At 39.5% G+C, this 121,896-nt stretch overlaps 12 protein-coding genes, 4 long non-coding RNA genes and 1 other non-coding gene across 49 annotated transcripts; 10 read left to right on the forward strand and 7 right to left on the reverse strand.

Moving 5' to 3' along the window:
* Positions 1 to 5,967: 5,967 nt before the first annotated feature.
* On the forward strand, positions 5,968 to 9,534 carry LOC116925023 (E3 ubiquitin-protein ligase Hakai). 2 transcript variants are annotated; one of them, XR_006648275.1, is made up of 5 exons: positions 5,968 to 6,211; positions 6,299 to 6,422; positions 6,486 to 6,673; positions 6,747 to 7,428; positions 7,542 to 9,534. XR_006648275.1 is itself a non-coding variant. In XM_045175493.1 (4 exons), exons 1-4 carry the CDS (start codon positions 6,086 to 6,088, stop codon positions 7,362 to 7,364), a joined length of 1,056 nt encoding a protein of 351 aa, XP_045031428.1. In that variant the 5' UTR covers positions 6,036 to 6,085; the 3' UTR covers positions 7,365 to 7,498. The 2 variants fall into 2 exon arrangements, 1 of the variants encoding a protein (XP_045031428.1); XM_045175493.1 differs by lacking the exon at positions 7,542 to 9,534 and having other exon boundaries at positions 6,036 to 6,211; positions 6,747 to 7,498.
* LOC116925029 (transmembrane protein 115-like) lies at positions 7,458 to 11,307 on the reverse strand. The gene is given in 8 exon segments (XM_032931654.2): positions 7,458 to 7,793; positions 7,795 to 7,825; positions 7,891 to 8,064; positions 8,134 to 8,363; positions 8,427 to 8,905; positions 9,620 to 9,856; positions 9,923 to 10,139; positions 10,201 to 11,307. Coding segments are annotated over 8 exon segments (1,767 nt in total). The 5' UTR covers positions 10,435 to 11,307; the 3' UTR covers positions 7,458 to 7,628.
* Positions 11,308 to 11,419: 112 nt separating this feature from the next.
* On the forward strand, positions 11,420 to 17,448 carry LOC116925021 (forkhead box protein Q1). Of its 3 annotated transcripts, none has more exons than XM_045175490.1 (8): positions 11,420 to 11,648; positions 11,701 to 14,626; positions 14,978 to 15,180; positions 15,249 to 15,636; positions 15,698 to 16,122; positions 16,187 to 16,350; positions 16,436 to 16,543; positions 16,610 to 17,448. In XM_045175490.1, the coding sequence occupies exons 4-8, from the start codon at positions 15,280 to 15,282 to the stop codon at positions 16,984 to 16,986; spliced, it is 1,431 nt and encodes a 476-aa protein (XP_045031425.1). In that variant the 5' UTR covers positions 11,420 to 11,648; positions 11,701 to 14,626; positions 14,978 to 15,180; positions 15,249 to 15,279; the 3' UTR covers positions 16,987 to 17,448. The 3 variants fall into 3 exon arrangements, with proteins under 3 accessions (XP_045031425.1, XP_045031424.1, XP_032787534.2); XM_045175489.1 differs by lacking the exon at positions 14,978 to 15,180 and having other exon boundaries at positions 11,426 to 11,648; positions 11,701 to 11,740; positions 11,809 to 14,626; XM_032931643.2 differs by lacking the exon at positions 14,978 to 15,180 and having other exon boundaries at positions 11,426 to 11,648.
* A 194-nt stretch (positions 17,449 to 17,642) lies between these two features.
* LOC116925026 (nuclear transcription factor Y subunit beta) lies at positions 17,643 to 18,746 on the reverse strand. Its single transcript, XM_032931651.2, has 4 exons — positions 18,519 to 18,746; positions 18,305 to 18,456; positions 17,926 to 18,187; positions 17,643 to 17,867 (listed from the first exon to the last, which is right to left on the reverse strand). The coding sequence occupies exons 1-4, from the start codon at positions 18,604 to 18,606 to the stop codon at positions 17,740 to 17,742; spliced, it is 630 nt and encodes a 209-aa protein (XP_032787542.1). The 5' UTR covers positions 18,607 to 18,746; the 3' UTR covers positions 17,643 to 17,739.
* A 143-nt stretch (positions 18,747 to 18,889) lies between these two features.
* On the forward strand, positions 18,890 to 19,632 carry LOC116925028 (28S ribosomal protein S21, mitochondrial). Of its 3 annotated transcripts, none has more exons than XM_045175495.1 (4): positions 18,890 to 19,057; positions 19,126 to 19,245; positions 19,306 to 19,372; positions 19,430 to 19,632. In XM_045175495.1, exons 2-4 carry the CDS (start codon positions 19,160 to 19,162, stop codon positions 19,541 to 19,543), a joined length of 267 nt encoding a protein of 88 aa, XP_045031430.1. In that variant the 5' UTR covers positions 18,890 to 19,057; positions 19,126 to 19,159; the 3' UTR covers positions 19,544 to 19,632. The 3 variants fall into 3 exon arrangements, with proteins under 3 accessions (XP_045031430.1, XP_045031429.1, XP_045031431.1); XM_045175494.1 differs by having other exon boundaries at positions 18,890 to 19,041; positions 19,127 to 19,245; XM_045175496.1 differs by having other exon boundaries at positions 18,890 to 19,041; positions 19,133 to 19,245.
* Positions 19,585 to 24,289, reverse strand: LOC116925019 (ubiquitin thioesterase otulin). 6 transcript variants are annotated; one of them, XM_032931641.2, is made up of 7 exons: positions 24,153 to 24,289; positions 22,948 to 23,346; positions 22,704 to 22,867; positions 22,471 to 22,548; positions 22,073 to 22,375; positions 21,549 to 22,007; positions 21,398 to 21,481 (listed from the first exon to the last, which is right to left on the reverse strand). In XM_032931641.2, exons 2-6 carry the CDS (start codon positions 23,237 to 23,239, stop codon positions 21,579 to 21,581), a joined length of 1,266 nt encoding a protein of 421 aa, XP_032787532.2. In that variant the 5' UTR covers positions 23,240 to 23,346; positions 24,153 to 24,289; the 3' UTR covers positions 21,398 to 21,481; positions 21,549 to 21,578. The 6 variants fall into 6 exon arrangements, with proteins under 6 accessions (XP_045031426.1, XP_032787532.2, XP_032787531.2 ...); XM_032931640.2 differs by having other exon boundaries at positions 24,109 to 24,245; XM_032931638.2 differs by lacking the exon at positions 24,153 to 24,289 and adding an exon at positions 23,722 to 24,080.
* A 199-nt stretch (positions 24,290 to 24,488) lies between these two features.
* On the forward strand, positions 24,489 to 25,840 carry LOC116925025 (cytochrome c oxidase assembly factor 7 homolog). Its single transcript, XM_032931649.2, has 3 exons — positions 24,489 to 24,631; positions 24,832 to 25,055; positions 25,159 to 25,840. Exons 2-3 carry the CDS (start codon positions 24,956 to 24,958, stop codon positions 25,746 to 25,748), a joined length of 690 nt encoding a protein of 229 aa, XP_032787540.2. The 5' UTR covers positions 24,489 to 24,631; positions 24,832 to 24,955; the 3' UTR covers positions 25,749 to 25,840.
* On the reverse strand, positions 25,598 to 28,540 carry LOC116925020. Its single transcript, XM_032931642.2, has 3 exons — positions 27,850 to 28,540; positions 27,168 to 27,794; positions 25,598 to 27,107 (listed from the first exon to the last, which is right to left on the reverse strand). Exons 2-3 carry the CDS (start codon positions 27,606 to 27,608, stop codon positions 26,418 to 26,420), a joined length of 1,131 nt encoding a protein of 376 aa, XP_032787533.2. The 5' UTR covers positions 27,609 to 27,794; positions 27,850 to 28,540; the 3' UTR covers positions 25,598 to 26,417.
* A 233-nt stretch (positions 28,541 to 28,773) lies between these two features.
* LOC123473895 lies at positions 28,774 to 29,684 on the forward strand. The gene is made up of 3 exons (XR_006648279.1): positions 28,774 to 29,093; positions 29,236 to 29,399; positions 29,484 to 29,684. It is a non-coding gene; the product is annotated as an uncharacterized LOC123473895 (long non-coding RNA).
* A 2,224-nt stretch (positions 29,685 to 31,908) lies between these two features.
* On the forward strand, positions 31,909 to 40,891 carry LOC116925024 (glutathione S-transferase 1-1). 5 transcript variants are annotated; one of them, XM_045175497.1, is made up of 6 exons: positions 31,909 to 32,058; positions 32,303 to 32,382; positions 35,970 to 36,169; positions 36,428 to 36,486; positions 38,773 to 38,914; positions 40,054 to 40,891. In XM_045175497.1, exons 3-6 carry the CDS (start codon positions 35,993 to 35,995, stop codon positions 40,417 to 40,419), a joined length of 744 nt encoding a protein of 247 aa, XP_045031432.1. In that variant the 5' UTR covers positions 31,909 to 32,058; positions 32,303 to 32,382; positions 35,970 to 35,992; the 3' UTR covers positions 40,420 to 40,891. The 5 variants fall into 5 exon arrangements, with proteins under 5 accessions (XP_045031432.1, XP_045031434.1, XP_045031435.1 ...); XM_045175499.1 differs by having other exon boundaries at positions 35,974 to 36,169; XM_045175500.1 differs by having other exon boundaries at positions 31,910 to 32,058; positions 32,164 to 32,382; positions 35,974 to 36,169.
* A 2,557-nt stretch (positions 40,892 to 43,448) lies between these two features.
* Positions 43,449 to 49,571, forward strand: LOC123473753. Its single transcript, XM_045175066.1, has one exon. It carries the CDS (start codon positions 43,449 to 43,451, stop codon positions 49,569 to 49,571), a length of 6,123 nt encoding a protein of 2,040 aa, XP_045031001.1.
* Positions 49,572 to 52,284: 2,713 nt separating this feature from the next.
* LOC116924279 lies at positions 52,285 to 55,086 on the forward strand. Of its 12 annotated transcripts, none has more exons than XR_006647945.1 (12): positions 52,287 to 52,668; positions 52,781 to 52,925; positions 53,011 to 53,160; positions 53,221 to 53,287; positions 53,375 to 53,478; positions 53,544 to 53,638; positions 53,700 to 53,855; positions 53,918 to 54,067; positions 54,132 to 54,509; positions 54,570 to 54,733; positions 54,799 to 54,870; positions 54,927 to 55,086. It is a non-coding gene; the product is annotated as an uncharacterized LOC116924279 (transcript). The 12 variants fall into 12 exon arrangements; XR_006647947.1 differs by having other exon boundaries at positions 54,570 to 54,727; XR_006647946.1 differs by having other exon boundaries at positions 54,132 to 54,275; positions 54,342 to 54,509; positions 54,799 to 55,086.
* A 1,145-nt stretch (positions 55,087 to 56,231) lies between these two features.
* LOC116925832 lies at positions 56,232 to 59,723 on the reverse strand. Its single transcript, XR_006648112.1, has 8 exons — positions 59,558 to 59,723; positions 59,298 to 59,434; positions 58,612 to 59,238; positions 58,256 to 58,522; positions 57,253 to 58,197; positions 56,924 to 57,196; positions 56,784 to 56,856; positions 56,232 to 56,694 (listed from the first exon to the last, which is right to left on the reverse strand). It is a non-coding gene; the product is annotated as an uncharacterized LOC116925832 (long non-coding RNA).
* A 697-nt stretch (positions 59,724 to 60,420) lies between these two features.
* LOC116925839 lies at positions 60,421 to 60,879 on the forward strand. Its single transcript, XR_004395770.2, has 2 exons — positions 60,421 to 60,559; positions 60,639 to 60,879. It is a non-coding gene; the product is annotated as an uncharacterized LOC116925839 (long non-coding RNA).
* Positions 60,880 to 61,720: 841 nt separating this feature from the next.
* LOC116924409 (60S ribosomal protein L3-like) lies at positions 61,721 to 63,997 on the reverse strand. Its single transcript, XM_045175067.1, is given in 10 exon segments — positions 61,721 to 61,971; positions 62,141 to 62,302; positions 62,516 to 62,642; positions 62,811 to 62,865; positions 62,867 to 62,964; positions 63,177 to 63,400; positions 63,570 to 63,707; positions 63,774 to 63,799; positions 63,843 to 63,909; positions 63,985 to 63,997. Coding segments are annotated over 8 exon segments (702 nt in total). The 3' UTR covers positions 61,721 to 61,971; positions 62,141 to 62,302; positions 62,516 to 62,561.
* A 1,801-nt stretch (positions 63,998 to 65,798) lies between these two features.
* On the reverse strand, positions 65,799 to 67,880 carry LOC116925835. 4 transcript variants are annotated; one of them, XR_006648114.1, is made up of 5 exons: positions 67,673 to 67,880; positions 67,139 to 67,604; positions 66,885 to 67,022; positions 66,671 to 66,831; positions 65,799 to 66,609 (listed from the first exon to the last, which is right to left on the reverse strand). It is a non-coding gene; the product is annotated as an uncharacterized LOC116925835 (long non-coding RNA). The 4 variants fall into 4 exon arrangements; XR_006648113.1 differs by having other exon boundaries at positions 65,799 to 66,245; positions 66,315 to 66,609; positions 66,885 to 67,604; XR_004395759.2 differs by having other exon boundaries at positions 66,885 to 67,604.
* A 114-nt stretch (positions 67,881 to 67,994) lies between these two features.
* Positions 67,995 to 115,842, forward strand: LOC116925830 (Kruppel-like factor 2). 5 transcript variants are annotated; one of them, XM_045175209.1, is made up of 6 exons: positions 67,995 to 68,116; positions 68,215 to 68,310; positions 68,525 to 68,657; positions 113,355 to 113,540; positions 114,116 to 114,890; positions 114,957 to 115,842. In XM_045175209.1, exons 4-6 carry the CDS (start codon positions 113,355 to 113,357, stop codon positions 115,250 to 115,252), a joined length of 1,257 nt encoding a protein of 418 aa, XP_045031144.1. In that variant the 5' UTR covers positions 67,995 to 68,116; positions 68,215 to 68,310; positions 68,525 to 68,657; the 3' UTR covers positions 115,253 to 115,842. The 5 variants fall into 5 exon arrangements, with proteins under 5 accessions (XP_045031144.1, XP_045031146.1, XP_045031145.1 ...); XM_045175210.1 differs by having other exon boundaries at positions 68,024 to 68,141; XM_045175211.1 differs by lacking the exons at positions 113,355 to 113,540; positions 114,116 to 114,890; positions 114,957 to 115,842 and adding an exon at positions 81,982 to 83,856 and having other exon boundaries at positions 67,997 to 68,116.
* The last annotated feature ends 6,054 nt before the right edge of the window (positions 115,843 to 121,896 follow it).

Raw genomic sequence — 121,896 nt, forward strand, 5'->3', positions numbered from 1 at the left:
GGTCAGACATTAGCAAACGCCGAGAAACAAAGACAAACATCGACAGCAATTTTTTTTTTTTTTTTCGATCCCGTGAATTTATTATTCTAACAATTCGTGATGAGATCTGCGAGGCAGAGATGATGAATAATTATTTGAAAGGGGGTTTGCAAAAAAACTAACAAAAAAAAAACGTGAAACAGCCAAACACGAATTGAGAATATCTAGTGCGGAGGAATGGGGAAAGGAGACATAGAAGGCAAGGTCAAGGCGTGTCTCTCATTTCACTGTACACGTATAGCACCTATATCTACAAGGTGTATAGATACACAGGGCCAGGTGTACGACACACAAAAAAGAAATCCCAATTACCATAAAAATCGGAAATTCGAATTGGTTTCTGTCATTTTGAATAGCAAAAGGGACCTGCTGACTGTGACCTATGGCCTTGTCAATTCCGAGATGATGTGCACAATCATAGAAACAATCCAAGTTGATTCCGATAGAATTCTTTTTGCGGTCGCATTGTCAAGGTTTGCCCCTCTCTCTCTCTCTCATCGAAGCACAACACGAATGTGATGGTACGTAACGAGTATTATACATATCAGTCATGAATAAGTCGAATCGACAATAGAGTTGCGTGAATACTCGGCTAGGGGGGCGGGTGGTCGAAGATAATCAGAAGGGTCCATCATGCCACAAATGGAGCCTACCCAATTACATAGAGACACGATAGGGCGTGGTCGTTCTTTGGGTGGAGTCCGTAGCGAATTTTGGCGATTGAAGAGAATTCGGCGAGATGTGAAATTCCAAAGAAGTGCCTCCTCGGAGTAAATCACGAGATCCAACAGGTGGAAAAGAGACAGGTAAAAATTGCCACGATGACGGATGGACATACGTGTGTTAACATGCTAAAAACAGAGCACTCCTTGACTTTAATCGAGTCAAACACAAAACAATTTTTCGTGTTTTGAAAATTTAGAACGTTTCAAAAGCACCTGCCAAACAGGCAGTTTTCCAGTTGTTGTCTTTTTCTTTTTCATATGCACATGTCGTAATGTTGCATATTTTATTAGAAGAACTGCGCCCAAAAAGTATATAAAGAAATGAGAACAAATCGTTCTTTTTTAAATGCATATAATATAGTCTGTGTTGCAAGTGTCAACGCGACCCACTTTCGATGTAACTATACACGAAATCTAATCGGCAATCCCTTCACCTCGCTGTATAATGTTTGAATACACATTCAACTCGTAAATATTTTCGTTTATTTAATCAAATCATTAAGCGTCAAATTGGGCAAACATTTCTTATCTGCATTGCTTGGTTCTTTTGCAAGGGTGGGGCACTTAGATGAACATCGCGTTACGCGATATAATAAAAATCCAGTGATTAACGCACCGCTACATTTTGAAATGATTATGTCAATCAATCCGGTGAAATATTCAATTTTATAAAAAATTATAATAAATTAACCCCCTCTACTAAAAAAAAAAAGCAAAAATAAAATGGAGAGTCACAATATAAAAGAAGAAGAAATAGATTTAAGGGAGGAGGGAGCCGGGCGGAATTGAGGTCAGGGTCCGGGCCGTCTCTTTTCTCTCCTTGTCTCCGCTCCCTCCCTTTTCTTTCTATACCCCGCGTGTATTTTTCTTTTTTTTTTTTTATAATCCAGGAAAAAAAAAAAAAAAAGTTAAGGTGATGGGAGGGGGGGAAGAAGAAAACGGTAGCCTTTAACAACAAGGACTCCGGAACGCATTCCGGCTAAAGAAAAATAACATATAATGATATTTTTCAAATAAAAGAAATCATAAATCCATTTTTTTTTGGGGGGGTATATACAATAGAGAAAGGACAACGTCTGACTGAGCTTGACTTACTGATGTATCGACGATGACAAATTTTTATGATCATAAATGTTGTTTTTTTTTTTTTCTTTGGCTATTGCCAGAACTTTTTAAAAATAAAGGTATAATGGTTTTAAATGAAAAATGTATTTTTTTTTCGTTTTTAAAATGCGTGGATGGGGAGGACTATATAGTCTTTGTACACGGGCCATTCCGGAGACGACACGTATTTGTTGTTGTCTACGTGACGGAGCAGCTTTTCCAGCGGAAGATGATCCGCACTAAAGTGGGGGGGTAAAAGTCATGTATCGGTCGATCTCAGGTGAAGAAGGTGAAAGTGCTGCTTTATTTTTTTTTGAAATTTCAATGATGAATTCACTGCAAGACGATCGGTGAATCGTCACTTTCAGGCCATTTTCTCATTTACTTGTTTTTTTTGTTTTTGTTTGAAAGAATATGGCGCCAGACGTTAGTTGTGATAGCCATCCGTCACATTGGCGAGTGAAGGGGAAATAAATGTTGAAATTTTGCCCTGCGTCGTGATGAGACCACCTACATTTACTGAGGCCAAATCTCTTCTGAAAAAGATTCGCCATGGTGTGCCTCCTATGTTCCAAAATTGGGTAGAGAACAGGCGAAAAAGAAGGAACACGCATTTCATCCTGTTATGGTAATTGCACCGTTTTCTGTGTAGCTAATCTACTCAAAATTGGCTCACCTGGTAAAACACAAGTTTCATTTTTTTGTTTTCATTCTTTTAAATTCTCGACATAAACGAGAATTTAGTGGTTGTCCGACAAAAGAATAAATCGTCCAGTTCCTGAGAAATCTTCGATGTAGATAATTAATGTTGTTTGTGCATGTGTGTGTATAATATACGTCTAATTTTGGACAATTGCCCATTTGCATCTGTAAAAAAAAAATGCTATTTTTTTGTGACCCGATTCCTTCTTTTAACTTCCAGTAGGTGCCACATTGGCTGCTGCGTAATACCCACACATTCCGGATATTACAAACCTCACTGCATACTTTCACTCTTCACGTTTTTTTTTCCCCGACAGATAAGATGCTGATCGCTTGACATAGATCTCTTAGATTTTATCCATTGGCTAGCTCAATCAACGCCATGTTTTTTTGGTTTTTATTTGATTTTTTTTAACGAAAAGTATATTGAAAGTGATCAATCGATAAACACCTCAGGGAAGGTAGAACTATCGATTCATCTAAAAGATCAGTTGTTGAAAAGGAGACACGTACGATGATTGTGCGGATAACAGCTTTCAACGTGAAAGTAAAATGAATCGGTTACGGATCGATCATCTTCTCACATGGAAATTTGATGTAACCCTGAATGAAATAAAAATGGAACGTATTTTGCTCGTTTTTCAAGAGAAAGGCCATTACAGTTATGGCTCGATTGTAAAGCTACACGAGATGGCCGTTAACCGCATCGCTCGTAAATTTTCGGACTAAATCACAATGAGAAATAGCAATTTTTGTTCCCCCCCCCTCCTCAGCCGGATAATAATGTAGAGCTTCTGTTGCCACGCATTTTCAGAAATCCAACCACTATAAATCCAATTGATGACATTTTTTTTAAGTTTGTAATCCTTTTTTTTTTGTGCGCGAGATATCTTAATGGCCGGCACGTGATCATTCGAGAAATAGATAAATTAAAACGACGGATAACGATTGCGAAAAGGTTGGGGGTGAAACTGTTTTCACCTTTTCTAGTTTCTACTTTGGTCTTCCAAAGGGAATGTAATAGATTCATGCATGGCACAAGCGCGTTGGACTTTCTAGCCCGAAATGGTTCATAGACAGTATAATACTGGAACGTCAGAATTTCGTAACTGATTGCAATTTTTTTCTTTTCGTTGCGAAGACACGTCGTCATCAATCAACACTGCCATCCTTACACGAATCTTTTAAATTCAAGAGAAAATCATGTCGCTCAAGTTGGGCTCGGCCCGGGGGTGATCGGGTCGAATTTGTTTGCGGATCGGGGCGGTTCATTTTTGGATTTTGGGGTTGATCGGGTTGCAAGCTTTTGCCCCATGGGGTTTCAAATCGGGTTTGCCCCGATCACAGCCTTGATCAAAACCACCCCGATATTATTATTTTTTTAACACAGTCTTTTTTAAAATTAAGAGAATAAAAGCCAGATTTATTCAAGACAACGATAGACAAAGTTAATCACTTTATTTCGTTTTATTCTTGTGAAAGAAAAACGTTTTGTTAAACCTACACCAACCAACAGTAATTACCTATCCCTACCCGGTGCATTAAAAATAATACCATCAGGAAATGAGCCGTGAGCTAAATGTTTAGTAGTAGTTGAGTGCTCAGTGCAAGGTGCATCCATAATGAGTTACCATAAGCCATAATGAATAGGAAAATAACGGTAGGGAAAAAGGAATAGGAAACACATTTGTAAGGCACACAAATCACAAAATAGAACAAAGTAAGCGTACTATGCTAATTTGGCAATACTCAACCGTACCATCTTTCGTTGTTGTCTTTATCCGAATGCGCGTGAATCTCGGGGCTCGGCGGCGATCCTCGTTGTCCAGCGGTCCTTTTCGGTGATGATCCACGTTATCCAAGGTCCTCGTCAGTGATGATGTGGACCCTCTTAGACACATAAAAAAAAAACACGATTAGACACGGCACATTTTAAAATTGATACCTGACAGTCCTGGGTGAAGATCTTGCAACTTCGGCGGCGATCCTCGTTGTCCAGTTGTCCTCTTCGGGGGTGATGTAAGCCCTCCTAGATTTTGATTGTTAACGTAGTTAGATATCTATAATTTTCAAATTAATACTTGACAAACCTGGGCGAAGATCTTGGCGGCTCCAGCGAAGATCCCCGTTGTCCGTGGTCCTCTTCGGTGGTGATGCCCTCCTAATAGATTGTGCACAACAACAAAATAAGAATGGTTATATTACACTTAAAATTTTTAAAGTTAAAACCTGACAAACCTGGACGACGATCCCGGTGCCTGGCGATCCCCTTTGTCCAGTGTCCTCTTCGGTCCCCGAGATTGACCTCCTGATCGCACAAAAAACGAGAACGAAAAAAAAAATGCTATTGAATGATTAATTAACAATAGCTTTCAGCTTAAATCTAACACACATCAGGTACAGTTAATTGCATAGAAACGATTAACGAGTAACAAATGCAGGTATATCATACATTAAGGATGGGGGAAATTGGCCGAGGTAGTGTTGTGCAAAAGCAACTAAGTGAGGTGGATTTCGTGTTACTTAAAATAGACCCACATAATGTGGCTTAACAAGTGCAACTAACTAAACCAGTGCTGAGGTAAAACTAAGTGCCGATGCAATGCTTTTCTAGTGCGTGATTTGGTGTATCCACAAAGTTACGTATCCAGTTTGTGAACAAAATCTAATCATATACAAAGCGTAAATCACTAAAACAGGAAGCTACAAATCTACGCTAGTGCATATCGTGCAGGTGAGAGTGAGCTACTGATGAGCCGGAAAGGGAAAAACGGGATTTTGATTCTTTAGAATATTAAATTGCCGAAGGTTATTCTAGGTCATTGCAAGAGCTTGGATCAATCGAGAGGGAACGGTCATAACCCCGAGCCCACGTTGAAATACAAATTTACCTTTCAACATCTATCGACCTTTAGAATTACGTTCCTCTACCCTAAACTTTGATTCCAGGAAAGCCAGCACGTGGATGGTGTCTGCGTGTATATAAGACGTTAGCCACCACTGTATTTCACAGTCATGCAAGATTCTTGCCAATGGAACTGTAGGGTCGCTTCCATCGCAGGACGCTCCGTTTGTCAGGTAAATCGATTTTCGCTTTATTCACTTTGTTTTTATTTTACTTTGTTGTAAATGTAAATAGTATTACTTTGTAAAATTTTGGCTTGAAGCCTATGTAACTAAAAGAATATTTTAAACTTGTTCATTCTGGAGACTATGACAAGGAAGGCTGAAGGACGCATAGGTCAACAATTGCAGGAGAGGATGCATTAAGTGAGTAAGCTGACTATTAGAATATAACACTAAATATGTAAATCACTTTAAGTTAATGAAAAATCAAAAATTGAAATAAAGTTGTGAAGCGCAATTTTAGCCACTAGCGCATCTTCAATTTCTTGTAGCAATACACATCGCAATGTATAGTGACATTTCTTGTTAGCATGTCAATTGCGTGCGACCTTTTTTAATTGTTTTACTTTCTATTGATAGTGACTGTTGTACTTTTTTCTTGTTTAACAATGGATTCTGATAGTTCACCAACTAAAAAAGGAAGTAAAAGCCGTGGAAGAGGACGTGGGGCATCGACTACGCCGTCGAATCGAGGCCGGCCGCGGGGCAGAGGCCGGGGCAAACGAGCAGTTAAAGTATGTTTGCTAATCACGCGTCTGTATTCCTTAAAGAAAAAAACCATCCTGTTTACCTATTTAAATTCCTTTTTATTCCCTCTTTAGTTGATACTCAGTGATGATGATGAGTCAGAAGGTGAAGAGCAAATATCTCTAAACAAAAGTGTTGATACCGAAAATGAGAAACCTGTGGCTTGCAGTCCCGAACTCATTATCAAACACCCTGAATGTAAAAGAAGCCCTATATATATTTTCAGTATTCCACCAGTGATTATAACAAGGTCTTATCTAGTTGATTTGGAGGCTGACATCTCCCAGCTGCAGGCACCTACTTTCACAACTATTAATAGAGGACCTCCGGAACCCATGCTCCACCTGACCTGGAACTTGCCAGTGAATTTGATTGGTGAAAAGGTTCTCAATCCAATGATTCACTGTTGTGACAAGTGCTTAAAACCTATTCTCATCTATGGTCGCCTTGTAAGAACTCACCAAACGAAAAAAAAAACACCAAATATTTGTTCATCTAATATCAGTGCTGAATCTCTTATAGATTCCCTGCAAACATGTGTTTTGCCTAGGTTGTGGAAAGCAAGAAGAACATCTACCGTGTCCGAGATGTCGAGAAAGAGTGGCTCGAGTGGAACAGACTAGCCTTGGTCAAGTGTTTATGTGCACTCACGGTGGATCTCGTTATGGCAACGATGGCTGCCGCCGAACTTACCTGTCACAGCGGGATTTACAAGCTCATATAAACCATCGACACCTTCGCATACCAATGGAGAAAGAGCCGCAAAAAATCAGCACTGTCCCTCTGTCTAGCTCTCGTGGTGCACAGCATATGCCGATTTTGAATAGTCGTTCTAACCTGGTGTCTGTGCATATTCAAGATCCTACGACGGGTTTGTCCAGTAACAATAGTGGTAATGCGGGAAATTATTACAGCAGTATAGCTCCGCCAACCAGTGCAGGTTACAGTTATTCCTACGGTTCGCAACCGGGCCATTACAGCACGACAACGCCAAGTTACTACGCAAACTATCAGCAACCCGCACCTCCACCTCCTCCGCCACCACCTCCGTCTCAACAGCAACATCAGTATGATGTTGGCAACCAATCCTACGCAAGCAATCAGTGGAGTTCATCCACCAATCAATCGTTCTATCGGTGAAAATGAGAAATGTATGTCCAACAACGAGAGACAAACGGACAAGAACATGCTACCCTTAGCCAAAGTATGTTAAATGAATCGTACTCTTTACACTGTCAATGTAAAATAATTGTAATACAATGACACTGACGTAACTATCTGTTGCAATTTCTTTTTGTCTTTCGTCATAATTAAAAGACAATCCATGGCTGGACTGGAGGAGAAAAGGGGAGAAAAACGGACAGTATTTACACACAAAAGAAAGTAACAATTTGGACGAATGCACTAAGCTGTTGGCTTAGGAACGGATGGATCTATTTCAACAGCAACTGTGAGAGCTTCGACTGGATTCGTTGCTTGAGAAACTTGTTCTGCCTGCACTCCAGTTTTTGGTCGTGAATCTTCCTCCAAGCTGGGCCAAGTTGATGCTGAATCTGCCTGTTGGCTTAAGTCTTTCGCTTAAAGCCTTGAGAGCGATTTGCCTGTGTATATGGGATTTGAAGAACAATGAAAAAGTTTTGGAAGTAGTGCAACATTGCAAAAATACCTCCGACGTTCAGCATCGTGTGTATCCGTTCCTGGGAGACTAATCGTTATTGCTGTAGGGCCGCCAACGTCATATTTCCTTATGGGCTTCCGGCAAATTCTTAACCCGACCAGCAGATTGTAGACAAATTTGGAGCAAATTTCAATTGGGGGTTGCATGACTGTGGGGAAAAAACTAAAAAAGACAAGTAGAATTGTCAAAATTAGAAATGGGGCTCACTATTCTTACTGTACATTTAGTTACCTTGCAAAGGTGAAGTTATCTGCCATATCACCTCTTGTGCCATTACTATGTCTCTGATAAAATCTAAGATACAACCACCCTATGACCACTCCAGTAGTATACATAGTGGGATATGCTCCTTCTAGCAAGCCAACTACGTAAAGGATTATGGACAAGAGGGAAACACAGAGTGGAACATTACGATTGGTCATTTTTCCCAATGGAGTTTTGATGACAACATGATCAGGCATCTGGAAAGATATGTTAAGGTTTATTATTTATGCATTTTCCAACACTTATTTGGTTACTGTTACCATCTGTTTCACAGCAACAGAAACTGCAGCTATGTATCCAGAAAGACCATGAAGATGAACTTCAAAAAGGACATCTGTATTAAATGTTGCCATGTAAATAGCAAGGTAAAAGAAGATCCCAAAGAAGGCCACCGAGGTGTTGATCAAGGTGAAGAAGGTCAGCATCTCCATCTTGCCCCACAGAGGCTCGATAAGCTTGCCACAGAGCCCCAAAGTGACAACGTCAACACATACCTCCCAAAAATGAAACTCTATGAAGCAATGTGTAAAGATTGTCCAGATTCTGAATCCAGGTGGAAAGACATATCCTGGTGTGACAGTCAGAAAACGAACGGCGGGTTCATGATAAGATATGAAATAACCTATGAGAACAACTAGGCAGACGATTTTGACAGACGAGCTCGTGTTTCCCAGTAGGGCGGAGAGCTGCTGCTTCAAATAGGGAACGTTACGATGTAGCGTTTTCAAAGCAGCCATTCCTTCACACTATAACGGGCTTTGATTAATTATAGATTTCCATTAGGAATAAAACTCTTTTACGTAAAAAGAATTATACAATCCAACAGTTGTGCGATGAACAGGAGAGAACTCTTGCCAGTCTCAATATTTTGACGTCGACTATTTTCCGTGCTGCGATGCCAATTTTCATTATCCTTTGGTTACGTTACATCCTTAGAACTTGTTTCATCTTTTGCTAAGCGATAACGTTACTTACGTAATAGGCTTCTAAAATACCGAGCGCAGATATCGCAGAGTTATAGATTATACATGTAATCTATGACTCTGGAGTCTGGATATAGCTTTGACATACTCTTTTGCTTTAAAATATGTCAAACAACTAAATATTGAGATGGATATGTCACCCCTACTGACTTGAAAACTCATTTGTTAACTGAACCCGCCTGTTTCCGTTCTTTTCCTTATCGATTGTATTTTCACAAGCCAAAAGAAGAAAAAAAAAGGAGAAAGTAGACTTTAACGAAACAGTCTGATATAATATTTCTTTTGCACTTAATTTCTAGACCGTTTTCGTACAGAATAATTCACGACCGTAAAAAATGTAGACAGAGAGAGACGAATTATACGTTGTCAAGCATGCATTTTTCTTTAAAAAAAAAAAAAGTAAATCTGTGTAAAAATGAGAAGGATGGCTACCAAAGCTTACAAAAGAGGAATTTAATGTTGAAAAGGGCAGAGTTGTGGTTTATCCCCCGATGAATTGAAATCGTCGGCATCTCTTCGTTTCATCAGTCGCCCTAGTATAGGATGGGGATCAAAGAAGACTTGGAGGTCAACAATTTTAAGGTGTTCGTCGACTTCCACCGCACAAGATCCGATCATCTCCATAAGCTCTCCAGTGGGAGGATTGTTGCGATAAGGGCCAGTCCAATGAGCCCAATGTCGCCAGGTGAAAGACACCTTAGGGGGACCTATAAAAAATATTAAAATCTGCATTTAACTTTTCGGCTTTATGAAACTAAGACGGAAATCTTTACCCGAATAGAGTTCAAGCAATTCCCAAGCAAATCCATCAGGGAAGGCGGTTTTAAAAAGTAAATGCGACGATGCATTGGTTTCTTTTGACGCATCAAACAATGGTGAGTTATCCATCATCATGTTGTAGTTGCCGTTAACGATGTTGTTTGCTAGGTCTTTGGGCGCTCCGCCATTTGTCCGGAATATGTAACGTTCGGCATCAACGGTGCCCCAATCCTACAATTTAACGCTGAATTAACATAAACTGTTTTGCAAAGAATGTATAAAATGGGTGTACCTTTTCTTTGATTTTGTGAGTGCTCTCCATCTCCCAAGTCTTTACTAGATTTTCTACCAATTTTTCTAGAGAATCGGCAGAATGAAATTTGCTTCTTTCTGCCAAGTATTTACGGTTGACTATGTCGTAATTGGGTTTCACCGTTCGCCATTCGATTTCTGGATCGTCCATGTACATCCGTTTAGGAGTATCGGGATGATCCAAGCTTGTGCCATGTGAAATTTCAATTGACATTTTCGTGGGAGTCAATTAAATTTTGGAGCAAGGTGCGTAATGCTAAGTTCGAAAAATGTGGTAACCAAGAAGGTGATGGGACACCAAAATTTTTGCCGCTATTTGGGAACTGTTCTCCAGAGTGATCGAATATTAACTGAACTGTTGATGGTGGCCGGCTTTTATAGGATTCCCCTCTTATGCCCGCCTCTTATGTATTTTACTGCAGCAAAAATTTCTGTTAATTTCACCCAAGGCCAACAGAGATGGGAGAAAATCTTGGCCTCGAGTGAGAGCTTCGTAATGTTCATCAACATTTAACAAACAAGGAAGATCCTCCCCGTTGGGGAGAGAAGTAACCTCCCCATATAGTTTAAAATTAAAAATAAAATTACATTCCGCGAATTCATGTTACGAAAACTGTGTTACACAACGAGTACTATGAAGTTCATTTAGATTCCTTCTTAGAAATGCATTTCAATTGCGTTCTATGCCTGTTTTGCTACCCCCTTATTTGACAGTCCTCATTGAAGCATTATTTCTTGAATCGAACTAAAAGGCGTGATTCAGTCTAACTCTTTTCTTTTAAATAACCCATTCGCTATTAGTTGGAACTATATTTCTCTGCAAAATTTGTCAATGATCAAAGTAAAAAAATGATGCCAAAATAGAATATAGTATATCCAACCATCCCGGCTAGCTGCCTGGTGTTTTGACTACGTGGTCTACGTGCGGGCTGGCACGTTGAGGGTTTTCCATTTTGAAAAAAAGCCCTCAATTTTTAACTGATTTACATATTAGATAGGACGATGACTAGACAATTTCTATCTGAAGAAAATACACTAGTAGTAGTCGGTGACTAGCTGACTTATTTTTTCTAGTTAAAGGAAGTTGCGAAACCTGTTCAAAGTCGAATGTGTTGTTGACTACCCGATTGTTTTGGTTGTCTGTCTCGTGACTTGTTTACCCACGTCGAATCCCGCGTTGGATAAAGCAGCCTTTAAAAGACTCAAAACGAACATCGATTTCACCAATCTCTAGCTAAAATTAAAATATGTGAAAACCAGTACTGGCAAAGCCTTTTGGACAAGAGCAGGGCGACATACCTTGTCACCTTGATAGAGTTCAATGTAGCATGTCGGAGAGATACACTCGCGAATGCAGTTTAGCCGATCAACACCTTCTAACAATTGGCACGATGGATTTTGTTTACACGCAGACTGGAATTCTTGAAAGTAAGTTTCCTAATAAAATATACAACATATTTCTGATTAATTTATTTACTAGTCAGTAAATGGAAAAGACGCACATATTTTGGCAAGGCAACGTAAGAGTATTCCTTGAATGAGTATCTCGGTATGTTTTTTGCCGATTTGATCGATTCTTGTTTGCCAGAATGAAGAAGAAGCAATTGGATATAAACGACTAACATAAACTGGGTCAATACAGGATGGTTTCGGACGTCCATCACCATTTAATATTTTTCCTTCCAACTCTACCTAGCAGCGTGGTGGACTAGTGGTAAATCATCAACCGATCAATACTCTCCCGGCATTGTCGAATTTAAGTTATGCAACAAAATATGTTCTGGAAAAGTTGTGTACCTAAGCAGTTTTTACAAGGTTAATATTAAATGCAAATAGGTACTTAATTAAGAAGTAGAAAAATTCGTATTCCGACCCAACCCAACGTTAGTTTTATTTTTAATTTTTTTCTTCCTGTAGTTCTGCCCAATAATTTAGTTATTTCTTCCTTCGGTAGGTGGCGATTGTACTTATTTTTTTGTTTTTTAAGCTCGAGGAGTGGGGGCAAACGACAAGTAAACAAGCGTAATCAATGCCATTTTAGACACTAGGCAGTTTAGAGTTTACGTCTTTTTATATCACCAAACTTAAAGTTAAGGAGTCAATTAGGCGTGACAATTTTTCACGATCATATGGTAAAATTTACGTTTTTCCTTTTAGGACTTTGCAGTTTAGTTTAATCAATAACACATAATTAACTTGTTATTTCTACAATTTCATTCTAATAAAAGTAGAGTTTCATTAGGGCGTGAATCTTTTGCCATCTGGCCAAGGTGTTATACTAATAATCTTGCGTACGTACGTATTGTACTTACTATCTTACGTAGTAGTATCTCCTTTTTTCTGTAGTAAATATATATTGTGTTTGTCTTATTGAATCTAAGTGAGAATAATTTGAGGATCCAAAGAAAAGGGAAATTTTGCCATCATTAGTCTTAGACGACAACCATTCCAGTGAATTAATGTTGAGGTAAGTATAATCTAGTGTTTTCCCGTTGCAATTTGCCACTTTAGCAGACCTGGAAGCTTAGCAATACCAACATAAAAACCATTATACTTTCCACACAACTATAACCGTTTCTGACCAACTTGTTTTTATTAAAACATAATACTTTGCTTTTTTAAATCAGAGGTCTTCCATATCATCAATTATGCATTGTTGGAAAATAGTGTCTACAATTATGGTCCAACAATATTTAAATATACCAAGGTATCTGAGTTCCACAAAAAACATCCTGAAAAAATTGGGCTTTGAAGCATATCATTTTCCTAGTACTAAAACCTGCTTGTTTGATATTGCAATTGTGCCAAACATTTGTTTATTCATGCAAAAATATTGAAAGAAAATAGAAACTTGTTAGACAAGTTCTGGATAGCAACATTTTATGGGGAAAATTCCCTGAGAGCTGTTGAACTTGAATTTTAAAGTCTTGACAAGCAGCACGATTTTATCTAATAATTTTTTTTTTCTTCTGCAGTCTCCAACAGGTAAACTGTTGCGAATGTCCCATCTTATCTACATGTTTTGCATTCAAAATGTTAACGTTTTTTATTTATTTTTGTGTGGAGGGTTCGTTCTACCGAGATTCCATCGTTGCCCGCTAGGGGCACACCATGTTTTTCCCCTTTCTTAAATCCCCTTGGCCATGCCCAGAGGGCAAGGAATGTTATTGATTTTAGAGTACCCTAGTAGAGCTTAGCCCCATGAATTATAAAATAACAAAAAGTTGTAAGTAAAAAGAATGTTTAACAGCGGACTTGTGAAAACACTTATCGTGTGTTAGAGTTTCATTATTTTTGTGCATTGATTACTAGCACGGGATTCGTAGAAGAAAGTATATAAATGATAAGGAAAAAAATTACATGGGAAAAACAGGAAAAAGAGGGTAACATGGGAAAGAAGGAGAAAAGGGGGCTAAGCATGGATTGGGAACAAACTTGGGAGTCGTCGGTATCTCACTGCGCGCCAATGACAGCGGCGTGGAAATTCAACCGGAAAAGAATTGAAACTTTTATTTCTTTTAAGTTACACAGATTGATTCGTTTCAAATAATAAAAAGGAACTTGCTGTGTTGGAAGGGAAGAAAAATCATGCAGCAATACAGGATTCTTGGATAAATCTAACAGCCATCAACTGTTTTTATGGCAGAATGGTTTGGCCTTGAAATACAAAGCCACAAAAAGTGGGAAAAACATTCCTTTGTCTTACTCGTGGTCTTCTATTCTTACTAGTAGTTTGGGCGCGAAGACTAAATTTTTTTGTTTCGAGCACGTTTTTATGTCTGATCTGAGGGAGGTTTCAATTTATCCGAATGGAAATGATGGTTCTTAAAAAATCGAGATATTGCAATCACAGCAGACTTTGAAAAGGCAGAAGTCATGGCGCGCTTCGTTTAAGGAAAAGGATTTCTAAAGTTAATTCTCTGTGCAGGAAGGGGGAAAATAGGGTTAAAGAAAGAAAAAAAGGGTCGAAAAGGACATGATAAATAATTCGAAAGCGACACAAAGATGTTTTTTTCTTCCAGAAGTAGAAAAAAAACGAGGGGAGCGAGAAAAGATGGCGGAAGAAGTAGGGAAAATACAAGATCACGTGATGTCTATGGCTGGCGGGCACGGCCATTAGCCAACCAGAATCGAGCTTTCAGAGGCTTCAAACATTTTCAAAAGGGGAGTGGAGATTCTTTGTTCGTCCGCCAGGTTCCCCCCAACGGTCGTTTCCCCTACCCCTATTGCACATGCGCCCTCTAGCGAGCGCCCCACAAGGACGACCGTTGCTGAAGTTTGTGTGTGTGTGTATGTAGTAGAAGTGTGTGTGGTGTGGGCCCAACTGAAACTCAAATTTGTACCACAGTTTTTCGTTTGGATTTCAGCCATTTGCCCACTGATTGAAGACAACAACGTGACAAACAGTAAGCTAACGAAATTTTACGTCGAATGGTACTAAAATTGATCACTGTTAGAATATATTTAGTATATTATTGTATGAGAAAAAGTGGCGCGCGAAATGCCGGACGGGGCGGGCTCCATTTTTTGATTCCGTCGCGCGCACTAGCAGCGATCGACCCTCCATCTTTCTTTTCTCCTCCTCATTTCCTTTGCACTACCTTTCGCGCCTCATGTTTACCTCAAATTTTGTCATTTAATTAATTGCAATTTCATTAACTCTATAGTAATGTATCCATTTTTGAAATCTCACTGGGCCACCATTTTTTGATTCATTTTATTTTTAAATTAAAAAACGCGTGTCTTTGGTTTTAAAGGGACTTTATGGCCCCTCGTTTTTCGTCTGTTCCCGCCCCGGTTCTCCACGTACCTTCTTGTCAAAGAGATTTGCTCCCACCCCTCGAGTAGTAGTAGCAGTAGTAGTAGTAACAACGTAAAACGTGCCCTTGATTTGCGCGGTACTGAAGGGCATGGCCTTCACTGTTTGAAACGGCAGTAACTGCAACAATTACTTTTGAATGTATGCAATTGTGAAAGTCATCAGCATGTTTATAACTGTGTCTAATTTATGTCCTTTTTTGATTAAAGGTGATATATCTAGCACAGTCCTGTTCTCAATATGGACATGTACTCCAACAGTGGAATTCCAAGCCTGACTTCAACATCTTTTACTTACTCAGCCATGCATGATCCATTGGCTCTGCCAGACTTCTGTGATTTTGATGGGAAAAATGACTTGATGGATTGCAGCTTGGGATTTAGCTTCCCAGAGCTCAGCTCCTTTGGTGGTCTAGATCTGGATAAGCTTGACCAGCTTGTCAGGATGGAAGCTGATTTAGAGAGGATTGAAAGGTTGGAAAGGCTTGAAGTCGAAGTAGGCTCTCTTGATTCTGATGGTGAATCAGCAATTTCCTTCCCACCAACTCTCATTGGACCTTCCTTGGGGCTCAGTGGATGGGCACCTTCAGATATGAATGTAAGATTACACTATAATGCAACTAAATTGGCATGGTTTAACCTGCTTATGTTACCTTTAGATTGATTCAAGTCTAAGTCATGGATGCAGTGTAACAGCAGCCATGGACTCTGATTCAACAGATGTTGTAGTCAACCCTTTATCAGTCTTGCCTGTTAGTAGTTCTGCAAGCAGTCTCAGTAGTGGTTGGTCATCCTTGCTCCACCGACCGATCGTTTCCACAGCACCCTCGACTGTCAATGTTCCTTCCCCGATGCCGGCTAGTCCGGCTCCACAGGGTTCACCTATCAGCTTACCAACCCGAATCGCCAAGTCCATAGCGAACAACCATAGCTCGTCTGTGATGAACGATTCCGGAAGTATTGGCGCCAACAACGGTAGCGGTTTCCCTAAACCTGCATACTCGTACTCCTGTCTTATCGCTCTAGCGCTCAAAAACAGCCGAACTGGTTGCTTGCCAGTATCTGAAATCTATCGTTTTATGTGGTAAGCTTTCTTGCTCTTTAAATCTGTATCTGAACATTTTTAATGTAATAATTTTTTTTTCTAGTGAGCACTTTCCATATTTCCGAACGGCTCCAGCTGGTTGGAAGAATTCAGTCCGCCACAACTTAAGCTTGAACAAATGCTTTGAAAAGGTGGAAAAACTTGGCTCTACTAATCCTAATGGCACTGTGGGATCAACTTCAACCAACAGTTCTTCCACCCGCAAGGGTAAATGTTTATTTCAGTTTTTCTTGCGCTATAGGGTTGTGTTATTTCTGAACAAAACTAAATGTTTTCGCTCTTAATTATTTAGGATGTTTGTGGACGTTAAGTCCTGCAAAGGCTACAAAGATGGATGAAGAAGTGCTCAAATGGTCTCGAAAAGACCCGTCCGCTATCAAACGTGCCATGGCCTACCCAGGTACATTATTTTTTAACTGTTAGTTACAATATTTTTTAAACGAAGCTTCTTCATTTCACTCGTTAGATGCCCTTGAAATGCTGGAAAGGGGTGAGATGAAGATGGAATCAGCTGGTGGTGCTAGCACAGAGTCGGAAGACGAAGGTGAAGGTCCCGAAGAAGAAGTTGAATGCCCATCTCCGCTTGCTCGAGTTACACCTCCCGAGCCCAGTCCACCTTTGGATGACAATAAGTCGAGTACCAACAGCAATAAGGAGCAGCTCAATATTGGTGTCAGCATTGTATCTCGTTTGGCCCCACCCATTACTGGCCGAAGGCCGTCCGTCCCACAATCTGGTGCTGCTAAATCCCAGCCACAGAAAGTGTATTACAGCCTGCCCAAGTTTCAAACATCGGGTAATGAGCTCATTATCATTGGAGACTCACGAATGGATACTCTGTGAACTTACTTCATATGTAGTTCTCATGTGTTCCATCATGGCCCATTCTTACTTCTTCATCCTCATCTTATCTCAATCCGCCGGGATTATCCAAAACAAAACAAAAAACGAGAGAAAAAAAAAATCAATTATGCCTACCTCTTGAAATTTCTTCTTTTTGTACGAGAACCTCACCGATTTTGCAGCTATTTCTGTTTAGATGTTTCAAGTTTTTTTTTTTTGCTCCGTTCTTTAACAATCACAACAGTTGTTTTCACTTTCCGTGTTGAGGTGAGGAAGGATAGTTTTTGGTGTTCTGCACGTACCTGACAAACGGCGGATTCAAACCAACCAGGGACCAGAGTCGATGATGGTGTGCATGCTGTGTTTAACGCTCCCAATTAGATATTGTTGCTGTACTTGACGAGATCACATCTCGCTCCCCCACCATATTATTGGCCAATATGAAGATAAGTTCTTTGATTATAATGTTTTTTATTTTATTTTATTTTTTTTTCGTGCCTTTTTTCCAATTACTCGTCCCTCTGGACTCTTATCCCCTACAGTTGTCTAAACGTGGTGGTGATCTCCTTATTACCGACGTGTTTTTCTTTTAAACTTATTGTGTAAGGTTTTTCGTTGTTTCCTTTTGTCCTTTTCACTTAAGTAATTGCGATCGATTTTTCATTGGACACTCGTGTATTTGTCAATGTCGTGTGTATATAAATACATATTGAATAATTTTTTCAGAAAAAAAAAACTTAAATTGTTTTTATTTCATCCTAATTGGAACTGTGTAATTTGAGTGCCTGGATAAGTTGTGTAGATTACATTGGCCTGTTGATTAGTTAACTGACCGTCCGCAGTCAAAACGTTAACTGTGTGGTTTGAAGAAGTTGCGTCGCCTTAAAGTTAACAAGGTGAGTGACACATTTAACAAACAAACAAAAAAAAGGTCATTACCATAAGATTCTTCAGTCCCTTCTTCAAATCCATCAGCTCCAGCTGTCCTTTCCCCTTTAATTGATTCACGATACTTTTGAAGGTAATTCTTAAGTGGTTCTGCATAGTTATCAAAGCCCAAGGTAGACATAGCAAAAAGGATATCCTCTCCATTGATGGTCTTTCTTTTTTCTTGATGGCAACGCTCACTAGCTTCACTGGTGATGAAACTGATGAATTCAGAAACACATTCTTGAACACATTCTCTGGCATCTTTGGCAATCTGAAATAAACCATTGATAACAACTGTAAGGGCAGTCTTGTAGGATCAGAGATCCAATCAACCTATGGCTAAACCTGGATAAATTTGAAAAAGTTTATCATAGAATGTTCACCCTACCTTTCCTGTTCGTGGGATTGTTTTCTTCATTATCCGAGCAACATTGGCAATTGGTAAAAACCTATCCTGCTCCCTCAGCATGGGATTGGAATGATCACTTCCATCTCCATCACCAGAATCATCTGCATTGTCTCCTCCCATACTGTTTTCTCCTGCTCATTGATAGGTTAACATTTTCATACATGAAAACACAAGAATTATTTACTCGTTTTACCATCGCCATCAGATTGTACAAATAATTGGGAGTCCGAAGAGAGGAACGTCGCGCCCAAGTCTTGATTAGCGTCATTCCCATCCATCATTTTTAAATAATAGCGAAACTGCAAAAAATACTACGCAAAAACTATCGAAACTTTGAGTTGAATTGTCCAGAAAACAACCACGTCCAATCAGTGGCCGAAGGAAATGCGATTGGCTGTAAGCGTCATCAACAATAGGAATGCAACTGCATGCTCTTGGCATTAGCCAAATTGCTTTAATAAGGAATTACTTGTGAATGACTGTCTTTGTAAAAATTCTTGTTAGATGTATTGTAATAATTAAATGTCAGACCATTAAATGTTTTCAAGGAGTCAATTCCTTACATTAGAATAAATTCTTAAAATAGTGTTGTGAATTAATCGATCATGTGTATTCGTCGTCTAGTCAAGCAGACGACCATCGGACCATCTCAATTTTGTCATTTTCCCATCCAAGCTTCTTTCATGTATCTTGACTTTCCACTGTTATAAGATCAGGTATAAGTCTAAACAAGTTAGTGTTTATATCTTTTTTTTTATTCCAGTTCCAAATATGAAATAAATGAAAATATCTTTGTATAGGAACTAGGTGGATATACAAACAAAGATCTGCAAGATGATGGGCCAGCACGCCAAGTTCATTGCTAGGACTGTATTGGTCCAAAACAACAATGTCGAAGAAGCCTGCCGTATTATTAACAGGTCCACTCCTTCATAATTTATAACGTGCGTATTTTTTTCTACGTTCCGTTCAAATTACAGGATTATGGGCTCAGAAGGATGGTTTGATCAGTATCGTAGAACTCGGCGCTATGAGAAACCTTATATGGTATGAAAACATTAAATTAAGGATAAATTTGAATAATTCAATAAATATGTTATATAGGCCAGAAGAAGGATCAATTTTGAAAAATGTAAAGCCATTTACAATGAAGATATGAATAGAAAAATCCAGTTTGTGTTGAGGGCAAATAGAGTTGACCCATTTCCTGGCTGTTAGAAATTCTTCATCTGAATAGTAAAACACGATTGTCTCATAACTATAAGGAAATGTCTGTTTTATTCATTAAACATCTAAAACAGCTCTAACAACTTGAGGTATATTACAACACTATTGCAATTGAAACATTTATAACCTATAAAATACTGCAAGCAGAAGAGAGGTGATTTTGCATAGGAACATAATGACCAGACAGTTTCGACACTATCTTCGTTCCAGTCATTTACAGAAATGAGTAACACAACGAAAAAGACTAGACAGGTAAACTGATTTGTTTAACGGCTAGCAAAGTTAAGGCACTGGGACTGAATAGTGTCTTTCATCCTCCTCAATTATGGATATTACATTGTTGGAAGATTCAAAATCTGGGTAAGATGTACATAAATCCACATTGTCCTGTCCATCAAGATTTGTGGTCGTAGGGCGGTACACGTCAATGCGGGCATGAAGTGAAAATCCCAATAGATAATACTCGGCCTAGAAATGTATAAAGATGAAAATTAATGATTATGCGACTCACTTCTCCGCACTATTTCTACCATTCTTACGTTCCTCTGTAACGCGCGGCAATTTAGTAAACGTAAAACAAGCAGAATAATGTCTGGTAATAATACTTGGTATTAATGAAAAAGCAAACGTACCCGTTGTAACGTAGCTGAGTCCCCAATGGGATTCAGATAATTAACAGTCAGTTCTTTAACATTTTTGGAATCAGGTCGTGCAAAGAGACCCAAGGCAAACAGCGGAAGTGCATCACCAAGCGAATCGGTTAACTTCAGATTCAAGGCAGCATTCAACATGTGTAACTTGAGAGCTTCCATGAGTTGTGTGTCTAAAACAAGATCCGCATTAAGACGTGACACTAAAGCTTCTAAAGGATCAGTCTCCTTTTCCATTTCTTCCATCTACAGTAAGAAAAAGAGCATTAACAAGTATTTCAAATTGATAACTTTGGCAAGAATACCAAACGGTCCAGCGTTTCTAGACATAAATGCATGCCCTGTAAGACATTGTTGGGTCCATAGGGCAGTCTATGGCCAAACGTCCATTGGCGTATCCAGTCACCTCCTTGCGCTAATTCACGAGAAATGCAATCGATGGCTTCGGTAGCTCGAGGCCACATAATTCTCTTCATCACCATCTGACAGAGCGTCGCTCGAAGGATGCCATAATTGTCACCACGCATTTTTCTCATTCTCCGGCATTCAGTCATCCGTTCCAATTCGATATACGCCTTTGTTTACCAAACAATCGGGATATCAGAAAAGATGATATGCAAGTTTTACTGCCAATCAAGGTACCTGTTTAATAGTCTGAGCACGCGGCGTTGGCGCTTGCCAAGTATCCTGGGCATAATGATGCAATAGAACAGTAATTCCAACCGCCTCTTCTCTCCAGGCTGCTTCCAGATCAAGTCCAAGATCGGAGATAGCTGAATCCCGATTTTGCTGACTGGCTTTTGCCCATTGTCGACGCTTGACCACTCCGATGCTATCTTCGTGGGATGAATCATCAGGGCTGGTTAGGCAGCTACTATACGACGAAGTTGTGGTGCAGCTCATGGAATCATTCTCCCTTTTCAAGAGAAATGAAACAACGTTTTTCTTCTCGATTCCAGTATTGGCCACGACTATCTAGTTTTCCTACCTCTTCTCTTGAAGAGGTGAGAGGATTGAGCCAGTTGTAAAGGAAGTTGATACATCGCTGCCAGGTGTTCCTTCCCACTCCAAATAGCCGGATTCTTGCGAGCACCATTGTGGACTAATATTTTGAACGTCCAACAGATTGCCACTTTTGCGCAAGACAAGCGACTGGCAAGGAGCTGGAACTACCGGATCCGTAAATACCAATACCTCTTCGGTGGATTTATTTTCTTCGTCGGGGACGGACGACTGTAGATCACGGTTATCCCATTCCATTGAGATTCCGTCTTCGTCACTAGATTCAAAACACGTGAAATCACCTCTGACTATAAGCAACAAAAAAAAACGATGAAGAATACTACCTTCCAGAAATAAGCGCAAGTTGCATGCGACTAGGTGAAAAATCTGAAGCATTTGAGGCTACGTCGCTGATTTCGTCCGGGGATGGAAGTTAGGTTAAGCATTCCTTTGAAGGAAGATTGGGACAAATGGAGAGGGGCGAGCTCCATGGTAATACTTGAGAGATCAATCTCTGATTCGCCACTTGCAATGCCAGTTGGATGGACGTCGTGAAGGGTATATAACTCATGATTCATGGCTAAACAATTGTTCTTGACGCTGTTGATCTCTTGTTCGATTCGTTCAATAACCTCCAGAGTATTCGAATTACAACTTTCGCTGAATGGTATGTCAAGGGAGAAATCGGAACAATCGCTATCGACTGAATACTCCCGAATCAGTCGACTCATTTCACTGCAATCTGTTCCCGATACAAATGATTCCACAGAACCATCCCAAAAGCTCCAAGCGGTTCCTTCCGACTATTCAGAAACGAACGAAACGTGATATAAAAATTCATAAAACAGTGCTCGGCTAAAGGAAATACCTGAAGATATGGATCTTTAACTGAAAGGCTGTAAGAACGTATACGACAGGCATGTCTGGGTGACGCTTCGTGTGACGAAAATCCGGAGAATGACTCGTTGGATTGGCGAACCAAAAAGTGTTCATTTTGTGCAAATTTGTGCAACGAATGCGGTTCGTTCATTTTGACCAATCCATCCGGGATGGAATAACTCTGGCGAAGTGGCTGCGGACGGGATCCAACTTCCTGTGTATGTTTATTACGACGAGGCACGTGACGCCAACGGGTGCGAATTTGATCGGCTATGTATACTCCTTTTCCAATCTAAATTTGGAACGGTGTGTTCAAACAACAACAAAACACCCACAAAAAATTACTTCTGATCCAGCGACTAAACATTCCAAGACTATGCAACTCACCTTGCGTTTTGGTCTGTGATCGCCCGAAAGACAGTTGAGACCTACCGAGATGTCGACTTCGAACAAATCAAATAAATCCTAAATTTGATCACAATACATCATTGTTAGTCAGGAAAACGAAAACAAAAAAGTACATGCCCAGTCCATTCGACACCGCCACGCTATTTATGGATCAATAGGTGGAAGGGGTCCAACAGGCAGCACTAGTATTGACGTCATTCGGCAATACGTACCTCTTCCATTTCTTCACAATCGTCGTCTTGTTCCATTTCAATAGTGAACGGGTATAAAGAAGTTCGTCTTCCACTCAGGTTTCGTTTCATGTGCATGGAGTAGAGCCAGTGGTAACAAAGAACACCGCCTACTCCAAGAAGTACTACGAATCCTGCCGCCTTAGCTGAAGAAAAAATTGCACAAACAATGTAATTTCAAATGCAAAAATGTATAGTAAGTAGTTCGACTATGACATAACACTACCTGAATGTTTGGCAACAGCCCATGCTTGTTCGAGCCAACAAATTTCTATGCCGACATTTCCGGAAAAGGAACAGACGCCGCTCTCTAAGGCGATGGCGCCTGGTGTGGCCACCAAACCCTGGCTAGAACATGATGAAAAAAGTCCACCACTTCCACCTGGGCTGAAGTATACCGCAAAAAGAAGGCCGCCGGGAGCTGAACCGGAGTAGTCAATCATGCTGGATCGAGACGAGTGACAATTAACTAGGGACGAAGTAGACACGTCCTCCAATAATATGAATCTTTTCTTCATTCCAAGTATTAAGGCTCCAAAGGAGAAAAGAGTTGCACACCGGCATCAAGCTTTGGTTTCTTTGCACACTTTAGTTGCTGTCACAGCAAAAGATTGATGTTGTTTTCCTGCAAAAAAAAAACTAATAATAAGAATCAAACTGTCATTGCAATAGTGCAACTTGCATAAAATTCTATGTCTATTAAAAATACCTGTGAAATCAATTTCTTGCTAGTTACATAAGGATGTTTAGCCCAAATAATAATATAACTATGGCTAAAAATGAATTTTTGTTTGTTAAAGAAGAAGATTAAGGGAGATATAAAAGAAGAAACTTTCAGTGGCAAATACTAATGAAGGATATAAAATGGACCTGAGCCCATGAATCAATAATTTCTCGTCCAGCTGAATTGACACTTATAGTCCCAGGGCCCTTCACACTCTTTTTCTCTCCTATGCGACCGTGCCAGCCTACGTGATTAGTTAAACGTAGTTATGTTTACCTTCTAAACAATCATTGGCTTCCTGAGTGAGAGGTGATAAGTGCTGACTTTCTCAATTGCAAGGACCAAAGGTTGCCGGGCCGTAAATCGGCCACGGCTTCCTTTCGACGAACTTGAACGCTAGGCCAATTTATTGTGGTGGTTGATGTTAATCCTAGCTTCCAAATACTTAAAGAAACCCACTATAATTGAACCCAATTGCTGGGTACACTATTCTTCCGGATCCATCAACACTGTGACCACAATACTAGCATACTAGAAACAGCTGGGTCCTCCAGCGTCTAGAAAGAGATACTATTCGTCAAGGCAAACTTTAGCTCGAAAGTTACTAAAGATTTTGACCAGTTAGTCTATCTATAACTAATATAAGAAAGGCACCTATATAACCTTATCACATAGTATGTGCAATGGAGAATTGCTAGGGCGCTGACCATTTAACAACATCCGTCGTGGTTTTTTAAAGTGGGAATAAAACTGTGTCTGCTCTCGGCCTCTCGCAACTAGCTGAACGATGAATGGCTTCCGTTTTGGTTGTGTTGTTCGTTTTCTCTGCGCTTTCTAGTTAGAGTAATCTAGGCAAATCTGTTATGTCTAAACAAACCAAAAGTGCAAAACTTCACTTTCCCTATTCAGAAAAATCACCCATCCCTAACTTAACACCCTAATAAACACACTGTAGTTGCCAAGCTGGTGGTCCGTAACAGAATTTCCAATGTTTGCATGAGCGTGCTGGTATTTACTGGATTGGCTTCTTTTCAAAGACGATTTCCCTTTTTCATTTAAAAGATTTGTGGCGCCACCTTTGCGAGCGTGACAAGCACGTAACCTGTGGGTAAACTTGGACCAAATAAGATGCAAAATCACGTCCGACTTTTGTTGCTGCAAAAACGATGACGCAAAACGTGTGATGGTTAGCCAAAAGTTAAACTTTGCGCGTTAGTAACTGAGGCAGGCACTGTTTATCCTTGTACTAATTTTTACTGTGGAATGTAAAAAGAAATATTTTTCATTTATATTCTAAAAACCGTTTCGCGAATGTAACATGTTGAATTGTTGATTGACGAATAACTTTTAATTTTGTTTTCATGCTTTTTATTTTTCTGTTCACAGATGGCGAAGGAGTTTTTAACCTGTCAGCAGATGGCGATGTCAAAACCCTTGCAGACGAAAAACCATTACCATAAAGAGTTTCCATTTTACCGGGTAAAAAAATTTCAAACCAGTAATATTTACCATGGCCTGGGATTTAAAAAACGAGGAGGAGGTAAAGCAGTACCTGGAAAATTTAGGAACAGAATATAGGTTCGGATGCTTGAGCGAGAAAAAACCGGAAGGTGAATGATACCGGCTTGCTGCCTTGCTCTTGTTACATATACCATACATAATACTTGTTGTGTAAGCTGCACAAAAATACTTAATATTATTTGTTTATTACAGTATGCCATCTCCTGGGAGATTTCATGGAAAGTATCAAAAAGGATTTCAACAAAGCTGCTTCGTTGTATAGGTCTACATGTGATGACTACAATTTTGGTCGGAGCTGCCACAAATTTGCAACCTATTCACTGACTGGTAAAGGATGTCAAGCAGATCAGCCAAAGGCCCTTGAATACTTTAAAAAAGGTTGCAGTCTGGGAGAAGCAGATTCCTGCTTATATGCTGGCCTTCTGTGCACATCAAACAATGAAAAACATCAAGTTAAACTAGATTACCCACAAGGAATGGGATTCTTGAATCAATCTTGTGACAAGGGTAACCACAATGGCTGCTATTACCTTAGTGGCATGTATCTTTCAGGTGTGCCAAATATTTTGGAGAAAAATATGACAATGGCATACAACTATAGTATGAAGGCTTGTGAATTAGGAAACATATATGCTTGTGCCAATGTAAGTAGAATGTATTCCAAAGGTGATGGAGTAGCACAGAATCCTGAATTAGCCTCTAAATACAAGAGCAAAGTTCTTGAAATGGAAAAAGAAATGCGAGGCCACTTCAGGCCTATCGAAATGGAAAGAGGAGCTTAAACCCAAACCAACGTATGTAAATGTACAAATCCTTGTTGTCTCTGGAAGTGCATAGCTTTTAATTGTTCAATAAAAGAAATAGGACCATGTCATCGGCACTCTTTTCCTATTTAGGCACAGCGAAGGAATACATCAATCATATGACAATTCAAAAGGTAAAGAAAAACATAAGCACACAAATGTAACTATACATGTAAACTCTTTATGTGTCGTACATTTTTACTGTTTACACCCGGAGAGCTATCAAAAAGATATGCAAAAGTTTTGCCCTCCTTGTCGGCCATTTTCTTTTCTATTTAATTTCTTTTCTTTGGGAATGAGAATTTTTAAATGCTTCTGTAATTAAATTTTGACATCAACTGGGTGGAATGCGATTGCTTTCGCAATACCTCGAAGTAAAAGAACATAAAAAAATTCGCAACAAAAAATTTCAGAACGAAAACTTTAAGGCTTTAAAATTGAATGGCGGTAACCGCAACTCTTCACCAGACGCCCGCCATTTCCCCTGTCAAACCAAAAATGCTTTCCAAGAAAAACATCAACCGTTTGTCAGCTTCCGGATCTCCGAAAACGTCTTCGATCTGCAGGTCTTGAATGTCCACATTTGTTGCTTCGTACAAATCTTCAGCTGCTTCGACCTTTTCCAGTTTTACAAACTTTTCTTCCACCTCATGTGCTACGGACTCGCTCCAAAGTAATAGTCCCCTGAGCCCAGCCAGTGTGTGAAGGAGAAGGGGGCAGAAGTGATTCCAGCGGCGGCCTCTCACCAGACAAGTAGCGTGTGCTGTAGGCATCGTGTTCTATTGGAAATTCAGCAATCATATCCAGCAGAACCCTGTACGAATGAAGGTCTTTTGCCTCAATTCCAGAAGCATAAAATGCATGTATGGTAGTAGGATTCCATACGCCTTTCTCCACACTGGGAAGCTTTGTCGTATCGAACTGGATGCCCAACAAGCGACAGAGCGAAGCGAGCACTGGGCCGTTTCTACGACCATCGCCCGGCAGCGAGATAATGCGCTGACGGTACAGCTTGATGATTCCCATGGGTCGGAGTAACTGCTGGAGTTCACCATCTAGTGGGATTTTGACTCGGGTGGGTCTTCCACGGGGTTTCGACTTAGGAGTGATTTCAACCTTTCTAGCAAGTGCTTGTTTTCGACCGCTTTCAACGTTTGAGACTCTTAAATTCGGAAAGGTATAGGAAACGCGTGCATCGTACTTCAAGTGGCTCCACATTTGCGCTACTGTTCGACCGAGAAAATGTGGTCGAATTCCCTCCCAGTCGACTCTGGCTAGTCCATTACAATCAACATATACATGCTGGTTGAAAATTAAGTTTAACTTGGCATCGTCTTCCTGAAATGCAATTCGGGAAAATTAAGATTTGGAAAACAAAAGATTTTTGCAAACATTTACCTTTGACCAGCCGAATATGCGATTTTGTTCATTCACACGGCGTTGGAAGTAAGAAAAACAATCGAAAGCAGATCGCTGTAGCTTACTTCTAGTTTTACGAGCCAATTCTGTTGCGATTTCCGGCCACGACACGCCCTGATTCAAGTCAACGTTTGCAAGCAGTCTTTTAAAGGCTTGCTTTTCTTTGACGCCTTTTTCTCCTTTCAATAAATCAGGGCGAAGGTAATTTTTCCACCAAAGTCGTAAAAATTCGCCAGTATACTCAAATTTAGTTGGAAATACCACAAAGGCAATTAAATCCCATCGGATGAGATCCATACGATGAATAGTGGTGTCTTTGAATAGTTCGCGTTCGTTTTGTCCAAGACTGCTGATTCTCCGTTTTAGTTTTGTCAGAAGTACCTCAGTAGTTTTCGTGCTGCCTCCTTTTTTTTTCTGCATTGCCAATTTCTTTTTCCAATCTTTCTTCTTCGGGCTCTATTTTGAGTTCCAATGCTAATCGTATGACTTCCGATTTCACGGCTTCTTGCAACTTCATTTCTTCGCAGTCAGTCATCCTTAGCCTCTTTGACGGAAACATAATGGGTCTGAAATTTAATTTCCTTGCAATTTCTGCATCTCCATTCACTGCAAAGAGAGAACTTGATGGTTAAATAGAAAAGTTTGTCTATGAAACACTTACTTGGAGGAATTCCTTCCAGAACTAAATTGCTCTTGAAGTATGGGGCTCCAAAATATGAGATTGTGAATGGTGGCTTTTTGTTAACTCTTTTTTCATTTTCCGTTTTCTCTGTTTGAGAAACTCTATTTCTCAACTCTATTATCTCTACTTCCAACTCATTTTGCTTTTGGAGGTTAAACTGTAGAGTTTCTTTAAATCCATAAATAATGCCTTCAAAGTCCTTTTGTAATTCCCGGTTTAACTGTAGTGCCTCCTCCAGCAAATTGTTCAGGTTGGGTTTGAATTCCTCTTTTAAATAATCGAAGGTGGGTTCCTCTTTGAAATGGATGTGTGTGGATCTCCCTTGGGATTCAAAACACAGCTCTTGTTCTTGTTTTATTTTGATCCTAGGCACGGAGATTTTATGCTTTTCTTCTTCCAGGTTTTCATCAAACGGGAAAATGTCAAAATCCACGAAGAAACTAGATTCACATTCGTCCAACAAGAGCTCAAAATCATCGCCATACAAGTTTTCCATCTTAATCCCTTCGGCCACTTGACTGAGAAGTTTCTGAAATTATTCAATGATCAATCTGTTATGAATACTCAAAATCCAACGGGACTTCCTTGCAAGCAAACGGATCTACATTGCTAAAAATTACTAGTAATATAAATTCAACGGTCAATCAACGTTAATCGTACGAATTGCGCGCCTACATCAAGTTGTGTTTTTTTTTTCTTCTTTGCAGCGTTGCCACAAACCTAATGTAATTTAACCATTTCTAAAACTAAAAGATAATACCTTTGTAGTCATAATAAATATAATACTAGCTAAAAAAATACAATTTTTTTTCTTATCAACTTTCATAAATTTTCTTCATTTCATTGCAAATTTACAATGCTCAAATAGCAAAAGACCGCCAGATGACACTGTCCTCAAAGAAGGAGAGAACCCCACCACGTGCAGTGACTCATTGCTGTGTCGTCTCGAAGAAATTTGAACTCTGGCATCCAACAAAATCTGCCAGCACGCGTGCCGATAGATTTTGTAGTTCTATTGGTTGATTTGGAGTTCTGTCTTGAAAGAATCTTAGTTCAACTAGTTCTTGTATTTAGAGAAACATAAACCACATAATGTTTACAGTATTACCATAACCCCTTTTCTCACTGCCTTGACTTCATGCACGACTTGGTTCGAGAGAATCATGGCAGCCCATGGTCAAAGATTTTCTTGACTCAACCGTAACTTACACAACAATTGAGAGGTGAGATCATTATCAGTTTTTGGCGTGGAACGAAAAGCCAGGTAGCCCCAATGGGGGAAGAAACTGCAAAGAAATTTTTAGATTGCTCTTTCATTGACTAATGCTGACCTCGCCGACGTTAATACCCATTTTTATGTAATAGATGGTGTAGGGTACAATGTAGTGGCTGATACATGGACTTCACGTATAGACGACTCATCATCCATCACCTGAAATGTGAATTTTTCAAGGCCTACCATCAGTTGAACACTGATAATCACGAATTTTGACAGCCACAATGAACGATCCTTGACGGACGTTCATCAGGTACATCTACCATCATGCTTGTCTTTCTTGCCAAGTATAAATTCAAATGATTTGCATTTCTTTATTTCGACATTATCTATGCAGTTTGCCTTCAAATTTGTTCGTTGAGAAAGTGCCAGCATGCGATACGGTGATAAAAAGAATCAAATTCTGCATATACGACGATGATGAATCGGTGGTCATGATCGTCCTTAGATTGCCAAGGATGGCAGCACTGCTGATTTTATCCGAACTGACGGCTTAAAATTGAATACGATCCTCATCATCTTGCTGACATCAAATGTAAGTGGGACTACTTTTTCTTTTAAGTACCATAGTGTCTTTCTTTTTGGGAAGGATGAATTTTTTGCAAGTCCTGTCCAAACAGATCTAGCGTAATCTAGTGGTCGAAAATGGCAACTTTTGCGAACTTTTTGCTTTTAAACAAAAACATTGCGTTACATTTTTCGAAAGGTTCATCAACTTCTTTATGAAAAATAATACGACAAACCTTCGTTATGGCTTTTACTATGAAGGCTTTACGTTTCTGCGTTCGACTGGCGTTTAGCATTAGATTTTAACATTGTAAGACTTGGCTTCCTGGCATAGACGACATAACTTGTGTTTACAATGCACTATTGCGCGTATTATATTCTTCTCTCATGCGTGGGTTACACCGTCATTATTGAAATCTTATATTTTACATGTGAAAACGAGAATTTCGGAATTCCTACGACTAAAAAAAAAAATGCTTGAAAACAAAAACAAATCGTGGCAATTTAACTACTCACGAACAAACTTTTGTTGTGTATCCAAATAGTTTTGAAAAGATGTTGGAATATTAACCAGTAACGTGTCCTATTGGTTGCACCAATGGAATGCGAGAAGAACCAGGAAAAATCCCACCCTTTTTTTTTTTTTTCGCATCATGTAGCTAAAATAAAAGTGCATTGTACCGCCGGGAGTATTGATGGGCTAACCGTGAACGAGCAAAGAGCCTGAGATTAGCCCATAAAAGGCTAGGTCTGTGTATTTTTCCCACGCGTTTATCGGCCCGTTGTATAGCCATCAGGCTCTAACGCAAGAGAAAAGACGCCGCAAAGTCTGGCGTTATTTTTCTCGGTCTATACTCGTTTAAGCGTGACAGCGGCCACGACCGACGCCGACCAAAAATCCACACATTCTATTTTCAGACAATTTCTTCATGTTTTTTAATTTTTAGAAATTTTATTTTCGTCTCTCTAAAAATTCAGTCAGCTTAAAAATATTTCACGGGAAGGACTTGTCCTTTTGCAAAACTGGTCGTGCGTGAAATCGACAAAAACAAAATGTCAAGTGAAAATAAAAACGGTAAAAAAGAGGGATGATAAATTACTCGGCTCGTTGTGACATAATCGCGGTGTAGGATATGTCGACAGACCGGCAGCAAAGGCAAATCAAGTCATCGCTTAATTGTTCCGCTTCGTCAGTTCCGACCGGCTCGTACAATTTTCTTCTTGCATATATTTATGAAGATATGTAAATGATAGTGGGACGCACGCTCATGTCCCGAATGATTCATCACACGGGGGGGCGCGCGTGACGGACATTTCTGTGGCCAAGATAAAGAAATGGACTTGTAGACGCAAAAAAATGTGTAACTGTTTTTTATCTGAATACTTGCGTAACATTTCCGAATGCTTTTTGTGGCATCATTAACGTTCGAAAAGTGTCGACCGAAGATAAATGGGCCGTATTTTCTATTCGTTCAGATAAAAACAAATTGGAACATTTTTTTTTTATTTATTTATTTTATTTTTTTATTTGTTTTTTGAAAACAAATTTTGTTTTGTTTTTAAAAAGGAAAAAGTTCCGGGACTAGGCACGCGACTGCGGTATCTGTTTCGTGTGGTGATGGACGGGCGTGTGACACGTTTACCACCTGGGCACGATTTCACGATCGAGGCCGCCATTAGAGAGCTCACTATCATCCAGTGGTGTAAGAGTGGGAGGGAAATGTTTAATGATATCTTTAAAATTAGATGCCCGTCTTCTCATTTGACATCAGCTGTGAATCTCACATCCGCTCTCGAGAGTAGATAATCAAACTTGCATCACATTTACTGTCGTTTCCTGGCGTGTGTAATCAGCGCAGATTTTTTCTTTTTACGTGATTCGTTTTCATTTCGAATTTAATTTGTTTTTTAGTGTCTCCGTAAAGTGGGTAAAATGGACATAAAAAGGAATGCGATTTATTATGGACTTTTGTATTCCATTCGTATTAGGGTGGGCAGTAGAAGAGGGGAAACGTGTCATTTTCATAAATGTCATAAAAAAATAACTTTCACTACGTACGTGGCATTTGAATGGCAATTTTTTTCTCGTCTTTGTGGTTATCGATTATCGGAAATTGAACTAGGACATTTTTTTTTAGATACAAAAAAAAATCGAGTATTTTTTTGGTTTTTCAAAGTTTCTTACGGTATCATCAAATCAGCTGAGAGTTTGCCAGACGGGAGTTCTTTTTCAAAAGTTCTTTTTTTTTCTTATTCCATCCTCCTCCTCCTCTTTCTTCTTCTTCTTCGGCTCTCCCCTTGTACACACCGAAAAAATCTGGCCGTAACAAAAAGGACCGAACGCCAGCCGAGACTTCACCAGTCGGTCGAATCATCTCGTAGCGAACGGTTCGATCCCGAAAGAAGTAAAACATTTTTATTTTCTCTCCTCTTCCCAAAAACAAGTTTCATTCGAATTTTTGATTTTTTAAATTTATTCCCTCGTTCACGAATTTTTTTTTTTTTTTTAGTTTTAATTTCCTCTTACTACTCTCTTTAACTGGAATCAAATCAGACGAACAGGCGACATAAAGTTTTGTGTGCATTTCAACATCAACAAGTTTTTTATTTCCTGTTTTTTCTTTCTTTCTTTCTTTCTCGGCTGCCAAGTTCTCCAACAAAACCAGCAGGTTCTCTCGTACAGAATATCCAAGAGTATTTTCAACGCTGTCGACTAGCTCCAACCACCTGTAAGTCTAGATGAGAAAAAAAAAAGTTATAAATTTTTGTGTGTTGTTGTACGCACACACATCTTTTCAACCTTTTATGGTGTGTGCCCATGAAGGATAATCTATAAAAAAAAATACGTAAGGCTGCGAAATGCGAGAACACACATCGTGTGGTAGGGGAGAGAGAGAGAGAGATAAAGAGAGCCTATAGAAAAACCCTTGCTACACGCCTGTAGGGTTATGTATTTTCCATATGGCAAATGAGAGATCCGGCTCTCGTGAAAAACAATTTTTCTTTAAAAAGCTTTCACCTCTGACCGTCCTCATTTCGTTTAAATACAGCCATTTTTTTTAAATTTTTTTAAAACTCGCGTTTGTCGTGGAACGCTAAAAAAATGGCGTCGTTACACGTAATTGCTTTATTTAGCTGAAAATTTAAAGATTTATTTATTTTTTTCTTTAAATTACTTTTCCTCTTTTTTTGTGTGCTTGTGTTCAACTTCGGCTGAGAGCGTAAACAGAGGAAGTGATAAGTCATTGATGTGGTTTCAGTGTCCAAAAATCTAAGAGTGGCCCATATTTTCTTTTTTACTGGAATCGAAACGCGTGACGTTGCATTCCTTATAATGTAAATATCAATGCCTTTATATAAAAAATATTATCGTCTTTCACAGAAATCAACGAATAATATTTTTCCAAGCACCCACGTTTTTCTTTCCCGCGTTTTACCGTTTCTTTGCGGGTAACTGGAGCGCATTAGAAATGAAATCGGAAAATTACATGAGACTCTTTTTAAGCATCTTGTTCAACAGTCGTTCGCTCTGTCGTAAATAGAAGATATTCGTTTTGTTTAGTTTTTTTCTCTTTTGGAATCAGATAAATTGATTTGATCGTATAACCCGTTTCAGGGCTTGCTGTAAATCAAATAGCGGAGAGACGCCCTAGCGGTGATTTCCATAAAGCACGAAAAAGATATTTAGATCGAATTGAGACGAATTATTAAACACAAAAAATGTAATTTTATTCAACAGGAGGAGAATTGAGGTTTTTTTTTTTTTGTTTTTGTTTTCCTCAAAGGAAAAAAAAAAAAAAGAAAATGTATGGAAATTTGTGTCGGTTAGTTTCGGGTCATTCGAAAAAAAAGGCCGGCGTAAATTTATGGCACAAGAGTCCTGTCAGTTTTACACAACAACAGCTACGAAAAGAAAAGATTCAGAGAGTCCAATTTCGGAGTCTCTCCATCTCAATAGACCAGTTTAATTGCCATACATCTACCACCTTTTTTTTTTTTTTTTTTTTGTGTGTGTGGCAGATACAACTATAAAACGTCTGTCAGATGCAGAGTGGTTTTTATCCCTTTAAAAAAAGGCAATGTTTCTGTTGGGCGACGCCCTATTTTATTTTATTTTTTTCGCTTACGGTTCCATTGTTATGATACAAATTCGTGAGTCCAACCGCTTTCGAACGCTCTCTGTTTGTGTTACACATTTTGCGTTGACGTATGCACTCGCCCGAAGCCATATTCTAATTATCTTTTAATAACATGCATGGTACTATAAAAAGAAATTACAGGGTCCCGAAGAGTTCAGCGTGACTAGGAAGCGGATTTGCTCATTAATGCGGCCGTAGACATCGAAAATGATATCCGCCTTTTTTTTTTCTTTCTTAAAATTCATTCCCAAGGTTTTTCGTCGAATTTTGTTGTTGTTTACCTACATTGTGTGTGAGGATGCGCCTAAATCGGAAGACGAGTTACTCGCGTGTGTGTGTGTGTGTGTGTGTGTACAAATAAGGGAAATCAAAGTGGTTGTACTGGTGGGTTATTTTAAATCGGGTGGGTAGTGTACACCTGTTGGGGTCAGCCAACTCTATTTACGGATGCAGAATACCTGCTGTACATTAGCGCGTATGCGTCATTTCGTGTATCAAGTTTTCCCCCTTTTTCTTGTTTTCTATCCTCTCCAATCGACAGACGTGTCAACAACGCCCAAGTGCGAAATATTCCAGTTGGGAAACAACAACAACAACAAAGAAAAAACCGTTCTTAAAAAGGAGATTTCTTAAAATTCAAAAATATTTACTTGGCGCGTCAAGAGAGACAGACATTGAATTTTTTTGCGGGACAAACAAGAAAAAAAGTGCAAAAGCTGCGTCATTGGTTGATCAAACATTAGAATAAAAAATCGTCCTTTTAAAATAAGAAATGCCTGAAAGAATTTCAGTCAATACAAAGACACATGAATTATTCAAATAGCGTTAGCAGAAGAAGAAAGAATCGGCTTTAATCTGGCCAGGTGAGACTGAAGGTGAAAACCACATCGAAATTGACAGGTTTTGCTGCTTGGCTTCTTTCTTTATCTCCCCTCTCGACTAACCAGTGTCAAATTATGTGCCCCACTGATATTCTTTTGTTTCGACATTTTCCTACAGTGAATTGCGTTTGAGTTTAGTATTGATATGCACACGTCAGGTGTTGTTATCCGCATGGGCAGAGTCGAAAACTTTCACCTTATAAGAAGAAGAAAAGAATACATATCTTTGTATGTCTTAACAGTAGATTTTGACGACCGTGTCACGCCCAGCTCGTCGTCAAAAGGTCTATAGATAGACATGAATCTCGTAACAAACTGTAATAACTATAACAGTTTGATGCAGACATTTCGGAAAAAGATCGAGAAAATCGGGCGTTTGATTCGATAAGAAAAATCAAAAGAGAACTTCCTTTTCATTTTAAATGGCTCTTGATTCATTTCGTTTTTGTTTTGTTTTTTTGTTTTTTGTCCTGTTTAATGTGCCGTTAAAAGTCCTGGTTCAGAAAGAGCGACATCTGATTCAACGGGAGGAGAAAAAAAACCATCGTCACGAATCCAATCCACGTTGGAGAGGATTACCATTCAATCGGAAAGAATAAAATGTTTCGTAGAAAAAGGTGGGCAGGGCAGCCAAAGATTCTATTTCGTCAGTTAAATGCCGTGTTTTTGTTTCAGGAAAAAAAAAAAAAAACAGAAATAACCCGCTGGTTGAGAATAATACTTTTTTATTTTTACCATCTCAAGTAAAAATAAATTTGTTTTTTTTTTTTTTTCTCTTCTTTTTCTGCTGGATAAGGTCCTTGTCCTTTTATGGTCACGCGTGCATGTCGATAGTACAGGTAACGCAGCGACTCGCGAGAGAGAAGATGCTGTATATAAGAACACCATCCCGGAGGGGGTTGCTCGGCTTATGTTTTTAAATATCTTTCACAAATTTTATTTTCGCTATTTAGCGCATTAGTTCGGCCAGACATGGTTGCCGAGTAGCCCACAGGGGCCCTGCAAAATGCGTCGTTTCTGTTGCGCACTATATATTTTTTTTTTTGTTTCTTCCCCGACATCCTTGAAAAGTCACCTAAAAATGGTGGTGACCATATGAAGGTGATCAACAAAGAAATTCTGTACCTAATAAATCGTTTGATTTTTAAAAAAAAAGAAAAAAACAGGCCAAACACGCAATTTGCAATTTCATTTTTAAAAAAGCTGTATGTAAAGTGACGTGATATCATTCAAAAATAGTCCCCAGAAAAATTCGCTTAAACATCACGTAATAACGTCATTCATTTTCCTTTCAAGGTAGAAACAAAAACAAAATCGGAATGGACTCTAGAAAGAAGATGAGCTTTTCTTCGTGCAGCGTCGAGTTCATTTACATGGCGGCATCGCCGCCCTGCCGGGCCGTTTGGATGTGCATCAAAGAGCTCGGCATCGACGTCGATATGCGCCACATCGACATGTACAAGAAAGCGGAACACACTCAACCGTGGTTCGTCAAAGTGAGTTGCCGCTAAAAAACATTTTTGGTCGATCCCGACGATTTTATTTGCAGTTGATGGAGGCCCCGGCTACCTATTGTAGTACCGGCGTATAGCTCTAACCATGTACGGTTTTTTCACCGATAATAATAACCAGGACATCTCGGCTATATTGGAAAAGTCCAAAAATATGAAGAAAAAAAAATCTTCTTTGATTGGCCGTTTCGTGAATTCCTAACCTCAAATCTTTTTTTCTTTCTTTTCTTTTCGTGGTTGCAGTTGAACCCGCAACATACGGTGCCTACCATCAACGATGACGGATTCATCCTATGGGAAAGGTAAGAAACTTCCTTTTTCAAAAGAAAAATTATCATATGCTGTTTCGTACAGTGGTTTTTTGTTTTTCACATCGTGTTATGACGTAGAGACAAAGTCCGTTTGAAACAGATGGTTTTCGCCGTTGTTGCCACACGTACGCTATAAAGAAAGGGCCCTGTATAACAAACTGTTTTCTGAATGGCGTTCTAGTGTTTCAAAGCTCGAGGGGGCGGATTCCAAAAAATTTTTGTTCCCTTTCGTTCAACAAAACACTTGGGGAAAAAAAAAAACAGTCTAGCCAACTTTTTGGGTTGTTCTCGAAATGTTGGTCTATTCTATACGCAGATGATGAAAGAAGATGACGTCAGTCAAGTCTTTTATTTTATTTTTTTTTCATTTTTCTGCGTTTTCGTGAGGGCAATTCCTTCAACGCAACATGGCGTCATCATCAAATAGAAGGGGATAAAAAAAGAAATTTTTGTTGATTTTCTAATCGCTCTGGGAAATCGCTTACGATCGTGCGACCAAAGAAGAAAAAAAGATATGTGATTGTGCCGCCACCAACCTCGAAATGGGCGTTTGCGGAACTTTTGGGAGAAATCTTATTAAATTCTTTTTTTTTTTTTTTCAACTGTTTTTAATGTGTGCAATCTCTCACCACTGGGCCATCAGGCGTTTCTATTATTAGAGGAAATCGATAGATGGTGTTGTCTAACCTGGGATGACTAGGTGGGGCCCATCCGTGTTATAATCAGAAACTGCGTCTTCACACAAAGAGAGAAAAAGTCTATTGTTTAAAAGGATGACATCGTAGTTTTCCACGTTGCCACATTTCAAATAGTTTCTAGAATTTTGATAATTCAGGAATTTTGCCAACGCCATTTATAGGATGTTTATAAGAACCTATTATGTTTAAACAGTGGTTGAGGGCACTGGGAAAACATGCAGACGGGGACTTTAAAAAAAAAAAAACCCCAAAGTGTCTTGTTACAACTTTTATTGACATTATGCAGTTACTGTAAATAATTTTATTACCTTGGGCTAGGAATAGAGTTCTTTATGCGTAATAAAAATAATTTTTTTTTCTCCTTTGAGATTGGCAATCAAAAAGGGGCGGGAGCACACGAACGTAAGATGAAATTACGACGCTCTTTGTGTGGGACACGCAATTCTTCTTGTGTTACGGTCGCGTGGTAAACGACAGTTTACGCACACTTTCTTTAAATGCAACCAACAGGTGATTCCAATTTTAAAAAAAGACAGAAATATGTTTTTAATTCAAATTATAGATGAATTATAACAAAAAACCAAAATTGCTTTTCTCTTTTTTGATTTCTTTAAACTTTGAAAGTTTCAATGTGATGCCGTTTGTCATTTTAAACGCAATTCGTTGCAAGTTTAAACAATGACGTCTTCAAAGAAAATGATGGCACCGTGTGGCAGACATCGCCAAGAGGCGAATTTCTACGTGAACGTTTTGAATTTGCATAAAGATCGTGACGTGAACTATACGCCGTCGTTGTTGAAATAAGAGGGCATTGTTTCCCCATTTCTTGTGGGCGAGAAACCAACGAAAACCTCTTGCGACTATTTGTATGTTTATCCGTTTTTATTTCTTTAACTCCGCCCATCACGCGTGAACATTTTCAATTCATTTTTCGTACGATCCTTAACCAAAAACAAAAAATAGGGACACGTCAGTTTACATTATACGACTATTTATTCATTCGAGAAGGATCGATCAGTCTCATGTGAAATGGCACACGCGCTTTTCTAATTTCCTTTTGTCTTTTTTTCGTAACATCAATTGTATGCATAATCAAACGTGCAGGAAATCCTCCCTTTGGCCTACAAGTCATTTCAAATGCAGATTATATATATGTAGTCAGAAGCAAACAAAAAGCTTCTTATTTACACAGCTCCTCCATTTTTTTTTCTTTTTCTTAAAGCCAGAGGCTGGAACGCACTTTTAAAACATGTAAAAATTACATAGTAAAAAGAAAAAGAAAAGTGGGAAAATGCTACCATATGTTTAAAATCGCGTATGGCGTGTGTGCATCATTATTATGACCGTATCAACGTATCCGTCGCTGGTTCTTATTTGATGTGCTGCTGTGGCACTTTTTTTTTTTTATCGTTTATTCACTGATGATTACAGGTGGCAACGTTCCTTCCAGGTATATTAAACAAACGAGACGAGACACCTCCTTCTTTGAAAGCCCGAAATTTTATTCAATTTTCTCAACGAGTGTGTTTTTCTAACGAATTTATTTATCTCTTCTTTGTTTGTTTTTTGGGAAATCCAGCCGCGCCATCTTGGGTTATCTGGTGAACAAATATGGCAAGGACGACAGGCTTTATCCGACCGAACCGCAGAAAAGGGCTCTCGTTGACCGAATGCTCTACTTTGACATTGGAACTCTCTACAAGTCGATGGTCGACTATTTTGTAAGTCATTTTCTCTCTAAAAAAAACAAACTCGTTCAACTTTCGTGTGTGGTATCTGCTTAAATTTTTAAGAGAAAAAAAAACTAGGTCCAATGTAGATTTACTAAGAAAATTAAGGGTGATGATCGATCAATCTGTCCCCGAGGCGATTGATATCCAATGTGAAAAAAATATTTTTTGACGTCCCGCCTAATGGATTTCCCGCACAGGGCGGGAATGAAATTTTTTTTTTTTTTTTTTGAAACAGCATGTGTGTGTCTATATAACCTGGATTTGGGAACTTGGACTTATTTGGAGCCTTTTGGGAGGGGATCGGGGTGGGCCGTCAAGCCCGCGGGAGTCCCGAATGCTATTTCCGTGTTACTCTTTATTGAAGGGTGTGTGTGTGTGAGCTCAAATTTATGCATATTTTGTGTATACGCCGTCACTTTTTTTTTTCGTTTGATGAGAGAAACTACTAATATTTCCAGCAAATATCAAATGTGGTTTTACCCTATATGGAAGAAGAATTGACCAATTCATCATCCATCCATTTAACATACGCCCAATAGCGAGATAGTTCACTGCGATTGCGTCAGGCCCTAGCGGCAGCACTGTACACCCCAAATGTTGTTTTTCTTTTTTAAGCAATAATTAATGTCGTGGGTGTGTGGTCATCTTGGATAGCGAAATTCGCGTTAGTACAAATTTGTTTTACAAACTGGTTTTGCATAATCTAATTTGATGGCACACACACACACACTTAAAAAAAGACTACCTCTTTTTCGTGATGCTGTTTAAGCTTATTAGCGCATGTTGATATTATTTTCCCTTTAAAAAAAAAATATTTTTGACGGTGAATTGAGTTTTTCACGCGCGGACCCCACCGATTTCATACGAAGGATACCCGAAAACACGAGAGAGACAACATGTTTTTGATTTATTTGTGTGCTTACTTCCCGCGGGAGTCTTATGTGCCGCGGCAACTGTATATGGTCAGCTCCTTTCGACGCAACAGGGTGTCTTTTACATATGTAGATTGAAAAAGACCTTGCGAAATCTTGATCGATAAATCAAATTGACGAAAAAGAAGAAACAAGACCGAACCCATCAAGAAATGTTGATTTTTTTGTTTTGTTTCAATTCCTTTCTTTTTTTAGCAACCGATCCTGTACATGGGCTCATCAGGCGATCCCCAAAAGGCCAACCAATTGAAATCGAGCCTCGATTACCTGGACCAATACCTGGAAATAGAAGAATACGTGGCTGGAGATAATCTGACGATCGCTGATTTGGCCATTTTGGCAACCGTAACTCACCTGGAAGGTGTGGAATGGTCGTACAAATCGTACGAGAACATTTTCCGTTGGGTAACTAAACTCAAAACGGAATTGCCTTACTACAACGAGTGCAATCAAGGAGGTATCAACATGTTCAAAGATTGGGTTAAACTTCGGCGGGAGCAAGCGGCTGCCACGGCCGCGGAAGAAGCCGCCAAATCCGTCCGCAAAAACTCACGCACATAATGCGTACGAAAAAAAACAAAGAAGAAATAATTATCATTTTTTGAATTATTTGTTTCAACCCCATTTCCCCTCCATAGATTTGATGCTGCCAAATTTTTTTTTTCCCGTTTGGTTTATTTTTATTTTGTTTTTGTTTTTCTAAATTCACTTTTGGGCTTTTTGTAGCAATTCAATTGCACTCCACTCCTTCTGCCTCCCCCCCTTTTGTTACATAACATAGAATATCCTCGTTAACGACGATAGGATTGTGATTAATTATGTTTGTTTTAATATTTGGAATTATCCTCTTTTTCACCTAAACTAGAAGATAACTTAAACAGAAGAATCATTATTTTGTTTCCTTTTTTCTCTGGCTGTTTGCTATCACACACAAAGAAACAGAAAAAAAAATCTTCTTTAAAAAAAAACAACAAGAGAAATGTGTCATTTCATCGTCCTTTGAAAAACATAAATACAAAGAAAGCACAGCACATATACAAAATAGTACAACAGTCGTAAGTGTAGTAGCTGTGTAGGAAAAAAGGGCGTGCTTCGTTTATGATTTTTGCCGTTTCAAATTGTCGGATGTTTTTTTTTTTTTTTTTAGCTTTGTTTATTTGTTTGGTCCCCGAGTTTAAAAAAAAAGGGATGAGCACCAAGTAAAAAGAAAAAAACTTGTCGGTTGAAAGCGGCGACTCGAGTGGCTCATAAAACACTCGGCTAAATCCCGACGTTCAGTTTTCTCCTTCCATGTGCGGCGGCCTTAAACAAACAAGATATATAACACGGTAGGAATTTTCCGTATAGCCTAAAAAGAAATGTTTTTTTTTTTAAGATGTGGTATTAGAAGGATGCAATTTAAAAAAAAAAAAAAAGCTTATATTTACTGTATTTATATGCTGCTGGAAAAAAAAAAGAAATGAGATGAAAAGCTGGAAAATTCGTAAATCAACACAGCGACTGTACCGCGACCAAATTAGTCTGACACATCTCGAACGCAGCTGTCCCGAACACACCCCGTTAATTTCTTTCATTTTTTTTTTTTTTTTCGCTTTCTCGAAAGGATTGGAATTAGTTTTTGTTGTTGTTCTAATTAGAACTTAAGCAGCCAAGTTCTAGCTCTGGAAATGGAACGCGTGAAGGTTTTCTATTTTATTTTTCGCTGCTAAATTTGAAAATATTCGGCAATAACATTGCTGTTGGCTTATTTAAGTATCGTGGTAATCAGCCTACAAACGAGCAAAAAGAAAGAGCGTATTAATACCTGGAATGGACGTAGTAGATACTGTCACGACACATCACGCGGAAGATTTACGGCTGCAGGGCCGTGCGTTGTTGAGACAGCAAGAATTCTACGCGTGACCGTGACAACTGCGTTTGACGTAAGAAACTGTCCTTTTTCGTTGGCTATCTAATTAGTGAATTATATTTAAAAAATTTCAAATTGAATTAAAAGAACTTTCCACGAGCTGTTGGTGGCGTTCCTCACGGACTGCCCTTCAACGACTGTAATTAAAAAGAAAAAGAAATCACGTTATGTGTGTCCATCATAACATACATCAGACAATAAAAAATGGATGGCCTTTTTTAGGTTTGTTACTTCTTGCAAGTCATTCTTTATGAATTACGACCGTTTTCTAGCATGTAATTAAATCAACCAACCTTGGGGAAGATATGAAGTATAGCAGCTGATTTAGTCTCCTGCAAAAAGATATAAAATTTTTTTTTATCCTGTGTGTCGTGTTTTTGAAATGTGCACAATTCTCCTCGCTTCTTCTTTTACGAGCCAGAAGGCTTGCCGGCCGGCACAATTTTATTGGCTGTTTTCGTACTTGGTTAAAGTCGACATCAATCACAAATTCAACATTAGAAAGCCGTGAATGTTTTCTTCCATACCTTTCTAACCATCAGCACTGCTGAATAGTCAAACGTGGAACGAAATGGCAATCGCGTGAGTCGATAGAATTGAGCGTAGCTGTTGAAACGATAGATGGATGCCGTTTGAACGACGTCTGTACCTAATGCTGATTTTATGGGAGACTACGTCGCTAACCAACTAATAATTACTGAAATATTATCGAAAGCTTCAAACCTGAAAGCTTTTTTCCCAAAGTCTTTGCACATTCGATATTCATGTTTCTTTAAACATACGATTTTCGTTGCTATTCAATATGGAGTTGATGTGGCCTACATCGTTAGCAATTTCATCGACCTTCGTCCCTGTAAATCCTGAAATTCAAAATAGGTTACTACCAAAGCTTTTGAGTTTATCAATGGATTATTAATTACCTTGGGCGGAGACTTACTTCGGCCCGTTGAAATCATGAAAGAAAGACTTTAATGACGAGTACTTTTCACGTCAGGTGCATACATCTCGAAACATGCGTGTTACCGAGTTGTGTTACCGAGTTGCCATGGCAACTCGGCCGGGCTTCGCGCGCGCCTTTAATTTACCCCCCCTTTTTTCATCTATTGTTTCTCTAATTCGCGCATCTTTATTCTTTTGTTTTGTCGTAAGTGATTGAATGACGTGTTTTAACGAGGCAGTCACGTTTTTGCAACGGTAGCGTCTAGTCGCCATTTTTTGTCCCCTCATTTTTTATCTTCGCCCGCGTCTTAAAGTTTAATACAAGGTTTTGCGCCCTGCCCGTTCGGTTTTTGATCGTTATTTCGCATTGCCTTTCGAACGATCGTTATCTTACGGTTACTTTACAACATTTTTGGTGCCGAAACCCGGGAAGATTCGACCCTGGTAACTTTAACGCAACATTCGTTTTTCGACATTCATTCTCGCCATTCGTTTTTCGCCCTTTATTTTCGTCATTCGTTCTCTTCATTGGGTTTTCGTCGTTCATTTTCTTCACTGGATATTTCTTTTGTGCTTTTGTCTCTTTACATCCCAACGCTGAATCAACCGCCAGCCCAGGAGGGGTAACGGTCAGAGTTCCCGGATTTTGAGCAAAAGCTTTCTTTACGTGCCAGTATTTAAGTGGCTCTCCAAGCCTTTCTTTTATCATTCCGAGCATCGTGTCCACTCTCTTGAATTCATCATGGCTACTCAAGATGAGCTTCGTGATGCTGATTTGATCGTTGCCGCTCCTGATGCTGTTATTCGAGGCCTTTCGCCGACTCGTTCGTTCGCCTCGGATTCGACAAGTCGTCTCGATCCTGCAACCTTGATCAGCAAACGTTCCCATCATCGAAGAAATTTCACCCGCAACGTGAATAAAGTCAAGATGGTGATTCACGAGACAGGTCCTTCCATCTACTCAAACGATCTCATCACGAAGGCCAACGATCATTATGAGCAATGTATGTATTACCATCATCGTTATTGTGCAAAATTGGGTGTCACCGACGACACTTGGTTGGAGAATTTGCGTCATGATTATAATACGGCTCATGAAGAATTTGCCACAGCCCGTCGCCCCGGCCATGATACCGAACAACCAGCGCCTAGAGCAACGACCCGCACGAGAGCTCAAGTTCGCCCCGGTTCTGTCGAGTCAACCCGTCAACCCGAGTTCGTCCCGCTGGATGTGCCCGTCAGCACATCTCGCCCCGGTGTGGTTGAGTCGACCCGTAAACCCGAATCTGCCTCGCGGGGTGTGCCTACCAGTACATCCCACCGTTCCCGTGAGGAAGATGTCTCTCGCACCGAAGTGGTTGTCGATCCCGTTAGTGACAGTCATCATCAGGCCGAGGGTAGCCGCCCGTCTTCTTTGGCCAGCTCCAGGTCTTCGGTTGCCGCCAGCATTTCGTCTTCTCATCGTTCGCGGAGCTCTACCCTTTCGGCTCTGACTAGAGAACGCCTTGCTGCCGAACTCGACCTTGAACTTGCACGCAAGCGGCGAGAAGAAGAAAAGAATGAAAATGACCTTCTGGACGAGCTAGCCCGTAAGTTACGTGAGGAGAAGATTCGTATCGGGGCCAAACGAAAGGAACGGAAAATCGAGGAAGAAATCGCACGTCTTCGTATGAACGAGAAGTTGTCAAAGAGGTCTGTTCGTTCGCCTTCGCCGACCTCCTTGAGTTCTTACAGTGAACCAGATGACGATATCCATATTCCGTTGCCGAAGAGTAAGCCTCGTGACAAAGTGTTGCTTCCCACCGGGCCATCCGACAAGAGCGCAGATAGCTGGATCGACGATCTGGAACAGAAACCGACGGCCTTACCCGCTGCAACGCCCATGCCTTGGATGTTTGGAGGTTCGGCCCCGTTCACGTGTAGGACACCGTTTGATGGCGACCCTCGAGATTGGCTTCTCTTTGCCTCAAGATTTCGAGCCCTCGTCCACGACGTCATTCCGAACGATGCCCAGCGTTTGGCCATTCTTACCGAGTGGGTTGGCCCTAGCGTTTTTCGCCGCATCTCGCCATTGTTAAAGGCTCCTCGTGGGTACACTGCAGTTCTTGCCTATCTTAAGAAGCACTACGGTTCGAGCGAGCAGATCGCTCGCTGTCAAATACACGATCTTCTTAGTCTTCCCTTCGTCAAGCCGGGTGATCGCCAGGCGCTTGAAAATTTTTCTGATCAGCTGCACGGAGCTGTTGTGGTGTTGGAACAAGGGGGATTGGAGCACGATCTTAAGAGTGCTGCTAATCTTGATCAGGCAGTACAGAAGCTGCCACCTGTCTTTCGCCATCGCTGGGCCCGTTACGCACGTAAGCGCTTACCGAAAGGTGTCGACCTCAGCGACTTGGATCGGTTTATGGAAGAGGTCGTGGAAGAGGAGCGGATGGCTCGTTCAGCATTCGAGTTGGCGCCTAAGGTTGATGTTCGTGAAAAGCGTGTTACGTTTCCCAAGCCAGCCGTTGAAAAGCACCCTTCAAGCAGACCTGCAATTCTGAAACCGCCACCCGTTCGGCCACCCCCTACCATCTTAGCCACCCAAGTAGCGAAAGACGTAGATGTCGAGTGTCCAGGCTGCGGCGGCGCTCATCGACTTGTTTCTTGCCCCGAGTTACAGAGGAAGTCACCGAGTGAACGAGCGCTGGTGGCGAAGGAGAAAGGCGTATGTTTCAACTGTCTTGGAGGAAAGCACCGCAGTGCGGATTGTCGTTCAAAACCCGCTTGTGAATCCACGGGATGCCGTGCACGTCATCATTCGCTGTTGCATGGTGCGGAGAGAGTTTTTCCTGAGAAAAGCACACCTCGTCAGTTCCCGTCATCCGCCGGAGGCCAAGAATGTTTTCAAGGACCTCAAACACTCGCCATTGCTCCCCGCCTGACATCTGATGTTCTCTTGGCCGTGGTTCCCGTCCGACTTCGTGCGGGTTGCCGGACTCTTGACGTTTTCGCTCTGCTCGACACCGGGAGCCAAGCTACCCTTTTGCGTGAAGACGCGGCTAATGCGCTTGGTCTTACGGGCCGGCCACGCAAAATTCGTTTTGGAACCTTCCATGGGAACGATCCGGTCGTCGAGACTCGTCTTGTGGGCTTCTCCGTTTCGTCGCTAGAGGGAGACCAAAGCTACAAGGTTTCCGACGCCTTTGTTGTGCCTCGTCTAAATGTTGGGCAACGCAAGATAAAAGATGTTCTCGCTTCGTTCGATTATCTTCGTGACCTCAACTTTCCTGCTCGAGACGCTGGTGAAGTCCAGATTTTGATCGGGATGGACGTTCAAGACGCCCATCTAAACATCGAGGTTCGTCGCCCTCCATCTGGAGTTCGGGGCCCTAATGCTGTGCTCACCCCATTTGGCTGGTGCGTTGTTGGGAGGACCTATCCATTACCGGCAGTGGAAGATCCAAGCATAAATTTCGTTAAGCTGGGAACGATCGAGCAGCTGGAAGAGTGCGTCGAGAGGTTTTGGAAAACCCAATCTCTCCCAGTTCGTGATGCCCCCAGTACATTTATGTCGTCGTCAGACCGTGCCGCAATGGACCAACTCGAGTCGACCATTCGGCACACTGGAACGCGTTACGAAGTAGGTTTGCCCGTTCGCCCGCATTGCCCGAAGTTGCCGGACAACAAAGAGTTTGCACGTCGCAAGTTCTTCGCACTGGAGAGGAGACTTCTTTTACACAACGACCTTCGCCAAGCAGTTACGGCGCAGATGAAGGAGGTGTTTTGCAGCGGCCACGCAGTGAAAGTCACTTCTACAGCTCCCGGTTCCAAGGTGTGGTTCCTACCTTATCATCCGGTTCGACATCCAACGAAGCCCAGCAAGATCCGTCTCGTTTACGACGCTGCTGCCCGGTTTAAAGGAACCGCGATCAACGACATCCTGCTGAAAGGTCCGGATCTCACCACGCAGTTATTGGCCGTGCTGCTTCGCTTCCGTGAAAGGAGAATTGGCGTTACTGCGGACATTGCGAAAATGTTTTATCAAGTGCTGGTTCGTGAGTCAGATTGCACGATGTTTCGTTTTTTGTGGCGCGAGCCTGGAACCGAAGATCCTATCCAGGAATTCCAGATGACGGTGCACATTTTCGGTGCTGTCTCATCGCCAACGGTTTGCAGCTTTGCCCTTCAGCGCCTCGAAAAGGATGCGCCCGAACACCTGAAGGAAGTCGCGAGGCGTATTCGTTCCAGCTTTTATGTGGACAACCTGTTGTCGTCGTTCGACGAAGTGGATGAAGGCGTTTCCATCAGTCAGAAGCTGGTTGAACTACTCAAGCTCGGTGGTTTCGACCTCGTCCAGTTTCTGAGCTCTTCGCGTTCGTTGTTGGACCAACTTCCGTCTTCCTCTCGTCTGGTTCCCGAGCTCGACCTAGATTTCGACGATTTGCCCACCGAGCGCACGTTGGGGTATCTGTGGAGTTGTGAGCGAGACGAGTTCGTTTTCCGTTTTAAAAAGACAGAAGAGGCCTTTTCAAAACGCTCGATTCTTTCGGCAATTTCGAGCATCTATGATCCTCTTGGTCTCCTAGCACCCGTCGTTTTGGTGGCGAAAATCATCCTTCAGGACATCTGGCGACTCAAAGGTGGCTGGGATGAGATTCTGCCCGCCGATATTCTGAATCGTTGGGGGCGCTTTGTGGAACATCTGCCGATGCTCGAACTGCTGAACATCCCGAGAAGTTTCTTGACTAAGCCCCAGTCGGCGTATCGTTCTTTTCAGTTGCACGCTTTTTCGGACGCATCGAAAGACGGTTTCGGTGTTGTAATTTATCTTCGAGCTGAAACCTCTGGCGAGGTCGAAGTCTCTTTCGCAATGGCCAAAGTGAGAGTTGCTCCCATCCATCAGCTTTCGATTCCGAAGATGGAGCTTCAAGGTGCTTTGCTAGCAGTCAGGTTAGCAAACTATCTGTTGAAGGAGCTGACTCTGCCCATATCGAATGTGTTTTTCTGGGTTGATGCGATGACTGTTGTTCGGTGGATCCACGCCAGCCATCGTCGTTACAACGTGTTTGTCGCGAACAGAATAGCTGAGATCCTGGATTCAACGACCCCTTCGCAATGGAGACATGTTCCTGGTGCACTTAACCCAGCAGACGAATGCAGTCGTGGTCTCTGTCCGTCCGAGCTCGATCCAAATCATCGCTGGTACCGTGGACCTGAGTTTCTAGTTTTGCCACCCGAGCAATGGCCGGCCCAGATTCCAGCTACTGAATTGATCGACCACGAAGACGAGTCTATTGGCTGTTTCCTAATCGCCAATCCTAGCGGGCCAGTAGATGACGTTGTGGCACGAGCCGATAATCTACATCGCCTAATTCGCATCGCCGCTTGGATTGAAAGATTCGTTCGCAACATCCAGATCCTCGTTCATCGGAGACGTGCCAGAGAAAGGTCTATTCTGGATGGCAATCATGAAGAAGCAGCGACCGGACAAAGTGAGCAGTTGAAAACGGGCCGGCAGCAGAGTGCGGACGAGCTGAAGTCAGCCCGTCGCCTTTTAATTCGCGTTTCACAGCGCGACTCCTTCCCTGACGATTTAAGCAGTTTGCGGAAGGCGAAGTCCGTTCGCCCGGAGTCTAGGTTGCTGAAACTGTCCGTTTATCTAGATGACGCCGGAATCATTCGTGTTGGTGGCCGCCTTGAAAACGCCCCCATCAGCGCTGAAGCCCGTCATCCTGCCGTTCTGGAACCCAAGCATCCGCTCACCCGATTGTTCATACGCTGGGCGCATATTTCCGTGGCTCATGGACGAGCTGATCGCACCCTTGCGGAAGTTCGTGCTCGCTACTGGGTTTTGAAAGGACGCGAAGCAACAAAGTCGGTCATCACGACTTGCCTGTATTGTTCCCGCATGAGAGCCAAGCCGTTTCAGCCGATGATGGCCCCACTTCCAGCGGAGCGGGTCCAACCGTTCAGCCCTCCATTTACCCGTATTGGAGTGGACTACCTCGGTCCTTTCCCTATTTCAATTGGCCGGCGAACAGAAAATCGTTGGATTGCTCTTTTTACCTGCCTCTCCACCCGTGCTATCCACCTCGAAATTACCCCGTCGATGGATGTGGATTCCTTTTTAATGGCTTTTACCCGTTTCGTCAGTCGTCGGGGTGCCCCGACCGATGTTTTTAGCGACAACGGTACCAATCTGACTGCAGGAGAGCGTGAGCTGCGTGAGGCGGTTACCCGCCTTAACGACGTGAAAATCGCTGACCAACTTGCTCGGAAAGAAATTCGTTGGCACTTCTCCCCGCCTGCTGCCCCGCACTTCGGAGGTGTCTGGGAGCGTCTGGTTCGCTCGTGCAAGGAGGCCCTGCGCGCTATCCTCGGTCAGCAGACGGTGAAGGAGGAAACCTTTGCAACGGTCGTCATCGAAGTTGAGGGCCTACTCAACAATCGACCGTTGACGGATCTAGGTGCGGACCCGCAAGAATTCGAGCCGTTAACCCCGAATCATTTTTTGTTGGGGCGCCCCAATCCCCACTTGCCCGCTGACGTCATCGACCCGGAAATCAAATGTCTTCGCCGAAGATGGTTTCACGCACAGCAAATCGTGGATCAGGTGTGGAGCCGATGGTTAAGGGAATACCTGCCGACCCTCACGACCCGCAACAAATGGACCCGATCGCAAAACAACTTGGAGGTGAACGACATGGTGCTTATGGTGGATCCAAAGTCGCCGCGCGGACACTGGCCAATTTGTCGTGTTGCGAAAGTTTTACCTGGCTCTGATGGTGTAGTACGCGCGGCCGAAATCGTTACGAAGTCCGGCAAGACCTACACCCGCCCAGTTGTGCGATTATGTCGCTTGGAAGCCTTGAGTGCTGCTTAATGTTTACCGCAGCAGGGCCGGCTGTGTTACCGAGTTGCCATGGCAACTCGGCCGGGCTTCGCGCGCGCCTTTAATTTACCCCCCCTTTTTTCATCTATTGTTTCTCTAATTCGCGCATCTTTATTCTTTTGTTTTGTCGTAAGTGATTGAATGACGTGTTTTAACGAGGCAGTCACGTTTTTGCAACGGTAGCGTCTAGTCGCCATTTTTTGTCCCCTCATTTTTTATCTTCGCCCGCGTCTTAAAGTTTAATACAAGGTTTTGCGCCCTGCCCGTTCGGTTTTTGATCGTTATTTCGCATTGCCTTTCGAACGATCGTTATCTTACGGTTACTTTACAACAATGCGTTTGGAATTTTATGAGCTGCACCTTGGTTTGTCGACTAATCATCCGGTTGTGTTCTTTCGTTTTTAGCCCGCGTGGGACTAGCAGCCGAAGCATGCTTAGTCTTTCACGGTACGTACAGCACAAACGAACGAATAATGAAACGTGAGTAACGATGAAAGATCGACGGGGGATGTGTCAGTGTACCTGTTTTTCTTCTCGTGGGAAATTGAATTTTAAAAAGGCAAAAAACTTTTGAAAAAGTTTCTTTTTGCTTTTCTACATTCGTAATTTCCCGATATGGATTCTATCAAAAGTTCCCCGATAGAGATTCTATCATACGAGAAACCTCTACTATTGTCAAACCCAACTCGATCGATCCCAGTTTTTCTCTCTCGATATATTCTCCCAATAGATGGCGTGTCGATCGCACAAGTGTCGGCAGTAATGTCCAACTTGGTCTCCGCGAGACGGTCTCGAAGGGTCGAGACCGTCACCCGTACATCCCAGTGGGACTATCCCGGCCCTCTGATTGGCTCTCTCCCTCTCCTCACCCTATAGCCCCTCAACCCCTTCTGCTTGTGGTGTGTGGCCTGTGGGGCTGTGGCGTGTGTGGAGTAGTCGGGCTGCCGCCTTCATTTGTTTGTTTTTCATGTTTATTTATTTATGATTATTTATGTTTATATTTATTGTTTCTAACTTACTATTTTGTTAATAAACTATTTGTATCTTCATTATATCGTTTTAAATTTTATAGCACAGGAATAAATTAAATATTGGTGTGTTTTCATTATAACTATTGTTAATTGTCATCCATGGGCAATTGGGTTGGTGCGGGTCTGAGAAAAAAGGTTCAAAACCCGATTTTGGGAGAATCGGGAAAACTATATGTCCAAAAGTTTTAATACTTATAGGAATGGATAAATCTTGATAAGGTCTATCCAATTCTGCAAAAATTTTGCTTAAGGTGTACTAATTAGGAAAGTAAACCGCTTCGCCATTTTACGGGTAGGTCGGTGCGGTTTAGCGGGGCTAAGGAACCCCCCTCATAAAAATACGTCATATTTCAATAATTTATTGCGGGAAAACTATAAGGAAAAAATTAATAAATTTTGCAGAAATGGATAGCTCTTAGTAAGCGCTATCCATTTCTGTAAAATAATTAACATAATTTTCATAAACAAACAAATTTTGGACAAGACGTTGTTTGTAGTTTTTGCGCTCTAGATATATATACTAGATCCAATAGACTTAAGTAACAATATAAATTTTTTTTTAAACTTTTTTGTGTATGAATATTTTTTCGTTATCGTTGGATTTTTGTTTTTAATTTATTAATTTATGCTATTACACTACTTATACCTTTATTAAATCGCTTTTCAATTTATAAAACAGGAATGAATTAAACATCGGTGTGTTTCCATCAGAATTATTGTGAATGAACTCTCATGGGCAACTGGGTTGGTGCGGGCTGGAGAAAAACGGTTTCAACACCCGATTTTGGGACAATCGGGAAAACTATAAGTCCAAAAGTTTTAACAATTATAGGAATGGATATATCTTGATAAGATCTATCCATTTCTGTAAAAATATTGCTCAAAATTTCCTTATTGGAGAAGTAAACCGCTTCGGCATTTTTCAGGTAGGTCGGTGCAGTTTAGCGGGTCTAAGTTAACCCTCATCTCCCAGTAATACGGGAAATTTAAATAATTTTTTTCGGGGAAACTATAGGACCAAAATTAATAAATTTTATATAAATGGAAAGCTCTTGATAAGGGCTATCTATTTCTCTATAATTTATGAAAAAATATTCATACACTAAAAAGTTTCAAAAACAATGAAAATTATTACTTAAGTCTATAGGATCGAGTATATCTCTAGAGCGCAAAAACTACAAAAAAGTTCTTGCCCAAAATTTTTTTGTTTATGAAAATTGTCTTAACTTTTTTACAGAAATGGATAGCTCTTGATAAGAGCTATCCATTTCTGTAAAATTTATTAATTTTGGTCTTATAGTTTTCCCGCAAAAATTATTTAAATATTAAGTATTATTCGGGGGTGGGGATTACCGGATACCCGCTAAACCGCACCGACCTACCGGAAAAATGGCAAATCGGGTTACTCTTCCAATAAGTAGTTTTTAAGCAATATTTTTGCAGAAATGGACAGATCTTATCCAGATATATCCATTCCTATAAGTTTTTTAAGTTTTGGACTTATAGTTTCCCCGATCATTACAAGATCGGGTTTTGGAACCGCCAACCCAAGGCCCATTGGATGACAATTTACACTTATTTAAGAAAACACACCGGTAATTAATTCAATCTATTATATAAAATGAAAAAAACAATTAATGTAAGTAAAAATATTGTATTTGTAAAACTTAATAAAGAACAAACAATAAATGTAAATAATAAAAATACACGAAAGAAACAAACAAATCAAAGCGGCAGCCCCACGGAAAACCACACTGTGTACATCAGGAAAATGTGGGAGCGGAAAGCAGAAAGACATAGAAGGATGTAAGGGTGAAGAGAGCCAATCAGAGGGCCGGGATAGTCCCACTGGGATGTACGGGTGACGGTCTCGACCCTTCGAGACCGTCTCGCGGAGACCAAGTTGGTAATGTCAATGTCATATACGTATCTGTATACGGACCTCCAAATTACCCGGAAGAATCGCTAACTACTCAGTTGGTTTCTCACGTGAATCAAAGGAAGATGGTCGCCATGGTGGTTGTCTGACAGACTCAGCTAAAGGCGAAGCTTGTTAAGTATGCTCTACTGTCATTATGCTCTTTCTAAGTATATTTTCAAATTTACATCACGCATTAAAAGATTACAGCAGCAAATATTTCGCTTTCCTTGGCTTTTTATTTGAAGCAGGAAACAGCTTACTACGTTATGAGAACCCCGATTTCATGGTGACCGGTGCCGAGCTCTATCGGGAACTTCATGAAACGGAGTGACTCACACTAGGAGCCTAGTGTGAGAATTTCTGGGCATATAATAGTTAGCAACTTATCATTTGGTACTGTCTTTTGTATAACTCTCTTTTTCTATAATTTTAAAATGCATAATGAATGTCTCATCGATTAAATTTTAAATCCTAATAGGTTAAACACCTGCGAGCAAGGATCAGCTTCGCTAGTGAGAGACAACAGCAAAGACAACAGCAAGCGCATATTCAAGTTGTAGCACACAATTTGTATGGCTATGATTCTTCCCGAACACCCATGCAGTATGGAATGTTTTACAGGAAAATGGTACACTAACATCCCATTAATATCAATCATCTGCCTTATTTACGTTAATTTTTTCCCTAGGGGATGAATGCAAAAGATGCCAATTGTGAAACACAGACTTGACCAAATGTGTAGGCTGTTTTTGTATGTATGTATACAAAAACCTGAAGCCCTTTGGTCAGGGAAACAGATTTTTAATCTTATTTTTTTACCAACCCTTTGGAATCATATTAAGGTCAATTTAAAAAACGAAAGGGAAAGAATACTTGAAAAAAAAAAAATGTGGAGTAGGATCAACGATGAATTTCATTTAGTTCGGAATTTAAAGGTGCTAGTCGGGTGCGTTGATAAATCTACAATTGTCTCTGGTTCACAAATCTTATATTTTACGTGTTATTGTGTAGGCTTTCTCCATCCAGGCTATCTGAAAACTGCCGCGTAGCTTCTCATTACACGATGAACCGAGGATTCTCCATTGGCATTGGAGATGTTACACCTGGTAATGCTTTTCACGCAGTTTGATTAGTTTTCTCATTTTAATCATCCATCCGTCATATTAGGTCAAACACTACTGAAAGAAAAGCAGATACCTTTGGACAATGGTTACGCCATGTTCAAAAGCGGGTCCCAAGGATCTTACATTAATATATCCCAAATGATTGCCTGCGTCGGCCAGCAAGGATTGAGAAGAAGGTCTGCGAAGTTTCTGAAGAGAAGTATTATAGTGCGAAAACTGAACCGGATACAACAGCATTTTAAATAGTTCTGTCTCAGCTAGATGCCTCAAATAATTGTACTTGTCAAACATAAGAACGGCTGTTGGAGCCCTTTGCACGCAGATCATTGGTGAACTGGGCGTTCCAATGACACTAAAGACTTTTCACTTCGCTGTTTTGGTATCGTTGAACATCATAAAGGGAGTTCCTAGGTATGAAATGAATTTTCTTTTAATTATTTTGAGATTTAAGAGTTCGTTTCCCGGTAACTTTCAGTTTAGGAAATCATTAAAGCTTCATAGGAAATCAGTACACATGTTTTCTTCACCCAGCTCCTAATCGATGACGACCCGGAATTTGCACTACCAGTGAAATGCAGTACCTCAAGGAATAGTTGCCTTGGGTCGTCATAAAGATACCGTACTTTTTCTGAAACAAAAAACCCCTTTCAACTAGCATCCATCTTGATTGTTTGCGAACTGTTAGCCGAGCTGCCATAGAAACCGATTATACAAGGAAACTGCCCAGATATTATTTGCTTGTAGAGGGTTACAATATGCTCGAAGTGATGGCGACATAACGCGTTCAAGGGATGTCAACTGCCTCTGACAATATTCGGAATGTTTTTAGCACCTTGGAAATCGAAGCTGTCAAGTAAACTGATGTTTATCTTCCTTTTTTAATCAGTTGAATAACTACTTTTAAATAATGTAGGACGACGATTGTCATGGAAATTCGTTATACAATGGAAAGTCGTGGCATGTGTGCGATCGGCCGTCGCCTTGTTATCCGATCTGATGAGTTGTCGTGGTAAAATCTTTGAGATCACCGAAAACGGGTTGAATAAAATGAAGAAATCCGTTTTGATGCTGGTATCGGTAAAAGCTTGTAATTGGTTCTTACAAAGTTTACATTTTCAGTTTTCACTGTGATTTTCATTTAGAATTAGTGTGCTCTTCCAGAAGCACCTGCCATAATTTTACAGGAATACGCCAAATAAGGAATTTATCAACATGTAAGCTATATAGACAAACAATTTTATGCTGATCTATGGTTATTTTCTTACTATAGATAAATAATACTAGTGGATCTGAAAAGTGTTCTTGTTGGGACAAAATACCGAAAAAATTTAAAATGGAATTGGAAGCACGAAATCAAATTTCTATTCTTAAGTCGTATTCCCATGTATTACGGTATTAATTATTTAAAAAATTAAAGTGCATATCTAGGCTCCCTTCTTTTCTGTGGCACCGTTTCCCCTTGACTCATAATAATCCCTCATCCCCGCACCTACACGCACCTACTGTACGGTACATATAAATTTAAAAAAACAACATATAACGAGGTTTTGGAGGGATCTGACCAGAAAGGGGATGTGGGGGTCCTCAAAGCCCGATGATATCATTGGAGGGCGATGTCCCTACCTTAAAATCTGAACTAAAGGGTAATTGCTTCTGTAAAAATGTTCCGTTTTTTTGGCTATTCTTCCGCCGGCTTCTCTTAACCACACACTGGGTTATCTCCCCAGTGGTCACTTCAGGCAGTGTCTCCCCCTTCGTTGATTGACGGCAACTTAAAAAAAAAAAATAATTAATAAATTATTTCTTATATCATGATGAAATTTCTTCGCTGTTCCAAGCTAATGAAGGAGTTTTTTTATGTCATTATTAGATCCATCGTAGACATTACTTAGAATCGAACGTCAGACTTCTGGAACCTTGTGCTCGTCTCCTACCATTAGGCTATGATAGAACTTTACAAATAAAGTTCGAGAGTTGGTGGTCTATCGACGTTTGCACGCGAATGAGGATGAGCATATTTTAAAATATTTAGTATATATATTAAACACGCATTTGGCGTAATGGTAAAGCATCAGATTGGAATGCTAGAAGTCTTGAGTTCGATTCCCAACTCAGGTGATAAATAAATTCAAAAACAAATTCAAAAGTATAATAGATTTATAAGTTTTTATTTTCCCTCCATCCACCCACAATTCCACCACTGTTTTGTACATTTCACAATACAATACAACATACAAACAAAAACACAAATACATAAAACTAACCCGTTGGCTGCCAGGCCACATTTAAACTACACTAGCTACATCGCGATCAAATGGATCGCGACCAAGGGGGACTTGAAAAGTCCGGGCTGACACGATGATGGAAGCCGTTATGGGAATACACACCCCAGGCAACCATCAACGCATCGACAAAGGGAGTCCCTACTGGTGTATTGCCTCGACGATCGACGTTGCGCCACACGGCTTACGCAACTGTCCCACCCATGGCATATAGACCATTGGGCAGAACAGTGCTGCCGGACCCTAACAAGCTAAAAAAAAAAGGGGGATCAAAGTGGGTGGCAGCCAACGGGTTAATTAACACTACACATTACAAAATACAACGATACCAGATATTACGAAGAAGAGGTGATGACGGGGCGACCAAGAGGCGAAGACCGGGTGAAGGGTGAGGCGAAAACCGGGCGACGGGTGAGGCGAAGACCGGGCGACGGGTGAGGCGAAGACCGGGCGACGGGTGAGGCGAAGACCGGGCGACGGGTGAGGCAAAGACGGGTAAGACGGGGTGACGGGAGAGGCGAAGACGATGACGGGCGAGGCGAAGACGATGACGGGCGAGGCGAAGACGATGACGGGCGAGGCGAAGACGATGACGGGCGAGGCGAAGACGATGACGGGCGAGGCGAAGACGATGACGGGCGAGGCGAAGACGATGACGGGCGAGGCGCAGACGGGGCAACGATGAAGCGAAGAAGGCAAAACTTATAATATTGATGATCAATTTTGCATGAAATGGAAGAGGAAGATGGCATAGTTCTAGATGGTAAATGTGAAGAAAAAGTGTTACTTATGGGAGAATATAAGATTGTTTATGTAACTATAACAGAGAAGATAATTTGACTTACATCTGTTGTCCAAAGACTGGAAAGACTGTAGGGCTAGCAGTTATAAGCAGAAGAAGTCAAAGACTTGGCAGTTCTATGATGGGATATTGCAATTTGAAAAATAAAAGCTAGACAACTACTAGAAAAAAGAAACTTAATACCGAGGGAAATGGTTTTGAGGTCCATGTCTATGTGTGTTGGCTGGCAAAGTAGAAATTACAAGATGAATGCTGAAATGGTGGTGATTATAGTTGGCATATAGGAATATGGATATAGGAATATGGTGCACTAGTCAGATCAGTACCGACAGAAGATGGTGAGCAGATAGAGAGTAGCAGAATAGCATCATGGTATTCCAACCCATAGGATTTCCATCACTGGAGACATTCCTCCATATTCAGTATTCTTTGCAATTAAAGTTTCATGAGCTAAAGCTTAAAAGCAGAATCATTCCAATTGAATTCTAATAGCAAAAATATAAGTCTTTTACCTCTAAATGAGTAACTTTATAGTATGACGGAATGCAAAAGTCATAAAGTTGCTAACACTTTTTGGGTTTGGCAGCTGGCATAGATGATAACAAGATACCCGAGAAGTAATCCTTTTGATCTGCCATACTTCCATAAAACACATGAAAATAAAAAAACACTGAGCAGTCGGTAGACGGTAGCACACCATTTTTCAAATTTTATGTTGGAATATATATCACAATTAACAAACATTCTAACACGAATCTCACTTATTGTCACACGGAATCACAAAACAAATAAGCAGACGTAGCAGCGCCATCTTTTTTTTTATTTATAACCAAAATGCAAGTTTTTCCTAAGAATTGCAAAACTTGTTTTTTAATGCGTGAACTGTAGTGATAGCGATTTGAAACATGCTGATGTGAACACGTCAAAGCTTAAATTCCCCCGCTTTCCCTTAAAGAATGTGACTAGTACTCGATAGAATATGTTTGGCTGATATTTAAGCACGACTCTTTATATATTTATTCATAATTTAAGATATTTTTATGAAATTAAGTGATTTGGATTCAAAATTTGGCAAGGATGTTGACTGTGGCTCTTTACACGCGTATGCGACTTACATCAAAAGGTATTTTTAGGCTAAACTAATTCTGCATATTGTTATTTATCACTGTACTTATCACTTCTTACCTGCTGTTTCCGAACATATTGCTGCACATTTTCCCCAAACTGAACTCTGTTATTTGCCGTTTGGCGACTAACAGTGAAGATACAGAGTGAGGAGACGAAGTCAATAGACAAGTAGCCTATACCGGAGAATCGATTGGCGGCCGTTTAATATGGTACAAAGCACGAGAAGTAGCACATGTACTTCCTTTTTTTAAAATTAATGCATAATTCTCCGTTCTCTTCAAGAGGACTACCCGTACAAAACTGTACCAGCATACATCGGTTTCATTGTCCTAAATAAACAATAAAGGATTTCATTTAGTAGCATGAGAAACAAACAAGGACGATTACCTAGAATATTTCCAATTCTCCAGACATAAAATACGAAGTCACTTGTAATATTTTCCATTACAGAGATCGTAATGGAACATATTGCGGAACAATATGTTGTCCATTTCGTTTTCAAACGTTGAACAGAAGGACGTCTGACTTTGGTATTTGTTTAAACATCGCTCCATCTGCGGATTGCACAACTAACACCGAAGTGTCGCAAATGCACTCTGTACAACAACGGATTTTATTCGCTATCGCCTGCCTCATCTGCTTCGTCGACGGCTTCTATGTTAACCAAAATATATAAGAATTATCACCGTAAAAAAGTAAAAATTATAAAAAAAATAAAAAAAAAAATCCGTAAAAAACATTACCAAGTGCTACATCTACAATGCCGATGGAGAATCCTTGGTTCATCATATACTGAGAAGCTACACGACAGTTTCACGTAATTTGAAAGTCGAAATCCTATCCATATTCATGCAATAGCACGTAAAATATATTAGTGTGACCCAGATCCGATAGTAGATTTAACAATGCAACCTGCTAACACCTTTAAATCCTTTGCTGATGCACAACTACATTTTTTTTTTTTTTTTTAAACTTTTCTTTCCCCTTCATTCTTAAACTGAACATATTGTAATTCCGAAAATTGGGTCGAAGAATAAGACAAAATCTGTTTCTTTGACCCGGTTTTAGGATTTGACCCTGACCAGGCTGCAGCTTTTTGGATACATGGATGCAGAACATTGTTATGACCATATTAACCAAACCAGCTGTAAGGAGTCTTTGGGTTCCTTAATTTTACTCCATAAAAATTTTTCATCTAATCATAATGAAGAAATGAGCATGCCTTGCCAACTGTTTGCAGCATGGTTATAACAGCCTTGAAAGAACCAACATGAAGAACCTAAAGTTTCTAATCTGTGTAACCAAAATGGCCTACACATTCTGTCAGGCATTTTTCACATCTCACATTTGACATCTATTGCACTCATCCCCTAGAAAAAAACAAATATAAATAAGGCTAATGATTAATATCTCGGGGATGGTTGTGTACCATTGGCCTGTTAAGCATTCCATACTTCTTTGATGTTCAGGAAGAACCTTGGTTGTGCTACAACTTGAATATGGGCTTATTGTATTTTCTGAAGACTCCCAATTCCATAGTTAGTCCTTGCTCGCAGATGTGTTAATCTATAACAAATATTTAAACATTTGAATAATGGGACATACACATTCTAAAATTATAAAAAAAGACAGTATGAATGATAGACATTCTGCCAAGAAAATATCACACTGGGGCCTTTACTCAGTTACCGATATGATTTGGATCCGGTCTCCAAAAATCGTGGTTCTCGTGAAGTAGTACGCTGTTTTCAGCATCAAATAAATAGCTAAGAAAACCCAAAAATTTAGATTTCATCTTTTAATACATGATTTATGTTTGAAAACATGCTTATAAACAGGATAGTGACAGCAGAACATACTTAACAAACTTCGCATTCGGCTTAGTCTGTAAGACAATCACCATGGCGACCATCATTGTTTGATTCAGGCAAAAAGAAAAAAACAAAAAACATGACAGATGCACGCCCAATGGTTGGCGATTCTTCCACCATGTTCTTTCATTTATTGACGACGGCTTTGATATCTTTATCGGGTTTCAGTATAGCCAGAGGTTAAATAAAAGATCGTGGTCTTAAAAGCAAGCGATCTAAATTACCTCCAAAATGCTGCACTTCGTGATTCTTCCAATTAAATGACAAAATTTGGTCAGTATCAGCAACAGGAAACCCCAAAGAACAAAATTCTAACTTTAAAGTGGTTATCACAAAAAAAAACTCTTGCATCAGCAACACATTTTGAAAGTAATTAATAAAACTGGATTCTTTAAGATAAGATTAACCACAAGAAACATTATGCTGCAAAACTGTAGTAACTTTTAACTTGCCCATCCCTCAAACACAATTTGGTAAGCTTATCACAGACTACATTCATAGTCTGTGCACTTAAATTGGAAGTTGCATTCAATTACTATACCAAAATCAACATGGAAGAGTTGCTACCAACTTCAAAGAAATCACACAAAACACTGCCAATTTTCTAGATGTGTTTGATCAAACTTTACAGTTTATATTGTACTATGACATCATGGTATATAAGGACTGATACTCAGTCCTTATATATGTCATACATGTATGACATCATCACATTAAGCTTTAGTTGAACCCCTGATGTAAGTAGACGCCCAAAAGAAAAATGATTAACCAGTGGAATCTAACATGAGGAGATATTTTGTTGGAAACAGGATTCATTGCAGTAAGTTCCCCTATTCTAGTCTATGATATCAACAATAACTATTTTTTATTATTTTATCTTTTACCATAATACTTCGCAGGAAGTCATTAAGAGGTAGAAATCCAGTAGTTTGAGTCATCTCCAGAATGCTATTTCATCATCCAGCGCTTCACACTGAATGAATTTTATCCACATTTGCTGTAGATCAAATTTCATTTTTCATCTCAAATGGCTGGATGCAATGAGATACAACCATAGACTACTTTGATACAGCTAAAAAACCATACGATCCACGAGTTGTAGATGTGATACAACTTGTAAATATATGCATACATACCTCACATCACACTATGTTAATTTAGCAATTTGCCAGGCATGAAACTGAATTCGGCTAGAAGGTGGTAAAACGTGCATGGTAGGCTGGTTCTTATGGATGGTATTCAGCTGTTGCAACGCCACCTGCTGTGCAACAGTTATCAGCGCCTCTTGGGGAGATAGATGTAATTTTGTCTAATGTCATCTGTCTGTACTATCACGAAGCATTAGTTATTTTTATACAGTTCCTTTAATAAAGATTTCACAACGAGCAAATAAAACAATTCATAAATGACTGACATGCGTTTGCCATTATGTTTACATAGTTCGAATCTCTTCAACCCTAAATTTTTTGCGCTTGCTTTAACCAGTCATTTGTTAGATGATTTAAGTACTGTAAAAAAGCCACACGCCATATCACTTTTTGAAATCCAGATTTTATTGGCTTCCAAAAGCCAGAGTACTTAAACCATGAAGTACACCAGCAGTAACGCCTGCAAAACAACTTGAGCTCAGCATGTCAACCTCCGTAGATGGCATGGCGGGTTGTCGGTCTAGAATTTGGAGGAAGGGAACAGCAGGAAGCCGACCAATTTTGAACTTCGTCACCGAACAAAAACATAGCAGACGAAATTCAAATGACTACCTTTATTCTCAAAATGAAAAGTAAAAATAAAATCTAAGACTACCACAGCGATAGCATAGCCTCGCACCCTCGGACTGAGCTGCACCACGCGGAGATCTGATACACTACAATGCGAAACTCGGTCAATCGGACGGAGGCTTGCGAAAAGAGACGTGAGGTGTACAGGAGTACTTAGAAAATTTAATTTATGACTGACAGTATCTAAGAATAAGTACTCGGAATTGCAAACAACGTTCATTATATATTCAACAATCCTATATATACACACATATCACTTTGAACGATTATGCCTTAACACATCCAGAGTTGCAGTAGTAACCGCCACCGGAGTCTTCGATTTCCTAGTTTGTCCCATAAATTGTGCTTTATCAGCTGGCGTCTAAAATCCTCCATGCCCAAACTTCGAAGATCTATCGATGAACTTCAACCCAATCTTTTCAAGAGCGGCAAATTTCGTTCTCGTGACAAAAGCCTGTACAATTGAAGAGAGGTTACAAGCGTTCTCAAGAGTTCTTATCAATAAAGTACAAGATGTTTCAGTCCTATCATTAAATTTCACATAACAATCATACAATAATTAGGCTCTTAGATTTATCATCACGAAAAACTAGAAAAAGAAAAAAGAATTTCAAGTCATTCACCTTGCGAAGTATGATCACATTTCTTTAGCCTCTTATAACACTCCTTTACCATAACGAAGCCATTGACTTCGCCATAGCAGAGAAACCGTCCACAGGAGTGATGAACTTGTCCGTCAGGTAGACGGTAGACAGGTACTCGGTAGACGCATTGTTCTTAATAACCTTAATTCAAAGACAAAGACAAAGATAAAGTTTTGTTCACCAGAAATGGAACAGGATTGTATCTAACCAAGGTGACCAACGAATGTAAATAAAAACTAAGGCTGGGCATAAATGATAAGACCACTTAATATACGAGATCCTCTAGCACCCAAATACTAGACAGACATAAGATGGGTGACTCTGAGGCTCGAAAATGATACGGATCCTACATACCTTGCCCTTCCACGTATGAATTCTTTCCAATGCGGTAAATCTTTTCTCACTTGTGAGCGGCGATAGTATCCCTAAACTGGAGCTCGATCTTTTCGAGAGCAACACGTTCCGCACTCGTGACCAAGACCTGTACAAATGAAGACAGGTTACGAACGTCCTTAAGAATTGTCACCAATAAAATACAAGACGTCTCAGTCCTATCATTAAATTTCACATATTTATCATACAATAATTAGGCTCTTAGATTTATCATCATGAAAAACTAGAAGAAATATCAGCATTTCAAGACACTTGCCTTGCGAAGTTTAATCACACGTTTCTTTAGCCCCATACAGCGCCCCTTTATCATAAAAGTCATTATTGACTTCGCCATAGTGGGGGAAACCGCCCATAGGAGCGATGGACTTGTCCGTCAGGTCGTACTCGGGTGACGCATTGTTCTTGATAACCTTAATTCAAAGAAAGACAAAGTTAACGGTTTGTCCACCAGAAATGGAATAAGATTGTATCTAACCAAGGTGACCAACAAATGTAACTAGAAACTAAGGTTGGGCATAAACGGTTAGACCACTTAATTTACGAGATCCTCTAGCACCCAAATACTAGACAGACATAAGATGGGTGACTCTGAGACTCGAAAATAATATGGAATTTCACATACATTGCCCTTTCGCGTATGAATTCCCTTTCCAATGCGGTAAATCTTGTTCATTTCTGTGCAGTGATGGTACTCCTTCTGACCGACACGGGCAACAGTATATTGGACACGAGACGGATGCCAGGCGCCAATACAAGCAACCTCCCGGAGACCCTTATGAGTTTTGCGAGGAAGCTTGCGAGGAAGCTTGCGAGGAAGCTTACGAGTATGCCAACGTGATGTAACACCTGTAAGATTTGTCAACTTTAGGAATCGAACATTCACTATCTTCCCGAAAAGAGTCAACGTGGCGATCAAAAGGAAGGCAACATTGATTTCAACATGGTACTCTGACAGCTTTCTAAGCGTTATTCATCATTTCGAAGAAAGGTATAAGGAAAAAATTTCGATAATTACCCTTAAATCCTTTTCCTTTAGTAATACCAATAACGTCTATCATCTCATCTTGAGCGAAGCTGGATGTAATTGGAACAGCTTTTTCCAAGTACTCACGCGCCCAATCCACTTTGCCGTATTGTTCCTCTTCCTTTTCATCTAAAACAGAAAAAGTCAGACGTGTTATTCTAGTCGTCCACAGACCTGACATCGCAGACAGCCAACCTGGGTGTGCGCAATGACGCGAATCACTTTACAATATCTCTTCATGGCCCTCAATACTTTCCCAATGACCTTCCTCCCCAAATCACCTTGCTATTTCCTTGCTCCTTTAGAAAAAGCCTCCTTCGTAGACTTGTACCTTCAAGACACAAAATTAATGAAAAACCAAATGGGAACAAGCTTCATCAGTTTAAACAGAGAGGAGACTAGAAACCAATTAGATTCATAACTCATAGACAGCAATCCAAAGGAGCTTGAGAATTAATGAGCATTTTAAACAAGATAATGGTCTTAAGATAGGTCATCAGTTCGCCCTAGTTCAAGCAAAGTCTGTCTTCAGGCATTTAGCTCAGAAACCATATTAAATCATCACTTGACCATCTTAAATCTGATAGAAACTTTAAGTACCAATTTTTGTAGAAAACCACAGCAGTCATATCCAATGTGCTCTGCCCAGACTGCTTTCAAAGCACAGAGACCTTGAGGTGTAGCAACATAACCAACTATGTCCACAATGACCATGGGAGGAGTTTGAAATGAATAAGTTGAAATGAATAGTTTCTTGGAAATATCACAAGGGAATGACTTTACACCGTCAAGCATGGAGCGACAACGCTTTTTAGGGTAGAAACCAATAAATCCATGGCGAGGAATGCTTAACTTACGGTGGAACTACAAAAAAATAACCATATCGTCATGAAATTGACAACGAATGATAGCATGTTCATTTAGAAAGCCATGTAGGTGCTTTCAATTTCAATAAACCCATCAAGGAGCAACACGTTTATCTGTAAAATCTAAACGTCTTTCAACTACCGATTAACAAATATAGTGTTAGCTAAATTCTCATCAAAATTAAAAAGATAACTGCAAATGACAACACTAAAATCAACAATTAAAATTAATGCGAAGAAATTTTCACTCACCATGACTGGACCAAGATGAAGATCGTAAATGATAAAATCGTTGTAAAATGGCTCCTACGACGGCTGCTACTGAGCAGTGTTGCCACTTCTGAAATCACTTTTCTCCGATAAAGAACTTTCAGCAGAGTAATAGAATACTACAATTACTACTCTGCTTTCAGAGCAGAGTCATAGAACCCTGGTTGGTTCAGGCTGAGACGAATCCCTATACCGCGTTTCGTTGGTCTGAATGTCTAAAATTTCGACAGTTTTGGGGCGGAGCAAAGTGGTGGAAACTAGAATCAGAGTCATCTATCGAGAGAAACTGAATTATTCAACGGCCATTTCAGTGTTTCTATTCGAGCTTCAATTTTTCTGGTATCGTCTGCTCTGTTCGTTTCCTTTATCACTGTTGTGATTGGCTGTTGAAGTTTTCAAACGTATTTCCTGATTGGTGCACTTATCACACACCCGCTAGAGGCTCTGACTGCTATTTCCGAAATTAGGCACAACGACAGACGATTCCCCCCATGTCGTGAACCAACCAGGGTTCTATGACTCTGAAGTCTGAAGCAGAGTAATAGAATACTAAAATTTCAAATTCATTGCAATAAAATTAAACTTCAGTGTTCCTAAATAAATAAAAAACAAAAATATATTTCCTATAAACCAGGAATGCGAGAGCCAATCAGAGCAAAAAAGTGGACTACGACTGCGCCATCTGGCGCTTGCTACTGTTACTGCATCGAAAACCTAAATACAAGGTTAAGCAACAACACGGTTTCCGTGTATTTTTAAATTAAGAGTATTTTAGAGTCCCTAACTTTTAGTTAGATAATTCCAGCAAGTGTAAAAAATCGCCGTTTTGAGAAAGATTTGTGTCCACGTAGTAATATTCTCATCATTACACCTCACCATTACTGCGAAATTTCCAACGGTATTGAGATGATTTAAAGAATTCGTCTAGAGATCTATCGATGTGAGGTAGAAGTCTATTTTATGTCATGTTATTATTGCTATGAGTAGAAGTTTATAAATTATAAATTTTATTTCTAAGAGAAAAAGTTCATCCTTTTTAGGGTTTTTGCCTAAATGATTGATTTTACAACTACAAGTAGAAAACTGTTCATCAACGTGATGATATATTTTTTTTAATACACTACTTTTTTTTCATTTTCAACAACTCAATTACCATATTACTGCCAAAATAGCATAAATTTTCATTTCAAAAGCTTGAATTCCTTGCCTCTTTATATCTTGTGTGAACGCCAGATGGCGCAATTCCCATGTTCTGTTTGGCTCTCGCTGGATAACGCCTCGCCGCCATATGAGGTATTCAAGATTTACAGGGCCTTAACTGTTAATATGACCGTTACTTACTTACTTTGTAGTCTGTTCTCTGTGGTGTAAATGTGTTGCTGATGGAACAACCATGATTTTAGTTTATGTACATAAATATTTATGTTTTCAGCGGCAAACCCTTTTCCAAACTTCGTGAACGGAGTGAGGGCCAGTAGGTATGATTTTCCAGGCAGAATATCTAGCAACTCATCATATGGTACTATCTCTTCTAGAATTTCAAAATACATCCTTTATTTCTCGTGAATAAAAATTTTAAATCCTCCTATTATATATTCACATCTGCAAGGAAGGATCATCTTCAAGATTAAGAACCCTCAGCAAGTACAAAGAGCTCATATTAAAGGCCAATTTCAAGGCAGTAATAATTGCTGCATGCTCATCTATTCTACTCAGTGATGTGATACAAAATTTATTATGTAAGATTAAGGAACATAAATATTTCTTACAGCTGATGAGGTTAATATGGTCATGAAGCTTCAACCTTTACATATCCAGAAAACTGCGGCTGTTGGGCCAGTGAAAAGGTTGTTTGTCTAATTTGTCCACCCACTCTTTGAAAGGAGAAAGATTACCTGAAAGAAGAAGTTTTGCATTAACAGTGGATTTCTTTTGGTAATACCAATAGGATTTCACCATCCAAGCTATGTGGCAAGTCAACCAGACAGCTTCTCATTACTAGGTGAAATGAGGATCCTCCATCGGCATCAGACTTGTTACACCTGGTATGCTTTTTCGCTTACTTTGTTTAGTTTTCTCATTTTAATCATGTATCCATCGTATTAGGCATAACACTGCTGGAAGAAACACTTTGGACAATGGTTACATTGAGTATGATGAATTCACTCACCTTCTCACCGTAGGTCAGTTGCACAATGGATTTGTTTCTGAACAGTTTTATTCTGAACTGACGCCCACAGAATTTCTTTTTGGGCAGATGTGATGTTTGGTAGCGACTGCCGTAAAGACTGCCAGTATTACCTTTACACTGATGTGATCAAGACAATTATTCTAATACATTTTTGTATGGTACATGCCATGGCTAATTGTTATGTCCTTGAAAGATCTTTGCTTTCAATATGATTTGACTGTAAGAAATCTTACTGTTGAGATGATTCAGTTTGGTTCTAGATGCAACGGTTTGGACACAACCTACATTGAAGTCATAGATTGATCTATAGATTTTCAAAGAGTTCTTGATCACATAGAAGTAGCCTTCCATTATGCTGATGCAGATCCATTAGATTACATTGAATTATATCAAGCTCTTAAAATTGATCCCTTTCAATCATGTGAGATTGATTTTGAACATGACTTAGGTAATCCACTGCCCTTATTCATTAATCAGTAAATTATTTTCAATGCTATTATTTGTCATTCACATAATTTTTTTGGGAAGATCAAATTAAACGAATCTAAATTGTACGGGGGCGTATGAAGATGGAAAATTGGTTCACTGTCTGCAGTAGAAAACACTTAGACCTCATTACCGTTTAAAAGCGGTTTACTATTGGTCATCTAGTGGAGTTCTGAAAATTTTCTGTAGGAAAATATGGCGCTAAAATTGAACCTGGTATAAGAGCATTTCTCTATAGTCCTGTCAGACTCAAGAGACCTAAAGTAATTTAATTGTAATACCTAGAATTATTAGCCGGGAACTTGTATGACGTTAAAGAGTGCTCACTTCGCTGGTATAGTGACGATGGACATCAAACAGGGTATTTTCTAGTAATACGCAATGCGTATTACGCATTTTGATTTCACTGGCAAGGACGATCTCGTGCCACATGTTCTTAAAACGTCTTGTCTCGTGCTGCGTCTTTTTTGGTACGCCTCGGTGTTGCCAAATGGGTTTGACGCCATTTTTTTTTTATTAATCAAAAAATTTTGCGAGGGAAAAATCTTCCAAAATTGTTATTCTGGCAACGCCGGTATGTTAATCAAGTTAAAACATCGAATTGTCTTGCTAGAGAGTTTTTTCGCGCTCATTCAGTAATTACTATTGTGTCACAGTGGACGGTCGTAATGGCTTTGTGTTGGGCACGCGTTTTGCAGCAGATGGATGCAGTAGTTGCCATCCATGTATGTGTGCTTTTTTGCAATTTTGGTATTGCATTCTTCGATTTCTTTGTAATTGGTCTGTGTATTGTTAAAATTTCATATCTGCTGCTTTTATTTAGATACTGAACTCATCAGGGACAGCTAGCAACACGTGAATTAGGCTCTCTACACTCATAGAATCGTAAAAGTAATGTGCTGCCAGAACTGCAAACTAGGTAGGACTACATATTTACCACCGTTATTTTGTAATTTTGATTGTCGTTTGTCCTATTTGTAGTTTTTTGAGAAATCTGAGTTTCTTGAAAAATTTCAGCATTTTTTTTTCTATGCATGTACGTGTGCTTTTTGCAATTATGGTATAGCATTCTTCGATTTCTTTTTAATTGGTCTGCGTTCTGTTAAAATTTCATATCTGCTGCTTTTATTTAGATACTGAGCTCATCAGGGATAGTTGAGCAACACGTGAGTCAGGCTCTCTACACGTGGTCAGGCCATTTTCAACATTTCCTGTTACTCTTCACTAGAATCGTCAAAACAACGTTCTGCCAGAACTTCAAACCAGGTAGGAACATACATTTACTACCGTTATTTTTGTAAACGTGATCGTCGTTTTCCCTGTTTAGAGGTTTTTGAAAATTTGTAAGGTTCTTGAAAAATACCGAACGTTTTGTTTCTCTCTTGCTATTGCAAGCTTTTTATACCAACCGGTAGGTTTCGCTACCGTTGCATCTCGCGCCCAAAATCTTTTGTCTCACCTACATTTTTGTCGTTGCGAACACTTTTTTATTTTTTATCATTGGAATGTTGTTTCGTTCCAATCCGACGGTGTTTCTTTCTTATTTTTTGGGGGAATTCATTCGATTGGTTCCCAAAATTTATTTTTGTTAAACAATCTCTTGCATTTTGAAATTATCTTGACATTCATTCAGTTTCTTTTGCGTTCAGCTTGCTTAACCAGATGCAAAAGAACTGAACTAATTTACCACGGGTGTTGATTGTTGTACATGGGATTTGTTGTTGTTGACTTGAAAATTCAAAGTATGTTCGCTCAGCCGCACGAGGTTTAATGGGTAATTCAAAGCTAATTATTCAATATCCTTTAAGTCTTTTTTTTTTAACTTCATTGATTTCTTTTTTGATTGTTGTGCCATTTTAATACTACAAATTAATACCAGCTCTTTTCCCACGATTAGAATAATGAAATTATTTGCTTTTGACATACTTTTTGTTTGAAATTAAATAAAAAAGTCTTGTTATTACAATCGCGCTCTTAAAATTCTTTGAAATAATAAAATATAAGAAATAAGACAAGTTTTAATCGATTAAGTTGCGACCTTGAAACATTTTAAATCACATTTTCTTTTACTTGTTGTTGTGTATTGATGAAGTTGACATGTGCATGGGGAGACTAGCAACCCCACCTTGTTATTGCTAGACAGTGACGTCACTTTCTCCATGGCTTTTTACGGCAGTTGAACGCGCGCGTGTGTGTGAAGGGGAGAGAAAGACCATCTGATTAGTTGGCGAATGTTATTCAGTTCTGCTCTTGTATTTTCTAAATCTTGTTTTTCTCTTTTTTTTTGTTTACAAAAAAAAAATGACGTCAACTTATCTCTCAGACTATACGATGAATGTCCGATGATTGGATTACAAAAGGCGACATACTTTTTCGGATTGGATCGACTGCTAACTGCAGTGATTACTGGCTGTTTTTTTTGTTTATTTGTTTTTCATTTGAAAATCGATTTTCTCCTATTTTTGGTGTGAAGGATTTTTTGTTTCCGATTATCTTTTGATACTACTACTACAATACTATCAAGGCCCTTGTGTACATATACTATTATACTATATTTACTCGCGCCGAACAGAACAAAAGAAAAAGAAATTTTCTTTTTTTCTCTTTTCTCTTTCTCTTCAAAATAGACATTTTCAGATAGGCAACATCCATAAATGTGGATTGAAGGGAGTGATGCGAGGATTCCATCTAGTTTATATACCACAGGTCTAAGAGTTTTCCTCTTATCCTGATGTCACGATGAAGATAAGTTTTTTTTGTTTTTGTTGAAATCTATACGACGCCGTTGGAATTTCGAGGCACTTTCCTGTTTAGTTTTTTTTTTCTCAGCGTATGTGACCTGTTCCTTTTTCTTTTTTAATTTAATGTAATAACATGTCGCGCGTGGTGCCTCCAAACGGGCGAAAGCAGAAGAAAAATGACCATGTCGAGTTCGGTCAATTCAAACGAGCTCGGGACAAGCTCATAAAGAAGCGCTTTAAATTGGAATGAGCGTGCGGAAAGCATTTTATCGGACTTCTTTTCTTTATTTTTCGTGTGTTTTTTTTTTTTTTTTAAAGGATTTCGTGTTGCGCAGCTGCGCATATGCAAAACAATCTTGATCAATTGATGCGATGGTGTTTTTATTCATAGAGCACCCTCGTCTCTCTGTTTGGCCACTATGTTGAATGTTTTTAATTGAATGAAAATGTTTTTTTCTGCTTGTTGTGTACGATAGAGTTGTGTTCGATGACGTATCGTTATCGTTGGGGTCTAATGAACGAGCTCATCAGAAAATAAAAGATGTTCGTGATGTAAAGATGCTGCATAATTGAATAGGGCCTTTGCTTGTTGATTTGTTTTGTTTATCCTTTTTTTTTTTAAAGGCAAAAGTCTTTCGTGTCAATTAACTCTTTGGACACAGTTTGCTGTGTGTTCAAGTCGGTCATGTGCGAGGTCACTGGAGTAGTTTGGATTTAAATTTTAATGAATTTTGATGCCGGAATTTTATTTTGCTGCTGGCCACAATTGGAAAATTCCAATTCAACAGTCAGGAAGAAAAAAAAAAATCGGTTGGCAATTTTTTGTTTGTAATTTTCTCGATCGAAATGTCTGCACTCTCTGCCTGTAAGTGGGGAGATATCATAAAAAGCCAAAACAGACATTCCTTTTTATTTTTTCTATCTATATTTTTTTACGACCAAACAGGCCAATCTTAACAAATCACGATGTTTCTAATTTGATTAGAAAACGGGCATCCTCTCGCATCTGGGCTGCCTTTTCTTATGTAGAGCTGTTCCGATATAAACAAAAGGGACTACGGTCTAGAGAGACATATCCAAAAGAAAAAGAAAAAAATTGTTTGAATGTTTTTGTTTTCCAGAGCTCCGGAGAGAGCGCGTTCCAGGTTTCTTAACGATCCGCCGCTCGCGCCAGATGCAATTGGCTTTTTCCCCCTTTTGAATCTCAGCTGCGAGCGTTGCATTTCGGTCGGTAAATATATATTTCTAAAGAATAAAGAAACAACAACGAAATGTTTGGGTTTTTGTTGGGTACAGGTGAACAAGTTGGACTGGATGCTTTAAAGAAAAAGAGTTTATATGCCTGTTCTAGATTTGAACGACGCATCGACGATATGACGGTCAGACATGCACGCACACACACCGAGTCTTAACTCACCCGGCACACTCGTGATGGGCTTCTTTTGTCGTACGCTGCTACGTCAGTAAATAAAATAGAAATTTATTTGTTGATGTCGTCTTCATTCAAATTGGTATGCAAGGAAGCAAAAAACATTAGCCAAAAGTTTTGTTTTTCTTTCGAGCCAATTGTCTTAATTATTCGATATGCTAACTAGTTCATTAAAACAGTGTGTTTGCATTTGGACGAGATCCAAAAGATGCACTAATCGAAATCATTGTTTTTATTTTTGAATTCGAGATAACATTTTTCGTTGATATCGAATTAAAAATAAAAAAATCGGTAAAAAAAAAAAACTTATCTGGTTGTGTGTGTGTGTGTGGATCGTATTTCATATAGTTTTTGTTTCTTTCGAGTGGTGTGGCGGGTTGGAATGATAATCGATGGGCTGCTTCAGTAGTGGAAGTAGTCGATAGCCATTTGTTTTGTTTTTTTCCTTCTCTTCCTACACTGAAAGTTAGAGAAATGAAACAGACACTCTTATAGTAAATCTTTTCACACCTGTTGACTGGTTTGACTGCTGCTCCCCCCTCTCAGAGCGTGGGCAGGAATTGAACTCTTCTATTTCTTTTTTTTTTTTTTTGGCCTACTTTGCATACGAACTGGCAGGGCAAAGAAAAAGATAATCTCGTAGGCAACAACTTCCGAAAGGAATTCAATTATGTGCGCGAGCGCATTCCTCACTAGATGCGTACGTAATAGCCAATAGATAACGCAGCGAAAAGCCAATCACACAAACACACCCACATATACGAGAAAAATGAGGTTTTCTTTTTTCTGTGGCCAGTGTTGCCCGGATGATTGTGCGGGCTAAATTTCAGAAGGTGTGTGTGTGTGTATATATGGGACGATGTTGTGTATACATGAATAGATCGTAAATTGCTACGAGTCTCTGCTCTGTTTCGTTGCTATCTTCCATTTTTTTTTTATATACAAGCCCCTGCTGTGGGATTTTTTTTTTATTTTTGAAAATCAGAGGTCAGCACCGATTTCTCTGTCCGATTTATCGAAATCGATTCCGACTGATCTTGTTAAGATTTTTTTTTTCTTCCCTCTCTTTTTGTGTGTGTGTTGTATTTTTTTCCACGAATCATTGGTCATTGAAAAAATTGGAACTGTGCTAGTCTCGGGTGTGTTAAAAAGAGATTCGGTAGATATACGTTGATCCCCGAATTTCGCCTTGGTTACGCTGCGATTGAACAGCTCAGCGTGTGTCCAATCAAAAGTTCTCTTCCCCCCCAACTGTCTTTTCAATTTTTTTTTTTTTACCCAGAAAAAAAAAAATTGTAACTGAGCCTTGCGTGAATTAAAAATAATAATAAATCGTGAAAAAAAAAGAGAGAAGTTGTGCGACCATTTTGGCGGGTGACTGACGAAATTTGTGTCTTTTTCTTCAGTTTCTTTTCTTTTGCTTATCCGTTTCTTTTTTTTGTTGATTATCTTTCCCCCACATCTAGTCCAATGAAATGCCATTCAGCTTAAGCAAAGAGACACGCGATATATACTATCCCCCCCCCCTTCTTTTTCCCGTTGAACTTTGATATCTTTGGAGTTGATATTTATATAGAAAGTCTTAAGAGAAAAGAAAGAGACTTGTATCAGCAGCCGTAAATCCTTTTTTTTTTTCTCTCTTTCTGTTTCCTCCGGTGTAGTGCGGCTGGGTTTTGGGATTCCTACCAGCAAAAAAAAAAAAACCAACGGAGGGAATAAGTCAGTGCCTGGCCACACATTTATTCCCCCCCTTTGGCTTTCAACTCCTCTTTCTTGGTTTTTTTTTTCTTTTTTCTTACCATGAATGATACGCTCCAGGTGAAGATGGCAACTGGTCACTGCCACTTCTTCACCCATTGGGTTATATTTATATATTTCTTTTTCCCTTTTTTTTTTTTGTTTAAAAGAAAAAAGAAGTTGATTATCAACACAAGCTTCGTTATCGCTTAGCGCGCGCTGGCCATAAACCCCGCAACTAAAGAAAAGGAAGAAAAAAGGGGGGGGATGTGTTTTTAAAAAATATAAAGACAGCGTTGTCAAGATTATATATATGATGTTGATTTGAAAAGAAAGAAAATGTGTTTTTGAATGCACTGCCGAACGCGATTTAATTTTTTTTTTTTAAATTTTACATTGACGCAATTGCCGAAAATATTTTGTCGCCTTCGTTTCATTATCGTCATGTTAAATATATATTAATGAATAAGGTGAAAGAAAGACAAAAAAAAAAAGGCGGTAGAAAAGTCGGTAGCGTTTCGACATCGTCGGTTTTCCTTTTCTTTTTGGCTTGACTTTGATGTTTTGTTAGACGTGGATAGATGTATACCTCCAGCGGTGACTACATCGACACGTTGTTCGTAGCCGTTCTTCTCGTTCCTCAAGAGAACAAGCAATAGGGTCGAGTCAATCACCATAGGTAATCGATATTTTATGAAGAAAACAACAACAAAAACAAAAACAACACGAGAAAAATTTTCTAGTGGCATCGGCACTGTCGGAGGGCTACTCGTCTTATGTGTCTGTATTTCGCTGTGTAAGCAATCACCGATCAAGATCTCCCTTTTCCCTTCAAAAAAATGAGAACAAACGCCGACTGTGCGGCGTTGTGTGTACATTTAAAACAGAAAACAAAATTCAGCCACGTACGACAGCCTTTCCCCCCCCCCTTATGTAAAGAAGAGGGGTTGATTTATTCATTTTCTATTTATACACTTATAAAGAAAGAAGCTGTGCTTTATAACTGCTATACAACTACAGCAACCCCCCCATTGATTGCTGAGTAACCTTTCTCTACTACCTGTTACTCCTTTTGGCTACTGCTGTTTTTGTTGTATATATACCTGGTAGCTCGTGGATGAGATGGTTATCGTCGCACTTGACTCTGCGCTACAATCTTTGTTTTTATATATATATATTTATTTTTGTTTTTTTGTTTCAAAGTCAAAAGAATTTTGGGCCCCCCGTCTACGCGTCATGATGAGCACGATTTTTTTTAAGTTTCGTTATCACAAGCGTGTTTGAAACCTCTGCTGTGGATCAAGAAATTCGTGACTTGGTTCGTCTGGGGGTGAATGTGTTTTGTTTTTTTCGATTCTGTGACTTATAACAAACAAAACATAAAACCAGCAGCAGGAGCTGTTGGTTTTACTCGTCGAGCTAGGGTTTTTGTTTTTTTTTTTTTAAAGGAGAGGGGAAATTGACATCACGCTGAGGTGCCAGAGTATCGTTAGAAAAAGAAAAAAGCTTCCGAATAATGTGTGAAAAAAACATTCCACACCGAGTGGACTGTGTGAAATGAAGTTGTGCTCAGAATTTTATTTTTTTGAATATCGCAGGCAATTGACGTATTTTGAATAAATTAGAATAAAGTTTAAAAAAAAAAATGCATTTTTTTTTTTTTCACGAGAGTGGAGCTACTTGTTTCGACATTTTCAAGAAGAAGAAGAAGAAAAGAATGTTTTAAAAGAAGATGAAGAGTGTCTGAAGTTGCTACTTCTAGCTGCTGGCGTGTTGATGGTTGAAACAAATCGAGAGACACACACTATATGCTCTTCCCATTCTTGTATAATATTTAAATATATATGTAAGAGAGCGGAGAAGGGAGCGCGATGACGGTTTATATATGTGTGTATATACCTCTTGGGCTCTCCAATCTCGTTCTGTTTGAAAGCGTTTTGCTTTTGTTTTGTCTGCTGTGTTATAGGCTTCTTTTATTATCGTCTTGGCCTATCGAAATGTCTGAGAGACAAGCGCTTTATCCTGACAAGTGCCAAATGCATACATCAACTTCTCTTCTCGGCTGCTTCTTCAACTTTTGAGCAATCGAATCAATCTGGAAGATCTCATCGTGTTTTTTTTTATTTTATTTTTCTCTTTCCACTTGTCTCGAGTGTTTCTTTTTAACATAGAAGCTCAAATAGGAAACGTGGGTCGAACCAAATTCCTCGTAGTCTCATTCAAAAAAAAAAAATTTCTTATTCAATTCATTCAATAAATTGGTGATGGATATTTTTTCCTTTTCTATTGGAACGTTGTGGCTTTTATTTGAAGAAAATTTCCTGGAAAATGACCCGCAGTAAATCAATTCCAATGATTATATCGGCGTCCCATTTTTTTTCTCTTAAAGATATCCTCAACAATTTGCTATCCTCATCAAACAAATTCAAATAAACACAAACGGGAGCCGTGACAGGGGTGTGTGTGTCTCGATGTTGACTCGACACAAAATGGTTTCCCTTATTTCTTTGTCTTTTCTCCGATAATTATAAGCAAAGAATTTTTTTTTTTTTCGGATGTCTGTGTGTTTTAAAGATAATTTTTCTTTTTTTGCTTGTGTAATGTTGTTGTCGATGATTTTGAGGGAATGATCCAATCGAGCATGACTTGTTGTTGTTTCTGCGGTCGGCATGATCGGGCAGGGAGAGGAGGGGATCGTGTTTGGTTGCACTGAAATTGGAAAATCGAGTGATTAATTGGCAACAAGAGTCTGGAGGAGAAGACAACAAAAAAAAAAAGGGAAATTTGAAAATGCGTTTTGGTTTAAATAGAGTTGGGTCGTCGAGCCCCTTTTTTGGGCACCTCTGTTTGCGTTGGCGCAGCAATAAAACAGCGTACCGTGTAATCATCACGTGCCAATGACAATCGTACACGAATCGAATAAAACCTTTTTGATTTGTTCTTTTTCGTTCGAGATAACCATCGTTTCTTCTCTAGACGGCCGAACAAATGGTCATAAAAAAGCGAGAAAGAGCGATGCGAGATGGGATGACGTACGCGTGTATTGGGTGTCATTTGATAGCACGTTCCAACAGTTGAAAATAGAATTGTGGCGCCATTTTGAAAAAATAAAAAGGATTTTCATAATATATCATTTTTCTTTGAATTTTTTGTTGCAATAATTGGTTAGCATTTTGCTTTTTTAAAACGCTGAAATCACATTTTTTTATGGTTGTAAAGCCGAGGAACAGATGATCAAACAGTTAATTAACCTTTTTTGTATGTGGCTTCTTTTACGTTTTAAAAAAAGAATGAATTCTTCTTCTGACTGGCGGTTATTGCGGCGGCGGCGCTATCTGTATCGTGTCATGTCGCAAGACGGACGAGATAGTAGTCCCTCTTTTTTTATTTTTTGCTATGATTCACATATTTTTTTTTTTCCATTCTTATTCCGGAGGCCATCAATAAAGAAAATAAAGTCTAGTTCTTATTTTTCTTTTTTGAATGTCTATTTATAAAAAAAAAAAAAAAATGAATCGAAACATCAAAAGAAAAATCGAGATAGACCCGGCGGGTTATACAAGGCAATATCGCAGCATCATCGCGACTGCACTATAAAAAAAGCTTACACACAATCATCATATAATCATACCGAATCATCTCCGTATCGAGACAACCTTTTTTTCCGATTCGCTTTCAAGAAAAAACGATTTTTTTCTTTCTTTTCTAAATAGATCGGACCGATACATTTGTATATAGTAACATACGTGTTCTCTCTCTGTGTGTGTACTATCGACTAGTGTGTGTGAGCACACCGATCATCTTTAAACATTTTACCTCACGAATTTCTTCTTTCGAACTTTCTTTTTTTTTTTTTTTGGCTCGTGTTGACTAAAGAATGGGCCCCTATTTCTTTTTATTTTCAAAATATAAAATCCCTTGGATTTTTAAATCTTCATTGCCCCCCTCCAAAAACACCTGTAAAGATCTGGTTCATTTTAGTTGTGGGACCACAAAAAAAGAGGAGATGGTCCATGATGAAAGGCTCACGAGTGAACCATCATTCATGGGAATGATGATAATGATGCTGGTTCAATGAGGATGGACCATCTCCAGAAAAATGGCTATTCACTTGGGGGTCTCGGCGGAATACAGGTGTCCTCAAACGTCCACCTGTTTCTCCACATTTGTTGCTGTTAAAATAAAGATTTTTGAATGGTCCAGTTGCGCACTGTTCCACCAAAGAAAATGTGTCTATTTTTTTTAATGGAGTGGCAGTTTAGGCAGAGACAGGTGAACGACACAATGTTGGCCATTTCGATTTAAATGCTTTGAAAGATTTGAAAAATGCGATAAGTGTAGCGTGTGAGGGCCCATCAAAAATGACGTATTATGGCCAGTTCTTCTTCTTCTTTCTTAAGTGAACAAACTCTTCAACTTATTGCTCAAATTCTTTTATGTTCGCTTTTTATTTTTGCATAACATTTTTTATTTTTGCTCGTCGCACGAATGATTTATCTTTTAACTTTTTTTTATTATCCCAAACCGTCAAATGGGTGATTATTGGCACCGTGTCGTTTCATTCCTCCTAACTTGTATTTTCTTCTTCTTTCTGTCCCTTCACACACACACACACACACACACACACACACAAAGACATTTTGATGTAGTGTGTGTGTGTGTGTGTACCCTGGGAGGGCCATCTCTCGTAAATGGGATACAATAGAAACACCAGCAAGGAAAAGAGAGTATGTTCCAGGAGAGAGAGAGAGAGAAAGAGAGCCATTGATTCTCTTCTGGTACGTACCTGCGTTTTTTCCTATGGCCATTATGTTGCCCACCGTGGGGGATGCCTTTTACCAACAACAACAAAACGGTTTTGAAGGGACATGGAAAAGATGTCGTCTATGTACTACCCCCTACCCACCCACCACGTCGCATCAGCAGTTTTTTTTTTTTTTCTTGTTAAGGGGAATAGCTTCTCCCCCCACTTGTGTTCGTCCATGGAGGTCTTTTGCCCAGGTGACATTTGTCTCTTCTTTTCTCTGCGTTTGTGAGTCAGTGAGTCCACTACACACAGATTTTTTTTTTTTTGTTGAGTGCTCGGGGTTAGGTTAGAAAAAGGTTTTGTGTGTGTGTGTGTGTGACTCCAATATATCATCAAGTGCGCGGCTAATTTGACACCCATCAGCACCTTTTTGTGTGTGTGTGTATCTACTGAAGAGAGAGAGAGGGGGGGGGCGTGTGTTATTACAATTTTTTAAAAGCGACAAGATTCAGGTGACATGTTTTCTTGTGGTTAACCCATAGATTCCATTTTGTGTGTTTTCTTTTGCATCTTGAAATAGTCAGTCCACACCCATTTGACCATCGTGTGCACCTTTTTTGTGTGTGATGGCCATCGACTTGCATTTCATTCGTCTATTTCTATGGTGAGGAGGATGTACGTTGTTGCAGCAACATGGAATTCATTTTGCATTTTCCTCCTCCTCCCCCCCCCACTTGATGAAATAATTTCGTTCCGTCAATGTGTGGACGGTGACAATGTCGACTCTGGAAACCATTTTGAAACGTTCGCATTTTCTCTGATTTTATTTTATCTTTTTCCAAAAAAAAAATCATTTGCGTGACGATGTTGTAGGGTCCCCCCAACGATACGCATAAAAGGTCGTGATCGATTTTTTTGTTTCTTAAAGGGGGGGGACTGTCCGCTTGTTGTATGCCCAACTAATAGAACGCAGTCTGTTTTCATGTTTATCTTAACGCCGTAATCGAAAGTCTTTCCCGTATGGCGTGTTTATCTTTTTGTTTTTCTTTATTTTCTGCTCCTCTGCGTCCCTCTTTACGTCGTCTGCAACCTTTTTAGCCAAGTCTTTTCGTCCGATTTACGAGGTCTACCAGTCAATTTCTTTTCTTTTCTTTTTAAAGAAAGAGAGAAAAAAAAAATTGTTATGCACATAAACATGGGCCAAATTTATTTCGGGATTTAGGCCCCGTGTGTGTCCTCCGTCCTTTGCGCCGCGCGTTTATCTTTTGGGATAGCATTTTTTAAGGGGCTTAATTATTTTTTAATCAAACGGACATGTTTTTTTAATGTAAATAATAAGAAATGTGCGATTGATGTTTGAAGCGCAAAAGAAAAAAAAAAATCCCGTTTGGTCGAATCTTTGATCTGAAAGTTTTTGTTGTTTTTTGTTCTCGGTTCGTTTTTTTTTTCCTTTTTATGGCTATTATAATGTACCGTCAATATATATAAATCGAGGAGAAGAAGAAGGGAATTAAGTCGTAAATCAGTCGGGGAGAAAAAAGGGATCTGATTATTGTGACTAGAAAAAAATGTGATGAATACGTTTCACAAGTGAGACAACCGCGCGAATGGAACACCGCGAGATTTGAACATTTATTTTGATTCGATTCTTCCTTCTCTTTCGATGAAAATGATTATTTCTTGTTGTCGTCTTATCCCGAAAATCCCGCGTTGTTGTGGTTTTCTGGTCCCGACAAGTTTTGCATCGCATGTCAGGCGCTTTCCAAATCTGGACACGATAGACATTCATTTTTTTTTTTTTTTTTGAATTTCTCTCCCTTCCATTTCAAATGATAACATTTGACTTGTATTAGCATTTCACGTATTCATCTCTCGCAATTTTAGTTTTTCTCTGTATTTTGATTTGACCGCCACCAGATGGCTTGACAAGATGATCTCATCAAAAAAAAAAAACCATATGCGCTCAGGTCCATGTTGTTCATTTCTTTTTTCTATTTAAATTCTCTTAAAAACCACCACCAACTTCTTTTTTTTTTTATTATTTAAAGAAAAAAAAAATTCCTCTTCAACGAGAAGAGAAAAAAAAAGAGATTTATCTACACTGGCGCTGTGTTTAGACAGGACAGAGACAAGTCACAAATCACGTGACCGGAGCTTGTTTACTTTTCTTTCTCTCTCTCTTGCTGGCTTCGCTTCTGCTTTGCTTCTTATTTCTCCCCAGATTTTTTTCTGAAATTTTCATATGTATCGCGTTATTTATCATCTTATAGGTAAAGGTGGTAACGTGATATCCCCCAACCGTCAAGTCTTTCCCCCCGCTCTGTCTCTTGCCTCCGTGTTAGTCCCTTTTGATTGTTAGGAAGGGAAAACTAAACATGCGTCCGTGTTTTTTTTTATATATATATTTATAATTTTTTAAAAAATGTAATGCACAATCGACAGATATCCGCCCCTGTTGTCTTTTTTTTTTAAAAAAAAGTTGACAATGTTTGTCATTAAAAAATTCCTTTTTCCTTTTTTGAACAACAACAACAAAAGTTTGAAGAAAAGATAGTCGATTGTTATTACTATGCACACACACATCTATTAAGCTGAATTTGATGATTTTATGACACACTATATTTTATACCGATGCGGCAGCGGTTCTGGTTTTTTTTCTTCTTATCCCGCGGGACCGGTTTAATTCCCGCCCCTAAAAAAAGAAGGGGGGGATTTCTTTTCTTTTTTTCAAGATTTGGTTAAAGGAAATAAAAGGTGAAAATTTATTGGGAAGGTTAAGTGTGAAACGCGTCCGTCATCGATGCAAATGTCGTTGCGACATGGGCGCTAGATTACAACGTTGCCTATATCGTCTGACGCAAACAGGTAGACGTTTGTGGACTGTCGCGCGCGCGCGAGTGGCGGAGGGAATGATGGATTCCCAACTGATAAGACTCTGTATAAGCTGTTCTCAATCAAGATCTGGTTTCTTTCTCGAGGAATAAACAATTTCTGTTTCGTGCCTTGCCTTGGCCACCGATGTCAGAAAGTTCGTCTGCAGTTCGTTCATTTTCGTCACCTTCCCCACTGTTTTTTTTTTGTTTTCTTTTCTATCGATAATTTAAACCGGGACGTGGAACACATTTTGTTGTTGTTGCTGCTGAAAATTCGATGGTTGGATGATTTCATTGTGTTCATTGTTAAACAAAAGAGAGAGAGAAAAAAAGGGGGCCGGATATGCACGGCCATAAGAGGAGGATGGTACCCGACTTCGTGATTGGTCGGTTTTGACGTCAACGGAGGTATGTGCACACAGCGAGTTCTATCCCATTTCTTTTTTTTTTTATCTTTTCCTTTTTTTTTTTTAAAGGACCCTCCTCCATCGTTACCTTCCATCCCCAGGTGTTTGTGCCAGGTAAACCCAGAGGGCCTGTGTTAACTTCTCTTGACTCTCTCTCTCTCTCTCTCTCCGTGTGTGTGTGTGTGTGTGTACCCTTTTTCAGGGGGTTTTAAGACGAGTGGCTCAGGTAGTTGGACGAGTCATTCACAAGGTGAAGCTCTTGGTCGACACGTCGCACAATTTCTTCTTCCTCTTCTTTAGAAAAACGATTTTTGTTTTGTTTTGTTCGCAGTGCGTTCAAGGAGAAAGAAAAAAAACAGTGTGTTAACTCTGGCCAATCCAATTGTGACCATCACAAGTGATTTTTGACTCGTTGAGTTTTTTTTGGTTTTTTTTAAATCTTCGCTGAAAAAAACAATTGACAATCGTGAAATTGTGCAACTTTTTTTTTTTCAATTCTGAGCCAACAAAAAAAAAAGGAAAGAATTTGAACGTGAAAATGTCCGATTTTCAAGAGGTAACATTTCGAATTTGGCTATTTTTAGGCCTGAAATATTAGGGGATTAAAAAACAAAAAAAATCAGTTGATTAATTTATTTGGTTCATTTTGCGCGTAGATTTGGCAAGATATCGAAACGGTTTTATTAGGATCCGCTCCGGCGGGAGCTCACGCCGTCAATCCGTGCGTTTACGGTAACCGCGAATCGAACGAACAACATTGCGCTTACGCCAATCAACCGACAGTCGCAGCGGCCGCCTATTCGTCTCTAGAAACTCAGCAATCGCGTTCGTCTTCCGGCCCTTCGTCGCTCGCCATGGAAGCTCCGTTCCAGCAGCATCCGTCGGCCGCTCAACAGCAGTACAACGGTGAAACGATGGCCTACAATTATCACGGCCAACACTATCACCATCACCAAGCGGAGTGCGTTTCTTCGAGCGGTGCCGCTTCCTATCCGTTTTACAACTACCGGAAGGAAGGCGGTGTGGCGATTCCATCCGCTCCTGGCGCTGGCTCGGCATATCCGGTCATCAAACAGGAACTGCAAGACGTTGCAGCGACGGACAATTATTCCGGCGTTGCTCATCATCAACAGAATTATTTTCTTCATCCGCAGCGGATGGCCAATGCAAACGTCGCCACTCATCGCGTTGCGGCGGCAGCAGCAGCAGCAGCAGCTCAACAGCAGAATTATTATTCCTATCACACGGCCGAGGCTGGATACAATGGGATGCAACAACAACAACAACAACACGGTGGTTATCATCAGGCGTATCATCCGCAACAACAAGGTCAAATGTCGCCGCCCACTACGCCGGACAGCGTCTACGGCCATCATCAAACGGCGCCTGCGTCCAATCGGCTGGTTCAACAGCAGCAAACTCAAGTTGTGAACGGCGAAGACTTTCAGCAGCACGCGCATTATTATCACCACCACCAACAGCAACAGACTCATTTGCATAACCAACAGCCGCAACAGCAATCGATGCAGGGGCACATGCCGCGGCTCGTTCCCGCCCTCACTCCGCCGTCGTCTCCGCACTTGAAAGCGGCGCAGATGTCGTGCGCGCCGGCAGTTGCTGGCGCGACGGTGCGTCCCCGTCGCCGACGGACTTGGGGCAAACGGCGGGTCATCATTCACACGTGTTCGCATTCGGGTTGCGCCAAGACGTACACGAAATCGTCGCATTTGAAGGCGCATTTGAGGACGCACACGGGCGAGAAACCGTACCAATGCTCGTGGAAGGGATGCGGATGGAAGTTCGCCCGCTCCGACGAGCTCACCCGCCACTATCGCAAACACACGGGCGATCGGCCCTTCCAATGCCGCCTCTGCGAAAGAGCCTTTTCGCGCTCCGATCATCTTGCTTTACACATGAAACGGCACATTAGCGTTTAATTTTAAAATTCTATTTTTGTTTTTTTTCGATCCGTCTAGTCATTTTTTTTTTGTTTTCTGGTTGTCTGAAATTTCTTCTTTTGAAATCTTACTAATAATTTAGAATATCCTTAATATTTTTATTTTTTTTTTGACATCATTCAGGATTCGTTTCGATTTGTTTGTGTAACTCTAACATGGAAAATGTTTTCTACCTGTCGTCTAGGGATCCTTTTTCTCTGTAGGCCTACAAGATTATAGACCATTTTCATTTTCATTTTTTAAAATTAAAACAAAAAGACAAAAAAAAATTATATTCGTGTATGCAAATTTTTCATCGACAAAAAAAAAACAGATTATTTTGAATGATCGTATTTTTGTGAAACAATCCGTCGTTAAACGCGCGCACATTTCGTTTGACGTGATGGAATTAAATGTTGCATTCCAATTTCTGACAATTTTCTGGTTGTGCTGCTGCTGCATCTTAATTATTATTAAATAAGAATTGAAGAACAACAAATTGATTTTCCCCATGTCGCCTCTATTGCTGTACAGTTTTTATCTTTTCAAATGCTACATTACAACAAACAAAAAAAAAAAAGAAATGGAATGAGATCCCAACAATTGAAAAACATTTTTTTTTTTTTTTACCTGTTGACTCTTTTTGAAGAATAAAAACCACTTGACTCGTCTGGTTCTGTCTGGATAGCGTCCACACAGTAGTAGTAGCCAATTAACCTGTTGAAAAGTTGAAGGGGGAGGGGGGTTGACTGGTTGAAAAGGGGTTAAAAAAAGAGGAGAGATGATCGATTTTCATTTTTTAATGGCCGTCAAACATCAAAAGAGATGGTCATCTCTTGATGTCTACGTTGGACGTGACTCTGTGCCCCCTCTTAATTTTCATCCATTTCAAACAGCCAACAGGTTTTCTTTCCTTGTGACAGTTGCAGTTCTCCCCTTTTTTATTGAAAAAAAAAAAAACCAGATTCGTTTTGGACATGGAGGCGGATGTTTGAATGTGCGATTTTGTTTAGTGTGTGTTTATTATCGTGACCTTTCGAGTTTTCTATTGATTAGAACTAACTCTGCAAAAGAAATGGAGAGGGAGAACGATGAAGTCCGTTTTTATGCACACACTCGGCTCAAATTATGGGGTGGGTTTTGAGAGTTTAGAGGTGCAAATGGACATGGGGGGTGGTCCGTGTGTGGAACTGTATCCGTTAGTGAAATGTTTGTATACGTGACGGCTTTGACAATAGACGGCCATTTGGGCCATCGTCTCGCCACTTTTGGCGGATGTCTGTCTCTTTCCATTCGTTTTGTGTACCATTTTATTTTTTCGTTTTTTAAAAAGGAAAATGAAAATAAAATGGATCATTTTAAAAGAAAATAATTCATTTTAATTTTCCTATCGAATGCCTTGGATTGGGGGTTCCAAGTTGACACGAAGATGACGAGACGTTGAGCATGGGGGGAGATGTCATTAACGAAGTGGTTTTGTGTGCCTCTCTATATTTGGAAGATGGGAAATGATGCCTGAGATTAAGGTCTTTTTCCTATAATGTCTGCACGTCAATGTCTTTAGGATCGGTAGACGTTCAACCGAAAGGAAATGATGAGTTTCAAACACACACACAGGCCGTGTTCATTTCTCATCATCAAAGATCGTTTGTTGCATTATGATTATAGACTGCCGTATCATTTAATGAGAGTCGATGATGAAGACCCTTTTTTTAAAAATTTCCTTTTATGGTTTTTTTTTTAAATTCCCCCCCTTTTTGTTTTGCCGTCCTAGGCCTACGTCAATGTTAAAAATGATATTTAAAAAGAAAAACTAGGAAAACACGTAATTCCTCCAACTTGTTTTTTTTTTCTTTCAACAAAGTTTTGGATTTGGCACGCCGTAAGACGAACTCATTTTTCATTTCGTAAACTTGAAATTCGGTGTTGATCTTATTTGTTTTCTAAAACGAGAATCAAGTGTATAGGGAGACGCGTTTGAAGAAGAAGAATCTTCTTTGTGGTGACAGTTTAGATGTCGCTTTAAATATTGTTTTGGAGTGGACGCATACAGCCAAAAAAAAAGAAATGCGTTTGTGTAACTTGGGCATTGACTAATCGACTCGGCTTCCCGGTTTTTCTTCTCTTGTGTTGTTGTTGTTGTTGTTGCCCTACTATCATTAATTTCTAACCAAAGTGTAGAAGCAGCAAGCCCCCCCCTCTTTTGGGTGAAGGCTCTTCTGCCGCTGACGCACCAACTCGTCGCAAACACGCAACACAAACGGTCCTCTTTTTTTACGTAGGTGTTGGAACAAGAAGAAGAATCACATTTTTTTCTTTGCGCTCTCAACGAGTTTTCTTGATGCTCGAGGCCTGAGAAGGAAAAGAGACTGTCCATTTGAATGGTGGTGATATGTATTTTTTTTTTTTTAATAAAATAAAAGAACTAAATGCGTTGGTAATTCGAAATGAAAGAGAGAGAAAGAGAGAATTACAGGTGCGCTTTTTAGCACTGCAACGTTTTGTGTATCCAAATCTCCGACGGTTCTCTTGTGTGTACCAACACTTTGAGCCTCGTTTGCCAAACACTAAACAAATGACACGTAGTCTCTATATCTGCCTCTTTAAAATGTGGAAATTTGGGACATTTTTTTTGTAAATGTTGCATCATTTTATTTATTTCAATTTTGAAAACGTTTATTTTTTTACATTTTTTCGTTTGAATTCCAAGAAGAATGTCGAGGAATGTGTTCGATATGTTGATTTTGGTGTGTTGACTGGAGAACGATCCCCCCCTCCTTCGGTATGGGGGGAGGAGGAGGATAGAAAGAAATTAGTCGAGTGTTTTTTCTTGTGCAGGGAGCCAAGTCAAATATCTTGTTGGCACATCGTGTTATTTAGACGGCCCGAAACACACACTGACTTGAGGCAAACGATTGGAATGTGTTGCTTCTTCAAATAGATTGACTTGTGTGGTATATTCCCAATAAGCTTAACCCTTGAAACGCGATACTCTGGAACATCTTTCTTCTCTATTTGTTCTATTTGATTTTCTCTCTCTTTTTCGATTGGTTTTTAGAAGAGAGAGAACATTTATTGACTTTAGCAGAAGTCTCTTTCTCTTGTACAGGCCTAAATTTTTATTTATAAATTCATTTGTAAGTTTAAAAAATAAAATAAATTATTTCTCTGGTGGCCATCGTTTCCGGCCAAATAGTTTGTGACCGGTCCATCGATGCTACGGATGATGATATTCCCCCCGCTGCCCTTTGGCTTGTGGATATAGACACCTCTTGTCTTGCCTCTTTTTTTTATTTTCTTTTACGTTTGACCTTTTTTTCTTTCTTCTCTTTCTCCTGGTGACAAAAAGAGAACCTCAAATGTCGGGAACAGAAGAGTAGGAACGTGACTTGAGGGCGGTATGGCGCATTTGAATTTTTTTTTTATTTTAAAAGAACATCTTCTATTCAAACACACATCCCAACTATTGAGGCAAACTGGGAATCCGCAAGTCGCATCTCCATAGTTCAGAATTGAATTATCTTTCCTGAATTTTTGTTTAAAAAAAAAAACAATGTTTAGTTTTTTTTCCTTTTTATTTATTTAAACCTCCCAAAAACGATGGCGATAAATCAACTTGAAAAAAAAAAAAGAATCCCCAAATCTTACCGAAATATAAATTGGATTTAAGTTCCAGAAAAATCTGTGCCTTTTTCTTGTGGGGGAGGTGGGGGATTCTATTGGCTTTTATTTGGCTCTATACGTATAGATTCAAGGGACTTTGGTGGCCATCTTGTGTGGTGGTGATGCTGACTTTTATCTTATGACGACACGCTCGAAAGAAAGAGGATTTTTAAACCGGTCGGCCGGTGTTTGTATCGAGCGCGTGACACGACAAAACAATCGAAGGGCGACATCATCATCATCACCTGCGGACCCGATAGGTACACACCAGGGCCGTGCGGGAATTTTTTGGGGGGAAAATAAAAAAAAAGGTTTGGTTGGGACGTTTATCGATAAAAAGACGAGGAAGGGGGGGGGGAGGAGGATAGTGTCATTTTCAGCCACTTTGACGACGACTTGGTTCTCTCACTAGACAATCATTTTTAGTTTTGTGACTTTTTACTGCCCACTCTGGCGGCGCTCGTAAAAATCGCTGTGTGACAACGACAGGAGGGGGAAAAGAAGAAGGGGACAGATATAGCGAAGTACTTTTTTAAAGAAGAAGAAGAAGAAATCAAAGAAACAGGTTCATCAAAGAAAAAAAATTCGAGTAGTTTGATGACGTTAAAAATTTGCGTTTGGGCGGGCAGCACGTGCCTATTGGATTATTTGATTCTTTGGTTTTTATGTCTTGTTGAATATACAATCGATTTCTAATCGAAACTAAAAATGGCTGTTATAAAAGTCCCCCCCCCTTATTTGTTTGTTGTTGATTGGGCGAGAATGGTTTTCTTATTCGGGGGGGTTTGAACAACTGGTTCTGACGACTTGGTGTCCTGATTAATGACGCACACAAATAAAAACAACAGTCCTCGAAAATCTAAAAGGAAAACAAAAAGAAACTTGTACTTTTGTGAGTCATTTGAATTCAGAAAATTTCAATAAAATTCAAAAAAAAAAAAAAAGGGAAAACGTGCGCTGATTCGCCATCGTCCCGACAAATGAGGTTTTTATTTTTTCTAGGACTCCCCCTCAAAAACAAAATTAACAATCTGCGTGTAACGTAAAAACGCCCTTATTTTCCCTATTTTATAAATCATTTGCATTCGGAAAAAAAAAAAATAATAATTTTTAGAATTTCGTTTTAACGGTGACTGTCTTTTTTTGTTGTTGTTGTTGATAGGCATATTGAAAAAAAAAAATACAAAAGTGTATCTCTCCTTTTTGCTTTTAAAGAAAATGATTGCGACGTTGAATTTGAAAAGAAAAACAAGGGCCGGTTACTTGATTCCTTCTAATTGGGCGATATCGTGTCGTTCGGTCCTTCCATATTTATGAACCTTCTGTCTGTCTCTCTCTCTCTCTTTATTTGGAGTGTTAACAAAATGATTTCTTCAATCGGTGACTGTGATAAATATTTTTCTTGTTGGCCATTGATTTCTCTTTCGAGCCAACGAAATTACCCTATTCAGATTTGTTTCTGTAATGGAAATTTTTTTTTTTTTTTTTGAGAAAAAAACAAAACAAAGAATCGAGTGAAGCTGATGGATCGACTCTGTCGTTTGACCGCTCCATATAAATTTAACTGTTTATTATTATTCTTTTTTAACACGAGAAAAGACTTTTTCTTTTTTGGGGGAGGTGAATCATCTGGACGAGTTGTTCTATAATTGGTAATTCGAACACACAAACACACACGCACAAAAAAAAAAAAGAGGACAGTATATCGGTTGAAGAAACCAACTTGTTTTACACTTAAGTTTTGATCTTATTATTTAAAAATTATTTTTCAGACGCTTAAAACAAAAATCAAATCCAGTTGTCCAGAGTCACGTTTTTTTGTTTTTTGTTTTAAATCATTCCCATATTTTGTGTGTGTGTGTGTGTGTGTGTATAAACAAACATCCGATGGAGTGTAAGGTGTTGGAAACGTTGGAAAACATCCCCATAGTGTTCGTCTATTTATTTTCTATCGCTCCAGATTTGCATCGTTTCACCGCAGGCGACTCTGCGTCCCGTTCGGTGTGTAACCGGGGCCTTCGGAAAGGGAAACAAAATAACAATGGGGGCTTCATTATTCATGCAAGTCGCATTTCAATAAAAACACGTAACAGCACAGCAGCAGACCACAAAACATTTGTTTCTATTTTTTATTTGTTTTTTTACTTTTTACGCGGCGCGCATAATGATCGACACATTTCTTCTTAGCCGCCTGTGTGTCTGTTTTGCTCTGCTTTTCCCTTCATTTTCCATAATTCCGTATTCAAATAGAGATCCCCTTTCTATTCCAAATGTTTTAAGTGTTTTTTTTTTTTTTTATCGCGTTACATGTCAAGCAGCGCCTTTGCGGGGAATCTGCTAAACGTGTCCAAAGGTTTTTTATTATTTTGATATTTTTTTTTCAATCTTTGAAAAATCTATTTGATTTCACAAAGATTGATACCGTTTGATTTGACTGCATTCGTCTTCATCACGTTTCGTTTTGATGAGCCAATGGTGAGAAGGGAGTTGCATTCGGTTAAAGTTTCGCTCCATCATATCGGAAGATGATTTTGCTTGGCTTTTATAATCTATCACTTCTTCTTCTCTCGTCGACAGCTGGAGACCATTAGAAATGGAAGGGGGGGGGGGGCAGTTAGGTTTGAAAAGAAAAGGTGACGCCAGGATTCCATATACATTTATTCCATTTTTTGTTGTTGTTGTTGTGATTGTTTCTTTTATAATAAAAAAAAAAAATGTTATGAACTCACCGAGTCACGTTCACAGTTTTGTTGAACGACTCGTTTGTGTGTGTGTCTTTCTTCGACAGCGGGAGCTTCAATGGCTCGTGTCGTGCTTCATTTGTTTTTTTCTAACGTATACAAGTAGATATTGTATATTTCTTTTTTTTTTATGTCATAAATATTCTGTTGCCTGTTATCTCTGTCTGGAATCATTTGCATGGAAATCCATCTCCATCTAAGAAGTAGAAAAAAAAAATCATCCGGCCATCCATTTTCAAAGATTGAGACGGATCGTTTTCCTTTTTTTTTTTTTTCTGAGAATGTTTGAAATAAAAAAACAAAAGAATGGACCATAAAACGTAGAAGAAGAATGAAAAAAAAAAGGAAACTTGAAAATGTGGAAACCGGAATCGATAAAACAAAAACAAATTCACTGTTTTCGATTGCCATGTTTGGTCTCTTATCGTTGCGTATTTTATTAGATTGATGAGACTTTGATGTCGCGCACATCAAACAAGAAAAAAAAAAATTCCCAAATCTCTGGTATATATTTAACTAATAAAAGCCCATGAACACAAATAATCAGATGAGCAGCAGTTTCCCCGCCCCAGCTGGCCCATCATTTTTGGATTACAAATTGAGGACAATATCAAAAGAAGAGCCCCTTCTTCGTTTATGTGAACATAATTACCTAATAGGAATCTATTTAAAAAAAATTTTGGTTGGGCTTCATCTCCATAAAGCACTGCTCTTCGGGAGTCCTCGTGCAAAAGACTACCGCTGCGTCTTTCCTTCTTGTTTGTGTATATGTTTTTATTTTAAACTCATCCAAATATTATGATTTTCTTCTTCTTCTTTTTACGTGTTTTGGCTGCTGGCTTTTTTAGCCATAGATGGTCTCCCCCCCTCTTCCTCGCTTTAAATATCGTCCACAATTCTTTCTCTTTTCGGGCCCACCGCACGAGGGGGTTTACAACGGCCGCCGCCTTCTTTCTTTTTGAAAATGTCTTTTCTGTATAGACAACCAGTGAATTTTTATAGGGGCTTTTATACAACCACTAACAGACTTCCCTGATATAACAAAAACAAAAACAAAAAAAGGTTTCATCAGACATAGGCGTAGGAGGTTTTCGTTTTTTTTTTTTGTGAAGAACTTTCACAAATCGGTTGAATATGCTAATGGATCGTGAAACGGCACGAGGCGGACTGCGGGAGATGAACGCGTTCCATCAGTCGGGGGGCAATGTAGGAAGAAAACATGTGTGATGTCGTTTTCTGTGTTGTGCAACTTAAGGGAAAAAGAAAAGAAAACAAACACACAAATGATGTTTGAATATGAATTGATTTCTTTTCGGGTGAAGCATTTTGTTGTGTCTTGATGAATTCTTATCAATTTGGGAGAGGCATTTTCTCGTATTGTTCAAAACGATTTGCTTAAGGGCCGAAAAGGATTTTGTACAACATTCAAACCCCAGAACAACACGAAATAATATTTTTTTTTATATATTTCAAATAAAAGATTCTCTTCATTTGAATAATTGAAAAAACAAAATTATCGTGCAGACTTTTTGGATTTTTTGATTTATTCTAAACCAAGGGAAACAATAAGCCCATACATCTCAATGGGCGGATATGTATCATATTAATATCAAAACATTAAAAAAACAAAAACAAGAATGAATGGGTTTGTTTGTTACCAAAATTCTTTATTCCAAAAAAATAAAAAAGGCGCTTGAATTTCGTGAATCAATGGCAAAAGGGAAAATTCTTGTATTCATTTATTTGTTTATTTTTAGCAAAAATTCGGCTCCAATAGGCGGAGGAGGCAAACAATGTGAATGCATTAGGATATACGTGTATACATTCGTATGTAGATGTGTATGTGTGGAATGTTTTCTATCGATGCAAAGAGCCACAACAAACATGGAATGTTTCCCCTTGTGCGGGGGAGTTGAAAAAAAAGGGGGGATGGAGGATTTCTTGAAAGAGCGTGAAAATTCGTCTGTCATGAACTCCCGCCGAGATTGTCTGTTTCACCTCCCCCCCTTTTTTTTCTTTCTATTATGCATTTTTTCTTTTTTTTTTTTTTCTCATTGTGTATGGGGTTTTGTTGTTGTTGTTATCGGGTGATTCACTCTGGTGCTATTCTAACCTTTGACCCATTTTGTTTTCTCCGAGTTTGTTCTCGTTCGAATTTCCCGCCGCCAAAGGCCTCGTTTTGAAACAACGCGTCCCTTTTTTTTTTTTTTTTCCATATCCCCCTGAAAGCCACGCTTATTATTATTTCTTAAAACAAAAAATCCCTAAGTGAAAATGAACGATCGAGTACAACCAATTTTTTTTGGTTTTTGTTTGATCCTTGGTTCGATTGAATTCAATCGATGATACATCATCGTAAACGGTATTAAATACCTGAAATACCATTCCAAATATGTGCGTCTGCTAATCAATTTCCTCTCTCTGTCTCTCACTTTGAAATTCCCCTTTTTTTTTTTATTTGCCGCGTTACCACCCGTCGGGGTAGTGTGGGGGTAGGTGAGTGAAATCAGTCATCATTCTCCTACCCCCCTCTCGTGTGACTCGTTCGTCTATAGATATAACAATAGACGTGTATACTGCACGCATGTAGAGATGAAACATTCCGACACACTTTTTTTGTTTTGTTTTCTTTTTTTGGCAGTCCGTACTCGAAAGATAGAAAGAAAAAAATGAGAAGCGGGGGGTTGTACAATTTTATGATGGAAGAGGACGATGCGTCGATGGAGCGTGCTTCCGGAAGACACGAAAACAAGAGGGACACGTAAGAAGAAAAGAAAAAAAAATAAAAACATTGGCAACGGCTAACAATTGCGTGAGTATACGCGTTATACCCGCAATAATAAATCGAGGAAAATATGATTGAATTAAAAAGAGAATTATTTATTTTTTTTTTTTTAGTCGCGTGAAAATGACACTATATCAAATCAAATGCAAAAAGTTTTTATATGTAAAGAAGATAACACACAACGAGTATAAAACCCGGAACTGAATTTATTTTTCAAATTCTTCAGAGGGGGGGATGCCATTTGAATATCCGGAAGTCATTTGGAATTCAACCGGCCGTGATGTCGATGATGATGTGAGCTTGTGAGCCATATACCCTCCCCCAACCCCTCTATACCTCTATATACCTATAATAAAGAGCCGCGTTCCCTATCCAAACTCGAATGTTAATTCCTTTAGATTCTATTGCTGATGCTCACCCTCAATATCCCATTTTTCAATAATAGGGTGAGGGGATCGAATCACAAATTTCACGGCTTCCGCACGGATGTGTTTGTACACGAAATAAAAGAAAAGAATTTGATTTGATTTGAATTTTTTTTTTCGAAATTTAAATGTCGGATCTCTGTGTGTACGGGAAAGAAAGAAAACCGGATATGCCGTTGGCTCCGGTTGAATGTCGCGTGATGGACGGCGCCATTTTGCTCACTTGCGTTTCCAACTTTTGATTATAGGGTTCCCCACCCCCCCTTTTGCGCCAATCTGTCAAAGTACACACACACACACACACACAAAAGAAATCAACATTTTCTTACACTGTTGATGTGTCTCTAATGAGTTTCTTGTTATACAATTCCCGTTTTTTTTAAATATTTATTTTTAAAAAAATATCTGTCGGTTCATATTTTTTGTGGCGATTGAAAATGGCGGTGTCTTTCGGTCAAAGGAGGGCGCCAAAGTAGCGCCGACATTTTTTTGTTTGATGCGCCGGTGCGCAAAATCATCAAATGGGCGAGCGCGGGGTCGGTCAAGATCTCAACAACAAACAAAAAACACACGAAATTATTAATCCTCTCCCCCCTTTAAAAAAAAGAATGGGTTATCCTCCCCTGTTGCGCCCACAGATGATGATGATGATGACTTTAAAAAAAAAAGAGTGAGGAGGGAGGAGGGAGGGGAGTAGGTAAAAACTAATGAAAAAAAAAATGTCAAGGTGTTGTGAGCAGCAAAAGAGAGTGGACGCTTGTTAAAAGAAGATCAAGACACGCACACACAAAAAAATAGGTTTAGGCGCACTATACCTTTTGTTTGTTTTTTTTGAATAAATCATCTTTGTGTGTGTGTGTGTTGTCCAGTTTGGTGTCATCAATTTAAGCTTTTTTGAATCTTGAAAGAAATGTTGTTTTCTTCTCTTTTTTTTTTGTTTGGGATCATGTCATTTGCGTCGCCCCTTTTGTGTGTTTTGCGTATTCGTGTTCAGCTTCTGGAATATTTTCTATAAACATTTGTTGGGGGGGGGGAAGAGATTTAAAAAAGAATATGTATTTAAAAGAGCCGACGCTGAAATAAAAAATGATGACGGTCATGATGATGATGACAAGAAGAAAAAGTTTGGGGTTCTTTTCATCATCGGCGCGCATGTTCTACCGAGTGCCTACAACATTCACAATTGGAGAGAAGAGCGCGCATATAGAGATATAGTTGATGTTGCAGCATTTCTTCTTGCTCAACATAGTCAAGGACTCTCTCTGTGTGTGTGTGTAAATAGAGAGCGACAAAAAAAAGGGGGGGGGGAGCCGAAACTCACAACATGTTTTTATGTTTAAATATTTTTCTTGTTGCTCATTGAATCGGCTCTCTTTTCACGCCGGTTTTTTATTTTTGAGGGGGGAATTGAATTTGAAATAGGCCGGACGCATCCATCAACTTGAAAATAGTGTAATAACGTGAAAAAGAATGGCGATCGTTTTATTTATTTATTTATTTATTTATTTATCGCTAAACATGCAGACACCAAGAGCATCAATGTTGACGTTAATGCTACTGTGCCGCCTCCAAGTGGCTGGCGCGATCAAACTGCACTTTGATTGATGGATTCTATCGTAGATATTAGGCTACCATTTGTTTTCTGATTTAAAGACGTGCGTCATTATGAACAAATCATTGAAAAAAACCAAGGGGGGAAGGATTTGAATTAGAATTTAAATTTTTCTTTTCAAAATTTCCGGATGTTGATCGTCAAAGTCGGCATTTTGGGGAAAGGTCATCGAGGGTGAATAAATCAAACAACACGGCGGTACATTTTTTTTTTTTTTTTTTTTCGTTTTCGTGACTCACTTGTTTCTCAATCGTTTCATCTTTTTGCAGCGATAGATGCGCGCAACACAAAATAAATGGACGTAATTGGCTTTTGTTTCGGAGAGCGCACTGTTGAATTCGTCGGATAAAGAGAAAAACTGGGCGTGGTCTTTACGCATTCCCCCCCCCCCACCAAACATTCAAAAAATTTTATTTTAAATCGTTCACCTGTTTAACGGGAGAGCGGCAAAAAAAAAAGAAAAATATTTCGAATGCACCGACGACAGCCGTGTGCGTAATCTGTCGTGACGTCACGATCTCGTTATTTGAAGGAACGGCCAATAATGCGCGATAAATCGTTGTCGTTTAATCAATTAATATGGGGGTGGGTAGGAACACAATTTTTACCTTTAAAAAATTAAAATAATTTATGGCAGCCATTTGTCGGGAATTTTTACTTCATTTCACGCCTCGTTATCTCGTCGATAAATTGCCGTTTGGCAGATGAGGAATGGGCCAAATCATCGGCCGCTATTTCTCAAATTTCAGTTTCCATAGAAACCTAAGCGTTTCCCCTGTTGAAATAGAGCCACGTTTATTAAATCAAATTTATTTTTTTAGAAAAAGGAAAAAGAAACGCTGTCGTACATTCGAAATCTCGCCATTTCAAATGATGCCATCACAAATAATTACGTAGCAAAGGTGGGGAGGGTGGTGGAAATGTTCAGCTTTTCCAGTGTGTTGCGCCATTTTGTGTGTGCGCCGAAAATCGTTGTTATGTAACGTTGCGCCCTTCTATTATATTTCACAACACCCCGTCCGAAAAATATATATACGAGCTCCGAAGGGCATCATCATCATTGAGGCTTATCTTGTCTCTGTGTGTGTGTGTGTGTATTTTCTTGAATGGTTTCGGATAGCTCTTAATGATATAGATATAGTCCATTTGAACACCCTCTCCCCCCTTTTATTTTTATACGTACATATTTTTTTTTTTTTCTATATGAAAAAAGTTTTCGTGTTGTGATAATCAAGTAATTGAGCGCAAGTGAAAAAAAAATGTTATCTCTATACTTAAAGTTGAGCGCGTTAAATTATCTCTTTTTTATGATGATTTTTTTGTTTTTCACGCTGTTGTCGGTATACTAGCGGGATCGTTTTTGTTTCGGTGTGCAACTTGTATTTTTGGTTTTTTTTGTTTTCTATCTGCGCCCACTGTCATTAAATTTCAATTATACACTCCCCAAGTCCCAATTTTTGTTGTTGGTCCGTGTTAACTACCCGTACGCTCGTTGCACTCACTCTGTCCAGCCGGTACACACTTTTTCTTTAAAAAAAAAAAAAATTTCAAAGCGGATAATAGAATTCTATTTAAAATTTTAAATGCGGATTTCATATTTTTCGAATTTTGCAACAATGGCCAAGTCTTAAAAAGAAAAAACACACGTGTGAGGAAATTGGAAAACTAATCGATCAACCGATTAATATTCCATCGTTGCTACGTGTGTCTGCGCCAATCCAATATATATTTGTATATGTACACACAGAGTCGACCCAGCCCTTTATTGTTGTTTGGCTTTTTGTTGTATTTTATTATTTATTTTCCCACCCTTTTTTTTTTTCGTCTTATAAAAATACAACAAACGAAGTGCGATATACGGAAATCACGCCCAGTTCTCTCGGGCCTCTACGCACGGAAGAAACATGGCCGAAAGCTGATGGAACAGATCAGCAGCCCAGCCAAAAGATTCGAAACTGGCCATATAGAACGAAAGATGGGCGTCTTGAAATTGTTCTTTCTCTTTTTTTGGTGGAGGGAGCTCCTCAACCTGTTTGACCTTTGCATTATTCAAAATGTTCTGCACACAGCACAAGAGGGTCTATATTTATATATATCGAGTTGTGCTGTATGGATATGTTCAGCCGCTTTGAACAATGGAGGGTTTGACCCGTTCCGCGTCTTCTTCTTCTTTTTAAATGAATTTTCTGGGACATCTTCTCTCCCTTTTGTGTGTGTGAATTAGTCGCCTCCTACGCAGCTCGTGCTCCTGAAAAAAAAAAAATGATTAATAGTTTTTTTTTTTTTAACGTAGCAAGTGTGAAACGTTTGTCCTTAATGAGCTCTGCGTATCGAACAACAAAGGTGAAATTCAATTGTCGCGTACCTGCATTTTCTTTTGTCCATTGCTGAGGGAGGTAGGAGGGCCTTTCCAAAAAAAAAATGCGTGTTTGGTGGATGATTATGTTAGAATAGGAAAGGAATTGTTGAAAGAAATAGTAGGCAGGACGTTTATCACACTCGATGGCCATAAATCGATCAAAAGTTCCAAAGGATCCAGGTGTGGGGTCGACGCGGGGGCTGATATTTCAGCCGGATGCAGCACAGGTGATCGCATCATCTCCAGTCATCATTTATATAGGCTCAACATCTCTCCCCTTTTTATTTTTCATTTACCCCTTCTTAAATCGTTGATTTTTGTATATTTTTCAAAATTTAAAAGTTTTCAATTTTTATTATTAAAAAAAAAATAATAGCGTCGTCGCATTCGGGGAGGTCCTTGCATTTCGGGAGATAAATGAAGCTGTCGCACGCGGTTCTGTAACAGTTTCGTTTCTTTTAAATATATTTACATGTGTGTGTGTGTGTCTGCCGGAGAAAATGTAATGCCATTTGTTACTATCCCGTTTGCAATTAATAATATCATCGCTGGCGCGAGCACAGAGGGCACACGCAAGTGCACGGCGGGAGGCGCTTACCGACCGGCCCTTGCGTCTTTTACGATGTTGACTAATCATCCGATTTTCTTCTTTAATTTTGAATGCCTTATTTCCTATTGAATTGGTTACGCGTGAATTTCTGTTATTTTTCAAGGGGAAAAATAAAACTAAATAAAACAAAAGGTCGAGTGTAATTTCGAAATTTAAAGGGCCTTTTTTTTTCGGGAGAAACCTGTCAAACATTTGATCAGCTTTACAATGATGGAGAAGTCCTCGGCCAGACTTCCTTGGTGGTCGTGACAAAAGAAAACAATTATTTTTTTATTTTTATTTTTTTGGAAACTGTGTGATATTATCTGTATATATTCTTTTTCTATCCCATTTTGTTGTTGTTGTTTTCGTTTTTTGAAAAATTTCAAACTTGGACGTTGTATAGCCGAGTCTGTGCAACACGTCTCAATTATTTCACGAAAAGAAAAACAATTCAACGATGAAGAAATCATTCAAAACGAAACACAAAGGGCGGGGGGGGGGGAACGGTACACACCATTCCAGTGTACACACACTGGAACATAATTCTTGTATCAAACGTCCTGACTCGATAATAGCCGGATGTAAACGTTTGATTGATTCAAATCATATTTTAACTTTGTGCAGTCAATTTCAAGACATTCGGAAATTTAAAAAAAAATTCAAATGTTCGAGTGGGATGACGACGATGTATACGACAAGGAGGTAGAAGATTTCAGGTGTGTGTTGGTGTAGGAGTCGATTGTTCAACTTGAAACACAAGAGGACCGCCCAGTGTGTTGCTTTCTTATCCGGCACAGGTAACACTAGACGTGCCCTAGCGACGAAACTTGGAAGAAAAAAAAGGGGCAACTCGCACACATCACCTCAAGGGGGTCACATTCTTCGACACTTTGATGTGGCTAGAAGAAAAAAGGCAAATCATTTCAATAAATCCATCGTTTCGATGCGCCTCTTATTTTATTTTCTTTTTATCTTAAATTGTTTGTTTATTTTTGTGCTGTGTATTATGGCCGTCCAGCAGCCGCTCTGGAAAAACTGAGATAATAAAAATCAAAAAACAAAATGTGTAAATAGACATCCGTGAGAGAGAGAGGAGGGGGAAGAAAGTTGTCGGCCAATTATCATAATCGATGCTGTTTTTTCTCGCGTTCACACCGTTTTCTTGCAGTTTGAAACATTTCAAAGGTCCGATCGAAATGTTTCCGAAATCTCTCCCACCGTTTCGGCCGCCAGCTGTGAACGTCTCTAAATGACTCTTAAAACATTTATAGACGTTGTGTGTGTGTGTGTGTGTGTGTGTGTGTGTGTGCATACAGATGCGCATATGATTTTGAAAGTCTATAACACGACGCAGAGTTTCGGTGAGGGCCGATAAATCGGAAAGCTATTCACCTACACATAACACGAGAGCCTCTTTTGTGGGGCTGTGAACGCTGTGAGCTATTCTGAAGAGGGAAAAAAGAAAAAAAAAAAAGGCCCGCCAGTTATACGAGCAACTCGTAAATTTGCGGTGAACTATATGGCCCTTTTTCTTCTAAAGCGCATTGCCCCTTTTTCCATTGAAACAAAATCTTAAGAGCAGAGGGTGTTCGTCTTGTGATGTGGCGTTGAGCCAACCCAGCGGGGCTGTTTCCAATGTTTGTTGTCGTGTCTCCGTGAAAAAAGCCAAATTGTTTGCCAATATTTGTGCTGTGTGTTGAAAGTGCATTTTTCTGTGAGGTCTGCCTATAAGAAGACTTGAGGTGGCACTTGTTTATCGCTTGTACAAGTCAATTTCAAATGGGATGGGGTTGAAGAACATGTTCCTCTTTTATTTTGAAGGGCTGTATCAGCTGCGACTGATCGGCACCGACTCGAAATCACAGGTCGCGAAATTCGCTGATGTCTCGACTTGATGTTTCTCTCTTTTTTTTAAAAAGCCATTAAGAAAATTTGAAGGGTGTACCTCTCAGTTTTTGCGTTTTGTGATTGATCCCGTGTGGTCTACATCGCCGTCGGTCGTGATTCATTTGCGTAACAATCGGGCCGTTGCGACGGTCGAGGAATAATGAAGTGAGACGTATCAGAGTTTTGACAAGAGCAGGAGATGTTTCATTGATTTTATGCAAATGGGAAATTCGACCCCCCACATGACTATGCACGGCATAATCAACTCGTTTTCTTCTCTGCCAAGAGAAGAAAAGACAAAAAGGGGGAGGTTTTGATTTCTTCATTGGGGGCCCAGTTCGATTTCATTTTTCTTACTTCTCACTTGAAGATCGATGGCTTTTAATGTATTCATCTTGTTCATTTTCCAATGATTATAACCAACATCAAAACGCATTTCCTCTTTTTTTGGACTCGTGTTTTTTTGTTTCTTTTTTTTCAAAATTCCCGCTTAATCACGTCGAATTTAATTGCGACATTTTCGTCAGCGTCGGCCAAACCAAAATCTTGTCCACCAATTGTTTCTTTCTTTTTTCTCTCTACATCAGCTGATTTTCAGTTACAAGAAACGAATTTTTTTTTGTTTTTCCCCTCCAACAAATTCAAAATTTTTCTTTCTATGTAATAAAATGAGGGGAATTGACTAAGAAACAAAATGGAAAGACATCCATCACCTTTCTCTTTCTTCTTGTTTAAAAAAAAAAAAAAAAGAATTCTCGGCCCGCGGGATGGCTGTCTGCGTGTTGCCCTCTGCCAGTAATTAAGGACGCGAGGCTTTGATTGCACCAATCTGACGCTGTGCCGTCGCCTCTCACTTCATTTTTCTCTTTTTTCAAATTCTCGTAATCGTCTGATTATATGAATTCTTTGCCCCTTTGTAATATTTTGTTTTAATTTTGAATAAATGACAGAAGAATCTTTTAGTTCTCGTTATTCAAACGATCATCGTCACGGCCGTCTCTCACTGGACTCGTTTTTGTGTTGAAATAAAATCTTATTTAATTATGATTCGTTTTCGTTGTTGTTGTTGTTGTGTCCTGTTTTAATGCGCACCAGCTGACCGATATTTTAAAACTGGTGTCGTAAGCGCAGAACAGAGAAACTGAGTCATCATCATTTAACTGTCGCTGTCTCTTTTATTATAATAATAAATTTTCTTTCACTCTGCAGAAGAAAAAAAAACGCACCAGTTTAACCCCCTTACTTTTGCCTTTGTCCAAACAGCTCGTGATCGTTTATCACGAAACCTTAAAGAGTATTGCGTGCTCTCCGACACTTAAATCTTTAGAGAGACTCGCAAGTCTTTTAATTTTTTTAATTCCTTCATTTTGTTTAAGATTTTTTATTTTCATTTTTTTTATGTTTTACTCTGACCCATCATCCAAATGATTCGATGAAGACCAACTGCCTTAATCTGACACAATCAACAAACACGACACATCACCGATTTTATAACGAATTTTGATTTGAATATTTGAACCACATGGACGATGGTTTTTACATTCAAAACCGAGAGAGAAATCGATTATTTATTCAATGAAAGCAGAGACAATAATAACGACGAGATCGCATGGCTCCTTGATTGAGGTCGTTTGTGATCTTTTTTTCTTTCTTTCTCCTTTCTAACTACTTTTGCCATCCCACTCCCCCCGTAAAAGAAAACTCGTTTGTTTGCGTGTTTCACGAATATATTTTCGGACTTCAAAGTTAATCAATGCTCGCGCGCCAATAATCGTCGGCGTGAATCAATGATGACGGACCGGTCCTTCCTCCCCCCTTCCCCCCTTACATTCTCGAGGCTTCCCCCCACACCCCTTTGGCTTGGTGATGATGTCACCAATTGCCTTTTTTGGGGGGCATTGCCGAGGACGGAGAGACCAATTATAAATGACGTTCTAAAGCTTCGAAAACTCCCCAACCAAAAATATTAACTGGTTTGAATGATTCCGTCATCGTGCCCCCCCCCCTCTTTTTTGTTTTAGTACAACTGTGTATTTATTCAAATTGCACAGCTCGTGAAGCGTCAAAGTGTTTGAACTTAACTATTTTTTTTTAGTTGAAATTTCATCGGCAACAGACACACGTAGAGAGAGGCCGTCTCGGAAGGTACGACTCCAATTGAACATTACCTTGTAAGGAATGAATCTCTCCTTAACCAAACTTTCTCTCTCTGTGTGTGCGCGTGCATTTTTCGATTTGACGTGTTCGATTCCAAAAAATTGGAACATTTTCACATTTTTAAAAAAATTTAATTTGAAATTGAATGTTATGTCTCGGCATTTTAAATTTAAAACAATAAATATATTTTTCGGAATTTCCGAAAAGCAAAATGCAACAGCAGGATAGGAGCGCCTGAAACATATTATAATAAAATGTTCCAGGCTCATTTTTTTTTTCTTCTTTGCTTGCTCGCGTGGTTATATTGATGACGGTTATTAAGAGCGCGCTTCACACTGTGAAGGTTGAACGTTTTTTTCTTTTTTAGACGTCCAAAAATTCAGACCCGGACTGTCTCGGGACCCGGGGTTTCCAAAGTGTGGAACGCGCGCGCGCTTTTTTTAAAAAGGTAACCTCCGTTTGGATTTGCATATCTAATTACAAGGTCTCGGAGCGCCTTGGCCCACAAGACACAGTCTATAAACACACAGCAGCTCTTCAGTCAAGCGAAAATATTTATCTGAAAATGCTTTAATGTTTATCATGCAAATCAGTCGGTATTCAACAATACGACAGAGCCTCTCTCTCTCTTTTCTAGTGTAGATTTGACGCGTTTTCTTTCTAATGCTTGGGAAGGTTTGGAGATTCTCAAAAGGCAGTAAGCAATCAATAAAAAAAAAAGGTTTGAAATATATTCAATTCTATTGTACGTTTGTGTGTACAATGGTAGGCAAATTAGTCGGTTTAACTCTTTTTTTTTCTTTTTTACTGAAAAAAATTTAAAAGAAAACGAAATGTTTTCTTTGGTAGTAATGCACGGCCCGCCAACAGGAGTGTATTTTACTATATCATTAATTTTTTTTTTTTATTTTTAAAAGAAAAAAAAAAATTCGAAATTTTTGCTTAGTTTCAAGTAAAATGGGCGGAAATAAAATCAGAAAATTTTTTCTCTCTTCATCTTAATTGCATGTGTAATCAGTTGGTAATCAACTCTCGATCCATTTCAGTTAAGCGCGAGCGACGTCGTTTCAACTTGTTGCCCTCATTTGTTACACAACGTCTTCTTGTTTTGCTGCTACGGTTAATTGATTAACGTTGGCAATTGCCGTTTATCGGGTCCCGGCATCAACGTTAATTTTTAATTTTTTTTTATTCAAAACACACGATGGTGGGTGGTTTGGATTTGATACATCAACAAAAAGACGGATCGCTTTCAGATCCGTCATCGGTTAACGCTCTAACCCAACATTTATTCGAAAATTATATTAAGGCGTACGAAACGCTGCGCTAATAACATCGAACATCGTTTTCCTTTTTTCCCTTCAAATTACTAATTGAATTCATTCAGAAATGAAAAAGAAAAAGAATTTGAATTTGTTTTCAAATTCCCGCCAATTTTTGTTTGAAGCGCTTAATGCGCGCGCCGCCGTGTGATTATCAAATAGCCGCAACGATTGACGAGACATCACGACTTTTTATTTATTCGAAAAACAAAATCAATTTCTGATTTTGAAAAAAAAAAAACACGAAGACGTGTGAAGTGAGGGAGCCTCTCTTGATGTTGTGTTTTTACTTCTGTTTTTTTTTTTAATTTTATTTATTATTTTTCCTCGTTGAACATGGCGGTCGATTTCAGTAGCTTTTATTTTTTTCAATTTTAATTCAATGTTTCTTGTGATTTGACTTGTCTAAAAAAAAAAAAAATGCTTGTGTATAATAATCATAACCGAACACGGCAGCACATCAGTCTTGAAAAAGAGAAGCCGCTTCTCAATTCAGCCTCGGGGCGCCTGAAACTCAAAACAAAAATAATAATAAAATATCCGTTTCAATTATTGTCTTTCTCTTTGAGCCATTTCAGAGGTTTGTCTGCGCCGGTGGTCTGATAGCTCCTGATGACTTAAAAAAAAAACAATTGCTACTATACGCTATCAATTGCTGTTGGCTATTTCATTCAAAATTTTTCTCTTTTTGGGATTCACGCCGCCGCTTTTGCTTATCGTGATGGAAAAACGAGTACCACGGCAATGTTTAAAAAGAAGACAGCCGTCACTTACGGTCATGTTTCTCTCTCCGAAACGATTCATTTCTCCCTTGTTTTCTTTTATTTTTTTTTTGAAAGAAGAATTGAGGTTCTGTATAGATTTATATATACATTTGTGCTGGCACCTGATCAATGTAATTACAAGTCGCTCGCTTCGTGCAACAGCATCGAACGTTGGGGAATATTTGAAAAGAAATGGAAAGGGCCTTTTTTTTGTTTTGAATTCGTATAGAATTTCCCAGCAGTGGACGTGCAAGTGATTATGAAGTAGCGTTGTATCAAAATTGATTGTGTATAGACGGGAATTCATTTCGTAGGGCCCCTGTTATTTCCGATGGAAAAATCCCAAAACTATATTAAATGGCTAAATTACACGCGATGATAAGCTGATGCCCTCCTTGTTAAACGATACCCGACTGAGTTGTGTATGTGTATCTTAATTTTTATTCAAATCAGCCGCTGATTTTGTTTGAATTTATTCAAAAATTGATGTCGTTTTTTGTTTTTTTACGTTTGCAAAGGGTGGGGGCAAAGCGCGGGCTTGGAATTCAAATTTTTGATGTAAAATAGTTTAATTATTCATAAATTTTTTAAATATTACATCATTGCGAGTTACATTTCCTTTGTTTAGCCGGTCGATAAGAAGAAGAAGAATGTTGAAAGAGAGGCAACGATGATAAATATTAGGCAGGTACTTGCACCTGCGAACAAGCCGCGGACACGAAACAATTTGAAAACGAATAGATAAATCCGTTTTTGGGTCTCTTTCTCTCTCTTTTAAGAGCGCCCCGACAACACCGTGTACGCAAGACGAGGGAGAAAACCACCCACCAGGTGAAGACTAATGACTCACCACCGATGCGCATTTCTCGCAGCTTTTGTTTTGGTTTTTTTGAATGACGCTCATTTTTGTTGTTGTTGTAAAAGTCACGAGAAATCAATTTTCGATCGCGCTTTTATTGCCAATAGGCCCCACCTGTTTATTAAATCAACAAATTCGATTTCAATGTTTTCAATGCATTCAAAGATCCTTGGTTAAAATTCCATGTTAAACTCGGTCCTCCCCTCTTCATCACCATCAAACAACAGGGGGAAAAGATTATTATTATTTTATTTTGATTTTTTAAAATTTTACGATCCTCAAAAGAAGTTTCTCTTTCTCTGATTGGCTATTCTCGTTTCGAGTGGAAATGTGTTTGATTGTTGTTTTTCATCAATCTTGTAGGCACCCCCCTTGATTGTCATTACAGCTCGTTACCATCGTTGAGTTGGAGAAACAAAAAAGATTAATCAAACGTTAAAAACCATTTGGAAATGACCGTCCCCTTTTTCTCTCCTCGAGACACACACACAAATGCCGAGTTATAATTCGATTTGTTTCCAGAAACGAAAGAAACAAAACAACGGTCGTTGTATGTATTCATATATTCAAACCAACCTATATATCAATGGCCGCTGGAATTGTAAACAAATAGGCCCGGCTCTTAATCAACTCGAATTTCGTTTAGTTGGACAAATACAGATCAAATTATTATAGAAACGAAGGGACGAACTGGCAGCTTTGTGTGTGTGTCTCTTATTAAAACTGGCCCTGCGCTTCTCTATACACACACACACACACACACACGCCGCTTGTATAAACAACCTTTGGCCACTTGTCAAAAATCATCAGACGAGATGCTCTGAATATTCATATTTTCTTCTTCTTCTTTTTTAGTAACAGCATGCGACTACAATCAGAAAGAGGCAAAGAAAAATTTCGTTTGATGTAATAAGATTAAATCACGCCAGAAATCGATTCATCACCTTTGGGCGCTTTTTTTTTCTTTAAAAAAAAATATACCGTTTGACCCTTTTATTTTTAAAGCGTCTGTCTCTCTTCCTGGTGGGGAGTAATAACAACATTCTAAAAAAATAAAAAAAATTATCTTTCATTTAAAGAAACGCGAGCGAAATTTCAAAAAATGTTTTGTTTTTTTGTTTACCCGCCAAAATCGTCTGCTATTTGATGATGGGGAATCGGCTTTTGAATGGCGGCCATATTATAGTTTTTTAGAAAACAAAGTTCGTGTTTATCCACCTATGCTAATTCTTTCAGCCCTTTTTTTTTTTTTTTCTTCTTCTCTCTTTTCACTTAATTTCTATAAATGGCCAGTCTTACAAAGAAAGAAAAATTCTATATTACGATGCAACCCGCCAAGGAAGTTTGTTTTTCATGAGCGGGCCGAAAGAATTTCGTTTGAATTTATGGCGATTGATATTGTGTGCATCGAACAGTCATCAGCATCACAAAAAACCGACAAATTTTGTCTGAATATTATCAACAGGGCCGACCCTCTTCTTCTTGCCCCTTCAATAAATATGACGATAGAATAGGTCCATATCTATGACACACGATCGTGTTTAAGGCCGATCAGTATACACTCTATACGAAATGTGTTCCGTGCTGCACAGATGATGATGCCCCTATCGCTTTGAACAAAACGGGGGGGGTTTGATCCTCTTCTTTTGCATATACAAAAGAGGTTATAGACGTTGTTTATTATAAGAGCTCTCATTTTCATTAAGATACAGTTTGAGGGAGGGGGAGAGGAAAAACAAAAAGGTGAAGGATGCCGACTCTCCGTGTAGACCGTGGTCCATACGTGATGGGGATTATAAACGACCGTTTGATGATATTGTTTCGGATAAATCAATCGACCTGTTTTGTTTTTCTTGTTATCTTGCGCAAGAAAAATTTTTTTTTTTACAGCTCTTCGTTTTTTTTTTTTTCAAACGGACGGTGGGAAGCGATGAATAATTCAATCAAATGCCACTATGGAAAAATACGAAAGAAATCATGTCGGATCTGATGTTTCAATCCAATTAAGGTCATCTGCTGTGATCTATAAAAATGTTGCGTTGATCTAAATCTTTGATAAGAAATGGCTGATTTTTATTATGACGAGAGAGAGAGAGAGAGAGAGAGAGACACGGACCATCTTTTTACACACACACACACGTATTCAATTAGCTGACGACCTACCGCCCGTCGTGGCCAGTCTTTAAAAGACGGCACTCTGCGCAGATATATATATATTTTTAATAGTCGAAGGAAGCCAACTCAATCTCTGGCTTATGTGTTTAACATATTTTATAGCCTCATCACGTGCCGATTCAAACAGCAACTAAATCAAAAAAATATGTGAACGTTTCAATAGCAAAGGAAGAAAAAGCTCGAGTCGAGACGCATCTTATCGCCCTCCATCCCAAACTAAAAATGGGACGTTTCTTTCTCTTTTTAAGGCAATAATAAATGAATCTCCTCGAAGGAAATTGCTGGAAATGGTCAGAATTCGTGATGCGAACGTGCGTACAGCCATTTCTTTTTTCCCTCTTCGGAAGCAGAGAATTGCAGTTTGTTTGTTTTTTTAATATAAGGAGCTGTCGTTTCGAATTACTGTACTCCTATTGAACTTTGAACAAAGAGAGAGAAAAAAGAAATCAACTGGAAATCGTTTGCATTTCTTGTTTTTTTTAAATATTTTACAGGTGGATTGGTGAGGCCATCGTTGTGACTCATTTCTTTGATTTTGGTCTTAAAACCAATCACTTTTCGGGCCTTTTCTTTATGATTGGCAAATTTTTGTTGTTGTTTCTGTTGTCCCTTTTCTTCAAAAACGTGTGATTGCAAACACACACAGGGGAAAACAAGATGTAGGCACAGACTGAGAAATAATCAAAAAAGAAAAGAAAAAAGTCTAAATGGATATGTATAATAACTAATGGGGGCCTTATACAATCACCAGCCAAACCCTTAGCGGTTCAGACTCCACCCTCTAATTGTGGCGCCCCCTTTTTATGTAATTGTGCACATTTTCAAGTGCCCCTTACAAAAACCTTCAAGTCCTATATAAGTTTTCCCAACCTGACTTTTCCATCATCATAAATCATTGATCAACACCTTCCACCACCAAAACAGAATTACTCGTTTAGTTTTCTTTTCTTTTTTTCAAATTCATATACGTCATCAGTTGGATTACATAATTTTTTATTTCGCACCCTCTAATTCCCCCCTCTATTTTACTGCAGTGTGGGGGGGGGAGGTGTGTGTAATGATCATTTGCCGCTATCACACAGGTGTGCGATATTTGAAGAAGAAAAATAATAAAAGCGCGCGAAAATGTGCTCATTTGAAAATTTCTTTTTCAGCGGTGCTCGGTGCCTAATGACAGAGTAGAACGCACTTCTTTTCTAGATGTATCATTTTTTTTTTTTTTTTTAAAGGGCAAAATGGGCGACGCGTGCTGCAAGTTCAGTTGCTGCATTGCTCGTGGACGTCCCTCCACCGAGAACAGTTGACGGCTAAATGAATGGGCCAGCTCAATATTCAAAAGGGGGATGTTTAATCACATGCTATATCTATCCCTACTCGTCTGCCTATCGTACATCATTTCCTTGCACGTATCAACAGCTTCTTGCTGTTCAAAAAAAAAAAAAAAAAAACTCTTCAAACATCAGACTTTTCTATTACATTTCTAGAAATCATTGCATTTTTTGTGTGTTGATTTTTTTATTAAAAATATTTTCTCAGCAATCATTTTGGAATGGAATAAAAAGGGAGGGCGATGATGTCGATGCGCATTCCATTGGATATGGGTAACTTGATATATTGGGTGATTCCAATCTTCGGAGGTTAAGGGATGATATCACACAGCACACCCTTTGACAAGCAAATATTATGTGCTGTATAGGATGCGGCTATTGATGGCCAACAGGTGCAATTGGGCGGATTATTATTATTATTATTATATATATTTATTTTTTTTTTTTAGCTCATGACATCACCACGCAATTTGATATAACTCATAGTCGACTGTGCTTTTCTTTATTGGAGTTTTTTCGAGTCGAAATCATTGGCTGGTTAATCTATATAATTAAGGGTATCTGTATTAATAAGATCGGTGAGATGCGATGAGAAAATACACGAGGCTATCGCTCACGGTTCGCCCACCCACCGCTCACACTTGTATGCAGATTGAATCGATTACCAAAAGAGTTTTTTTGTTTTTTTCTGGATTATCTTTTTGGTTTTCTGCTTTGTAAAGCATCGTAATTATCTATCGCCCGGTCTAGATAAATATGTTTTTTTTGTTTTTGTTTTTTTAATCCTTCAAACTTTCTCTGGCGAGAAACAAGAGCACAAATTTTCATGCAGACGGCCACACTTCATCACAGCCGACACTGAGAGAGGAGCCTCCCTTCTCTATATGAGCTCTTTTTATAAATTACATTTTCAAAACAAAAAAAAACATGTTTCTTTTGCTGCTTGCATCGAACAAGACGCAACGAACGTGAACGTTATGCGGCCGAAACAAGTCGCGATACTTAGGACTCATCCAAAAGCTATTTTTCTCTGTGGTTTGCTGTATATAATATGCAACGAACTATAGAAGTGCTCTTTAGTATTCCCCTGGTGTGGGGCTCATTCTGCGATGGGTGTGGTGACTTGAATGCCCGCACTTGATCCTTTTCAATTTGTTGATGGCCGAACATAGAAATGCCAAGAATGTCTGCGCAACATCCCCCCTCTCTCTCTCTCCTGATTTCCGAAGCCTAAACTTGAAGTGGCCATTTTCATTCAATCGAACATGTGTAGGCTACCATACCCTCACCTATATACGTAACCCAGAGTCTTTTCCCACGGTATAGTTGGCAGTTGACGCAACATGTTGTGTTTTGTTTGTTTTCAAGATCGAAAAAAAAAAAATGTATTTCATTTAGGAAAGTGAGTAGCAGTTATCGATAAAGCGATTGGCTCTCCATCACTGTCTTGTTGTTTTCTTGTTTGTTGTTGTCAACTGGCAACAGCTGACGTGCTCACCTCTGGCTGATTTGATTCGTTTAATAGAAACGCGCGCGCGCACACACGTAATGATAAGTTTCAGTTTTGTTTTTCGAGTGTCTGCTGCTCTGATTTGCCTATTTCGTTTTGGGGCCATTTGGTTGGCGCCAATGGGCACAATGTTGAAGTTGATTCTTTCCAACTGGAGGCGCAGTTCGGACAATCTTGAACGCGCTGTTCTTTGATTTCTTGTAAGAAGAACGAAATGTTGATCGCTCGTTATATTAATATATTAATATTTTTTTTAAATACATAACCTTCTCGTCTGTTAGGTGTTTTTAATGAAGTGCGGCAGGCCAGCAGCCAGACACTTCCTCATCCATCATCACCTGAGTTACAGAACGGACTCGTTTCCTGATTTTGATTTTGATTTTTCTTTTTTCTGTTTTTTGTTTTTTGTTTTTTTTATCTTCACAAAAGAAAAGGGCAGGGGGAGGGTGCGTGAAGGAGGGGAATAAATAAATGACCACTTATATCTCTTAAGGCCAAACACGCAACCCGCTCTGGTTTAAGAAATAAAAATGAAAATAAATAAATATACCAGTTCATTTTGATATTGGAAGTTGTTCCAGAAGTTCTTAGACATCACAAAATAAAACTTGATTTTTATTTTGATTTTGATTTTATTTTTAGTTTTAGTTTTAGTTTTAAGAGATACGGGCACGACCTGTGGCCACTGTGTACACACGATAATATTTCATACAGTTGGCGGGCGATTTGGAAGTTTGATTTTCGATGTTATCGCGTCATGAGCTTCTTCTTTATTATCGAAATTGCTGCGTATGCATATCGGCATTTTTTTTATTTTATTTTGACACCTCACCGCCCTCTTCTAGCTGATTTTTTTTCCTAAGAAGATTTGATATCGTCTGAGAAAATTTGCGTTTTTTTTTTGTTTGTTGTTTTAGTTTTGTTATTTTTATTTCATACGAAGAGGAAGAAAGAAAACAAACAGGCAACACAAAATAAAAACTAAACTGAGAAATAGAGGCTGTCGTGTGTTGTGCGTGTGCGTGTTTAATTGACAGTCACGCGAATAACCGACAAGTCGCCTATCCCGGGGAGTGATGGCGGTCCCCCCTCGTCTAGCGGGAGTTTTCAAACGAGGAGGACAACCCCCCTTTTTTTTTTTTCTCTCTCTTCCTTGTTCTTGCTCAACAAGAAAATGTAAAATCACACGTAAACAACGTGAGAGAAAAGAAACGAGAAATAGGAAAACGAGTCGGCGGGACTTGGCGTTCGCCATTGGCCAATGCTGACGTCATGCGCAAACGGATGCCAAAGGGAATGAAAAGGAGGCGAGCACATTGCCAAGCTCCTCCTCCTTTTCCTGCATTCAGGGGAAGAGACACGGGTAAAATTTAATGAAAAACAAAATAAAATGGAAACAAAAAAAAAAAATTCAAATAGACAACCGATAGAAGAGAAAAGAAGAAGCCCGGGAGTAGAGAGAGAGAGAGAGAGAGGAATAACAACGTCACACACACAGTTGCACGCAACATCTCTCTCCCTCTGTCGGGCGAAATAGGGGGAGCTGCCGATGTAACATTTATTTTTTTTATTTCCTCGAGCCAACAATAGAGCCAGAGCTTGCGCCAGAGCTGAAAGCATTGCCCACCTGGACAGGTGCTCCGCCGCGACCAACCGGCAGAACGCACTCCACAACAACAACACACACAAAAAAAAAAAAATAGTTTTTGTTTTTTTTTTTTTGTTTTCTTTCTTGCGTTCGTTCTGGCTGTGTCCATTTTCGATCTGAAAAGGATAAAAAGAAGTCGCCATCGTTTCGGCTCGTTTTGGCCTATTTGCTCTTACAGTCAACGCTAAAGCAAATAAAGACAAGAAAGAAAGAGAGGCGACAAGAAGGAACAGTTTTATTGGTGTGTCGTGTGCTGTGTTGTCATTTCGCAAGGAAAACAAAAGAAAAAAAAAACAAAAAACCCGAAATTGAATTTCGCCGCCAACGCGCGTCCTCTTGTCGGCCTTTTTTTTCTTTCGGTTTTAAGTGTCCATACTTAAACCTTTGATTGCCTTTTCATATCGTGAAACCGTACCGCCGTGTGTTTGTTTTTTGTTTGTTATTTTGGCGAAAGAGTTCAATAGTGGCACGAGAACAGAAAACGGGGGTGGGGGAGGGTTGGTGAGGGTCCGTTTCGGGCAAAAAAGAGAACGAAGAATTTTGTCCGTTCACTTTGCGATATGGCAGCCGTCGTGCCGCCGCCAGCCCACGGCCAGCCGCAACAACATCATCAACGACTCAACAAGATGACGGATCTCACCGACGTAAGTGCAATCTCGTGTGACACAAAGTTGTTATTGCTCATCGACGTACCTCCTTTCTTTATCCGAGTTTCGTTGGCTTTTAGTTTTTTTTTTTTTTTTTAATTTTAATCTTTGGCGTGTGCATGTTCTTTTGGTTTTTGAATTTTTTGATTTTATTATACGACTGTAAGTTAATGTTTTCACCCAACATCTTCCCCCCCCCCGAAAAAAACCAAAAACAAGAAGAGAAAAGAATTTTTTTTTCGAAAAGAAAAAATGGGGGAGGTGTTTGTTTTAGGCCTAGATGCATTCCGTGCGTTTTTTGCTCTTGAAATGCATAGAAATTTGGACGGGCTTTTGAAATCATCCAATAGATGTAAATTGGCGTGTGATGTTTGCCTGTTTTTGTATGTTCCCATTTTATTTTTGCTTTGATTTAGAAGAAGAAGAAAACAGGCGAAAACATTGAACTGGTTTGCGACTACGTGCACGTATAATTTTTTAAACGCATCTACGTAGAACGAAAACGGGAAAAAAATAAATTTTATATATTCCCTTTAGGCGATGTTTTGTTTTCAAGAAATTTAAAAATCCCAATTTTTCCAGTCTTGTGTTTTTTCTGTACCCGTTCAAATTTAATTAAAAAACAAAAAAACTAAAAGTTTGGGGATATAGGTGTAGCTTTTATACATTCCTAGGTGAATCCGTCAGACGGCCATTAAACATGTAGGGAAAGCCTATCTCTGTGCACATTGATTTCATAGTTGCCACAAGACGAAAAGCGATACGTGAACGTTTTCTAGGTAATAATGATGGAGCGATCTGAAAGCAAGTACGGCCTTTCAAATGAGAGAAACGTTTAGACAAGAACAAAATTTTAAAGACGTGGCACCCCTTTCGTTAATCAAATTAGTCGCGGTCCATTCACCAATAAACCACATTTAAATATACGCCTGCGCAATGTCGTTAACGCGCTGACATATTTTACGTAACAAGATGGATCCCAAATCATCGTCTTTTTTGTTTTTGTTTTTCACCATTTCCGACTTAACTCTAGCGACATGTAATAACGGAAATCAAATTTAAAAAAAAAATGACAACTCTGGCGGATCGATCATCATTTTCTCTGTCGAAAAATGCGCACAAACCGCGACGGTCCGTCAGTCAACTTTTTTCCGGGATTATTTATTTTCAAACGCGCATTCGTATGTTAGGCTGTGTACAACAACAAAGAAAAACGAGTCCAGCAAGTGACGGCCCACACTATATCGGCACGTGCGTCACACATGTAACAATCTCAGTTGCGTACACACACACACTGTTTTCTTTGTGTATATCGTTACGCTCGTTAATGCGTCCGTCTCGAGTCACAAGTTATTATACCCCTTCCCCTCTGCTTTGTTTTTTTTATTTTATTTATTTAAAATAATGGGATAATAGCCGGCCCGTCCAAACATCAAGTCACCGAGCGTCCTTTTTCCGGCCTCAGCCAAGCGTCAACTTGTGTTCGTTATTGGTCCGCTAGGGTTGAATTAGGGCCATCAGATTCATCAGCATTTCTTCGAGTTTATTCGATTTTTTTGTTGTGTGTGTGAATGATTTAAGAAACATTTGTTATTTTTCATTTATTCAAACACTTCAGATGTGGCAAGATATTGAGAGCGTTTTATTGGATGAAGGTCCAAACGCTTGCGCTGCTACCGCTGGCCACCCTTCCGGCGGAGACCCGCTCGCCTACCATCACTACCATGCCATCCATCATCCGATTGCAGCTCATCAGATGAGTCTTGTTCATCCAGGATTCCAGCAGCACCCCATCAACCATCAAGTATACCCCAAAAACACGAGAAAAAAAGAAATAACTCTGAAGAGATGTAAACACATAGACGCGTGTCTTTTTGAAAGAAAAATGACCCGCAAAACGGATGGTTTGCCCCTCTTCGCAATCACAAGGGAAACTAAACACAACGTTTGATATATAATGATAGACTGGCACCTTAACGTATCAATCACAACATGGCGTCTTCCGTGTTGTGATTCTCTTTGTTTTTTTATTAGCCTATAAAGAAGCAAAGACGCGTTTCATTCAAATGTTTTATTTCCACTGGACGAAATGAAATCGAGGCCCTTGTTTTTTAGTTCTTTATCAACAACATTTTTTTTTTTTTTTTTTTTGCTTCTGAATAAATAATAGCCCGACATAAAGCCAAGTGTCACACACACACACACACCAAAGAGCCGGAAGGCTATCGTTCCAGTACTAAAAAAAAAATTGCTCTCGATGGCGAAAGCTATTTTAAAATAATTCATGGAATATTATTGCTCCATTTTTGACACTCTTATTTATTTTATTTATTATTTTATTTTTTTCTTCTTCTCGGACGAAATAAAATCAAAAAAAAGGGCGCGACTTACGCTGATGTGATGACGGGCGAGCCGGTTATTAAAAACGAACCTGTCGACCTGATCAGTCAGCAAACGGACGAAACTAGCGGCTCTTACAATTTCGGCAACAACGCGGCCAGCCATCACTTGCAATATCACGTCCAGCAGCATCACTATTATCCGTCGAGCTCGTTGCATCATCAAGCGAGCCCGTCGGCGGAGCACGGCGGATACGCCAGCAGATCTTCTACGGCGAGAGATTGCCTCTACCAGCCGGCGGCGTCTAATCATCACGTCATTCACAATAGGGCGTCGAGCAATCCGTCGATCAGTAGTCCGTCCCCGTCGCCTAATAGCAGCAATAGTAACAGCAGTTACGCTGGATTCGGTCATCATCATCCGTCGGCCTACGCGTACGGACCGGTGGCCGTCCCGATGGCCGTCCCGATGGCCCACAATGGCCTGCATCATCAGCAGGGCGTATTGGCAGCGTCGCATCATCATTTGACGGCCAGCGCTGGCAGATTCGTCCATCACCAACCGTTTGGTCGTCACCATCCGCCGGGCACGAGGGTGTCCGTCTCGACGCCACCCTGTTCGCCTCAGGTGACGGCCGAGACGCTCAACTCTTCAGCCGTCCATCATCACAATCAGATGCAATTGCATCATCATCATCATCATCATCACTCGCATTTGTTGCATCCGTCGACTTCGCAACAGCAACCGCCTCCCCCTCCGCCGACAGGTCAAACATCAGCCGGCCCGGCTGGGCCGTTGATTAAATCTAAACGCGGTCAGTTTTTGTTTTTTTTTTGTTTTAATTTCTGAATTTCTAATAAAAATGCAACAACCAATTCAGGGAGAAAACGATGGGGTCGCAAAAAGGTCACGACGCACTTGTGTTCGTTCGCCGGATGCGCCAAGACGTACACGAAATCGTCGCATTTGAAGGCGCATTTGAGGACGCACACGGGCGAGAAACCGTACCAATGTTCGTGGAAGGGATGCGGATGGAAGTTCGCCCGCTCCGACGAGCTCACCCGCCACTATCGCAAACACACGGGCGATCGGCCCTTCCAATGCCGCCTCTGCGAAAGAGCCTTTTCGCGCTCCGATCATCTTGCCTTGCACATGAAACGACACGTAACGGCCTAAAAATATTTTTTTTTTTTTTTGTTTTTTTTTTAAATCAAATGGAAAATTAGGTTTGAATTGCAATTGAGCGAAATGTGTTTTTCTATTTTTAAATAGCACAATTATTTTGTGAATGAAACTAACAAATGGCTGACCAAAGTTTTAATTCGATTCTTCTGCTTTTTGTTTTTTATTTTAAATTTTCGTTTGATTATCTTTGTTTCATTTTTGCGTTGTCTGATGAGAGTTTGTAGAGCCATTTATAGGCCTTTTGTTTGGAAAGACGCCTTGATTCATTTGACTTTTGACGAAGATCAAATCTTTCTACTCTGTTTATTTTGGAATGTGCGTCTGATTTTATTCTAAAAAAAAAAAAAAAATTATACTCGCAAAGAGAAATCTATTTCGCATGCATGGCCATCATGTGTTTGTGTATAGCACGTAGGCGTATAGGGCTTAATTGCGTCATCATCCGATCGTGTTTGAATATTTAATCAGCAAAGAAGCTCTGCCATTTAAAAGAGCTGAGCTGTCTACGAAACGCGGGGCTTTTATGTCATCTGTAAATAACGTCTGATGAATGCAAAAATAAATAATAATATTAATAATAATTCCTCGGTTCACCCGAATAGAAGAGCAGAGAGAAAGGGATAAATCTGTCTCTATAGATTAAGAATGTCCGTGAATGAGCGGACATTCGGCCGTTGCAAAGTGGCTCGTTTCAATTTCCAATTGAATGCGCGTTTTCAACTGATTTCCGTCCATTGAAATGTGACGCCATTTTGATTTTTCTTCGTTTCTCTCCAAGCTCAAATGTTTGATTTACGTGCAGCCGATAAAAATGTTGCGTTATCGGAGTGCAGGTCGGACAAAGTTCATTGCCAAAACAAATTGAAATCAAAATAAAAATATTTCTGCATATTATTCCGTGTACAAAGTGCCATCCAGCCAACGTGGAACAATCCAGCATTTGACAATAGAAAAAGATTGTCGAAACAACAAAAGGCAAATCGACTTCCGTTCGAGTACTGAAAAAATTAAATCTACCAAGGGAAATGGAACGAAAGAGGAGGACTGGATGGGGCCCTTTTTTTTCAACAGTCACTTGTTTTTCGTAACTCACACTCGGCTGCTAGATGGTGGTGTCTAACGGAAAACTGTTGCGTGTCTTGTAGGGGTGTTTTTTTGTTTTTTTAATTTGAATTATTTCCCCGGTTGAATGTAAAGTATATGCAAAAACAGGTTAATTCCATGTACACAGGCTCCTCTGTATACATTTTTTAATGGAAATTATGTTGCGCTTCACACTTTGCAAAGATTGTCGTTTTACTACTTTATCCATTCACGACATTGTTCCATTCATCCGAATCTTAACGTTTCCATCACGTCCCCCACAGGCTCTTTTTTTTTTCTATTTTAAAATCGTATCAAGAGAAATGACATTTCAGAGGGTATACATTTGAAAATGATTGTTTTCAAGTGCGTTGTGGAGTGGTGTATTTTGGTTTGTTATTTTCCGTCCGATTTCTCTTCTGTCTGTAAACAGTAAAATGACAAAGGAGGGGGGAATCGTACATGGCTATGTTACTCGTTCGTTTGCCTGGTTACATCACAACCCTCCATCTGTCAGCACGTCTCCTTATTTTCAAAACACCTACACAAAAGCACGCTGTTCCAGCCAAAGAAAAATTTAACAACAACAACGATTTATCTCGACTCTCTTTCCTCTGTGCACATCCAAAATGATTTCAAACGAAATGTTTAAAGGGATTGCAGTTCTACACGCCCATTTGAATTTTTCCAAACGTCTTTTTTTTTTTTAAAAAAAAAAAAGATTTGTCCCTTCTGAAATTTCGGCTCTTGTTTCGAAGCATTTTCAATCAAGTTTTGATGGGATGCGAGTGTCATTTCAAAAGAAAACAATAGGGCGTATAGAACTTTTCGCAGATGTGTAGTCAACTTTAGCTTCTTATAATAACGTGCCATGTAACGCCATACATCAGTGGCCTATTGAAGACAAAGAAAGGCGATGAATGCCGATGAAATGTTTAGCTGAGATTTCGTCTATTTGGATGGTAATACATAATTTATAGACGCACAATGTTGCCTATGCGTTTGAATTCGACCGTCCCGACAGGAAGACAAATGCAACGTGTTTGCTGATGCTGCCCTTGCGGATGATGGGGACTCTATTCGCTTTTGCTTTTGATCATACAAAAGTAATGGACGCGATGATTGGCTAGACCAATCCATCGACTCGATAGGACCACGCCCGTTTTCTCCATCTCTATCGGCTTTTTTGTTTTATATACATACTGTATACATACACACATATAAAGTTCGGCCAGTCCGGCAACCCGCGCGCACAAATTTTCATTATTCATTCATGAGCTCAGTGTGTGTGTGTGTGTATCTCGTATATTTATATTTCTCATCATAACACATACATAAGAAATTTCCAATCCTCTATCTAATAATATGTGCCCTTCTCTCTCGCTCTCCAGACGCGCAATTGTAAAATATAAATTTCCCTTTTTTCGATTTGAAAGCGAAATTCAAGTTGGGCGCGCACGCGCAAAAACGAAATTCCCAAAGAAATTATATATAAATTTTTTTTTCCAGTTATTGGCGTCTGAAAAAAATAAAATGTTGTAAGAAAACATGATGGGAACGATAGAGCGCCCACACAGTCTCCTCGTCAACAACTCGTTCGTTGTTTACACGCAGATATATTCCAAAGGGACTTGACGTCATCTCATCCTGATGCAAATTTCTTCCAGTCCAATGTATGTGCGCAACACACACACAAAAACCAGAGAGACAATGCCAGCAGCGTGTTTTTTTTTTTTTTAAACCAGCCATCGGTAACACCATCGCCCCCATTTTTTTTTTTTTTAACACAATAATCTATTTCGTTTTTTTTTTTTTGGACTCTTTTGATTGGTCGGGAAAGAATGATGTCAGCTGCCGGGATCGAGAAAAAAACCAAAATCCCGGTAGATAAAAAAATTAAAAGGCAAAATGTTTATTTCAGTTGAAAGAGAAAAAGAGAAAAAAAGAAAAAAAAAACTATCTTTGGAGAGAAATTATTCATCACTCTTGTGTAAAGCGCGAGCGCACAGTTTGTTCTCCATGTATGGACGAGGCGGGGTTTCAACTTCTCCGAATAAAGCTGCGTCGAGTTTCTGACTCGATTTTTCTTATTTTCTATATTCCCCCTTTTATTTTATTAGATTTTCTTGTTGTTGTTGAATGCGTAGAATCAAAGCGCTCGTCCCACACATCAAATGGCATCCAGAGCTACACTTTATATAGTTCAATAGACACGGAATGAATCGATTGCGCTGAATACCAAGAAATTACAATTAGTATGCATTTTTCCGATGTCTGACGTGGAAAGTCGCATGGTGTTAAAGATAAGAGACAAGTGACGAAAGAGAGGGGAAAAGACACTTGTATATATTATCCAATTCCGGCTATAACATTCGACGTGTCATATCCGGCCGGTAATGTTTTTTTTTCCCCCTTTACCTTCCTTCTCGGTTATACACGCGTTTGTTATAGACTGGAATCCTTTAGTACAAGGGGTTTACAGGTTAAAAAAAAATGGGGGAGGGGGAGAGGTTGTTGATAACACGCACGCTCTCTCTTTTTCTACTTCCCTTCATCCGTGGTATCCCTTTTTCAATTGTTTTCATCAACTTTGACTGTGTCTCGTCTGCCGACCGGATTGCGCAATCCTTTCATCGAAGACACTGCGACGCTATACGACATCACTTTAATGGAATGTTTTTAAGAAGAAGCTCTACCACCAATGTATACCGACCATATTTTTTTAAAAAAGTTTGCCATTAAAAAGAAAAAGAACGGGGCGTCGCATCGAGCGTCGCAATAAAAATGGGGCGACATCTTCGTTCTTTTCGGCAAACGCACACACACACACACGCAAAGAAATTGTGAGTTAATAGAGTACAATAGACGCCCTAAATTGCCTCTCTTTCTGGCGCCATTTTGTTTTATTATTACTTAAAGAATCCATTTTTCACAAACGGTTTCTGAAAAATAAAATAAAAACCACAAGTTATTGAATGAGAAACTTGTGTCGCGTGTCTGGCTGCACGAACGGGTTGATGTCTCTGTTATTCCATCTATATCTCTATCGGCAGTCAGCCTCTATATACACACACCACGTATACCTGTGTGTGTGTATTACAAGAAGAAAATCTCTTTAGAGGTCCCCCAGCAAAAGTCTACCCCACCCATGATGCCAGTTTTGTTTGGGAAAGAGAGTCTATAAGCACAATCGTGTGTCTCCCTCTCGATCAGACGTTCTGCCCTGCTTTTCCCCCTGTCGATCGTTTATTCAACGCTCAATCAGCCAATGACCAAAGGGGGAAGAGAAATTGAGAAATCTATTCTCTATTTTTTTCTTCTTCTTGGCTTTGGAACGCAGCTTTAGCACGTCAATCTCCCATAGCCGTCTATCGCATTGCTAATATAGCGATCTGTTATGTTGACGTCAATCGCTCCAAAATAGAGCCAGCCAACGGAATACTAAAAGGCAGCATGTGTTCGATTCGCATATATTTTTAAGGGGAGAAAATTCAATTCTATATACAGTTAACACAACATTTCTTTTCTGGCTTGTTAAAACGTCAGCGTATATCACCCGCGGCTTATAGATATTTGAATTTTTCATGTGAATGAAATGCGACCTTTTTCACTTGAATGGCTCGTCTACAACACAAACAAGGGCTCGTATGTAATAATAGCAATTATAAATGCACTCCGTCGGTGTTGAAAGCAATTGACCTCTTCCGGCGGATCCTTTTTCTTTCCAACCGCAAAAGGAGAGGGGGGACAAAATTAGATTCAAAATTGTATGTGGCACAAGCCATTCTTTGTTCCCCGCACACTAAAAATGAAACAAAACATATCGTATACAATCATTACATCATCATTATATTCCCACCCCCCGTTTTCCAACCATTTTGTCGTGATTGAATTAAAGAATAACAAACTGTTTTTTTTTCTGAGGTGCGTGTTGTGTGAGACCAGCCAAATGCGGTTGAGAAATTGAACGTCTAGTTAAACGCATGTTGTCACGGTCTGCCACGGGAAACAAGACGTATAGAAGAAGAAGAAGAAGAAGGGGAAATGTATGTATATTTATACGTACATAAAGAGAGTGTCAACTTGTTAAGTCGAAAGACAAACTTCCGCCGCGCCATGGCGTCCCAGACGCGTTTGTGTTTGTCGTGACCATTTACAAATCAAACACTTCGGCACAAACGGAAAAATAAGAGGCATTGCAGCTCATTCAGCAGGTTTGTTTCGTCCCTCTACACTGGCCTGTTTAAGACCACAACAACAACAACAACACACTGTTTTTTTTTTTAACTTATTGACAACGTAGCAGTCGAATTAAATATGTCGGGGTATTTCTTTTCAGGCCACACACAAAAAAGCGTCATGGAATAAATCAATTCCACGACAGCTACTTCCGGATGACCTGCCCGCGTATACATCACATGGAGAGGGGGGGGACTAGAAAAAACAAACAAAACTTTTTCCTCGTCTTTCCCCTCAATTCCAACATTTTTTTTCATTCCGCACAAAAGAGAAAAAAAAAACAAACGCAGTCCAGGCTTTTTTTTCATAATGTAATAGACACGACTGCATGTGCAGCACGCCGTGACTTTGTGGCATTTGAGGTCTTGCGGACATCCAGTCTGCAGTTGAATAACAAAAAATTCAATTACTGGAACGCCACTGCTGGAACAGCAGCAGGGAAATCAAGCAGAACGAAGGGGAAACCAATCACAGCTCACGCGGTCTCTGCGTATATACACGACACGAAGAGGATCAGCGATGATTGACTCGGTGCCCCGTTTTAATAACTAGCGACTCCACCCTTTATTGGAGATGTGTTACACAGCACTCCATCAGTCAATGCCTAAAACTGCGAATGCCCTTTGCCGGAATCGAATTTTTCTATGGAAAAATTAAACTAATATTCATATACGTTAACATAGAAAGCAAACGGAAGAGAAACACAAGTGACTTATTGATTATGTTTTTTTTTACTCTCCCCTCTGTTTGTCGAATGATTTCAATTATTCATAGATTTTTGACTATATGCATATAACTCGTGTGCAGCTGGATCTCTCGATCGCTTGTCTATACGTTACGAAAGGGTCACGTTATGGACCGGTGGCGCTATATATACAAAAACGAGAAATCAGCTGTTTAATAATTAATGTTTCTCTCTATACATATAGATAAATATATAAAGAACGCAATTCAATTTGATGGCGGAAACATGAGGTCGTGTATTACGTTGCCCCATTGCTAAATCCACCGTCAACACGGCGCATTTTATTATTTGATTGAATTGAATGTTGGCAAAGTGTCCCTCGGCTCGTTTAGCCTGTCGGCTGTTTTTCTATGACCAATCGATTATCGATGCACTTGCAAGTCTCTTATCCATAATGAAAAGCAAAGAAATAATTGATAGACTTCTTTTTTTTTTCAGTCTCGCTCTATAGTGAGACTCTGATCGGGGAAAACATCGCGTAAGGCCCTTGACAACACGATAAAGTCGTTCACGAGATACGAACCGCTTTCTTTTGAAGTATTGCACGGTGATTGGTATAGAACCAAGG

The sequence above is a fragment of the Daphnia magna genome, linkage group LG6 (assembly GCF_020631705.1).
Source record: "Daphnia magna isolate NIES linkage group LG6, ASM2063170v1.1, whole genome shotgun sequence".
NCBI classification, from domain to species: domain Eukaryota; kingdom Metazoa; phylum Arthropoda; class Branchiopoda; order Diplostraca; family Daphniidae; genus Daphnia; species Daphnia magna.

Excerpts from the sequence above, each read along its gene's own strand:
- LOC116925021 (XM_045175490.1), top strand. The coding sequence starts at position 15,280 with ATGGACATGTACTCCAACAGTGGAATTCCAAGCCTGACTTCAACATCT. Across the intron at positions 15,637-15,697 it reads GGGCACCTTCAGATATGAAT|ATTGATTCAAGTCTAAGTCA; the intron begins GTAAGATTACAC and ends TGTTACCTTTAG. Across the intron at positions 16,544-16,609 it reads ACGTGCCATGGCCTACCCAG|ATGCCCTTGAAATGCTGGAA; the intron begins GTACATTATTTT and ends TTCACTCGTTAG.
- LOC116925019 (XM_045175491.1), bottom strand. The coding sequence starts at position 21,574 with ATGCAACTTGCGCTTATTTCTGGAAG. Across the intron at positions 20,449-20,507 it reads TAGAAACGCTGGACCGTTTG|ATGGAAGAAATGGAAAAGGA; the intron begins GTATTCTTGCCA and ends TTCTTACTGTAG. Across the intron at positions 20,021-20,184 it reads ACTCAGCTACGTTACAACGG|GCCGAGTATTATCTATTGGG; the intron begins GTACGTTTGCTT and ends ATACATTTCTAG.
- LOC116925830 (XM_045175207.1), top strand. The coding sequence starts at position 111,650 with ATGGCAGCCGTCGTGCCGCCGCCAGCCCACGGCCAGCCGCAACAACAT. Across the intron at positions 113,541-114,115 it reads AGCACCCCATCAACCATCAA|GGCGCGACTTACGCTGATGT; the intron begins GTATACCCCAAA and ends ATCAAAAAAAAG. Across the intron at positions 114,891-114,956 it reads GTTGATTAAATCTAAACGCG|GGAGAAAACGATGGGGTCGC; the intron begins GTCAGTTTTTGT and ends CAACCAATTCAG.
- LOC116925024 (XM_045175497.1), top strand. The coding sequence starts at position 35,993 with ATGGACTCTAGAAAGAAGATGAGCTTTTCTTCGTGCAGCGTCGAGTTC. Across the intron at positions 36,170-36,427 it reads CTCAACCGTGGTTCGTCAAA|TTGAACCCGCAACATACGGT; the intron begins GTGAGTTGCCGC and ends TCGTGGTTGCAG. Across the intron at positions 36,487-38,772 it reads GGATTCATCCTATGGGAAAG|CCGCGCCATCTTGGGTTATC; the intron begins GTAAGAAACTTC and ends TGGGAAATCCAG.
- LOC116925025 (XM_032931649.2), top strand. The coding sequence starts at position 24,956 with ATGGCCTGGGATTTAAAAAACGAGGAGGAGGTAAAGCAGTACCTGGAA. Across the intron at positions 25,056-25,158 it reads GAGCGAGAAAAAACCGGAAG|TATGCCATCTCCTGGGAGAT; the intron begins GTGAATGATACC and ends TGTTTATTACAG.
- LOC123473753 (XM_045175066.1), top strand. The coding sequence starts at position 43,449 with ATGGCTACTCAAGATGAGCTTCGTGATGCTGATTTGATCGTTGCCGCT.
- LOC116925020 (XM_032931642.2), bottom strand. The coding sequence starts at position 27,608 with ATGCAGAAAAAAAAAGGAGGCAGCACGAAAACTACTGAGGTACTTCTG. Across the intron at positions 27,108-27,167 it reads GCATATTCGGCTGGTCAAAG|GAAGACGATGCCAAGTTAAA; the intron begins GTAAATGTTTGC and ends ATTGCATTTCAG.
- LOC116925028 (XM_045175495.1), top strand. The coding sequence starts at position 19,160 with ATGATGGGCCAGCACGCCAAGTTCATTGCTAGGACTGTATTGGTCCAA. Across the intron at positions 19,246-19,305 it reads GCCTGCCGTATTATTAACAG|GATTATGGGCTCAGAAGGAT; the intron begins GTCCACTCCTTC and ends TTCAAATTACAG. Across the intron at positions 19,373-19,429 it reads GCTATGAGAAACCTTATATG|GCCAGAAGAAGGATCAATTT; the intron begins GTATGAAAACAT and ends TATGTTATATAG.
- LOC116925023 (XM_045175493.1), top strand. The coding sequence starts at position 6,086 with ATGGATTCTGATAGTTCACCAACTAAAAAAGGAAGTAAAAGCCGTGGA. Across the intron at positions 6,423-6,485 it reads CATTATCAAACACCCTGAAT|TTGATTTGGAGGCTGACATC; the intron begins GTAAAAGAAGCC and ends GGTCTTATCTAG. Across the intron at positions 6,674-6,746 it reads TTCTCATCTATGGTCGCCTT|ATTCCCTGCAAACATGTGTT; the intron begins GTAAGAACTCAC and ends AATCTCTTATAG.
- LOC116925026 (XM_032931651.2), bottom strand. The coding sequence starts at position 18,606 with ATGATGGATGGGAATGACGCTAATCAAGACTTGGGCGCGACGTTCCTC. Across the intron at positions 18,457-18,518 it reads TGTACAATCTGATGGCGATG|GAGAAAACAGTATGGGAGGA; the intron begins GTAAAACGAGTA and ends ATCAATGAGCAG. Across the intron at positions 18,188-18,304 it reads CAATCCCACGAACAGGAAAG|ATTGCCAAAGATGCCAGAGA; the intron begins GTAGGGTGAACA and ends GGTTTATTTCAG.